We start from the raw sequence: 144179 nt of genomic DNA, 5'->3' as shown, positions 1-144179 counted from the left end.
GATGAATGAATGTTTCTGTTCTCCATTCTTGACACATGAAACCTGTTTGGAGTATATAGTTAAATAGCAATTCCAGAGGATCTAATAGGTCATGTTTCATCCTACTTAGAAGGCATTCTGGAATATTGGTTGGGCCCATTGATGCAGTGTTCTTGGCCTTAGAGAGAGCATTAGGGACCTTTTCCCGAGTGATAGCTGGGGAGTTATATTTGATGGTATCTTCTGAAAGAAGATTGAAGGGGAGAGAAGGGTAAAGTTGAAACTGTTTTTCTTGGCCAGCAGGTTTGCTATATGCTATATCTTCTGGCTCAGTGTAGGTCGCTCCATTAACAATGAGCACTGCAGAAAATTGTGTACTGCCTTTAAGGTTGTGGACATAGCTAAAGAATGCATTGTGGTTGTTAATTGAAGAAACCTATCAGTGGGTTGTTAATTTAAGATACCAAACAGTGAGCTGGGACATAGTTGTCTGACACAGAATGGTTTATAAGGATATAGACACTGCAGATGAAGGTGTCTGCTGCTGTTTCACATATTCAGAAATTAAATGATCTGGTACTACCCTGGTGGCTGATTTTAGTGTGCATAGATATTTGTTTATACTTGCTGTTGGGAGAGGCTGGAAACTAAACTCACATGGCTATGTTTTTGGCATTTGTGGAATAGTGGATGGAGGAAGAGAACTGTATAAAATTGGAATTGAACTGGGAAGTGATGCTATCTTTGTTGTTGTTTGTTGTGGGTGAGGGTGTGTTGGATTGGCCATGATAAAGGAGATTTTTAATGAAGGACAAAAAGTGCTTTGGATTTCCTTTTATTGATTAAGATTTCTAAGTTTTCTGAAATTTTGATAGGCACTCTTTTCTTCTTTATAATCCAATTTATCCCTGCTTTATCATGACCTGTATGGTTTCTTAAATTAACCGTGGGACTGGTGATTTAAATCATTTTGTACAAAGTGGTATGTGACAATTCAATATATAAAGAAATGGTGCATTGCAGTTAGATATTCCTTCATCAAAGGGTAGAGACTTTAGAGATAGCCAGTTCTAGTGTTTTGGGCTATTTTTGAAACATTCTTAACTGAATCTTCACAGGCTGTGTTCTTGTTTGTGAATGATTTTTTTAAAATTTGTCTTAATGCAAATGTGGGGGAACGGTCACTGATTGCATGACGTAAGCATTCAAAGGAGTTTATATTGAATGGGTTGAAGGTATGAATCCAGCTAAGTATTGGCTTTCTGTTTGTAGTGTCAACGAATCTTGAAGCCCTACTGATAAGTTGGATAAAGTTATATAAGTTGGTGTCTGCCTTGGTAAACTGCCAGTCCATGTTAAGATCATCAAGTATTATGGTTTCAAATAGCATTTTATGAAATATCCAGCTAAGAATACCTTCAGCTTAGTGTCATTATCTCCAGGTGGCACACATAGTGCTGCAATACATACATTAGCTTAAGTAGAATGGGGTGCACTCAGATTCCTTCAGTTGCTATGTGACTTTATCGACATGAAAACATTAAATTTAACTGGCCAAACTGTAAAAAAACATTTAAAATGTGATTAAATAAGCCAAAAAGTTACTGAAAACCCCAGCATGATACTAATTGCAGTAATTTAATGAATTTATGTGGATATTTTGTGGATTCTAAGTTTGAAAAATGGCAGAAAACCCTATCTCAGCCTGCATGTTTCATTTGTTTTCCCTGGAAGTGTTTGGAAAACACAGAAAAATGATTACCAGCACTAAGCTGAGTGGAAAAAGGGAAAGAACCAATAAGATTGCATTCTGAGCTCAAGCCAATAATGTTAACAATTCAGGAACAACAGCAAGTTACTACCTGCCACTGAATAACCAATACTGCTCTCAGCAAGCTTGCACTCAGACTAGAAAATCAACTGAAATATGTAGTTTGACAAAAGAATAATTTGGAAAAATAAAATAAACAGTGAAAAGTCACTGGAAAAACACTTATATTAGGTAGATGGAGTTATCATCTAATACAGTTACAAAAGAGAATACTCACTATAACAAAATGCAAGATCAACATAGATAACCAAGTAGCAAAGAAATGCACATCAGGTATTTTAACTAAGCTGCAGTTTAATGCAGAAAGAAGTAGTAAAAGTACAGAATTAGTTAACTACTGTCTTATAGTCATTCTTTCTCCTTTCTCCTTGGCACCCCCTCCCTCTTCTAGTTCCATAGCTACCTTTCTAAAAAAGCTACAGGCAGTAAAACAGCAGACAGAACAGTTACCATTCTCATCCAAGTCAGTCAGACTGCCAAAAGGCTTTGTCTTAGGCCTTTGCCATTTACCATTTTTATTAATAACCTTTACACTGCTACTAATGACAAAACTGTAATTTAGTGTGCTGGTGATGCTACACTGATAACCACAGCTAAGTCTCTCAAAAAACTTTATTAAAAGACCACGAAAACATTTTCTTCTTTTATACAATCCTGGCTCAGCAGTTCTCATTCCTGTTGAATGCTAAAAAAAAAGAGTTATTACTTTTCACACCACAGTCTTTATCTGATAAAAAAATTACTTCACCATCACATCATCAAACAACACTCTCATTTAACTTGTAAAATTGTGTGAGCTTGATATTAGGTGCTTATTAAGCAATGTAACTAAAAATATTGATAAATCTAATGTGAGCGTAGCAGAATGTGAAGCTTTGGAGTTCTTGAAAACACAGAGTATCCGTGTTTTAAAGCATGATAAGGGGGGTGGGTTTCATTTTTATGGACGAACTAGACTACAATATAAAGATGTTACAGATATTAAACACGGAAACTTATTTGAGAGTGTCTTTGAATGAGTTAAATGGGGCTTGTCAGCATGCAAAACCTTTAATTAATGACCTATTTATTGATGCTAGAATAGATTTGGACACATTGAATTATTTGAACATAGTTACACCAATTACTCCAGTTATTTTGGACTCCCTAAAATCCACAAGGATTTAAATAATCCCCCCTTTTGTCCTATTGTGGATGAAAGGGGATGCTTAACCTATGTGTGTGCTAAGGTAGTCAACCTTAAAATGAAACAATATTTAGGTAATGATAAGCAAATCTGTAGGGATTCCTGGGATTTTCTAAGCTCACTCAACCTTGAAAAATGTGATGCTAATTTTAATTTTTAACTATTGATGTTAAGGAATTATATTCTGTTATCCCTCAAGAATTGAGTATTTAGTAGGTAAGGGACTTCCTATTAAACAAAAGTGGCCCCAAGTGAGGAAATATATTTGATTGAATATCTCCTGGATATTGTGTTATCAAACAATTTTCTTATATTTCAGGGAGACTATTACTTACAAACTATGGGAGTAATAATGGGCTCCCCCTGTGGAGGGAGCTTTGCTAACTGTGTTATGGCTTTCTGGGAAGGGGAATTCCTCTTTAGAAGTAAACTATTTAAGGACACAGTATCCTGGTATACCCATTTTTTGGATGATATATTATTCATCCGTAAAGGTGATTATGAGATAGCAAGGACCTTTGTGAATTTAATGTCTGGTTCTACCTCATTTTTCAAGTTCACATTTGAATTTAATACAGAAGCTATGGCTTACTTAGATGTGTATAGGATTAACAATCGGTATGTAGCTCAAATTTATCACAAACTGACCTATTCTAATACATTCCTGCATTTTAGCAGCTCACACCCTTTCCACCAGAAAAAGGCTATTGTAAAAGGCCAAGTGGTAAGAGCTGCCAGGATGGTTAGTTTACATGATGAATTTTTGGTAGAATGTGAAAACTTGAAGGAGATGTTTATTAAAAGAGCTTATTCAGGATTCCTTATAGACAAAGTGATTAAGGAGGTAGTGTTGAAGAAAACTTCAGGGTAGTTTAAACCCATTCTAAATGGTCAAAATAATATAGGGGGTTTATCTGTGAATATTGCCATGAGGGCTAATGAGAACTTTAGCCCTGAAAATGTAAATCCTGAAACTAGTGGATCCTGGGATTTATCTGAAAATGACAATTTTTCTTTGAAATTTATCACAGTTTTTTTCCGTAGATGTAGAATACATTAGGGACATTGTAGGAAAAAACTGGGGTGTTTTGCTGGAGGATCCTCACACTAGACAGAAGTTAGTGGATAAACCAGGGTTCATTTTTAAATGGGGTGCTAATCTGAAGTCTATTTTTGATAAACATATTCACCACCGTCCGGTTACTGCTGGGATGTGAAAATGCAGTGGATGCAATTTTTTCAAATTTATGGGTGTTAGCAATAGGAGCTTTAAAATTATGAATAAATATATTTGTGGCAGTGTGGGAGTTATCTACATTGCCATATGTCAGTTTTGCCCTTGTTTTTATATAGGAAAAACTAAGAGGCATTTGAGACAAGGAGTGTATCAACACCAATACCATATTAATAAAGGCAATATCTTTAATGCTTTAGCTAAACATGTTTTAGAAAATGTTGGACACCATTTTTTATATTTTGCCATTGACCACATAGATAAAGGATTTAGGGGTGGCACTTTACTTAGAGCAGAGGGAAATTATTTGGCAGCTTAGATTGAATGTTTTTGTGTTCCCGGGACTTAATGATCAATGCTCCCTAAAATGTATTCTGAAATTAAAATCTTTAAGGAGGTAAATTTCAGAGTGTATGTAATATATAATGTAGTGCATGAAGAATAGATGTGTGTATGTGCATTGTTTATTTATTTGTATAAATATATATAATTATATTTTTTATTTTGTATATTATATATCTTGTATACTATGTATTTGACTGGGGCACTTTAATAGTTAATAGGGTTGATGATGTCAGAGGTTTGGTGATATAAATAGGGTTAAAGTGATTTTTAGACTTGTCTGATGAAGTTCACACACTGTTTGTGTATGAAAGCGCTAACTTGCATTGTTTTATTTTTTGTACTATAAACATTATTGGAGAAGAAAGATGCCTCTTTTTGTTTTATCCTACACAAAGCTACTTGGTGTTATTATAAATTACCACCTAAAGTTTGATATTCAAATGCAGCAAACTATCACGAAAACCAACAGAAAAGTGGACTACATCATAGCAAACACTGTTTTAACTGGCAATGGCAAAAAATAATTTCTGCGCATCTCCTATCTTCATTAATATATGCTGCCCCATTTACACTAACCTTTAGCAATATCTACTCACAAAAGTTGAACAATGCTAGAACAAGACATATAAATTTGCTATTAACTAATCAACTAAATCAAGCTATTACATAGCCTTAAAGTAGTTAGACTGACTAGAATTCCCATGCTATTTCTCTCTGTCACCCATTTAGCAACTGTTCATAATATAGTCTGCAACCCTCACAACTGTACTGTACTCCAAGCCTTAGTGGAACGTTACACTACCTCCTGATCACTATGCTCAATGGAAAAGTCCCTATTAAACACAACTAAAACCTACTAATCTGCTGAGTTGTCTTTGTATTCAAATGATATCTCTAAAATCTGCAATTCTATTCCTCCCATCATCAGACAACAAACCAAAATATCTAGATTCAAAAGCTTGCTGAAACAATATTTTAAAATCACTGGGTGGTTCATGGCCCTTACACACCTTCATTAACCCCATATATCTCAAGAAAGCAAGTTTGTAATGTAAGTTTCCTACAGTCATCTATCACTTTGCCCTTAATTCCACTTCTACTGTCTCTACTTCCCCTTAACAAGTTTTCCATCCAGCAAAATTCCAACTCTTACTCAACAGCTTTTACATCTGCCTTCACTACAACTTTCTTCTTTCCCTGTATCACCAAAGAAATGTACATACCACTCACCTTTCCATGCCTGTTCTCTGCTCAAATTGTAGATTGACATTTTAAACCTCATTATATATGTCAGTTTATCTTATATTAATATGTAATGATTTATATTTTACTGATTGCAGATTTTCTCTAATATACCTCTCTTAAAATTATTGTTATACCCACAATGTAATTGAAACCTTTACATTTTTCTCTATTATATAAAATTGCCTGTTTGGTTACTGGAGCTTTCCTCCCTAGGCTACAGCTGAAAAGGGGCTACAAGAACACACTTGGATTATCCCATTCAAGAAAAGCAAGAAATATATAAATAAATACAAAGAAAAACATTTACATTATCTAGAATTTGGCACAGTCAGCTATCTTGAGGGCAGAAACTTTCAAGTTTAATTTAGCAACCAGCTGTCCACTAATGGAACATAAAAAAGGCACTCCCCCAAGGATCTGTTCTAGGTCTATTACTGTTTTCTTTACTCAGTAATGTTATTTATCACAATTTACCTGAGCATAACCCTACCTACAGTCCTGCAATCTCAGCTTCTGCAACTTTCTCTGATTTTTGTCAATGGTCTGAAACAAGTAAACTCCAAATTAGACCCCCCACCCAACAAAATGTTAGGTATTACTCTTCCTCTCACAGAGACTCCTGACTTCCTGCCCTTATTATATCAGACAACAACAACTATGTAGTGTCATTATTATGCTGAAATATCTGTTAAATGACATCATGATTCAGCACTACTATAGCACAAGACCCAACCATAACAACATTGAGAAGCCTGCTTAACAATTGTTAAGTACCCCCATGCTGTTAACATTGAATCTGGTGCTATAGTATCACTAAACCAGGGTGTTATTTACATAATATCTGAGTGTAAATAACAGCAGCAGAACACAAAATGGATTAATTTAATCTCTATTTCTGTCTGCTGGCTACTTCCATTACACAGGGAATATGTAAAGATGTAAAGCAGTTCACAAATGTATTACCAGCTATCAAGTCCAGCCCAGCACTTTTTTTTTTGTTTGTTTAATTTTTTTCTGTAGCTGAAACTACATAGAGCAGACAAATCTCCATACACTACAAAGACTAATGGCTGGATCTCCGAGCACAACTTTAATTGATGTGTTACAAGATATCAGTGGCACTATGCATCTTACACTAATGAGTTCAGTACACATGCTTACTCAGTAAAAACGGATCATGTTTCCAACATTTTTGCTGCACTTGTCTGTAACAGTTGTGCAGAAATTATATACAGTTTAGCTTAGCACTTTCACAATGTATACAATATCTAAAGTCAATAATTTATATAACTGCATTCTACAGTTTTTTGATTAATACCTACCAGCAAGCTCTAGCCATGATCTTTGCCATTGAAGAAGTTAATGGAGATCCAAGGATGTTGCCAAACATTTCCATAGGATTCCATATTTATGACTCCTGTTATTCAGAGGTCAGAGCACTTGAAGGCACGATGTGGATGCTATCTGAGCAGAAGACACTGATTGCAAACTACAGATGTCGATCACGGCAACAGCTGTGTGCAGTTATAGGTGATGAAGCATCAGCTACATCCATCCCAATTGCTAGGATAACTGGTCTGTGCAGGTTCCCACAGGTAAAGTCAAAACTCTTATTGTTTTCAATTTATCCAGTAATATTTGCATTTTTCATTAAGTGTCAGTATATGCTGTAGAAATTTGGCTAGGCTGCTTTCTTTATTTGTCTTCTATGTATATTCTTTTGGTTAATGGCAGAACTGACTGATACAAACGTGAAATATCATTCAACCACAACAGATGTACAATACAAAATTGATAAAAGATGAAGTAGAATAAAAATCAAATGTGCAGTAAAATAAAGATCACGACAAAATTGAAATGTGCAAGAAAACATGTCACAAAATTTTACAACAGTGGAAATAACAGCAGAGTTAGACAGGGGTAAGAATACTTCTTCATGTAAAGTCAGTGGCTCAACATGAAGTACATGATAGAAGATGTGAGCACTGTATGATCAATTCTCACACAAGTTACTTGGTTTAACCTTCCATCAATTAAACTGCACTGCTGCATATATGGCATGCTACCCTTCCATGTATGCCATACTTTGGATGAAACATAAAACTTAGGCCCCATCTACTTGAACTGGTGGTAGCATAGCTAGATATAAAAGATCCCATGGCACTTTACAAAAAAGAATAGAGAAATTTCCCCAGTGCCCAGGACTGACTATACACTAGTCAGCATGAAGACTATCTTGGATCTCCCCTGACAAGAGGACACTGGTTGTAAACAAACCAAAACAAAAATTAAAGAAATAAACTCATTTGCAGTAGTGACAAAGCTGAAAACTAGTTATAAAACCATGTAGATTAGCTCAAAACAACCAAACAGACAGAGGATCTAAAGTAACCCCCCCCCCAATTCACAAATGAAAAATTCCATGCAGGAACAGTGTAGCCATTCCTGCACGGAATATGGCCGCCAAGCAATCCACGAATGTGCTGTTTTGACGTGCACGAGTAGCCCTACATTGTTGGAAGACCATGCAGTATGCTAATCAGCTCATTTGCTGGTGAAAACCATGCAAATGAACTGATTTAGTGAGTCAGGAAGTAGGCAGGTCTCTGGGCAGGAACAGTGTAAGGTGCAGAAATGTATTTGGTAACCGAATACATTTTTGCAAAAAAGAAAACGGAGCCATGACAACTCCAATAAAAAATGTATTAATGTAGTTGGCCATGCTAATGGCCAAATATATGGCCATTGGCATGGGCAAGTGTTTAATTTTTATAAAAATAAATATTTTTTTTTTGGCCGATCTTGGCCGTTTAAGGATAGGACAGCACTGCCCAAACTGGATGGTGGGGAAAAAAAAAAAGAGAGAGTGAGAGAAAAGTCCATTTAAGTGAAAGCTGCATTTTGCCATTATACTCTATGGCAAGCAGAACCAAAACAATGGCAGGGAACAGTGGTTGCTAAGGGGGAAGGCTCTTGTGTAGTGCAGTAACTATGGAGTAAGGCAGTAGGGTATGTTAATGAGAGGACTTATACTGAATCGGAAAATTCTTCTAAGTGTCACACTGCACCTAACCATGTAGGTGCTTTAACACCTTCATGTAGACAGGAGGAGCAACTAACATGAAAAGGGTGTGTGTCATGCTTGCTGTAAGCACACTGGAGCTCTGTTGGCTAGGTTTGTGCTTAGCTAAGCACAGCTAAGTGAGGGAGGTGTGTCTGAGGCTGTACAGTCTTATCCCATGAATGGAGGAGGGTGTTCGCAGCCAGGGAAGGGCCATGTCTTGCTGTTTACACTAGCTAAATGGGTCTGAGCAGTGTGCTGGGGCTTAAACAGGAAGGATATAGGAAAAGAAAAAGGAAATAGCAGAACAAGGGAAATGCAGTACAAACAGTAATATGGGATAGTGCAACGCACAATGGACCATTGAAAGCCCTCAATAATACAGCTAGCAGGTGGCTGCATAGCTGAAAATGGGAGGAGATGTAAAATAAAAAACAGAGGACAACAGCACAATAAAGGACAAATGAAGTAGAAATCACTAATATGGGACTTTTGCAGCTCACAATGGGCTAGGCAAAGCACATAATAATACAGCTGGCAGGTGGCTGCGTAGCTGAAAGTGTGAGGAGATGTAAATAAAAAATAATTAAAAAAGGCAACAGCAGAATAAAGGCAATAATGCACAAATTACCAATAATGCTTATATCACTCACAGTGGCCAAATCAAAGTCATGAGTAATATAGCCATATGGTAATATAGCCATGAGCCTTTACTCAAAGGAGGTAACGCCACTGATATCTGCAACTTTAGACCTATCACTGTCCTCTCCCCTCTCTCTAAAGTACTAGAAAAATGTATTCATAAGCTATGCAGTATCTAATACAGGAAAATCTGCATACACCCACTCAACATGGCTTCTGACCCAAACATAGCACTACTACAGCTCTATTATCCTTCCTCAACACAGTCTGTATAGCCATGGACAACCATAAACTTATTTCTTGCCTATTCCTGGACCTCACAAAAGCTTTCAACTCTGTCTCACACTCTCTTTTGCTGCACAAACTGCATAACCTCAACTTCTCCTTTAATACTGTTGCATGGTTCTATAGCTACCTCACTGATAGATCTCAGTCAGTGAGATGGCACTCTGCACTCTCCCCTCCTCTCCCTGTCAAAATGGGTGTACCACAAGGGTCTATCCTAAGGCCTTTACTTTTTAATATCTTTATTAATCAGCTTTATACCTCCTGTCCTCAGTCATCTTTAGTGCAATACGCAGATGATTCTACAGTCATTACCACAGCCAACTCTCCCTCTAAGCTCTTCTCAGCTACTCAGGCATCTTTTAACTTAGTTGAAACATGGCTCTCCAACAACCAGCTCATCTTAACATGTATGAATCATATTGTTTAAAATGTAAATCTTTGAGACAGGACTCTTGAAATGCAGAAACAAATGTGTCCATAGGAGGCTGAAAATTAGATTTTCAAAACCGAAAATCTATACCTTTGAGTCTTATCTTGTTCACCAAAAAAATAGTTTTAAATTTAACAGACAGCAAAAGGCCAACACATAACTGACAACAGTATCTTCATTCACAAAAAATCCAGGAACATATGATAAACCTTTATTGAATAGTTGCAATTCAACATTGGTAAGATCAAAAGAGGAGATGTACAAATTAAAACATTTTTTATCCAGGTATTAGAACCTGTACCAATGTTTCTACATTTTTCACTTTTTCTATGTTTTCTACCACCCCTGTGTTGCTTAACCCTAAAGGGTCATCCAGACTTCTGGATTTTTTGTGTGCTGGGGATCCCTGAGTGAGTACTTGTTCAATTTCTGTAGTAGACGAATCCTCCCCTGAGGTACTACTATAGTCTGTTTTAGATCTCTTTAAGATGGATCTAGGTCTTTTCTTCCTAAGTTTCCCAACTATTGGAGTAGAAGGTGAAATTAGGTACAGAGGAGAATGTGGTTGGGATTGTGACAACTTATGGCAGGAACATCGATGCCATTAGAAATGTTATTAGGGATAATTGTAACATTCTTTTGGCTAATCAGGAGTTAGCTAAGATACTAACTCCGGAGTGTTTATTTTCTTATCGTAGAGGCCATAATTTGGGCTCATATTTTAATCACTTCAAAACTGGGCATACATCAACAGGTTTTGGTCAGCAATTAACTTTAACAGAGAACAAACTGTTTGGGTCTTTTCCCTGTGGGCATTGCTCATTTTGTATATATATGCTTAAATCTAAGCAATTGTCTAGCATAAATACCAGCAGGGTGTATAATATAAAATGTTTTGGAAATTGTGGAAAGGATTAGGTGGCCTATTTGGCCACCTGCTCCTGTTCAGCTTTATACGTGGGACAGATGTCCAGGCCATTCAGGATTAGAATGTTGAAACATCTAAGTGACATGAGAAATCAACATTTGACAAATGCTTTAGACAAACATATGTTAAATCATAAAACCGCTAAATATCGTTTCACAATCATTGACAAAATATGGGGGGACAGATCCAATAAAAAGGGATGACATGGTACATTAAATAATAAAGAGAGTGGTTGGATTATTAAATTAGGGGGTTTATTTTCCCCTGGTTTGAATAACCATCTGTAAATGTTTTTGAAAGTTGGTTGCATGTACAATTCAAACCCTTGTTAGGAAACTGTGCCGTTAAATACTGGTTTATTTTGCTCAATTGATTAATTAAGAATACTATTTAAAGTATTCATTATTTGTCAGCATTGTATCACTGAGGAATGCCATGGGTCCGAAACTGGTCTGATTATTTGGTTTTTGCCATATTAAAGTGTATTATATATACATTCACTCTTTGGTGCTGGCCTCATTTTGATTTTTACATTTGTCACAGCTGTACAAGGCATTTGTCAGCGGGGGCATCCCATATGGCCATCTGGTGGGGGATGCTGGCTATGCACTGGAGCCATGGATGATGACACCCATCAGAAATGCACACATACCCACACAAGAACACCATAATGAGGCACAAGCACAAAGCAGGATCATTATAGAGCATGTGTTTGGGGTGCTCAAGTCACGGTTCTGCTGCCTTGACATATCTGGTGGACCCTTGCAGTACTCTCCAGCCACATGTACACATATGTTCATAGTTTGTGCCATGCTACACAATATGATCCTGTGGAAACAGCTGCAGCAGGAACAGCATGGGGAAGGGCCACACAGCCCACCAACATTGCCAAGGTCCCCACAGGCACAGAGGGACTCACAGGAGGAGACCCCTGAGCCTGCTCCCATAGGCACACAAAGGTGTGCACAGTATGCTCAGGCCATAGAAATGAGGCTCTGCACACATACTGACACTGTTGGGACCCCAGTAACTGAACCATCTCTCTGACACACACAGTAAAATGGATGACACACACATCACATTACCTGTAACTTACCATGTATACGCAGTGTACTGTGTGCATCCAACATAGGCGGCCCTCAAACACTGTCCTTGTAACTGCCGCAAGCACAAGGTAAGTCAGTCTTCTTAACAATAAATGAATGGAATAGTATGTTCTGCTAGCATATCTATGATAATGCTGCATGCATGTAAGGGAATGGGGTGGCCTACTGGGATAGCAGCACACAACTGACAGCTCTGTTTGCCACCAAGAAATGTCTGGCCAAAACTGACCTACACACACTATGCAGTAGTACCCAAGGTAGCAAATCCCACTGCAGTATAGGTGGGGGGACAACTAAGTGGGGGGTCATAGGTCACAGACATGGATGTCAGGGTGGGGGGTCCCATAACCAACCTACAGCAAGTCAGCTGTACAAAACCACAGAAAGGCACACAGATGGCGGCAATGTTGAATTAACCCCTACAGACTCACACAGTGATAACACAGCAGGGCCTGCAGTTGTAGTAAGGCTATGAGGGGTAAGAAGTCTGAAACTCAAATGTATGCCGGTACAATCTGACCTGGGCACTTTACTGATATGCTTCCAGTCCCCAAGACAGAGCACAATAGTATGGTAAATGGAAGCAAAATGTAAAGCAAATATCAGCACAGTCTGTGCAAATGTGTACAGTGGACAGGTATGCCCCCCCCCCCATATACCCACACAAATGCAGTAGCATATATGTTTGCATGGAAACAGCATAACACACATTGGCAGAGCTGTACCAATACAAATGAAAAGATGTTGCCTTTCCACAATATGCATGGGTCAATGAGCTATGTGTATGTGTGGTTACTACTGTCTGGATCTGACCAGCATTTCCTTCTGGCAGTCATCTTGTACTGCCCTAGGTACAATGCTGCCTTTGACAGGGCCATGTGCAGATAACTGCAGTGCCAACTGTTATGCATGTCAGTGATACCCACTGCTCTGCCACTGAAAAACCTGGTAGTCACAGTGCTATGTGGAATATGCTACACATACTACTGATATCTTGAAGGATGTCCAACAGAGGTGCCAAGGCTTTTGTGAATATAAGCGCTGTGTGGTACCATTGTCAGTGGTCATTCTCAATAACCCTTTTTCTTATGTTTGTTTTTACAAATAATGGACATGCCTCCACAGTTGAATGCACTCTGTACCCACACCCATAACCCCCAACCTCTGACAGCAAGATGTCTGGACAATGGCAGAAAGAAAAGTGGAATAAAGGCACAATGATAGGCATGCGCTGTAAATATCACCCTTACATACTGAGAAAGTTGGTGGGGTGAGGGGTTTGCAGTAGTGGGAATTGTCTGAAGGCTATGTATTCGGAAACAGTAATGTCTGTATTATTTTGTAACATCACACTTCAATTGTATGTAACTAACTTGCCATAAAAACACAAGTTTACATAGAAAGGATGAAACCTCTAGCCAAAAACCTGGACAACCTGCCAAACAATGTACAAGTCAGAGGTATGCACACACAAAGATATGATATCTCAGGTTAGAAAGATAACACACAAGTAGGAGATCCACAACCAGTATATCACCAGGTTGGTGGACTGTTCACACAGCTGTGTGTCATACATTGGTTTTAGCCGCACCTCACAAATGGCCTTGTTGGGCAAGAATTTACATACCTGCCCTCATAATATTGGTCTATGTACCATACAACTACTATTCCTCTGGGAAAGCACTGCGATGATCTGAGGATGTCTGGCACTAAGTAATGACACAATACATTGCAGTTTCAGACTTCAGATATGTCGGAAAATGTCTGCTAAACAAAACAAGTACTCTGAGGAAAGCTTTGTGTACACCTGAGAGGTATGGCTGTAGCACACAGAACCCTGGACTTGAGTACACCTATCTCTGGAATGGAGTCCCACCCTAACTAAAGAAGGTCACCCTGGGCATGCTCCTATACTTAGAGAATCACAGGACATGTTGGAACCCACATCGGAATATATGACTGTATTCTGTATATATGTCCATGCATACAGACAGCAATGTACACATCAACTGTCCCCACATACACACATCAGACAGGATTACCCTCAGCAAGCTGTAGGTGTCCCATCTGCGATATATCTGCATCTGTTGTGTGAGATACACATACATATATATATGGGCAACAGATAGCAACATATGTCAAACATACACACACGTACATGTGGGGAACTGAGAGACAGACAGTGATGCAGAGAGAGACACAGAGTGAGTCACACACACGGATACCCTGAATGGCATACAGTGATGTCCTGCTGTGGACAGTGGCATACCAGTTGTAAAATGTCACACATGCCAGCATAAAAGGTGAGCCCCATAGTGTAACAGTACTGAGGTTGAGTTTATAATATCACATCACCTGCCTGTGTGTGTGTGTGTGTGTGTGTGTGTGTGTGTGTGTGTGTGTGTGTGTGTGTGTGTGTGTGTGTGTGTGTGTGTGTGTGTGTGTGTGTGTGTGTGTGTGTGTGTGTGTGTGTGTGTGTGTGTGTGTGTGTGTGTGTGTGTGTGTGTGTGTGTGTGTATGTGTATTAGGAGACTCTTCCCACTCAGTAGACTTCACATTGCCCTACTTTACAAGATCTGCTGCTTTCATTCACCTTAGAAGTACCATTGGACACCAGTCTTCCCTCTAAGATCTGTAGCACGTACGATAACTGCATAACACTATAGTAGAAATAACTAGATAGGTAGGGGTTGTAATATTAATACTGGCAACTGTGTGTGTGCCAGTTGTGTATGTGAGAGTGAGGGGGTGTTTGTTTGTAGGTTACACAGTTTTGGGTCATTCCCTACCCACAACAATTCCCAGTGCCCCACTTTATCAGTCCTGCTGATGTCATCCCCCTTATTGGCACCTTTGGCCAGTTATTAGCCAAATACGCTCTGTCATGTGTGTGATAACTGTATAACATAATAGTACAAACCACTAGCTAAACAGGGGTTCATAGGTTCATAGGTAGGTACTAGGCTATTGGCCCTATGGCCTATATAAGCCAAGCCAAAGGTACCCTGGCTTTCACCACCCAAGAAAATTATTTTCCTGTGCCACTGTCGAGCACAGCCACAGAAGTGATCCCCGGGGTGAATTTCCTATCTCCCATCCAATCATCAAGATTTTTCTTGAACAGTGCTAATAATCTGAATGTTATGTATTCAGAAACAGTAATGTCTGTATTATTTTGTAACATCACACTTCAATTGTATGTAACTAACTTGCCATAAAAACACAAGTTTACATAGAAAGGATGAAACCTCTAGCCAAAAACCTGGATAACCTGCCAAAAAATGTACAAGTCAGGTATGCACACACAAATATATGATATCTCAGGTTAGAAAGATAACACACAAGTAGGAGATTCACAGCCAGTATATCACCAGGTTGGTGGACTGTTCACACAGCTGTGTGTCATACACTGGCTTTAGCCGCACCTCACAAATGGTCTTGTTGGGCAAGAATTTACATACCTGCCCTCATCATATTGGTCTATGTACCATACAACTACTATTCCTCTGGGGAAGCACTGCAATGATCCGAGGATGTCTGGCACTAGGTAATGACACAATACATTGCAGTTTCAGACTTTAGATATGTCGGAAAATATCTGCTAAACAAAACAAGTACTCTGAGGAAAGCTTTGTGTAAACCTGAGAGGTATGGCTGTAGCACACAGAACGCTGGACTGGAGTACACCTATCTCTGGAATGGAGTCCCACCCTAACTAAAGAAGGTCACACAGGACATGCTCCTATACTTAGAGAATCACAGGACATGTTGGAACCCACATCGGAATATATGACTGTATTCTGTATATATGTCCATGCATACAGACAGCTATGTACACATCAACTGTCCCCACATACACATATCAGACAGGATTACCCTCAGCTAGCTGTAGGTGGCCCATATGTGATATATCTGCATCTGTTGTGTGTGATATACAGACATATATATGGGCAGCATATAACAATATGTCAAGCATACACACACATAGACGTGGGGAAGAGAGAGACAGACAGTGACAGAGAGAGAGAGAGAGAGAGAGAGACAAAGGGGGACAAACAGAGTCATACACAGGGATACCATGAATGGCATAGAGTGATGTCCTGCTGTGGACAGTGACATACTGGTCATAACCAGTTGCATGGGCCGGTATGAAGGTGATCTCTATTGTGTAATAGTACTGAGGTGGGGGTTATAATATCACATCACCTATAATATCACATCATCTGTGTGTGTGTGTGTGTGTGTGTGTGTGTGTGTGTGTGTGTGTGTGTGTGTGTGTGTGTGTGTGTGTGTGTCTGTCTGTAGCTTTAAGTATTAAGTGGGAATTCCCACTCAGTACACTTCTCATTGCCCTACTTCACAAGATCTGCCGATGTCATTCACATTAGAAGTACCATTTTATACCGGTTAGCTCTGTAAGCTCTGTAGCACATGCAATAGCTGTGATAGCTGTGTTACACTGTAGTACAAATAACTAGATAGGTAGGGATTCTAATTTCAGTCCTGGTAAGTGTGTGTGTGTGTGTGTGTGTGTGTGTGTGTGTGTGTGTGTGTGTGTGTTTGTTTTTAGGTAAAACAGTTTTAGGCCATTCCCACCCAGTACACTTACCAGTGCCCTACTTTAGCAGTCCTGCTGATGTCATTTCCACTTAGAAGTACCTTTGCACAGCCCAACCCTATAAGCTCCATAGTGCATGCAATAACTATGTAACAATATAGTACAAATAACAAGATAGGCAGGGGCTCTGATCTCAGCTCCAGTGTAAGTGTTTGTATGTTTGTAGAATTAAGTATTTTGAGGACTTTCCCACCCACACTTCCCACTGCCCTACTTTAGCAGTCCTGCTGATGTCATTCACATTAGAAGTACCTTTGGACAGTTAATAGCTGTTTAACTATGCAATAACTGTGTAGCACTATAGTGCAAAAAACTATATAGGTAGGGGTTCTAATCCCAATTCTGGCACATGTAAGCATGTGTGTTTTTTTGTAGGTGAAACAGTTTTAGGCCATTCCCAACCACAACACGTCCTAGTCCCCTACTTTAGTGGGTTGGCAGCTCTCAGTGTTTTTCCCCTTCTGTTACACGACTGCGGTCATACCTCTCCATTGTCCAGATGTCTATACACTGTCTATACACTGTCCAGATATGTGGCTCATATGTCTGGTCTGTTCCCCATTCCAGTTGTGGGTTTCTGACAAATCACTGGGATGATATGAGCATTGACATCAGTACATGATGACAATCATTTGTGTTTCAGACCTGAAATCTATCATAACATATATGTTAAATAAAACCATGCTACTCTAGCAGACTTCTACACTTATTGCAGCCATATCTCAAATATGTCACTATTGTTTGCCCTTTACCCCCCACTTTGTCAGGGTTTTTGCAGATGTCTTGCAGTAAGAGGTTGAGTATATATATGTGTGTATATCTCTCTCTTTCTCACTCTCTCTGTTTATATATATATATATATATATATATATATATATATATATATAGATATATATAAAACAGTACTGTGGATATGTATTTTTTCCTTATGTTAAATGACTGTAGTGCATGATATGTTTGTAAAAGTATCACAAACCCTGACAGTTCAGATGGTGTAGAGGTATATTACTGTGATTGTAGTGCACCGGGTCTTGGATTCAAGACTTGGTAGTGATGACTTTTTTCATTAATGTTAAATGACCATAATGCAGGTTATGTTTGTTAAGGCATTGCAAATTCTCATAGCTCAGATGGTGTAGTGGTACATTGCTGTGATTGTAGTGGACCGTGCTCTGGGTTTGAGACTTGGCAGGGCTATTTATTTTGTTGTTGGGCAGAACAAGGGCTGGTGGAGGCCCAGTGATTAATACACTTTTAAGCAGTTGTAAGTGGGTTTGTGTAGTTTTGCGTGAAGCTAAGTGATGATAACAGACAGTTAAGTCCTCTCAGATTCACTTAGCAGCACTTGCTTCCGCTTATAATCACTCTAATTTCAATTAAAGAAAAGAAAACAAAATGGTGATAGGAAAGTGGTGAAATGGGGGCAAGCAGGGGGTAAAACATTAGGAAAACCAGCTAGTGATGTGCAGGTTGGGCATAGGAAAGGACCATAGCTCTACATTTCTTCTGCAGCAACAGCTGTGAATAATGTGTAGAATTTGTAATTTGCAGCCTCACACCTCACAGGGAGGGGTGTTGGTGATAGACATTTGTAGCATAATTTGAGGGTATGCAATGATTTTTTTTGAGGGACAGATGCCCTTTTTTGTTTTTTAAGGTGAGAGTGAGATGTTGAGGAAGGGCTGTAGGTATGTTTGGGGAGGTAATTTGGATAGGATAGTTTGCATTTGAAGACAGACAAGACAGCAGACAGAGGTGGTATATGACACATGAGGGGGTAAACACCTTGGATGGGGAGGGTGATTGGGCATCCAAAGTCCATGAGCCCCAAATGGATATAGCGGGACTGAGGTACACACCCATGGGCAGTCACCACTGCTCCTTCCTGGCCCTGAAGTTGGCTGTTCTGGGGGCTGCCCCTCGAGGTGCACCAGGCAGCCCTCCATCTGGTGCAGCTGTCCATCCATCTCCATGCAGATGATGCTGCACACCATTCCCTAGAACTGGTGGCAGGTGATGGACTCCTCTCCACCCTTGCACCCGGGGGGACAGGCCCTGTCTCCTGAAGTGGTTTCACACAAAGGTGGTGCAGGACCAGCAGAGGAGGCAGTTCCAGGTTGGGTCTCAGATGTGCTGGGGTCCAGTTCCATGACCTCAGCCAGATGATGTGGGACAGGCAGATCAGCCAGGATCTGCCTTTCCAAATGTGCTATGGTGTTGAGGTTTTGCAAAACATATTGGTTAGTCATAAACAAAACATTTCAAAATTAGTTATAACAGCATGTGTGGGTGTTCCAATTAACCCCATACAACAGATCTGAAACAGTTGCATAGCAACCAGAACACATGCATAAATGGAACAACAGTATGCATTGTAACATAACAGCATGCCAGTCACACTGGTGGCAACAGGCCACTAACAATGGTATTTGAAAGGTATGTTAACATGCAACCAATTAAATATATGAACAATAATAGAACACAAGTCCCAACATTAGGTTTTTAGAACAACATACCCATAGTATATGAATGATAATTATTGATACGGATAATGGGTGGGAGGAGAGACAAAATGTCCATTGACAATGGTTTAGGCTTCTATTTTTCACAACAAAACTGCTCAGTACTCTACGGGTCTGCCCTTACTTTACATCTAGCTATGGCCCATAGCTTCTGAAGTACAAACATACTTGTTAAACTGTCAGTCTGGAGTGGTATGGGGCAAACTGTGACAACTCTGGGTACATGACTAGAGGGGACTCATACATGTCAGGGTAACATATCTGGCACAGAATGGGTACCCTGCACTGCTATGTGAGCATGCCACTGGCATACTTTACCTGGTTTCCTATCTGTGTCCAGAGTTATTGGCAGCAGTGACCACTAGCCATGACAGCATGACACTTGAGAGACATGTATCGGGAAGGGTGCATGTTGTATGTACCTATCCTGCTGTCATTTGCAGGCATGGGATTGGACAGTGGAACAGTTGTACATGGTGTATTAGTATATCCTTTATATAGCTACCACCAACATTTCTTTACCTGTAAAACCTGTGGAGAAAATATCTAACACTGCCTGACTGTTTCTACATTTATTCTTTATTTCTTGTGTGTAAATATGCACACATCTTAGTGCCACTCCCTGGATTTGAACCGTGTCTGGGCATGCAGAATTAACAACTATGATATTTCTCATTACACTGAACTACTGGGGAACTGCTCACTCTTGTTTGACTGATTTCTCCCTAATAATCTCTTGGTTAGACAGTCTGACCTTGTAAGCCTGAGATGCATGCATAACAGATAGTGTACTGTGCATTAATCCTTTGAAATAGTACAACCTGGAAAGCAAAGGATAACACACAGCAATGCTGTATGGGACACACTGTGATGCATTACACATTACTATTCAGGGTTCAGAGCTTAATGCAGTATATATTTCATATTTCATTTATATCTTGTTTTACAGCTCCACAATATACAGTTTTTCTTAACAGCTGGTTCTCAGAACAACCTCAGTTAATGCATGCTGTCAAAGCCATATTTGCTGTGGAGAACCTGTATACATTTTATTTCTACAACAACATACCACAGTAAACACAACCGTTTTTGTTATAGATCTTTATTACAGTGACATGACACAGCACTTTAGTACTACATATCCTGTAGATCAAAATTAGTCAGAAAAACTTTATTTATTCAGTTAACACAGTAACAGTATACCTACTGGCAGTAAACAATGTACTCCTTCTTAGTTATTTGCACTATATACTGCAAGATAGATTTGTACTCACCAGCATGTCAGTGCAGCTTTACAGTCTGTTGGTGTGGGCTTCAATGTTGCTAGCCCTCTCTGCTCCAGCTGTAGGGGAGAAAAACAAACATTATGCGTATCTGTCAATCGCATAGTCACGTTAGACTTTAGTGCAAACTACTTGATACTGATACTTACACACTACTGGAGCATTCTGTGCCCATGCATCTTGGATCCACTGGGTCAAGAGTGCCCCCTTCCTCTGCTTTAGGTCAGCATAATAATGCGGTGCCTGCTCACCAGTTCAGGGGATGCCAGTAACACTGGTGAGATCATGTGTGAGACAGTCTCAGGCCTCCGCTTTGTGTTGTGAGCTCTAGTACTGTCCCGGCAGCACTCTCTCATCATGGTTTTCTACAAGGAGTCCAGCCATGACTCTGGACTCCTGAATGCCCCAGCACTGCATCCAAAAGCACACTCCTTCACCAATGCATGACATAGTACCTGCACAGATCAAATACAACAGGTTCTGGCTGCATTCCCACCTGTGCAGTTTAAATAAGGCCATATTTCCACACTATGCCATCATTGGACCATTTTGAAACTGTTGAGCCCAGTTTAGTGGTGCACAAATCTGCTAAGCTGAGTTGAACAGTGCTTAAAGGGGTAAATGCTGAGCACTGCTTAACAGTGCACAAATCTGCTTAGCTGAGCTAACTACTGCTTAGAATTTAAATCTAAGTAATGCTTAAACTGGCTCAGCATAGCTGAGCACTACTTAGCATTGCTCAGTTTTCATTTAAAAAATGTGGATAGTTTAATACAAGGGGGGAATTGGAAAGCTTTATTAGCATCAAAAGAAAGTAAATGGCAGATGTTAACGGATGCCACCAGCTCCCCTGGTATTAGTGAATATATTAGTATAAAACCTTTCCTTATTTTAGATTAGTTATACACTTGATAGTAGTAGCGTGTGCATAAAATCAACTTGTTTTAGTATTATATCACATGTAAAAATATATATGTTGTGTTTATATTCACATTTATTCATGTTTTTACTATATTTATATATTTATATATGCATAGGAACATATGAAGTATGTCTTTAAAAAGTGATGAAGTGCTTTGTGGCACCTAATTAAGTAATTAAGTATATAAACTATCAGTTATTTTGCAAATAGGGTTCTGAAGAAGTCTGTAATATGGCAGATGAAAGTGCTTAACCTGTGTTTGTTCAGTTTTTAAATGTGCTTTTACATGTTTTTTTTTACAATAAACGCGTCTCCTTGTTCGAGCTGAGACATCTAATTTGTCCTGCACCAGAGGTTGGATTCTGAGTTTATTCTGCTGTTACTTGATTTTCATTTAAAAAATATCAGGATTGTAGATTAATTAATTATTACTGACATATTATTACATGTATATGATTACTTTATATGACATGCCCTATATGCTTTCATTACATTACCTTGGGGTGTGACTGTACTGTATGGGACATGTGTATACATGAGTGATTTCACATGTTATATGCACTCACACTTCCATTTGGACCGGCTATACTACCCTGGGTGATAAATATCACTTACTATATAATTTAACATGTAAAATTAGTTTTAACAATGTTTTCCCATGTAAAAATAAAGTGCCTGCCTTGATACTCAAACCATGAATGCCTGTATGGAAAGCCAAGACTCTAATCACTATGCTATCTCATTGTTTAAAGTTTAGCTATACATTTCTTTGTAGTTGCTATGAGATGTTTAAGCAATGTTGAGCAGGGGGCCCTAATGTGCAAACCCGCTTAGCTATGCTTAAACATACCTTAGAATGAAAAAAAAAAAGGAAATTAATAAAACTACTTCATTTACATGTATCAATACTTCTTGTAAGTCACAATAAGGGCAATTATAAGGGGACACATAGGGACAGATTTTAAATATTGCTCTTAAAAACTTAGAAAGTTGATAGAATAATAGGTTTTACATTAGCATGACTTTTCCAATGGATGTGGAGTCTTAAACTCAAATGTTTTCCATTATTGAATGTCTCCAATCCTCTGCTGTTTGCTAAGCAGGGACAGATATTTGAGGGAACACACCAAAAATATGATGCACATACCTCTGAACTGTACATATTTTTGCAGAATGTCCAGATTTTTGTCACATAATTTTGGTTCATTTCTCATATTATTATGGTCTTCTAGCAAATCACTGGCAAATCACTTAGGGTTTAAGTCAGAAATAATGAAAGACATTTGAGTTTCAGACTTCATACCCTTCAGGAAATCTGTGCTATTGCAAAACCTGTTATTCTATTAACTTTCTGAGTTTGTAAGAGCAATATTTAAAAAGTGTTCCTATTTTTGGGCCTTTGTCCCCCATTATTTATGTCTTTGTCCAGATTTCATGCTCTAAGAGGTTGAGAGGTATGTGAGGTAGACATCTGAACATTCTGTCACACACCCCCTGCATTGCTTCCTATCTAAACTTCCTGCTTTCAGTGTCCAGAGGACACTGAAAGCACTTGGAAAGTGTTGTATGGCACTTTGACAATGCAGGGGGTGTGTGACAGTACCTGTCACACACCCCCTTCATTCATTTCATGATCTCCTATTTATTTCAGTGTCTTTGGATATTGTTTTACTATTATATTTGCTTTCAGTGTCCACGGACACTGAAATATATTAAAAAAGTGCTGTACGGCACTTTCAGAGTGCAGGGTGTGTGTTAGATGTGCGGGCACTACTTAAACATGTCCCCTGTACTCAGTAGTGTTGGTGTCCCCTTAGCCTTAGTAGTAGTGCACCTTTATGAATATGTAAGGCACACTGCTGTTAAAAGCTATGTAGACACAGACACAGTTCACTCCATGAAGGAATAGCACTATTCCTGCATGGAGTTCATTGAATCCTGGGGCCTGTGCTTACTGTGACTTTTAAAATTCTGTTTAAGACCTAGAACCTAAAGAATACTATCACTATAAATATAGTTTGAACTGAATGGTTTGCCATTTATACTTCTTTCATAATCCCTATGGTTCCTGAGATATGAACATTTGTTTGAAATGTGAGGACATAATTTCATTTTGTCAAAAGGCTTAGGTTCTGCCCATTGGAAGTTACAGAACAAAATTTCCGAGCTCCACTGGAGTGAATGAGTTAAATGAATATCATATAATAAAATCCGATAGAAGGTGAATAATGAGAAAAGTGTTTACAGTTTTACATTTTAATGGTAATCCTATATATATGGCTGCATGTATTCATTCATTTATTAATTTAATCATTTGTATATGGAGATTGATTCACTTTACTGTACCCTTGATTTATTGATTATGCCTTAATTGGTGTGTTTTCTTCTCACATAATTTTATCAAAGCTCCTTAAGAAATGTATTGCTGCATACATTTGTCTAATGACACCCTGATTATTAGTGAGAATGAAAGTGCTAAACTTTAAGTTCATTTTCTTGTCTGTGCTAGTAAAGCCTAATTTGAAATTGAGGGTCACACCCAAGTTGTAACTTAAATTTCACTTTCAACATGAAATTGGAAGTAATAAAGATATGGGCATTAGGAATACATTCAGAATATAAATGATCTGAATATCGGATGGAAAAACATAAAGAAACATGGAGTTCAATGCAAAAAAGTAAACATTACACACTCTATTCAAGAGGGCAAGTCCCCTCTCACCCCCTGCAAATTATATTTACCAAACCTGAAATAGCACCACAGTGGGGAAAGGGCAAAAACCCAGTATCTGCTATACGTCGATCTTGGGAAAGACAATATTGGCTTTTTAGTGAGTGGAAAAAAGCTGGTCAGTATTTTGTTTTTTAATGCTTTTCCTTTCAGTCTTTTTCTCCTCAACATTCAGGTAATTTGCTTTATTGAATATATCCTGGAAATTGATATTTTGGGGCAGAACCCTCTGAAACTTTTTGCAGTGAATCCATTTCTCCCTACAATACTTCTGTCAATACAGAATCCCTTGTTAAGCATTTTAGGAAGAGGGCCTTTAAATATTAAATTGTACTTCAGGTAATTTCCTCCTAAAAAGGTGTAATCCACCATAAGTCTGAGAATTATGAAACTGCTCAGTTGAAATGTGCTGCCAATATGCTAGCAGAGCTCAATGATTATCTCAGAGAAGAACTAGAATTGAAGGTAAAGATGACTGAATACTGATTTGAGGAAAGCATGGATTGTACAACATCAACAAAAATAAGTGTTTTTTTGCATTTTTTTTTTCATTTTAATATAAAACCTGTATAGAAGTTGTTTTGCATTTATTTGTCCTTTAGTCATGTTACACAATGTTTGCTTCATTTGTGTGTGCCTTTAATTAATTATTTATGCCTTGACTGGTGGGTTTTGTAATTGGTTGATTTTATTTCTGAGATATTTAAAAGCTCATCAGTGTACGATGATGACAGCACTAGCCACTTAGTCTGCGTGTAACTTGAATAATTCTTGGTTTGTGATTTTGAAAACTGATTAATGTTTTTAAGAACAATGATAATGATAATTGTCCTTCCTTGTGTTTTGATCATTTAGTCGGATATAATACTAACAGTTTCTTCCTCATAACAGGTTAGCCATGGATCAGTAATTTCTACCTTGAGTGACAAGACTGAATTTCCCTCATTTTTAAGGACTGTGGCAAATTTTAACTTTCATTCACTTGGTATTGCACAGCTATTGCTGCATATGGGATGGTCATGGATAGGAATAATAGCTTCAGATGATGACTTTGGGCTGCTTGGGAGTAGAAATCTGCAGAGAGAGCTTCTTCTTATGAAATGCTGCATTGATTTCATAGAAACAATACCTGGAAATAAATATAAAAGCAAAATCCTTAAAGTAATTGAGACAGTAAAAAGATCAACAGCACAAGTAATTGTCATTTATGTAAGTAAGAGGACAGTAGTTCCTTTAATGGAAGAGTTTGCTGTGAACAATATTAAAGAAAAGGTCTGGATTATGAGTGATCCTTGTTCAGTGTTTCAAGAAGTTTTCAAAAATGAGGTACTGGAAGCCATTAATGGTACTATTGGACTCACACCACATACTACAGAAATTGTAGGCTTTCTGAAATTCATTTATGATATTCATCCTTCAAAGTCTCCAGATGATATATTTACAAAACTTTTTTGGGAAAAGGTGTTTGGTTGCATTTTACAAAATAACAGTGAAAGTACAATTATAACACAAATGTTATTAGATACAGAAATTAAATTCTGTACAGGAGAAGAGAAAGTGAAACAACTGAATGAAGCTTTTTTTGGTACCTACTCCTCTGTCCTAATTGGTCGTGCATACAATGCTGCATATGCAGTAATGAATGCAATACAAAACTTGCACTCCTGTCAGAATTTCTCAGGACCTTTCTTCAATGGATCATGTGCAGATATTTCTGACTTTAAACCATGGCAGGTAGAATTGTAGCTCTGGCATTACACAATAAAATTTTTAGCAACATATTTGTTATGTTTTGAGCTAGGTACTCTGTTCCTGTGATTTGGATGTTTTCAAGAAATGATATGCAAATATTTTTCTTTTTACTGTTTTTTTACTGAGAAAGCAGTTACATATGAACACTATAACACTGCTTTACATATTTGTGAAGCAGTGGAAGGTTCGCTGGGTGAAACATTTGCCAGAGGTACCAGAATTGGTGGTGCCTTTTGTGAGGCATGAGTGAATTCAGTACAGATGGGGCTGACTACACAATAGTTTCAGATCTACAATAATGAACTGTGAAAAGACAAACACGGAGTAAAACTGTTCCATGCAGTAATATAGCCAAGCTTTTCATTACAGTGCTTCAACTGACCATGCATTGCATCAGGCATTATCATAACCTCACTGGTCAGAGGAAATTTAGGACACAGGCCTCATCATTTGCACAGCTGGAGTGGGACACAGACACAACAGACAGTAGTTTTAACATAGATGAAACAGTCATATGGGGTGAATGCAGTAGCAACATATTTGGTATGGGGGTTGAAAAAGTCAGACATCATATACTCCAGAAACAGGGTGGAGCTTCCCTGGATGGTACACTAGATGGGTGCACCATGTGTCCCCCCAGGTGTGAGAACTTGAAGAATACTATCCAGTTGATGAATAGAATCCTTTTATCATATCATGTTCAAGAACCTTGTTGTGCCCACCCATCAAAACTAATAGGCTTGTCCATTGTGGTGTTGCATGATGAAGTTAGCAGAGCACTCTCAACAAGTATGGGAATGTACACGAGTGGGTTGAAGCACCTCATGACCGTGGACAATGATGCTGTCTCTGTAGCACTGTTTGCTATCCTGCATAAGCATGGCATTTGATTGTGTAATGCACATCTGTCCTCTACTATGGCCACTATGACCAGTTGCCTACATCCTAATGGCTGCTCTAATAGCTACCACCTGGGACACAGGTGTCTTCAACAAGGGTAATTACTCCAGGTCCCGATAAGTCATATTACTCTTCATGCATTGCAGGTTGTGCCACACTCTCAGCAGCAGCTGAAATTTCTTATGCAGGCCACAAAACACATTCAGCATCTGTAGCATGGTGTGACTAGAAGCTATCTGTGCCTGGATGACAGACCTACACATCCAATAATTGATGCCAAGAGTAATGCCCTTGTCTGGGGATTTCCTGGAGTAAAGACAGTGACAACAGCTACTATTGTCCTGTTATGGCCACCCACTACATTGATGCTAAGTAGCAGTCCCTCGTAACCCTTTCCACAACCCTTGCAGATCAGTCTGACGAGCCTGATCTGCAAGGCCATGGAACACATTATCATGGAACTTATAAACAAAGACACTTGCAACCTTCAAACACTGGACCCCACCCAGTTTGGGTTTGTGAAGGGCTGATTCTGTCTCTTGAACCTGATTGACTTCTTCGAATCAGTCTACAGAGCTGTGAACGAGAGTATGGTGGTCCACGCAGCCTATCTGGACCTCGCCAAGGTCTTTGACACCATCCCCCACTCTGGAATCATAGATAAACTTACTAAGCTGGGCATAAATCCCTACATCACTCAATGGGTTGCCAACTGGCTTACTGACAGAACCCAGACTGTAAAAGTAGCCGACTCCAAATCCAGCTCCAGACAAGTGTCAAGTGCAGTACCTCTGAGCTCAGTGCTGAGACCGCTCTTGTTTGGCATCTACTTCTCTCAAGTACAGGCCGACACTAAAGGACCCTGGCTAGCAAAGTTGGCAGATTACTGCAAACTGGGAGCCATTATTAAATCCCCAAATGATGTGGATATTCTACAAAAAGGCCTTACAGAAACAGATGCTTGGTGTCAGAGCCATGGGCTCAAGCTTAATGCCAAGAAATGTATAGTTATACCCTTTGAGAAAAACCATGTACCCATGAATTACCACATAGGTGGCAGTACATTAAACACTGAAAGTGTGATGAGAGACTTAGGGACACAGGTGGACAGTGGTCTCACCTTCGATAACCCCATCACCCCAACAGTCAGGAAATCCTTCTATGTGGCACACTTCATCACTAAGGGCTTTTCATCCAGAAAAAAGGAGGTCATTGTCCCACTGTACTCATCCCTCATTAGTCCCATTATAGAGTATAATGCCCCATTTGGAAAGTACCTCACAAGACATCTGCAACAGCTAGAAAGGCCACAGAAATACCTGAATAAAAGAATCAAAGGCCTAAAGAAGATGCCCTATGCTGACCATCTAAAAAAACTCCAGCTATAATCTGTGGCATATCGTCTATTCAGAGGCGATCTCTGCTTAACATACAAAGCCATGTCAAACCCTGAGCTGTTGGACATGCTCCACTTAAAGAAATCCCAATCCCTCAGAGCCACATGCTCCAGGGATCTAAACCTTGTCATCACAATGAACAAAACATGCTGGAGGGATAGGTTCCTGACCCAGAGACTCCCCATACTCTGGAATAGACTGCCCATACATGTCAAGCAGAGTGCCTCCTTGGCCCTCTTCAAAAGGAACCTTGACAATTGGATGGGAGATAGAAAATTCTCCCCGGGGATCACGTCAGTCACCCTGCTAAACAGGGGTGCAGGAAAGTAAATATTGTGGGAAGAAATATCTGTGAAATTGTTTGGCTAGGCTTATCGATATTACATTATCGAAGTTTCAAAACTTTGAATCTGATATGGTTGACACCATATAATCGAAGTCTTGAAACATCAAAAATGTAATAAAACAACAACCTACAACAACAAACTGTTTAAACACTCTAAGCAGGGGGGCAAGACCCCCTGCACCCTCCACATGGGGGTCTGTGTCCCCCACACCCCCGCTACTTAAATATACTAACTCCGAGATCGCACTACAGTGCAGAAAAGGGAAATCTTCCCTTTCTGCACTGTATGAGATCTTCATTAAAAGATTTGAAGTTTCAAGACTTCGATCATATGGTGTCAACCATATCAGATTCAAAGTTTTCAAACTTCGAGCTTCTGATATAGACCCAGGTTATGCATATGGATCAGTCTGTGTCTGCATGACTGTACATGCCAGCTGAAAATTTAATCTGTATTTTCTCCAACCCCCTTACAGTGGCCACAGCCCTGTATGGTCCTATAGTAACTATTCCAAAACTGTGCCATAGTGTGGTGGCATTGGGCAGTTTAGCCATTATTGCTGTCTATCACACCTATAACAAAACACAGTCTGTGTATGGTGTATTAGACACCTCATACTCCCTGTAGCTGATTGTGTAGTCTACGTGCATATGGTTCATAGGTAAGTTCTAGGCTAGATAACCATGTGGGCCATTTAAGCCTAGCTAATTTCCACTCAAAAGTGAGAGTCAAACCCTGTACCTTGTGTCCATGCAGTAAACACTTTAACCATTATGCTAAGGAGCATTGTTGCAAGCCCTACACAACAAGATAGTGACTGGACCTTACCATATCTTATCTGTCTTGCTAAGCTGTGCCACATTAAGTTGGACTGCTGGCTGTCCTTCCAGGAAACCTATCAGGATAAAACCTATCTAGAAGGACTTCATCATGTTCTGCCCTTTTCCCTGTGCCATGTTGTACCTCCCAGTCCAACATGTCAGTCCACTGTCATGCCATGTGCATTATTAGGCCCCACACTCCAAACCACTATTAAACTAGCTATTGCTTCCCTGGTAACTGCAGTCCTGAAGTCAGTTAGAAGAAATCCAGTCTGACGTTGTTTGCCTGTATAGTAGTACATTCTGCACTATTTGTTTATTTTGCCTTTTTAAATGAGTTTGTCCAAATGAGTTTAGTCAAAAAACCCTTATCAGTGGAAGTTCATAGGTTCATAAGTGTGTACTAGGCTAATGGCTCTGGAGCCTTTACAAGCCTAGCCCTTAGGATTTCCCTGGCATTGTGCTACCCGACCTTAGTTCCCAGTTTCTCTGTCAAGTAGGGCCACTGGAGTGATCCCTGGGGTGAAATTTCTATTTCCCATCCACTCATCAAGATTTCTCTTGAAGAGGGCCAGTGAGATGCTCTGTTTGACATGTATGGGAAGTCTCTTCCATAGCATGGGCAGTCTTTGGGTTATGAACCTGTCTCTCCAGCATGTTCTGTTGATTGTGGTAATGAGGTTGAGGTCTCTGGAGTGTGTGGTGTGGGGGGATTTGTATTTCTTTAGATGGAAAATTTCTAACAGAGCTGGGTCAGACATGGCTTTCAGATCACCTCTAAGTAGGCAATATGAATCAGAGAACAGTTGGAGTTTTTTGAGTCTGTCCATATAAGACAAGTGTTTAAGGCCTAGGATCCTCTTTGTGAAGTACTTTTGTAGCCTCTCCAGTTGTTGCAGGTGTCTAGTGAGGTACATGCCAAATGAGGCATTGTACTCGATGATTGGCCTAATGAGGGAAGAGTAGAGGGAGACAATGACCTCTTTCTTCCTGGATGCAAAACCCTTAGTAATGATATGTGCCACATAGAAGGACTTTCTGACCACAGTGGCAATGTGATGGTCAAAAGAGAAGTTGCTGTCAACCTGTGTTCCCAGATCTCTTATAACGCCTTCTGTGTTTAGTGAACTACAATCGATGTGGTAATTCTTGGGGACTGGGTTTTTCCCAAAGGGGATGACGACACATTTTTTGGCATTGAGCTTAAGGCCACGGTTCTGACACCAGTCGTTGGTCTCAGTGAGGCCTTTCTGTAGTATGTCAACATCACTTGGAGAGTTAATTATGGCTCCCAACTTGCAATCGTCTGCAAAGTTTGTCAGCCAGAGTCCTTGTGTGTTGTCCTGGATTTCTGAGAAGTAGATACCAAACAGGAGAGGACCCAGGACCAATCCCTGTGGAACTCCACTCATGACTGGTCGGCAGTCTGACTTGGAGTCAGCTACTTTCACACTGTGGGTTCTATCTGTGAGCCAGTTTGAAGCCCACCTAATGATATAGGGGTTGATGCCTAGCTTAGTGAGTTTTTCTATGATTCCTGAGTGGCCAGATCAAGGTAGGCTATATGCACTAGCTTGCCTTCATCCACAGCTCTGGTGACTAACTCAAAGAAGTCAACCAAGTTGAGCAGGCATGATCTACCCTTCACAAAACCAAACTGTGTGGGATCCAGAGTTTGGAGGTTCTTTGTATCCTTGTTTATTAGGTCCATGATGATGTTTTCCATAGCTTTGCATATCAGACTTGTCAGGCTTCTGGGGTGATAGTTCCCAGGGTCTGCAGTTGCTCCTCCTTTGTAGAGAGGGATGACTGTAGCAGTGCACCATTCTGTAGGGACAATGCCTGAGGTGAGGTTGTGATTGAACAGGGCACATAGGTGAGGTGCCAGTTAACTCTGTAGTTCATGTAGAACAAAGACAGGGATATTGTCAGGTCCCTTAGAAGCTGTATTCTTGGTCTTGGACAGTGCTGGTTTAACATGTGCAGCAGTAATACTGGGTGCTTGGCAGTCTACTGGTATTATTATTGGTCCTTTGGGGGGGTAGAGGGTTAAAGTTGGCACTGAATCTGTCGGCCAGTATATTGGCAATATCTGTTGGCTCAGTATAGGAGGTACCATTGTGCAGTAGCTCAGAGCAAATCTGGGTATTCCCATGGAGATTCTTTACATAACTATAGAAGGCCTTGCCCTGGGAAAAAAGCTTTAACATATTGCAAACATTTTTAAACATTCAACAATACACATGAACAGGCATTAAATAATATACATTAACAATTACACATACATTTGCTTATTAGAGTACATTTGTATAGGTTCATAGGTTCATAGGTAGGTACTAGGCTATTGGCCCTAGGGCCTATACAAGCCTAGCCAAAAAGGTACCCTGGCTTTCGCCACCCAAGAAAATTATTTTCCTGTGACCCTGTCAAGCAGAACCACAGAAGTGATCCCTGGGGTGAATTTTCTATTTCCCATCCAATCATCAAGATTTTTCTTGAAGAATGCTAATGAGGAGCTCTGTTTGTCATAGATAGGTAGCCTGTTCCAGAGTATGAGAAGTCTTTGGGACAGGAATCTATCCCTACAGCATGTTCTGTTTATTGTGGTGACAAGGTTTAGATCCCTAGAGAGTGTAGCTCCTAGGGATTGGGATTTCTTTAAGTGGAGCATGTCCAACAGCTCTGGGTTTGATATAGCTTTGTGTGTTAGGCAGAGATCACCTCTGAGTAGGTGATATGCAATGGAGTATAGCTGAAGTTTTTTGAGATGGTCTGCTTAAGGCATCTGTTTGAGGCCAGTAATCCTCTTTGTGAGGTATTTTTGCGGCCTTTCTAGTTGTTGTAGATGTCTTGTGAGGTACATACCAAAAGGGGCATTGTACTCTATAATGGGTCTAATGAGTGATGAATAGAGGGGAACAATGACCTCTTTTTTTCTGGATGAGAATCCTTTTGTGATGAGGTGTGCCACATAGAAGGATTTCATGACCACTGTGGTGATGTGATTATCAAAGGAGAGACTACTGTCCACCTGTGTCCAAAGGTCACTTATCACACTTTCATTGTTAAGTAGACTACCGCCTATGTGGTAGTTTATGGGTACAGAGTTTTTACCAAAGGTGATAACAATGCACTTTTTGGTATTGAGCTTGAGACCATGTCTTTGACACCAGGCATCTGTCTCAGTGAGGCCCTCTTGTAGGATATCCACATCGTTAGGAGTTTTGATTATGGCTCCTAGTTTGCAGTCGTCTGCGAATTTAGTTAGCCAAAGACCTTCTGTATTAGCCTGTATTTCAGAGAAGTAGGTGCCAAACAGGAGAGGACCCAGAACTGAACCCTGTGGTACTCCACTTGTCGCTGGTCTGAAATCTGATTTGGAGTCTGCTACTTTCACAGTGTAGGTTCTGTCAGTAAGCCAATTGGCAACCCATATTGTGACATAGGGATTTATACCTAGTTTAGTGAGTTTATCTATAATTCCAGAGTGGGGGATGGTGTTGAACGCCTTGGTGAGATCTAGATAGGCTGTGTGAACCACCTTACCATCATCTATGGCTTTGGTGACTACTTTAAAGAAGTCTATCAGGTTTAGGAGACATGATCTGCTTTTTACAAACCCAAACTGTGTGGGGTCCAGAGTTCTCCAATGTCTTTGTTTATGAGTTCCTTGATGATACGTTCCATGGCCTTGCAGACGAGGCTCGTCAGGCTAATGGAGTGGTAGTTCCCAGGGTCTGTTGTGGCCCCCCCCTTTGTGGAGTGGGATAACTGTCGTGGTGCACCATTCAATGGGTACAAAGTCTGAGATGAGGCTATGATTGAACATGGTACTTAGGTGGGGTGCCAGTTCATTCTGTAGTTCATGTAGAAGGCAGCCTGGGATGTTGTCAGGTCCCATGGATGCTGTGTTCTTGGCTTTGGAGAGTGAGTTTTTTACCTGTGCAGCTGTGATTACAGGAACTTTGCATTCTTCCGGTATAAAGATGGGCCCTTTAGGGGGTGAGAGGGGGGTAAAGTTAGCACTAAACCTATCTGCCAGGATGTTGGCAATATCAGTTGGTTCTGTATATTTAGTGTCATTGTGCTGTAACTCAGAGCAGATCTGAGTGTTGCCATTGAGATTTTTGACATAGCTATAGAATATATATAAAGGCAGCTATTACAGTATAAAAGATACTTGTGCATTCGTAGATACTGAACATTGATCATATGAAGAGGTGTATCACTATATTTGTCAAAAAGATAAATGGTAATGTGTTCAGTGCTTAAAAATTCAAAGAAACAGAGGTGAGGGAAGAAACGAGGTAAGGCAGAGCATGTATTGTAGTTAAAGGTAGGATGCAAATTCAGTTCACAGACTGTTATATATTAACATAAAGTTTATATTAGAAGTATAGTGATGGGATAAGCAGTGTCACAAAATACTATTCAGGTATGGATAAAGACTGGTTACTGGGTATAAGATTCTGAATGAAGAGAAATAGTTTGACAATATGGTAAGCTGAAGGTAACAGTGGCACTTATCCTGGAGATGTACAGCAGCCAGTCCATTGATTTGGTAGGTGAAGTTTTAATTGTGTTTTAAGTGAGTTTGCATTCTGAATGGATTTCAGTGCTAGGGGGATGTGGTTCCACAGTTTAGCTACAGTATTTGAATATAGACAGTCGACTGTAGCATTAGATGATTTGGTTATGGTGATTAGTAATTTTTTTTCTCTAGAGTGTGAAATTCTATTAGGGGAGTAGTGTTGTATTAATTGTTAAGGGCTGGGCAAATTTTTGGCTTATATAAAAGTCTGTGTATTTTAGTTAGCTGAGAAAGAACTAGGTGATGTGGTGGTTCTAGCCAGTTTAACTGTATAAGGGCTAGGCATGGTGTATTCTGCTGTTCTAGTTTACTGCACATTTACCTATTTTATTATAATATTGTTCAAGTTTGGGCAGTTGTGAGTCATTTAGTGAAGAGTGGAGCAGCACAGAGGAGAGCCAACAGTAAGAACGTAGAAGCTGTATGTCTTCTGGCTATGTCAGTGAAGTAGGTTTCTACTGTGTGTAATTTATACAAGTTCTTTTTAACCATGTGTGATACACAGTGGTCAGATTTCAACTGGATATAAAATGAATAAAAATAGATAAAAAGAGATAAGCCCACTATAAAACAAATTAGAGTCTGGCATGAAGGAGCCATGGAAAGTCTCAGGGACTGCTATGAAACCACAAACTGGGGTGTCTTCAGCAAGGCAGCCATGGTGAACAATCTTGTGAACATGGATGAATATACTGAGACAACTATGGCTTATATATTCAAATGTGCGGAGGATGTAATGAACATCAAAAATATTAAAGTAAGAGCCAACCAAAAAAACATGGCTAAACAGCAAGGTGTACAAGTTGCTGAGAGCAAGAAACACTGCTTTCAGGGAAAAGGATCAGAAGGGTCTAAGTGTGGTAATGGCTAATCTAAAAAAGGGTATCATGGAGGCCAAGAGGGAGTATGGAAACAGGATACAAGGATGCTTCGAGGATATGAAAGACTCAAGAAGCCTGTGGCATGGTATTCAACAGCTAACTAACTACAAGACCAAGTCAGCACAGTGCGATGATAGCACTCAATTTCTGGACAATCTAAACACAGTTTATGGCATGTGTGAAGAGAAAAACAACCTGGAGGCTGTAAAGCTTCTCAATGAACAAAAGGAGGCAGTACTTAACTTCAGTGATATGGATGTAAGGAACCAACTGAGAAAAGTGAACCCCAGGAAGGCTGCTGGACCTGATAACAATCTGGGGAATGTATTGAAAGGTTGTGCAGACCAACTGAGCATTGTCCTGATGGGCATCTTCTATACCTCACTTGTCCAGGAAAAAGTACCAACATGCTTCAAAGTTACCAATATAATTCCTCTGCCAAAAAAGGCAATCCCACCTGCCTAAATGATTACAGGACAGTGGCCCTTACATCAAATGTAATGAAATGCTTTGAAAGACTGGTTAAAAGGCATTTCACTACAGTACTACCCCAATCCTTTGACCCACTGCAGTTTGCCTACTGGACAAACAGATCAACTGCTGATGCCATTTCGGTGGCACTTCCCTCACATTGGAGCATCTTGAAGAGAAGAACAACTATGCCAGGCTGTTGTTCATAGATTTCAGCTCGGCATTCAATACAGTAATTCTAATCCAACTTATTGAAAAGCTAATCAACCTTGGCATAAATAAAGGGCTGTGTGACTGGATCCTCAATTTCCTGACTGGAAGACCACAAAGGACCTATGCTGGTAACAACACTTCAGGGAGTATTACAATCAACAATGGAGTACCCCAGGGCTGTGTGCTGAGTCTTCTACTTTTCACAGTCCTTACCCACGACTGCTCTGTGAAAGCTAACAACAACCACATCATCAAATTTGCAGATAACACCACAGTGGTAGGACTCATAAGTGGTGATGATGAGAGTAGGTATAGGAATGAGGTCAACTCCCTGATTGAATGGTGCAATAACAACAATTTGGACCCAAATGCCAATAAAATGAAAGAAATTATTATTTACTTCAGATATAGCTCTGCCATGCACCTATCCCTCAAAATCAATGGTGAAGAAATGGAGAGAGTCCAAACTACAAAGTTCCTGGGGGTACATATATCAGAGGATCTTTCTTGGTGTACAAACACAGGCCAGCTATTTAAAAAAGCCCACCAGTGACTACACTTCCTACGAAGGCTGAGAAAAGCAAAGCTCTCTATGAATGCTCTAAATACCTTCTCCAGAGGATCTATCGAGAGCATTATCACCAGCAACTGCACTGTGTGGTTTGGTAACAGCATAACGGCAGAAAGAAAGAAGCTGCAAAGAATAATAAAAACAGCAGAAAAGGTAGTCTTCCTACCTTCCGACCTCCAGATTCATGAACAGTTTTTATCCAACTGCAATAAGACTCATCAATGCAGACATAAATCTGGACGTATCAAACTATAACAGATTGTTACGGTCTCATTCTTTTTCTTTTTTTCCATACAATAATTCTATTTATTGTTTACTAAAATTAATATATTCTCACTTAAGTGCAATTCGAGTCACTTCCTTATGTGCAGTATCACCCAATCTCACCTCTGTGTACAGTGCACTTTTCTTTTCATGTGTTAATTATCTAGTAGTCAGTGTTGCCCAATGTAATAAATAGTGTACAAGCATGTGCAACAGCTACTTAGATATTTAGTTTTGTACTATAGTCATTGTTTATTCCTTAAAAGCTATCATTACTGTCTTTTTGTGTTTGTTTTCCCCTGTAAAAGAGCTGACACTCAAAATTTCATTTAGGTTGCACATTTGCTTCCTAAATGGCAATAAAGTTTCTTTGAATCTTTGGTAATCTATGATCACACCCATAAATTTTGTGTGGTCTACTTGTTCTATCATGGCATTGTTGGAAGAGACAGTAATGAACAGTGTAGTTTTGCCTGAGATGCATTTAATGTGAAATAATTTAGTTTTTGTTTTAGGTATTAGAAGTATTTAGTCATATTTCAAACAATAAGAAGGACTGAAGTGTATAGCCTTAGAGCTTAGAGAGAGAGAGAGAGAGAGAGAGAAATTTGGCAGAGCAGACTAGGGTTGTGTCATCCGCATACTGAACTAGGATAGCATTTTATGCAGCAATGTAGAGGTCATTGATTAATATGTTGAAAAGTATGGGGTTTAGTGTAGATCCTTGTGGGACACCTGTACTTACTAGCAAGAAGGTGGAGTAATCATTTTTCTATTACAGTGCTTGTTCTCTGAGAGTTAACTATGGATCCATTGCAATGAAGAGTTAGAGAGCCCCAAGAATGAGTTTATGTAAGTGTTTCTTTTGATACGTCTAGTAGGATGGTGGAGAGTTGGCCCCTGGCATTTCTGTGGTTGTTGAAAGTATTAACAAAATTCAACAAAGTAGTAGTTACAAGGTAATGAGGTCAGAAGCCATGCTGGGTTGAAGACTAAAAATGTTTATCTATTAGATAGTTGGTAAGTTGCTTAAAATGTAAAATGACAACCGACCTACAGATTGAAAGATCCATATTGATACTACTCTTGTGCAGTGGGATAATGAATTATTTTTCCATAGTAGGAGTATTTTATTTTCAGATATGGATGGATTTATCCAAATTGATACTGGATATGAAATAACCTCAACTGCTATTTTATATTTGTCAGGTAGTTTGTCAAGGGGATTTGTAGTAGTCCTTAATTTTTGGAGATACTTTTGACAGTATCTGTAGGCACTGGTTGGACAGAAAAATGTTAAAAGAGGTTATTTGATAGTATCCTGGTTGGTTAATGACTGCACTGTCTATAAAATGATTATTCAACTAGTTGGCTATGGTATCATTTTATATCTCCATCCTTGCTGTTGGCTGTATAGCTTCTCTTGGATTTAAGAGTTTATTAATTGAGGCCCAGAACATTTTTTGGATTATTAGTGTGTATGTTTTGATTGGTTTAGTGGTAGATTTTCTTATCCTGGGAGGCAAGTTGCTTTATTAGGTTTCTTAGTTGTCAAGATGCTGGTAAAGTAGGAGTTGTTTGTATGGCCAGACATTCTGTGCTTTCATGAGTTGTTCTGTTGCTAAAGATGGCCATGGAGCATGGTTGGCTTTGCCTCTTTTTATTCTCATTGGAGGACTTGCATATTTATGACACTTAGCAATATTTGTTGAACTCAGACACAGCATCGTCCATGGGAAGTCTTTAGTGACTCCCAGTTAGTGTATTAATAGAAGTGTCTGTGAAAAGTACTATGTTTTCTTACCAGTCTGTAAAGATATGTTTTGGGGTTGTTGCTTTGGTACCTTATGGTGCAGAATAATAAGTGATCATTCAGGCTGTCTGTCAGAGTTCCATGAGATGATATTTTATCTGAAGAGAATGTTAGGATCTAATCAAGGGGTGATTGGCTGTGAATTTGTTTTATCTAGTCAGTGTGGTTATAGGTTAGATGAAATTGTACAGATGTAAATTACAGGTTGAATATTCAGAGTGCACAGTTTGCCAGTATACAGTTATACCACCCAATATTATGGTTTCATTAAAGAATTTAGAGATGGCCTAGCAGAAAATATCTTCCAGTGTTTTAGCATTGTTACCTTGGGGGGGGTATGTACTTACAATTACAATTGTCTTGTGGGTGTCTGAGTTTATCATAGTTAGTAGGATTTCTGAGTTATAGAAAGTTAGCAGGGTGTGGAGGAAGTGGGAGATCTCCAGTGTGTTTTTGTAGAAAACAGCGACACCACTAGCTTTTTTTGGCTTTACATAATCTGGTAATGGTATAGCCTAATGGGGCAATTTCTTCAGTTTTTGTTTCCCAGCAGAGTAAGATTTCTGTAGCATCTAAAATGGCTGGAGTGTGTAGTGCTATCCAAGTATTCACTTCCAGGAGTTTATTATAAATACATTGTAAGTTGGGATGGTATATATGAAGGTCAGGATGGGACTGAGGCTGAGGTGTTAGCAGTAAAGTAACTGATGTGGGATCTGCTGTCTGCTGCCTGTATATGCTAAGTCAGGCATGGGTTTCCATTGATGTTGCCACTTTTTTATAGTTTTTGATGTATGATGGTATGGGTAGAGGCATTTTTGCTTGCTTTTATGTTTATTTCTCAGTTTGTGAGTAAATTGCTGTTGCCTTGGATTACTGTACTTGAAAAGAAGGATAAATGACAGCTGATACAGATAGGGTATAATAAGGAGGTGAAGTTTAGAGGTTTTCTGCTTGGAGGACAAAACATAAGACTTTTGTTGGAACTGTGAGGGTTATGGATGTTGGTAGGATGCTAACTGTGAAAGTAGGAGCAGAGGTACTAGTATAAGGAACTATAGGAGAAGCATGTTTTAGAAATGTAAGAAAGAGAGGGATTTAGAAGGCTAGAGGATGAAGATGTAGTTAAGATATGAAGTAAGGAAGGTTTTTTTGGGGGGAAGCAGAAGTTGAAATGTACAATAATAGACTTAAAGGTACTGTTGAATAGGGATCTGTGTACAAGTGGATATAGTGCAAAGCAGTATGGGAGAGAGAAAGGCTGTAAGGAATGATACTAAAAGTCACATGAAAGGTAGGCAATAAAGTAAAGAAACAGGAGTGTTTCTAATATAGCAGTAAAGCTGATTGGGAAGGTTTGGGGAATGGGTGTCACAGTTAAAAGGTGTATGTGAAACGTATAATAGAGTAAGGTGGGATCAGTGGGAATTGGAGTAGGGGAGCAAATTGAGGCTGTGCATTGTAGTCTTCCACCTTCAGGCTAATTATTACAAAAAGCAATCAGTTTAATAACTGCTGCTGAGCAATTAGCAAGGATGCACAAGATAGAACAGGTTTTCTTGCATTTACTGAATGCAGACACCAAGGCTCTAGGGAGACAAAGTAACTGGCAAATACAGTGTAATCTAGTGGTTAGGAGAAAAGACAGTGGCCAACTTGGTAAGTTGTCTTTAGAGTTTAAGAACTACTCCTTTGGGGAAATGTCACAACTACTTTCCAGCACAGGGCTGGCATCTTTCTGACAAGTCTGGTGCCTTAAACTGTAATAGAAGTTCAATAGTGAAAGAATTGTCTCTGCTCTAGTTTGTGTTTTGGTGCTTTTATATTCAGCTTGTAATTTACCTGCTTGCATTGTGTCTGCCCCATCATCCACTAACACGTTAAGCTAATATTTCTGAAAGAGCTCCAATACTGGCCTTATTTTACTGTTAGCTTCTGTAGCTAGCCTGCTTGTTCCTTGAAAATTTCACAACTATCCCTCTTTTCTGCTTTTGTTGTTTTATAAGGCTGTGTCTCTGCCCTCCACCCCTTATGATTATCTGATTTCCAAAGTCCCTCCCTCCATCTCTCATTGCTGTTGACTGTTGTATAATATTTATGTACTCTTCCCACCCGTTTTTCCATATATCCATAATACTGAGTGCCTTGCTAAACCGCAGTTCTTTTCAGCTTTCAATTTTGTTTCCTGCTTTTATGTGTGCATTTCACTGAATTTTTTGTAACACGCAAAAAAATCGCTCTTCCAGTCACTGTTACCATCTTGAAATTACCTTCAGCAAGGGATTTCCAACTAGTTGTTTAAGTTGTTTGCGTTAGTATTGCACTTGTGAGTCTCATCTACTGTGTTTTACATCAAGAGGACAGGGTGTATTCATCTTGTGGCAGGAGGTGTTTGCCAGGTCTATATAAGTTGGGAAATGCACAAAATGACTCATAGTGTAATCATTTTATGGCCAGAGGGCTCACTATTTATTTTCTGTTTTCTTCTTTGCTGCTATAAATTTTGCATGTTTGTGGTGGTTAGCAGTGCCCTGTACAGTAGTCCCCACCTAGAAAGCAAATGTTCACTGTAGAACAATCCATAAAACTGTAACCTGTAAAGCACAATATAGTGCAAACACCTTGTCCACTAACAAGCTTAGAGCAGCTGGTTGGGCCTTGAGTGACAATGCCTACAGATTTAGTACAATTCAGTATTGTGTAAACAGTAAAGTTATTACAATTCAGTACTGTTTACCTTAATCTGTCCCAGTAAAGCACCCTTATTAGTCTGCATAAAGAAAGCACCCTTAGTAGTCTGCACAAACACAGCATCCTTAATAGACTTCTAACCCTAGTACATCACCACCATGTAGATCACAAATCAAAGGACTGGGCATTATGGATATGCTATTTTTTAACTTCTCTGTAGCCAGTTTGGTGGATATGGTCATCTTGAGACAATGCAGCACTTGTTTCATGTTTAGTGACAATCACTCAATCCTTAACGAATCAGACACAGTATGTGAGAGGTGTAATTGCACAATGACACTGGAGGCTAAATACTCACATACAAGTCCACATCAGGTTGTCAAAACAACATACACAACACCCACCTCACATAGCACACCAACAGGCAAGTAGACTAACAAATACTAAGGCACTTTAAAGCAATCTTCCTAAACAAGAAAGATCACCTAGACCACCTGCTGTCAAAGCTATGCCCAAGCAAGCCCAAAGGCACTCAGAAAAAAAATAACACCCAACATCACACTCTCATAGAGCCACAGACACTAAGCCCATAAGGCAAACAGACATACTTCCCAGGACTCTCATCACAGGGGACTCCATTGTAAGATATAGTGATGACTCTCTAACCAGGCTAAACAAGGAGATAATAACTGTTAGTTGCTTATTTGGAGCCAGGATTCACCAAATCATGCTTACACGCAAGTCATTACAACACATATACTACTATGATTCCATTGTAGTCCATGTAGGTGTAAATGACATGAGATGTACCTCCCTGGACTATATAAAAAGATACATAATGGAGCTTTCAGAATATGTGTGTCTCAGGCTGCTATGAGCTTGGCAATGAGCAGCATATTACCATCAGCGAGGATGATGCCACAATATGAGCAAGGAATGATTGATTCAACAACTGTCTGTCTTTCTGGTGTCATTCTAAGGGGATCCAATATTTGTCAGCTTGGAAGGACATGGTCAACAAACCACATTGCTTTGCCAAAGATGATCTGCACCTTTGCTCTCTATGTTTTGGAATACTGACTAAGGCTTTGACCACCCCCATAGTGCCTTTTTAGCCAATGCCAAACTGATGAACCTACCGACATAGCAAAATCAACTCAACTTAACTGAACCCCCAGTATTAGTACTGCTCAATGCTGAGAGCCTAAATAAAAAATATACTCCCTCCAAGCACAACTCACATTGGAGAGTATAGATATCTGTACAGTTAACTAAACATGGTTTAAAATAGTAGAGAATAACCCATCAGTGCAAGGTTCCAGTACCTTCACCACTTTTAAATCAGAAACTGCACCCTCTAGGGTGGTCAAACAGGATGATGTGCTGTAGTTCTTCCATATGTAGATCACCATAAACATAATCCCATATGATACCCTAGCCAGCTATAGGTCACCCTCCATGTCCAAGAAGCTCACAATGCATACTTGGACATACTGGGGACATTTACCATCCAACCTAAGACCCTACTTATGGGAGACATTAATTACCCCTCCAGAATTTGTGAATCATAGACATTGTCAAATCTACAAGCACATAGATTCCTGGACTTTGTAAATGCAAACAACCTTGACCACATAGTGAATACACCCACTAGAGGCTCAAGCATACTGGGCCTCACACTCACAATTATGGGCGAACTCCACTTTCCTCCAATGTCTCATCCTACCTGGTAAGGTGCAACCATAAAGCTGTCTGATTCAAAATTAAAATCAACTGTGCAATCCCATTGAAACCCGTAACATTTATGAACTATTCCAAGGCAAATTACAGATAATTAAGTGATGGTTTCTCAAAATTCGGTTCATAGTACAGTCATTCCAGTGACATAGTTCTGTCATTTGTGCAGCTGTGAAGATTCATTATATGTGTCTGTCTATATATGTATCTATCTATCTATATATCTATATATAAAATATATATATACCTATATGTGTATGTATATATATATATATATATATATATATATATATATATATATATATATATATATGGGTCCCCTTCTGTTTGTCGAAAACCCACTTTCTTGACAAACAGAAGGTCGAACCCACTTAAGGGAATGTGCACTGCTTCAGAAGTTAGTATATTTAAGTAGGGGATGTGGGGAGCACAGCCACATGGGGGGTGCAGCCCCTTCCCCTTCAAAATAATGTTTACAGTACTTTTTTTATTTTTTTATTTGGTGAATCGGTTTTCGCAAAAGTGCACTTTTGATGCAGTGCAATTTCATGGAAGTGGGGTTTTACTTTTATTTTTTGAGATTGTGAAATTTCAATAAAGAAAACTAGACCCATATATCTACATATTGGGAAATATAGAGAATTTTTACTTCTGTTGTAGTGAAAACTCTATAAAGAAGCATTTTGGTGCTATTACTGAATGCAATGTCATTAGTAGCAGTAGTTAACCACAGGACACAAAATAAACAGTGAGTATGAAACAAAATGTCAGTATGAGGCAGTAAAAACACATGGACTAAAGCCACAGGGACCAGTTTTTAAAGGATATATTCCTGTCCCTCTTGGAGACTATATTATAGCACTTTCAGGCAACAATACTCTTATTAAGAATGATGATAATAATGATAATAATGATAATAATAATAATAATAATAATAATAATAATAATAATAATAATAACAGTAAGGTATCTGTTACAAAATATACCTAACAGTGTAATTCTATTCTCAAAGTTTTTCTTGCAGTACACCTCTGAATTTGGCTGCACAGCTTTAACCTCTTGAAAACGTATTTTAGCCACAGTATATTACAACAGAAAATATACTTTCTCATAGAAATGTGTAGTTTTTTTTTGTTTTTACTTCTGACATAATGAGATCTTAGTACACATATATTCTTGATATTAGTATTCGCTCACCTGTTCTGCTTAGGTCAGACAACCTCAGGTGAGACAAAAGCATAGTGCCTGACTCTGGAAATAAACCCTATGCAATGCTAGATTTAGTAACAATATTTAAGAGGCCACATGCCATTTTCCTGAGTTCCTAGAAGGTTCTTGGAAAAAAGAAATCAGAGCCTTCTAATAAGATACTTGGAAACCAATCACATACCTACTGTCCCAGTGGGATGTGCCCCTTCAGAGTGTATACTACCTTTGACTTTGAGGGGAATCACATACATGTAATACATTAATCTTGATGAGATACTGTCCTCTGTACAAACCTTACCAATAATCACTCAAACTTGATTGTGTAATTACAGTTTACCATTATGAATCACCTGCCCTTCCAGCAATAATAATCACATATTGTATACCTCTAATATCTAATTGAGAAGAAAATGAAAAATATAATGGCCAGAGTAAGATACTTCAACATGATGCTGCCAAACACATATAATGACTCCCCCAAACAAGCCATATCATTTTTATTTTATGTTGATCATGCTGTAGTCCTTTATTTTCACATGCAGCATGCCTCCTCAGCTGACACCCTAAAATGGTATCCACCTTCTGAGTATCCATTTGATGTCTGGATGCAAGGAAAGTATGTATTACTGTAGACCATTGAACCCTAAAAGTAAATTTGCACAGCTATCAGATTTTATGGGTACAGTATATGTTAGAAAAATATGTATTCACATATAAGCTGCTAGAAAAATATGTATTCACATATAAGCTGTTAGGGAAACATGTATTCAAACATTCAGACATATATAAGTTGTGTGGTCAGATATATATAAATGAACTTGAACATATATGAAGTGCAAAGATTGAAAAATAGAACAATATGTAATGCATTTAATTCTGTTTTACTAGAATAATAGTAGAAATAAACTTGCATATTATTGCTTGAAGCATAAGCTGCAGTGTGATTAGAAACTTGGCCTTGGCAGTTACCAGCTCGGCTGGCTCATGTCTGTCAGTGGAAGATTATTTTGCAAAGTTAGAAAATAATGAATCTGTGTGCATGTGTATCTTTTTCTGCTTCCACCAGAAGAATAGCCTTGTGCGCACTATCAGAGATAATGTCCAGCTGGTGAACAGAGAGACAAAGAAATGTATTAAAGAGACATTCATCCATTGTATTCGAGCTAATCTAAGAGCCTTGAATTGGCTACATCCTCGGAAGGACATTGTGACTGACCAGGTGCTTTGCAAGGCTGTAATATTCTCATGGGAAAGTAACTTTTCAAAAATTGTAATATCAGCATTTTTCTTATGAATGGTCATGATGTAAAGACCCTGTCACTGACCACGTCAGTGAGGTGGGCAAAACTGATTGTAAAACATATAAAATGTCAGGTATTTCCTGAATAAAGCTAGACAAAATTCTGTACAAGTTTGTGTATGGTTTTTTGCCTCCTAATGTACATTAGAGTATATGTATAGTAGATACCTGAGAGACCTGCATTACTGTTTGTTATTGACTGTCATTTTAAAGTGTCAAATGATTTTACAGTCTGATTTTAACAATTTATTTAACATTTTGGTCCTAATCGTGCCGGAATTCCCTTGGTAAGCTGCAGGTCAGAGCATATAGGTGGCACTGAAACCTGCGCAGAAGAAGGAAAGACCTCCGACTGAATTGTCGTATGTAAAGAGGCTGTCCACTTGTCTGATCTGTGGCCGAAAAGCGGAAAACTGGATCCTAAAAAGAAGCATAACAGTAAGCGGGAGGCTCGGGTAAGCAGAATTCCCCTCTTTGTCTTTGTTTTAGATCAGGGACCAGGTTACACTGTGCTATTGTTAAGGTTTGTGATAGCAGGGAGAGAGGTAGTCGAAGTATTGTATCTTGAGTCATAGATCAGGGAATAAACAAAGCAAAGTAAAACAGTCATTCTAGACACTACTGTGGATACGGGGAATAAGATACCACGTGGTACAAGAGAAAGGGTTACGTAACAGTTCTTTTTTTTGAAGAGACATGGGAAATGAATGCACTAAAGGGTCACGTGACCCGCCCCTAACAGAAGACGCAAAGTATATGCAATTGCAAAGAGCAGATAATGTGAGACATTTTTCAAAATGGGTCAATAAGTATGAATTTGATGGTAAATTAGATAAAATATCACTAGTAAAACTTTTGAAACAGTTAAAATCTGACGCAGAGGGTCAGGCAAAAAAACAACGACAGTTGGGCATTCCTCAAGCACATAGGTGGATTGAGGAAGTGAACCGAAGGGAACAGAAAAATAAGAATGCAAAAGCATTATTTTTAGACAAAGAGGATAATAATACAGTAGTAGCATCGGCCCCTCCCCCACCACCTCCTCCGATGCCTTACTTAGAATATGAAGCGGGAGGGCGGGCTGGACCCCCCCCCACGTTATCCGGAGACAACAGGGGTATTCAGACAACCATTTGTAAGAGAACCTATCGAAACTAGATCCCGAACACGTCAAACACTTATAGATGTTCAACTAAGCGGAAATTCATTAGATGAGAGTGAGGAAATCTGTCCGTTAATTGAAGTACCAAACCCACAGGCAGGACAGGAGGGCCAGGCCTCAACTCTCTTAGTGTATAGACCGTGGACACCGGAAGACATCCGGAAAGCTACAGAGGGAATTCCCGATCCAAAAGTTAACTTTGAGAAATTTGTACAAGATTTACAGGGTATGAGATTGAGTTACCACCTGAATGGGGAAGAGGTAGAAAAAGTAATCAGACAAATTTTAGGTCCGGACTGGCACATGATTTGTGGCGCCTGGAATGCCCGTGACGCGCAACTCAGGCCACTCCTACATAGTGACGCAGAACTAGATACTAGATTGAAGGGTCTTACAGACCGCATTACTGAAAAATGGAAACCTAGAGCAGATTGGACTTGTATTAACCAATGCGCAACAAGATAATGAAACAGTAGACGCATACTATGGTAGATTATTAGAATGTTTCAATAACCATAGTGGTATGACTATTCCTGAAAATCAAAAAAATGATAGCTCATATGAACAACAGTTGAAGAATGCATTTTTAAAAGGTTGTATTGCCCCTATCAATAGCTTCGTCACGAAGCATATGATAGATCACCGAACGAGTAGGCTCCAAGCCTTGTTAGAGTATGCTAGGCATGCCGAAAAACATTTTAACAGTAAAAAGAAAAAGAAAACGCAGGTCTTCACAGCTGAAGACGGTGCGGAAGTTTTTGTAGTACAAACAGCCAAAAAGGGTAAGCGAAATGCTCAGGGTAACAAGCGTTCTGACAGAAACTCAGAGTTTTATGAGGACAGGAAAAAAAGAGGTGAGTGCTTCAATTGCGGTAAGAAGGGACATTTGGCAAGGGATTGTAGGAGTAAGGCACCTGTGGAAAAAAAGGATAAGGATGATGAGGATTGACTAGATGGCAGTTATACTGCTCGACAGTCGCTAGGAGAGACTAATGAGCAGGGGAATAATGTAAATACCTTAGAAGAAACAAATGACATGCAACCGGATGTAGAAGTTGGGGAAAGTGAAGTTTTGGACTTGGCACTACTGAGCTTGGAGCTCTATCTAGCAGACACTAAACCGGAAGTTACACTTCTGGTGGAAGGGAGAGAAATCAAATTTTTGTGTGATTCAGGAGCATCACGAACTTTGATACACCCTTCAAAGTTACCGGAACATTCTGAGTCACCCGATTATATATTAGTGAAAGCAGCAAACGGACAGCTGTACAGGGAACCACTTTCCCATGATATAGCAATAACTGACCCTGTCTCGGTATAACCCAGAGAAGTAAAATAGTACTTGCTGCCAAATGGCCGATGAACTTATTAGGAAGAGATCTCATGCAACTTTTGGCATAGCAGTAGTCCCTACCATGAAAGGTATGGAGGCACAGAGACAAACTGATGCTTTTGTGGTACGATCGGAGGGTGAGGCCTATTATTGGTACAGCCAGGACCTGGTTACAACCGGTCCAGGGGCAGTGACCAAGGAACTGATGAATGTAGCCACCAGCAAGGTGCTTCCCCTCGATGTTGATCAACAACATTTGTTACATTGTACCCTATATTATTGCAGCACATCAGGGCCTGATAAAGAATATGAACAAAAATTGTTCAGAAATCCCGCAAATAGATTAATACTACGGACTTTATACTGGGACACTGAGGGCAATAGTGTGGTGAGTTGCTCATTACCTCAGGAGTTCTTGGAATTGTACAGATCCAATAAACTACCGCATGTTAGCCTAACCAAAAACAGGAATGTTAGGTGGGTAGACTTGGGTGACAAAGTAACAAGATGGGAAAAACTAACTGACTTAGAGTTATCGGACCTAGGGGTACAGAAACAGAAACTAAATTGGTTAACGCAAGCACGCCCAGCTGTACACTTACAACAGAGTGAAGACAGCTGATTGGCGTTCTTGATAGAAGAAGAAGAAAAAGCTTTGAGTAGGATACCAAATGTTCTTTGGTCAACAGGGAAATCGGATGTAGGGCTTATTCGAACGGCAGGGCCAGTAATTATTACACCAAAATCGGCTTTTAGACCAAGAAAAAGACAATATCCTTTGAGCAAGGATGTGGAACAGGGAATCAAACCTATCATAATGGCATTACTTAAGAAAGGGATACTGGTAGAATCTTTAGATTCACCATGTAATACTCCTCTGTTTCCTGTTAAAAAAGCAAACGGGGAATGGCGGATGGTACAAGATTTACAGGCTGTAAATGATGCGGTAATACCAAGGGCACCTACGGTGCCAGACCCACATACCTTGTTAAATGATTTGAAGCCGCAACAAAAATATTTCACCGTGGTAGACATTAGCAATGCATTTTTCTCAATACCTATACACCCTGACAGCCAACATTGGTTTGCATTTACATTTCAGGGCAAAAGGTATAATACACCCGACTACCACAGGGATATAGTGAAAGTCCAACAATATTCGCACAAGAGATGGCTAGCAACCTGGCGGGATTTTCTCCACCAGGGGGCAGTCAAGTATTACTTTATGTAGACGACATCTTGCTTGCAGCCCCTACCCAGCAGCAATGTAGGGAAGACACAATAGCATTGTTGAAATTTTTGGCCGAGCAAGGGCATAAAGTGAATAAACATAAATTGCAACTTTGGAAAGAGCAAGTTAAATACCTGGGATATGTGATATCCAAAGAAGGTAGAACATTAGATGAAGATAGGAAAACAGCAATCTTACAAGCACCTAAACCAACTACCAAAAAGGAAATTATGTCCTTCTTGGGAACGACTAATTTTTGTCGAAGTTGGATACCGAATTATGCTTTGGAAACGGCTCCATTGGCTGATTTAATATTTAAAACACCAATGGCAGCACAAGAAACACTGCATTGGACATCGGAAGCAGAAGCAGCTTTTTGCAGACTAAAGCAACTGGTAGTTTCATCGTTAGTTTTAGGGCTTCCGAATTACCATAAGAGATTTTTCCAGACTGTAGATTGTAGGCGGGGATATATGACGTCAGTACTGACGCAACAACATGGCAGCAAGCAACGCCCCATAGCTTACTATTCATCACAGTTAGACCTGGTGGCACGATCATTGCCACCCTGTGTGCAAGCAGTTGTTGCAGCAGCTATGGCAGTGCAAGCTTCGGCCTCAGTGGTATTGTTTCATCCTCTCACGTTGAGAGTACCTCATGCAGTTGCAATAATTTTACTGCAAGAAAAAATAGCATTTTTGTCCCCTGCCAGACATCTTTCTTGTATGACCATACTATTGAGTCAACCTCACATGACGATTGAACGATGCACAACATTAAATCCATCGACATTACTTCCAATTCCTGTAGATGGCACACCACACAGTTGCCTACAGGAAATGGAACAAATAACCACACCCAGACAAGATCTCACTGATGTGCCTTTAGCCGATGCAGAGGTGACATTTTATGTGGACGGGTCCTGTAGACGAGGACCTACAGGAAAGAACCTAGTGGGTTATGCAGTAGTGACAGATAATGAAATCATAGAAGCACAACCCCTGCAACATAACCTGTCTGCTCAAGCAGCAGAATTGATAGCTTTGACACGTGCTTGCACTCTAGCGAAAGACAAATGTGTTAACATATATACTGACAGCCAGTATGCTTTCTCTACAGTGCATGTCTTTGCACAACAGTGGAAGAACAGGGGAATGATAACATCTACTGGCAAACCGATTAATCATGCACAATTGATTTTGAACCTGTTAGATTCTATTCAGTTACCCACTAGAATAGCTATTTGTAAATGTGCAGCCCATACCAAACAACAAGACAAAATTTCAAAAGGGAATGCTCGGGCTGATGCAGCTGCAAAGCAAGCTGCCTCAGACCTAGAAACTGTGTTTTCAAATGAAGAACTACAACCTTCTGAGACTCTAGATTTAGAAATGTTAAAAACAATGCAGATATTAGCTACAAAAGCAGAGAAGCAAAAGTGGATAAAACGAGGAGCAATCCTTGAAGAGGGACTGTACATCTCCAAAGAGAAAAAGCCAATATTGCCATCTAATTTATTTAGATATGCAGCCTTGTTGAGTCATGGGCAGAGCCATGTTTCAACAGGGGGGATGGTACAGTTAGTTAACAAAACATTCCAAACATACAGATTTACGAATTATACACAAAAATTTTGTGCAACATGTCATATTTGTAGCAAACATCATGCACAGGGAGCATTTAAACCGAAGCGAGGGAGCTTTCCGACACCACCCTATCCGTTCCATACTATTTGTATGGATTTCATAGAACTGAATAAATGTGAAGGGAAAAAATACTGTTTAGTGATCATAGATATGTTCTCAAAATGGGTAGAAGCTTTTCCGACCAGGAATCCGGATGCAGCAACAGTAGCAAAAGCCTTAGTGAAAGAAGTCATTCCTAGATTTGGCATACCGGAAAGAATTTATAGTGACAATGGAACACATTTTGTTAATCAGACAATACACCAGCTTGGGAGATTCTTTGGGATTTCTTTGAAAACCATTGTGCCTATCACCCCAGTCAGCAGGACTGGTGGAGAGGTACAATGGAATTTTGAAAAACAAGTTGAGAAAATTGATGAGTGAGACTCAAAAGACTTGGATTTGCTGTCTGCCTTTAGCACTGCTGAGCATGAGAACTGTTCCAAATGTAAGGGCTTGACCCTTTTGAGGTAGTATTTGGAAGAGCATATTGTGTGCCGCAATGGAAGGCCCTCATGCTTGCAGAGCTGGAGGCCGATAGCTCATTAGCTAGTTATATGAAGAAATTGTTAACAAATAAGACTGTTTTGCAGTTGAACTCTTTTTCAGACAAAAAAGAAACAAAACCAGAGGCCGTGCTGACCCCGGGGTCCTGGATCTGGCTGAAAGTCATCAAAAGAAAGAACTGGGCGAGTCCAAAGTGGGAAGGTCCGTACCAGGTACTATTGGCAACACCTACTGCAGTAAAAATTGCTGAGAGATCATCTTGGGTTCATTTGACGCACTGTAAACCACTCAAAGAGTTTAAGTTGGACAAACATTTTTTAACTGACATACCACAGAAACAGGATGGCCAGAGGCAGAGTGAATAAAAATGCAAAACAACCCCGAAGACATTGGTTCACTGGCCTACTGATCATACATTTATTAACCATGTTTGTAGTGACCTTTTTGTTGTTATGGTTTTTCTTGCATATAACTACAGAAGTGAAATTGATAAAATGTGATGATGAACTGGCTATAGACTGGCACCCGAACTTCAACACATACCTGGCTATGAAACGAGTCTATGTAGAGACTATGAACGTTTCGAATTGCTGGGTTTGTACTGCAATACCCACAGCATATGGAGGACTTTTAATGTCTGCTGTCCCCCTGGGGATAAATGAAACTTGGGAAAACCTATTATTTGACACGGGTACTGTGAGATCACAAGACAAAGTAGCATTATATTTACCCGTTACTCAGAAAGGAATTGTTTGCTTTGTTAAAAATGATACACTCCAGGTTGGTTGGAGTAATTGTAACATAACTGTGTCTTACAAATGTTATATAAAACCTGTAGACCAAGGTACTAGTTGTAGCTCGAACTATGGTTCGTATTTAAGCTTGATGAAAACAACATTGAGAGATGTGCAAAAAACTCCTGAAATATATAGACAATTATCTGTTATAGATAAAAAAATGTTTCATTCAGGGTTAACCCGCATCAGTACTAAAGTAGAAAACTGTTATTTTGTTTGTGGGAAAAAGGCCTATAAATGGTTACCTGAGAATTGGTCCGGCAGTTGTTTTTTGGGTTATCTGGTTCCAGCCATAAGACATACTGCAGAATTGCCCCTGGGTAAAATACGCAATGTGAGAAATGCAGCTCAGCAAGCCGAGAATACAGTCAAAAAACCTGCTAATCCAGTGGGTAAGATTGAAGCAAGCTGGAAGGATCATTCGGCTGTGAAGGACAAAGAAAAACTAACCCATATGGACTTGAGTGACAGTGTTATATCCTGGGCTGGAATATTCCCAGCCTACGGAGCAGTCAAATCGATTTGGAAACTGAGGAAATTGTCAAAACTCCTCGAAGTAATGAGCAATGCGACTTTTTCCGCTCTTGAACTTGTGACTGATGAAATGAATGCAATGAGAACAGTCGTGCTACAGAACCGAATGGCTCTCGACTTCACCCTAGCGGCGAGAGGTGGTACGTGCGCGCTTATCAAAGAAGAATGCTGTGCGTACATTCCAGACAACCAACATGAAATCAATGATCACCTGGAGGTAATACAGCAGGTGTCAGCAATGGCAGAACCAGGCCCAAACCCACTGACGAACTTTTTCCAGAATCTATTTGGGGGGTGGGGGTCAGTCCTTATGAATATTCTGATTGCAATTTGTGTAGTACTGCTCATAATTGGAGCATGTGTCTGCTGCGGGATACCCTGTGTGAAAAAATTAGTTAAAGACCTAGTTGACATATCAGTAACTGAAACTATGTACCAAGACATGGAATTGAATTTGTTGATACCAAGCGAAAGCCTATCTGAAATATAAAACCAATGACTTACTTAGCTGAAAGTCCTTGAAAGGAAAAAGCTAAGAAATGAAATGATGTTGTTTATGTTTCAAATAGAATGAAATGCATTAACAGGAGGGAGAATGTTAGAAAAATATGTATTCACATATAAGCTGCTAGAAAAATATGTATTCACATATAAGCTGTTAGGGAAACATGTATTCAAACATTCAGACATATATAAGTTGTGTGGTCAGATATATATAAATGAACTTGAACATATATGAAGTGCAAAGATTGAAAAATAGAACAATATGTAATGCATTTAATTCTGTTTTACTAGAATAATAGTAGAAATAAACTTGCATATTATTGCTTGAAGCATAAGCTGCAGTGTGATTAGAAACTTGGCCTTGGCAGTTACCAGCTCGGCTGGCTCATGTCTGTCAGTGGAAGATTATTTTGCAAAGTTAGAAAATAATGAATCTGTGTGCATGTGTATCTTTTCTGCTTCCACCAGAAGAATAGCCTTGTGCGCACTATCAGAGATAATGTCCAGCTGGTGAACAGAGAGACAAAGAAATGTATTAAAGAGACATTCATCCATTGTATTCGAGCTAATCTAAGAGCCTTGAATTGGCTACATCCTCGGAAGGACATTGTGACTGACCAGGTGCTTTGCAAGGCTGTAATATTCTCATGGGAAAGTAACTTTTCAAAAATTGTAATATCAGCATTTTTCTTATGAATGGTCATGATGTAAAGACCCTGTCACTGACCACGTCAGTGAGGTGGGCAAAAACTGATTGTAAAACATATAAAATGTCAGGTATTTCCTGAATAAAGCTAGACAAAATTCTGTACAAGTTTGTGTATGGTTTTTTGCCTCCTAATGTACATTAGAGTATATGTATAGTAGATACCTGAGAGACCTGCATTACTGTTTGTTATTGACTGTCATTTTAAAGTGTCAAATGATTTTTACAGTCTGATTTTAACAATTTATTTAACAGTATACTTTGCCAGCTATTGCTGTTATTAACATTCAGACAAATGTTGGTTAATTTAATTTTTAGAAGTGGCTGTCATCTCCCCAAATCCTTTCCACTCTCTTTTTGTTAAAAACTGTAGTTTGGGGGATGATTTTAACCCAACTTGTAAATATAAAAATGTGAAAGTTGTGCTTTCAGAAAAGTAATTTTGAAGGAACCTGTTGAGAAATGAACTGTAATAACAGAATGTGACAAAGTAAATGCTAGAACTGTGGAATCAGACTATGCCCTCTGAGTGAAAATTTAAATCAATAAATGTACACATTTGGAGAATACAGAGAAATTGAATGGATCACCATATTCTGGGAACATGATAATACTTGTTAAGGAAACATATGCCTCCATAAATAAATATAAATTTATATATATATATATATATATATATATATATATATATATATATATATACACACACACACACACACACACACACACACACACACACACACACCTGTACAGAAAGAGAGAGAGAGTGAGCTAGATATAGACGTATAGATGAATACCATATAACACAAGTAGAAATTTAGAGTGTGTTGGGTAATGTACTGCTTTCTTTCACTTCAGCTTCTTATCTAACACATGATGCTGTAATTGTTCAAGATATCAAAAGTTTAAGGCATTGCAGAAATTGTGGGAGAAGGGACCATAATTAGAACTATGTAGCCTGAGTATACCTCAGACAAAAATGGAGGAGGGCAGCAGCAGCCTGCCACACTATAAAGAACACACAGTTCAGCTGCCTGATACACTGTAAAAATCCTTCAGTCCTGATGAAAATGGCTAAGACTAGAACCTGTAAAAGAAGCTAACATCTGACATTACCTACAAGGCAGGTGAAAATATCGGCTTTACCAGAAAAAAAAAAAAGAAATACAGTTAAGTTAGTCAAAGAAGTCTCCACAGAGACTGATATGGAAGAACTCTAATGGTCTTCATTTTGGATATTGCCTAATGTTTACCTCAGTAGTGTATGCTTCTCTAAGCATCTGTTGCTGTTAGTCCTGTTTATGACAAGCCCTCTCCTTTAACATTCTAGTGGGAACATAGATCTCTATTCAGGTTCCCTTTCTTTTCTCAGTGAGAGTATCACTATGTCCCCCCCCCCCCCTTTCTGTCTCCATCATGGCATTCTTTGTTTCTTTAGTGACTGCAATCTTTTCATATGCTTTCTTATCATGCATTAATGGTTCTTTTATCAGCTGCAGGATAGAGGACTGAGGAGTAATAAGAATACATAAAAACCTAAATTAGGAAGAGCTTAAATTTGTCAGAGACCATCTGAGTATAAGGTATAGGGAAAGCCTGAATGGTTTGTAGGAATTTGTTTATCCTGATAATAAGTGAAATTTTGCTTTTATTTTGCCTATTTGCAACTGTAAATCAAGTGCACTGAACTTGTGCAATATGATCAAAGTCTCTTACTCATAATACATATAGATAGTTATTTGTATTTCCTAAAGTAGATAGCAGCTAATCAAGAGTAAGGTCAGAAAAGTAGATGTGCAGCAAATAAACATACTGTCTTCTAGACATAATTGTTTCAACTCTATTATTATTATTCTGATTATTATTTATTTTACAGGTCCTCCACTATGTGAAAAATGTAAATTTTAAAACCAAAGCTGGGGAAGAAGTATTTTTTGATATGAATGGTGACCCACCAGCTGTATTTGATATTTTAAATCAGCAGATTTCTCAGGCTGGAATCTCTACATGTGCTAATGTTGGCAGCTTTCATTCCCGTTATGTTGCTGGAAAAGAAATTGTTATAAATACAAATGCCATCAAATGGAATTCAGCTTTCTCTGGCGTAAGTACAGGAAGTATGGACTAACTTTGCCTTTTCCCCTCTTTTACATTTGCTAAAAAATGATATACTTAAAAAAAAAAACAGTGTTGAATGTGTCATTAGGCAGGCATCACAGCTAACAGTGTGATATAAAACTATTCTTCTCCATTACACAAATACATTACAGCTACGAGATATTCATAATGAATGGACATAGTAATTCATTCCTGTCTCTCTCAGTGACAGTTTTTTAGGTATGCTACAGGTGCCACTTTCTACCTCTTTCTTTGTAAGCCATGACTGCTTAGACATGTCCGCATGACAGCTAAGACTTGCTGTACAGGTTCCTTCTAAGCACTGACAGTTGATGGAAAGGCTATCTCTCTCAAATTCATATACCAAAAACTTCCCACACAGAACATGGCTTGTACCACTCAAGCAGACCTGCGGGAGAAAATGCTGGCTCCATTATCAAATTGTGAAATCTGAGGCTATGTCCAGCACTACTCTTCCTCCATATAGCTATGGAGAAGTTGTTTCCCTCAGTGATACTCATGCTGCACATAGGAAAGCTAGCATACATATGCATCAGTGTCGACTATGTTCCATGCTTGCAATGACAAGTCATGTGAAAACAAATCTCATTCAACCATTACAGATCAATGTATATGCTAGGTTCATTAATCATCTCTGTTTCCTACTCCCTTTTCAGTCAGTCATAATTTATAATGTATGAAAACTGAAACTATTTAAAACTATGCAAGTACCTGAAGATCTCAGATGGGGAAGGTAGAATGGATACTTGGAAAGATAAGAATGGATCTGGATATCTAACATTATGATGAGGACCTCTTACAGCTGTACCATATCACTTCATCCATACCTGCCAACTCAAGCAATATTCATAGGTTCATAGGTAGGTACTAGGCTATCGGCCCAAGGTTCTACATAAGCCTAGCCAACAAGGTTCCCTGGTTTACGCCACCCAAGAAAGTTATTTTCCTGTGCCACTGTCGAGCAGAGACATAGAAGTGAAACCCGGGGTGTATTTCCTATTTCCCATCCACTCATCAAGATTTTTCTTGAAGAGTGCTAATGAAGAACTTTGCTTGACATAGATGGGTAGCCTGTTCCAGAGTATGGGAAGTCTCTGGGACAGGAATCTATCCCTCCAGCAAGTCCTGTTTATTGTGGTGACAAGGTTTAGGTCCCTAGAGCGTGTATCTTGGAGGGATTGGGATTTCTTTAGGTGTAGCATGTCCAACAGCTCTGGGTTTGACATAGCTTTATATGTTAGGCAGAGATCACCACGGAATAGGCGATATGCTATGGAGTAAAGCTGGAGTTTTTTAAGGTGGTCAGTGTAGGGCATTTGTTTGAGGCCAGTAATCCTCTTTGTGAGGTACTTCTGTGGCCTTCCCAGCTGCTGCAGATGTATTTGAGGTACATTCCAAAAGGGGTGTTGTAGTCTATAATGGGTCTAATGAGTGTCGAGTAGAGGGGAACAATGACCTCTTTTTTCCTGGATGAGAACAGTTTTATGATGAGGTGTGCCACATAGAAGGGCTTCCTGACTACTGTGGTGATGTGACTATCAAAGGAGAGACTACTGTCCACCTGGATCCCAAGGTCTCTTATCACACATTCGGTGTTAAGTAGATTGCTGCCTATGTGGTAGTTCATGGGTACAGAGTTTTTACCAAAGGGGATGACACTGCACTTTTTGGCATTGAGCTTGAGGCCATGGCTCTGACACCAGGGATCTGTCTCAGCGAGGCCCTTCTGTAGGATGTCCACATCATTTGGGGACTTGACTATAGCTTTTAGTTTGTAGTCATCTGTGAACATCGTTAGCCAGAGGCCTTCTGTGTTAGTCTATACTTCAGAGAAGTAGATACCAAACAGGAGAGGTCCCAGGACGGAAGCCTGTGGTACTCCACTTGTCACTGCTTTGAGGTCAAATTTGAAGTCTGCAACTTTTACAGTGTGGGTTCTGTCAGTGAGCCAGCTGGCAGCCCATCTTGTGATGTAGGGATTTATACCTAGTTTATTGAGTTTAGCTATAATTTCAGAATGGACGATGGTGTTGAAAGCCTTGGCAAGGTCAAGATAGGCTGTGTGAACCACCTTACCCTCATCTACGGCTTTGGTGACTGCCTCAAAGAAGTCGATCAGGTTCAGGAGGCATGATCTGCCTTTCACAAACCCAAACCTAGTTTATTGAGTTTAGCTATAATTCCAGAATGGAGGATGGTGTTGAAAGCCTTGGCAAGGTCAAGATAGGCTGTGTGAACCATTTTACCATCATCTATGGCTTTGGTGACTGCCTCAAAGAAGTCGATCAGGTTCAGGAGGCATGATCTGCCTTTCACAAACCCAAACTGGGTGGGATCCAGAGTTTTGAGATTACCAATGTCTTTGTTTATGAGTTCCATGATGATATGTTCCATGGCCATGCAGATCAGGCTCTTCAGGCTAATAGGTCGACAGTTCCCAGGATCAGTGGTGGCTCCCACTTTGTGGAGTGGGATAACTGCTGCTGTGCCCCATTCAGTGGGCACAAAGCCTGATGCAAGGTTATTATTGAACATGGTGCTTAAGTGGGGAGCCAGTTCGTTCTGAAGTTCATGTAAAACGCAGCCTGGGATGTTGTCCGGTCCCATGGATGCTGTGTTTGTGGCTTTAGAGAGTGCAGCTTTTACCTGCGTAGTTGTGATTATAGGGACTCTGCATTCTTCCTGTATAGATATGGGCCCTTTAGGGGTTGAGGGGGGTAAAGTTAGGATTGAACCTATCTGCCAAGATGTTGGCAATATCAGTTGGTTCTTTAATTTTCGTGCCATTGTGCTATAACTCAGAGCAGATCTGGGTGTTGCCAGAGATTCTTGACATAGCTATAGAATGCTCTGTGGTTGTCTTTAGAATTGGTGGCAATTTTGTTTTCATAGCTAGCTTTGGAGGATCTTATAAGGGATCTTAGCTTCCTACTGAGGCTGACCAGGGAGCTCCTCCACTTATGGGATTTTACTCTCTTTTGCAACAGTTTCTTCCTTCTGTTGTACAGTTTATTTATGGCAAGGTACCACCAGATTGGCTTCCTTTTTTTGGAGGATAGCATCTCGGTTCTGTTTGGGATAGCATGGTCCATGCACTCGTGTAAGTGCTTATAGAGTGCATTTGTGTAGGACTCAGCAGTTGTAACTGTATTTTCTATCTGCATGGGTGTCATGAAGTTCACAACTTCTATCTTAAGAAGCATGAAGTTGGCTTTGTAGAAATTGTTTACAGTGGTTTCCTTAATGGGGGTTGGGGGCAGGATGTGGATATCAAGGGTGATTAGCTTATGGTCGGATCGGACCAACAAGGAGTTGACTTCAGGTGTGGAACACCGGTCACTCATGTTGGCAATGACTAGGTCTCAGATATTGTTGCCCCTCATGGGGGTGTGGATAAGTGGATCCAGGGCATTGGAGTTCATGAATTCCAGAAAGCGTTGAGCTGAGGAGCTGGACAATTTATTTATTTATTTAACATTTGTTGACCGGGAAAGTCCGACTAGGTTCGACAGATCTTGTTTTCAGTGGAGGCCCGGGGACAACAAATAGTTTTCCCAGTTAATGGTGGGGTAGTTGAAGTCACCCATTATTAGGGTATTTGGTTGAACCCTAATATTTTCCAGTACATCAAGAAAAGAGGAGTGAGAATCTTGGGGCATGGTGGGGGATCTGTAGCAAGCTACAATTTGGATTGCAGTTTTGCCCAGAGTTAGTTGCACTTGGATAACCACGGATGCATTATGCTGAGCAACTAGCCTGGAGGTAGCTATCCTTAATGAATATGGACACACCTCCACCTTTGGTGTTTCGGTCCAGGTTACATGGCCGAAAAGTGTGGTATGAGTTATAGTCTTGTAGTGCAGAGGTGCTCTCTGGAGCCTTGAACCAGGTCTCAGTCACTGCCCAGATATCGATGTTCTCCATTTTAAGGAGTGCCTCGAGTGCGAGTGAGTGCATTTTGAGATTTAGACTTCTAGCATTGAGTAGCATTACCCTCAGTTTTTGCTTGCCTGTTCCTGTTATGGTGGTGAATTTGTTATTTGAACCTTGCCTAAAAAAGGCACTATAGGGGCAGCAGGAGCCTTACCCAGTATTCGGAATCCCAGGGGTGACAGGTGCAGGCCATCTGTGGCAAAGCATAGTGGTCTGTCGACCATGTCATCCCAAGCAGACAGACACTAGATCCCCTTAGAATGACACCAGAAGCTTAGCCAATTATTGAAGTCAATCATTTTGTCTTTGTACTGCGGTATCATTCTGGGTGATGGCAGAATGCTCTTCAGGGCTAGGGTCATACCTGCCTGGGCTACAAGATTGGAGAACTCTTCCATGTCTCTTTTCATGTAGTCCAGGGAGGTACATCTCAGGTCATTCATACCAACATGGATAATGACAGAGTCATATTTTTAGTTGTTGTGGCGTGACCTGAGTGCGTGGGTTATGTGGCGAATCCTGGCACCTGACAGGCAGCTGACAGTAACCTTCTCCTTGTTTAGCCTGGTGAATGGGACATCAGTGTGCCTGACTATAGAGTCACCTATGACTAGTGTGTTGGGTACTTTGCTTTGCCTTATTGGCTGTGGTTGAGTGGCACACTAAGTCTGTGGGCTATGTGTCATTTGGGTTGTTTTGGGGGATGTAGTGTCCAGGGAGGTACATCTCAGCTCATTCACACCAACAATGACAGAGTCATATTTGTACTTGCTGTGGAGTGACCTGAGTGCGCGGGTTGTTTTGGGGGATGGAGGTTGCTTGCATTTCTGCTTTGGAGGTCTCTGCTGCTTAGACAGATTATTATTGAGAGCCTCCATGAATGTTTTTGTAATTCTATGTGTGGATTTTGGTGGTGTAGATTTAGTGAGACTATGTGATGAGTGTGGTGTGGCGCAAATGTTTACCTTCTCCTCATGACTGTCAGGTTCACTCTTGGATGGAGAGAGCTTTACCTCCAGTTTGGCTAGATAAGTGCATCTCTCACAGGCTGTAGTGTTGGGTGGTAGGAGGAGAGGGTTGTCTGTGTACTTGAGGCAATTTCTACATTGCCTCAAGATGCCCAGATCCATCAGATAGACAGGAGACAACACTGGGAGCTGACCCTTGGACATGCCTGAATAAAAAATATTTTCCTCTAGATAAGTGAGGAAAATGAGTACAAGAGCTGTTTTTCTCTAAGCAAGTGAGAAAAGTAAGTACAAAAACTGCTTTCCTCTAGGTAATGAGGAAGGTTGAGTGCTATAGTAATTAGTAGCTTATTTAGTGCTTACAAGTTCTGAACAAGTGCTGAGCACGAATAAGCAAATTTAAGTGCTAAAACTAAGAATCTGTATCTGCACTAGACGAGTTACAGGACAGAAACAAGTACAAATGCAGGCTTTCAAATCTGAAAGTTGAGAGAGATGGAAGAGATTGCCCAAAAGGCCAATAACTACAATTTCTGGACCAGAACTAGTCCTTATGTGGTAGACAGGTTACCTAGTGCTTACCACTCCCACTGATAAGCTAGAAGGCTTCCCTCCAACACCGAAAGACTTGGGGGGCTCAGAGGCTTACATACAGTCCTGGATACAGCAAATCTGTATCTGGAACACTAAAGGCAGGAAACAGGCTTACAGTTTTTTTTTTTACAGAAAAGTAACAAAAACAGTAGTAAAAACAATTCACATGCAATGAAAGCTAGCCCACTTGAGTATGTAGCAATATTAGACCAAACAGTTTAAAAAATGCAATTAAATTAAAAAGGACTAAAATAATGTGAATAAAAAGTTTATTAGGTAGAATGTGGTAAAGAGATGGGACTGGGTGAGTGTCCCAGAGCAAATCTACAGTGGGGTGGGCAACTGAAAAAGCCACCAAATTTAAACTACAAGTCAGAAATAGGGAGGGTGGGTGAGACAAAACAGTTTCAACAGAGATCTTAAGCAACAATTAACAGTACAAACTCTAAAACCAAAAAAATATACTCAGCTCTGTATATTTGCAGATAGATTGGAAAGCAGTCTCTCAGAACAGGGAGACAATAGTTTCAACAGAGATCTAAGCAACAATTAAAAAACTCTAAAACCAAAAAAATATACTCAGGTCTGTATATTTGCAGATAGATTGGAAGGCAGTCTCTCAGAACACAGGTTCCAGCAATTGAATGCAGGCTGTTACTGACAGGTCATCAGGTAAAGAGGTAACCCACAGTGCTACAACTTTGGAAGACATTCCTTCACAGTATGCCTACAAAAGTCTGCTCTTGCCATAAAATGACAGTATAACCTACAATGTTTTATGAAGGTGTGGACAGTAGGCCATATACCATCTTCATCAATATTTCATTAAGATGCCCCCAAAATGCCACTAACAGTATCATCATTTTTTTGGAATCATGTGCCATCATAATAGAATACATTAGTTCCATGTAAAAACATTTTTCTGTATTTCAAAAAAGTTTTTGATTTTTACCTACTAAAAAAATTGATTTAGTGGATACCTTGCTGGAATTGAAAGTGTACTCAAGGAAAGTAAAGTTAGCATTGCGTTACAAGTCTGTGGAAATACCTAGTACTATTGGTCAGATTAAATGTAGAAGTAGAAGAATAAATTCTGCAACCTATTGTCCATACCTTTCATAAACATGTTACAAACACTAGGGAAAGTACTACAGATGTAATTTGTCAAATTATGAGAAATTACTTTTAGACAGTTTTAGAAAACATGCAAGTATAAGAATAATGAAACCTGAAAAGGGTGTGAGGATTTTAATTTTTGACTGCATTCACTATAAAAGTAAAATTTTCAGTATTCTTCAAGATGATAAAGTATATGAAGTAAGTTCAAGGAATCAAGTTAATATGGCATATAGAAAAATAAATTTATTATATTTAGAGGAAGGGATACTTATACATTTTCAAATAAAGCTTCACTCAAAATCCCTACTGTATTTGGAATACCCAAGATTCACAAAAATGTAACAGATCCACCTTTCAGACTAATTGTAGCAGCACAGTGTTCTAAAACATATCCATTGGCTGTCTACATTGATAGATTACTTAAACCCATTTTTTGAGTCATTCCCACATATTAACAAATTTGTGGGACTTCTCAGGGAGATAAAAACACAGTTTATGGAACAGCAAATTAAGATTTTTAACAGTAGATATCATCAAATTATTTCAATGCAACTCTAAGGGGGAGGGGTCAGATTTAATTCATGAAGGTTTAACTACTTGTGAATTTTTGAACAAGGATATTAATCTTATTGTTGACCTTATGGTGATGGTTTTAGATAATACTTTTATTTATTTAGACTGAGAATTTATAGGCAAACCCAAGAGGTGGCAGTGGATGCAGTGTGTACACCCAAATATGCTAATTTAGCTTTAAAAAGTTAAGAAGCCAAATATGTTTTATGATCATGTTTTGGACGGCGCAGTGGTGCAGCGGTAGCATTGTCACCTCACAGCAAGAGGTTCTCCGGTTCTATTTTCTGCTGGGGTTCCTTCTGTGTGGAGTCTTTATGTCCTCCCTGTGTTTGTGTGGGTTTCCTCTGGGTGCTCCGGTTTCCTCCCATGTTACAAAGACATGCATCTGGAGCATTTCTCCCTGGGCCTCTGCTGAAAATTGGCTTCTTTCCAAGTCGGACTTTCCCAGTTATCAAATGATAAATAAATAAATAAAAATGTTTTAACTTCTGAGTTTTACAATTTTTGTAAAGTGTGCCTCAGATTTTTAGATGATATATTTATTTTGTAGAATGCTTCAGATGATAAGGTAAGTGAATTTATTTAATTTTTAAACAATTCAACACCTTTTTTAAGATTTATGTATCAGTTTAGGAAAGATGAAACCAATTATTTGGACACAACCATTAGCCATGGAGAACGTGATCTGTTTCAATATTTATAGAAAACCTACTTTTATCCATGCATACTTGCATTATAACAGTTGCCACCCTTTTACATGTAAGGAAACGTCTAATTAAAAAGGACAAAGTATTAGGGTTGCTCTTATGGTCTCCTCAAAGGAATTATTATTATGTGAGAAGGAAAAAATGACTAATATGTTTATATGTTTATATTTATCGACAGAGGTTATTCTTGAAATATAGTAATTGACATTGCTAAAGAAATAATTGACATAAGAAATATAAAACCCCTTGGGGCAAGTTTAGTCTATTCACCAGTCACATGACAATCATCCTGCACAGTTTTGAAAGAGCACTGGTAATTCAATACACTACAGGATCTGATAGTATTAAGAGAATCATTGGAGCATGTTTAAGGTAAATCCCCTGGTGTTATCGGGGATTCAAGATAAACCACATTTTATATACAAAATGGCCCATAATATGAAAAAATCTACTAGAAAGAGATTCATGACAGAGCATTAATAGTAAAAATTTAAAGAGAAATAAACAATGTGGGAGCTGTAGATATTTCTCTGAAATCTTTGAGGGAGATTTTATGAATTTAGGCTCCAGTAATGGATTGTTAGTTAAACCTAAAGGGGTAATTGTTCATTAAAAAGAGCAGTATATATATATATATATATATATATATATATATATATATATATATATATATATATATATATATATATATATATATATATATCACAAAATGCACAATATGTCCTGGTGTCTATATAGAAAGGACTGAGAGGCACTTGAGGACAAGAATTTATGAACAAAAACTTAATATTAAAAAGAAATGCATCACAGATACCTTTTACAAGCACTCTGATGTACCTGGGGATTTTACGAGTTTAAAATTTGTTATAACTGAGGAGACTAAACTTCAACACAAAGATTGGTATTGCCAATTAAAGCTTAATGCAACACCCCCTAGCTGCAATGAAAATATGTCTATTTTACCAGTTTTGACATTAAGAGCAGCAAACCTTTGATTAAGTGGAAACAAATTGCACAAAAAACAATTGCTAACATAGGCTGCAACAGACATTTTAAGTATTTATATGTATGTGTATAATTATTTTATCATCATTAAATGTTTTACCTGTTGTTTTTTAGAGTTTTTTGAATTTTTACTTATACTGATGGGTTTAAGTGGGCTTGATAACATTTATTGAATACAATTTAATGCATTTTAATGACTGTTTAGTTTACGTACTATATTTCAGAAAAGATATGTGGCCGAGCCAGGTATGGAAATAAGGTACATAAGGAAAGTTGTGGCGGAATGCAGAAGTCCAGAAAGTCATCAAAAGAAAGAAGGCATGCAGGAAAAAGTGGGAGGTAGAAAAGACTGACCAGACTAGGAAGGACTACTGGTTGGCTAACAAAGAAGCTAAGAAAGAAGTTGCAATACCAAAGAATAGGGCATCGGGGGCACTCTACCAGCTTCTGGAATTTGAGTCAGTAAGTGGCACAAAGAAACTATATCAGGCTGCAAGGCAAAGGCAGAAAGATAAAGAAAATAGTCAGACACCCTTCATAAGGGATGCCAGCAACAACCTGCTCACCAGTCCACAGGACATCAAAGGCAGACGGAAGGAGTATTTTCAGCAGCTTCTGAATGAAGAAAACCTGACAGAAGCTGTACTTCCCCAAAAACAGCCTATGATGAGAGAAGAAGAGGAGCCCACCTTAGAAGAAAGTAAGAACAGCACTAAGGAAAATGAGCACCAGGCTCAGATGAGGCCACAGCAGATATGATAAGGATGCTGGGTGAGATAGGGGAGAAATGACTCCTGAGGGTATTAATATCAGTGTGGAGAGAAAGACATATCCCAGATGACTGGAGAATAAGCATACTTGTGCCAATGTACAAGAACAAAGGGGACATCCACAACGGTGGGCAGTACAGAGGCATCAAACTCTTACCACACTGCATGAACGTTCTGGAGAGGGTGATTGATAAACGGATACCCAGAGCAGAAGAATGTAAGAGGGGAGATGAGCAGTTCAGATTCAGATTAGGATGCAGCACAATTGACCCAATGTTTGCATTGAGACAGATACTTGAGATGAAGCTAGAGATGAGGAGAGAGTTCAGCTGGGTATTCCTAGACTTGGAGAAAGCATATGACAAGGTCCCAAGAAAACTGACCTGGGCAGTACTGCAATGGCTTGAAGTCCCAGAAATATTGGTAGAATTAGTGCAGGCTATGTACAAGGACCCAGTGACTCAAGTACAAACAGTGTTCGGCCCCACAGAGGGGTTCCCAGTGGGAGTGGCTGTACACCAGGGTTCAGCTCTGAGCCCACTGCTGTTCATACTGGTGATGGACTACATTAGTCCACAGGTCAGAGGGGACAGATCAACAAAGCTGCTGTATGCAGACAATGTGGCAGTACAGGAAGACTCTGAGCTAGAACTTCAGCAAAGAATAGGAGAATGAAATGCAAATCTGAAGGCATGTGAAATGAAACTAAGCACAGATAAGATGGTGGTAATGGCAACAATTTGGGAAGATCAGAAGAAGCTGAGAATAGAGATGGAAGGGAAGATAGTGGAACAGGAAACAGCTTCAAGTATCTGGGAGGGGTTGCTGAGGAGAAGGGTAGTCTGAATGAAGAGGTCAAAGCTAGAGTCAGAGGGGCTGCAGCCACCTGGCATAGAGTATCAGATGTAGTTTATGACAGAAGAATGCCAAATAAGTTGAAAATAAAGGCGTACAAGACAGTGGTGTGAACAGTACTACTGTATGGTACAGAAACCTGGGCAGTAAAGGCAGAACAGTGGAAGAAGCTAGAGGTGATGGAAATGAAGTGCCTGAGAAAGGTGATAGATGCACACTGTGGGACAGACGAAGAAATAAGGACAAAAGAGCAGAAGACAAAGTAGCTCCAATTGCAGAAAAGATCAAAGAAAACAGATTACGGTGGTTTGGGCACATGTGTAGAAAAGCAGAAGATAATCTGGTGAGGAAGATTTAGGACAGACAGGAAGAAGGTAAGAGGAAACGAGGATGTCCAGAAAACAGGGGGGTGGATTGTGTGAAAGAAGATCTGTGACAGTCAGGCATGAGTGTTGAAGAAAGCATGAATGTGGCACTGAATCGAGAGAGTTGGCAACAGTTAACATGATACCCCAACCCCATGTAGAAAAAATGGGATAAAGGGGGCTGATGATAATGATGATTTCAGATTGATTAATTGGCTGGCCATAACTTGGTTTCTCATGAATTCATATGCCATATTCCACATTCAACATTTACATATTATATTTTGCAGTCTATATTGGATAGTTCACATCCTTACAGTTATTATTTTTTTTTAATTAATTTGGGCATGTAAATTTAAGTAATTATTCATGATGGAGTTTATATCAATGATAGAGTTGTGGTTTATAATGTTCTGAACAAGTCTTAAGCTTGGGAAGATGAAAACTTTGCATGTTTTTATTGTTGGTGATAAACATGTATTTGTATTTAATAAAACCTTTCATAGTGTTTTGAGCACCCTACATATTTGGTTTGCTGATTGCACAGCACATATTAGCTTTTACTATTGGTGTCGAACTGAGTGTTTGTCAACTTTTTAAACTTTTCTTGGTGAATGCATTTATCTTGTGTATCCCCCAAAATCAGTATCATAGTAGTGACCAAACCAGGATTGAGAAATAACTCGTGAGCTATTTTGAATGCGCTTCTGAGTGTATTCATCCATGCATTCCATTTTCTGGGAAAATGCATGGTTGCTAACAAAATCATGAGGGCCAGGACCTGATCTCATAATGCCATTTCATTCTATACAACTGGCAGGGTCATATCCTCCATTTCTTTGTCACATATTTCTTTACCTGAAGAATTAACTTCTCAAAACCTTCTTGATAGTTCTGCTTATCAGAGACAGTTCCTTCTGCAAGCTTAAGGGTTCTAGAGACCACAAGCTACATACTGCAGTGAAGACTAGCTATTTTCCAAATCTCTTTTCAATACATACATTGTACTAAACTACAGGATTCTTCCTTATCTAATGGATCTCTCTTTATAACAAAAGTTTCCAAGATACTGCTGAAACATAATTTGGCCCATTAGTTATCATATCAACAAATGGGAGAAATCAAAAGAAGCTGAAAATTGGAATAAAGCAGAAAATAATGAGACAGACTATCAGCTTCAGGTATCTGGGGGGAAGCTGAGGTGAAGGAAAGCCTAAATCAGAGGGGTTGCCGCAAACTGGCACATAGCATCAGGGGCAGTGTGTGTCTGTGTGTGAAAGAGACAGAAGAATGTCAAAGAAGCTGAAAAGTAAGGTGTACAAAACAGTAATGTGGCCAGTGCTACAGTATAGTGCAGAAACGTGGACAGTGAAGGTACAGCAGTTGCAGAAGTTAGAGATGATGCAGATGAAGTGCCGGAGATGAGTGGTGGGATGCACACTATGGGGCAGACAATGAAAAAAGACATTAGAACAGAAGTCAGAGTTGCTCCAGTTGGAGAAAATGCGGAAGAGAAATGATTATGGGGGCACAGACACATGTACAGAAAATCAGAAGATGATTTGGTGAAGTTGATTTAGGAGAGACAGGAAGAAGGCAAGAGGAAATGAGGGTATCTACCATACGGCTAGATGGACTGTGTGAGAGAAGTCCTGTGACAATCAGGCATGACTGGCAAAGAAGGTAGGAGAATGGCACTGAATCTACAGAGATGGAGACAGTTGACAGCGTACCTCAACCCCATGTGAAAATGATAATAAGGGGGTTGACGATGATTTTGTTTTTACATCTGGTAAAGAGTTTAATTTACAGTTGATAATCAGCTTAAAGGGACAGCTGGAAAATATTTTTATGGTATAGACAAGGTCAACAGTCAGTTGTCCATCACTTTAAAGCTGCATATCCATGTATCCTCTATGCTGATGACATGGTCATTTACTGATCAGGTTACACCCACACCAACATTCAATGCCAGCTCCAGTCAGAGTCTCACCGATAGCTCAGAAACCATAAACAAATTCTCAAGCCCACCAATACCAGAACTATGCTTTATACATCTCCACTGAAAACTCATCAAGCACCAAAGTTTTTAACTATCTTTGATATACACAGCCATTCCATAGAGATATATTCCACATTCAAATACCCAGGACTATGGCTTGATCAGTCATTAGACTTCTATTTCTACATAGACAAAGTGAGAGCCGAAATAAACTTCCTCTTCTTCTGGGCCAACAAAGATCTTTCCTTTTCCTTCCAGGTCAGCTACAGCAGCCATTTGTAAAGGAATTTTCCTTTCTCTAATTGAATATGGGCTCACAGTTTTTGTTTCTGCCTCCAAGAAAAACATTGCCTCTCTCCAGACTATCTTAAACAGCATCTGCACAAACTCACTTGTCTGTGAGCACTACTGCATCTCTCTAGAAAAGCTAAATGGCTACCCATAAAACAAAGGTCTAATCTACTTTTAAGATCCCAGTTATATAAGCTACTCCATCTCCACAGATTTACTCCACTTGCAGCTATACTTTACAAAAAAATTCTTCATACAGCCTGAGACACTACTCACAAGCCACACCAACTTTCATTACCCCTAGAACCAAACTCTACAGCATTGCACTTGCTTTCTCATCTTAGGCACCCAACTCTTTGACAAGCTCTTCTCATCAACATTAAAGAAATCAAGACTTATTCCAAATTCAGAATGAAAATCAAAAAGCACTTCTTTATCCAAGTCAAATGCTCTTTTCTGAGTCTCCTCTCCTCTCCTCTCTTAGGATTCACTGAAGTTTGACCCGCTTTAGAAACTAAGGTATACATTGTATATTACACCCGCTTGATTGTAAATTGCACTGTGCTTGTTCACTACACTGTATATACATTGTTTTTATATATATAATTTGCATAAACTATTCTGTTATTACTTACACTTGTGCATTTTTTGTTTGTGAAATATTTTTTATTTCAACAGGGCTGAGCCTGAAATTGATCAGTACTGATCAGTGCAATACCCTGGTAAACAAATATAAATGCATGAATAAAATAAATAAATATAATAATAATAATATCAACACTTATAATAATAATAATGATAATAATGCATTTGATGTAAATGGATTTTATATCACAGGACATTATGGAATTCTTAATTTAGACTATGTGATGAAATTTCAACATAAATATAAAAAGGACAAGAAACATTATTCTGAGATTAATTTAAAATTGATTGCTAAGTCCAATGGTTCAGAAGTGAAAAAAATGTAGCAATGGTTTTCTAGAAACAAATGAATGTAAGAGAAATAAGTGAAAGGTAGAAACAAGTTAAGTAGTGGAGCTGGGGAATAAAGCATTTAAATTGAAAGAAGATGAGGAGTGAGAGAAGCTGAACTGCTGACATCCTGAAGATTGGGACGGTTGCAAATGCCAGGTGGAACAGAGGCCCAAACAGAATAAATAGTTGCTGATAAGATCCGTTCAGTGGAGGACAGAGAGAAGGTGTGTCTTTGTAAAATAAGATAGCCTGGAAGAGACAAATTTAAAAAGATACTGTGAGTTACTGACTACAGGTTTATTGGAAAGAAGAGGGCAAATGCAAATGTGTTACTTTATGAGGTGGAAGAAGTTGGCACATTCAGTTATGGGTAGTGATTTTTTGGATGAAACAAATAAACAATGGCTATTATTTTGGATGAGGAAGTGGGTAAATCTATAGATTTTAGTTTGGGCCTTTTCTTAGACACAACTATTAAATGACCTATAGGGTATGGTGAGAGAAAGGACATATTGAAGGACAGGTATAGGTAACTAGCACTGCTTGAGTGTAGTGACAGATTTTAGAAAGTGGTTTCAACATGAGTATGAAACATCAAAAATAAGAGAGAGTGGTTGAAATGGAATTTCTTCAAGTCTGAAAGGTGAACTGTGTGCTAATGGAAAGTCCTTCAATGTTCTAAACAAATGGTTTGCTTTTTCCAACATTTAGGAATGTTTCTATGAAACTCAAACAAAATGTGTTAAAAAGTGTTAATTTAAATTCAAAGAGATTGTTCATATTGTTGCTATGATTCCTTACTTTAGAAGTTGTCATTTCCACAAATTAATTTAACAGATGGGATGAAAGATGAAAGGGAGGAAAGAACAGGGCCAAGAATGGAACTCTCAGGAATGTTGCGCTTTGTTGTTGTAGTATCCAAGTTTAAACATTCAAAGTGTACAGAAAAAGCACAGTTTCCTATGCACTTATTTAGCTAACTGTTATGTAAAAGAAACCAAGATAAGTAAGTACAGACAGGAGCAGAGTATTGTCAACTAGCTCAAAGCCCACTTTAAGGCAATACACACAGCATCAGTCAGTAAATCTCTGTCTATACTGGATTCTATGAAGCCAGTGATCATGATCGATGCTTTTCTTATAATAAAGAATGGTCTGGAGCCATACTGTGCACTTGAAAGTACACAGAAGAGGAGATTATGGTATAGGCTTTTTGTAGACCATTTTCTCTAATAGTTTTGCCCTTGAGGTGGGGTTCAGAATGGAGTCACAATGACCAGTTAAAGTAAACTTGAGAACTTCTGGAAATGGAATAATTGTTTGCTTCAAATCATTGGGAACAGTTCCTATTTTGAGGGTGAGGCAGAATATAGAAGTCAGTGGGAAAGTGCTAGAAGATACATTTTTTAGGAAGCTACTACATGATAGAGCAAAATCCCTAATAGGGAAGGCATCTCTGATCAGTACTAGCAAAAAATTATGATCCCTCATAAAATCCTCCAAGGCCAGCTTCGAGAGAAAAATTGCACAGGACACCAAAGACAATCATAAGGCTTTTTTCAGTTATGTTAGAAACCTGGAATACAACTCCCAGACTTGTTCTGAGTTGATTCTAAACGACAAAAAATACACTGAACCCACAGACATCGCCAATATCCTGGCAGACAGGTTCAGTGCAAACTTCTCCCCCCCAAAAGAGCAAGTATCTATCCTGGCAGAGGGCTGCCTCCCAAACATCTCAGATGCTCAGGTGAAGGCTGCCCTCTCCAAAGCAAAAAAACACTGCTTCCATGGGACCAGATGGCGTCCCAGGTTGCGTCCTACATGAACTACAAGAGGAACTAATCCCTCAAATAAAACAGCTATACAATCTCAGCTTCACTACAGGATATGTGCCCACAGAATGGCGTACAGCAACAGTGGTCCCACTCCACAAAGGTGGAGCCTCTACGGACCCTGGAAACTATCGCCCCATAAGCCTGACTAGCTTAGTCTGCAAGGCTATGGAGAGGATCATCATGGAGCTCATAAACAAAGACATTGGGGACCTACAGACATTAGATCCTACCCAGTTCGGCTTTGTCAAGGGCAGATCCTGCCTTTTGAACCTGGTTGACTTCTTTGAAACAGTCACCAAAGCCATAGATGAAGGGAAGGTAGTCCACACAGCCTATCTGGACCTTGCAAAGGCATTTGACACAATACCCCACTCGGGCATCATAGATAAGCTATCCAGCTTAAATATAAACCCCTATGTCACAAGATGGGTCACAAACTGGCTCAAAGACAGAACCCACAGAGTGAGAGTTGCTGGAGCCATGTCAGACTCGAAACCGGTCACAAGTGGCATCCCACAGAGTTCTGTCCTGGGACCACTCTTGTTCGGTATATACTTTTCCGAGGTACAGGCAAACGTGGGAGGACTATGGCTCACCAAGTTCGCAGACGACTGCAAACTGGGCGCCATAATCAACTCTCCAGCTGACACAAACATCCTTCAAAAAGGTCTCACAGAGACAGATAACTGGTGCCAGCGCCATGGTTTAAAGCTAAATGCCAAAAAATATATAGTCATACCCTTTGGCAAAAACAATGTGCCCACAAATTACCACATAGGCGGAAACCCATTAATTACAGAGAAAGTTATTAGGGACCTGGGGACCCAAGTTGATAGCAATCTCTCCTTTGAAAACCACATTGCCAAAGTGGTTAGAAAGACCTTCTACATAGCCCACCTCATCACGAAGGGTTTCACATCTAGATCAAGAGAGGTAATCGTGCCCTTTATTCATCCCTCATCAGGCCCATCATAGAATACAATGCCCCTTTTGGGATGTACCTTACCCGACACCTGCAGCAATTAGAAAGACCCCAACAGTATCTCACCAAGAGGATCAAGGGTCTCAAACAGATGCCATATACTGCTCGGTTAAAAAAACTCCAGCTCTACTCAGTTGCATACCGCCTACTTTGAGGCGATCTATGCCTGACATACAAAGCTATGTCAAATCCAGAATTAATGGACATGCTCCACCTCAGTAAATCTAAATCCCTTAGAGCCACACGCTCGAGGGACTTGAACCTCAGCACAGAAATAAATAGAACTTGCTGGAGGAACAAGTTCATAACCCAGAGGCTCCCTTCGCTCTGGAATAGAATTCCAGTTCATGTGAGGCAGAGCACCTCACTGAATCTCTTCAAGAAGAATCTCGATAAGTGGATGGGGGATCGTAGGTTTGTCCCAGGGATTACTCCCGTGTCACTATTAGACAGAGGCACAGTAAACTAAACCTTAAAAAGGGCACAGTATACTCAAATCAAGGGGTGGCATAAGCCATACAGAATTGGGCTAGGCTTATAATTGCCCTAGGGCAGATAGCCTAGTATGAACCTATGAACCTATGAACCAATAAGAAGCATTGCTAAGAAATATTGGGTGAAGTGAACTTGAATTTACTTAATTTGTCAGTTACAGAAAATAAGTTTGAAAACAAGCATTGTAGACATTGGTTTAAAATAAAAGGTTAAGGTATCTGAAAGTTTCTTGAGTGGGCATGGAAAGTGAGAGGATTGGTAGTTGTTGGGAGTAGAGTAAGTTAAGATGTTGTGATGCAAGAGAGAAGGACATGAAAAGATGTGAAGAAGTATTAAGGGGTAGTGACCAAAATGGTGGCTGGAGATAAGGCGGAAAAGTGTTGGAAAAGTCCTGTGATGGAATTTAATTATTTGTGATAGTGTACAGGCATGAGGGAGAGAATGATTAGTTTCGTTTTTAGAAATCTGTTGGTGCTTTTTATTGAGCAATTCAGGTTACGCATATAAGTTGTTGATACTGCTTATAATAGGTAATATCACTAATGCCTTCCAGAGATGCGAAGGATAGGAGTCAGTATGGAACAATCTTTAATTAATGAGACATTGAGATCTTGAAATGGAACAAGGAAACCAGATAATTAAAAGAGAGTACTGATATGTCAGAGGCCAGTCAATGAAATAGAATAGGTGTACAATACCATTTTCTCTTGTTGGAGTGAAGGCAAATGTATATAAAATGAATGAAGGTATTTTAGATTTATTGCACTGTATAAAACGAAAACATAGGGCAGTGATATCTAAGGAAAAAGAGGAAAATACTAAGGGAGTAGCAATGGCAGGGACTATTATTAAGCCAGTATCTAAACGGGAGCTATTACATGTCATGTGGTTGGGGTGAGTTGGTCAATTTATGATTTAGTAAAATTATAATGTGAGGAAAATGTAGAACTTTTGGAGATTTGGATTTGGAGAGGGCAGGCAGAGATCAGATTTGTGTTGCTTTGGAACATAATATTATTTCAGAAGTACAAGTATGATTGTGAATCAAGAATATAAATTTTGTGATAGATGGGCATGGTAGAGAGGAAGAGTATGACAATATGTATCTTAATGTAAAGAACTAAAATGAGGAAGATTACTTCATTTGAGGGTCAAGGTGTTGTTTGGAGGCTAAGATTCAAATGTGAGGCTGGCAAATATTTTTTGAGAAAATATTTCTGTGTATGTTTTATAAATGCTGGAGGTAGAGGACTAATTGAATTATTGGCCCTGAAGCAAGCTTCAGTCATAGCTAGGTTATCTCAATTATGGATGTGACCCCATGGTACTAGTAGTTCAGATATTTATATTAATGCTATGAACACTGATGTAGGAAACACAGAGGTGGCTAATGAAAAGGCTGAGTAGAGCAGTTAGATGAAAGTATGATGAAGAAAGAGAAGATCTGGACTGAGTTCAGTTCACTAGACAACTGTAGCCCTAGAACAGAGCATAGAAGGCAGAATAGAAGCTTAAGTAATACATGTGATAGAGTTAGAGTGCATTGGGGTCAGTATAAGAAGGAACTGTTAAAGTGAGACATAATTCTTAACAAATAACTAAAGAAAGATTAATAAGATTGACATTAATAAAATCTAATTTACTAATTTTACTGTAATATAGGGAAATACTATGGCTGGGAAAGAGAACAGAAGTACTAATTGTGGAAATTTCAGAAGGAAAGTAAAAATGTATAATGTATTGTAGGGAGGGTAGCTGAGACCAAGTGGATGGATTCAAATTGCATTGGACAGAAAGTCATGAGGAAATGCAGGAGGGAAAAAGAGGAAATAAGTGTTCATGTAGTAAAATGGATAGTACAAAAAGAGTGGCAAAGAGTAAAGCAAAGGGATCAGTTCTGAAAAGATGAGCAGAGAAGATGTGTACATAGAGAAAGGCATCCATATAGATTAAAAGAGAGGCAGATGAGTGTTTATGAAGTAAAGATTTGGGATAACAGATGTTAGAAATTGGGGAGGTACAAATTGGAGTGGAAATGAAAAAAAGTGAAAGCAGAGTATAACTGCCACCTAAGCTTCTCTAGAATGAAAGTACTACAGGTACGCATATAGACAGTTGTTAGATTTCATGGGAGGAGAGATGGAAAGAACAAATTTCAAAGCAGTGTGAAAGACAAAAGATAAACTAAACTAGAAAAAAATGCTGCTAATCATTTCAGAATAGTGAAGAAAGTAATACATGGTGATAAAAAAGAAGAGATTTGAAACAAGACGGGTAAAAGAATGGGAACCAGGATAATCTGTTAATGTCTGACAAACTTAATGGTAAGAATGTAAGGACAAAGAATTTATCTGCAATATAAATTCACAGAGGGATAGAACTAAATGATTAGACAATGGTAAAATAAGTGGACAATTACAAAGATGGGTATTGTCTATAAAATGGGAATAAAACAAGATGACCACTCCCCTACCATTTCTGATTTGGCAGAAACTGAACTGTGTTCTTTCAAATGGAAAATAAATCTTTTTCAGTAACCTATTCAATTATCTTTAACATCAGAAGAGATCTCTTTCTGACCATCAGGGATTGAGGTCCCTTTCAAATTCTGATGCTATTTAGTTTAACAACTGATTGTAACAAGCAATTCCTACTCAAGACAATATACACACATTCATCCATTACAAGACTATCTCAGCTGGTACAGTGTTTGTTATTTTCTGCTTCTAATTTACAAGCACCTTGATTTGATGTCAAATGCCTAGCTCTGGAATAAAAATTCACAAAGGTGGGATACACTGGAGATTCAGTACTACATCTATAAGTGGTCACTTGCAATATGCTTCTTTGACACTTTCTGAAGAAGTGTTGTAATCTAAAATTGTAACCTTAGTGGCCCTTTTCTTCTTGTTGAAATTGCACCCCTACTGGAGAACATAGTACAAGTTGCCTGAATAATTTATTTTGGAAGTCGTATACCAAAAGGTAAGTTTCTCTCCCTGATCATTCCTAGGGAAAATGGAAATTTCTTTCATGTAGTCCCAGCAACCTAAAAGAAGAGGTTACATGTATCATACTGTGAATGTTTCTCCTTCCTTTTTTTCAATATTTTTATGGTAGCATTAGCTATTTCCCCAACTAGGACATCTAGATAAATTGACAGGTTTTCAGTTTGGAAATCTCCTTCATATAGTGCAACAATAAATGCATATTTCCATATCTCAGAAAAAACAGCCTCATTGAAGGATCTGCTTAAGGACACTCAGTAGACTAGCGTACTTAAAAAAGGAGCACTCCCTTAAGACACATCTGCTCCCAGGACATAATTCTGAATGGAAATCATTTAAAATTATAATAATCATTGTGATATATACCATTATATAAATATTGAAACAAGTCTGATATAACATTCAGTATTTCTAGAACCTTGGTATCTCTGTCCTCAAAAGACAATTCTTTCTACTGGATCAAAGGAGAAAGCATAGATGCATGCCCACGGGTAGACATTTTCAGCTAAACTGTCAAAAATATTCATAACATTATCTGAAGGAAAAGATGCATTAAAAAAAAAAAGTTTGGAAATCAGATCTACAGCCACAAGCTTCCTCTCCTGAAGATCAGCCATTTTATTGTTAAAATATAATCAGATCATGCAATTAGTATGGATGAAACAAAACAGAGCGAAAAAAGCAGATAAAAAATGTACTGAAAATAATTTACAGAGACAAAATACTAGCAGCCACATATTCAGCCAGTTAAAGGAAAGAGAATGTAGAAATAGATTTGATGATTGATATTACTTCATCCCTCACATCTTCACATGAATAATAAAATGACATGCACTTTTATATCAGGAAACATGTATCAAACTTTGTAAACAACCACTATGAATTAGAACTTGGACTGGATCTTGTAGTTCCTGTATTCTTATGTCATTGCTTTTTTCCCCCTAGGTTCCGCAGTCTGTATGCAGTGAGAGCTGTTCTCCAGGATATCGTAAATCAGCTCAGAAGGGTCAGCCAGTCTGTTGCTTTGACTGTGTCCTGTGTCATGAAGGGGAATTCTCCAATCAAACAGGTGAGTTAGCCATTCAAAAACAAAATGTGATCACAATTTTGGAAAACTGCCTTCTAATAGATGCAGATATATTTAAAAGGTTTTGTTGTATAATGTGAGTAAAGTGTAATGTAGATCTTCATTAAATCAAGTAAACAAATACATGGTTTCACATTTTAATTTCAGTTAGTCCACATTATGTCCTCTCCTTTTTATATTTCTGAGTTTTCAATAAAATAATATTCCCTCCTATGATGTGAGCATTTGTTGCAAGTTTGATCAAAGCTCCTACTTGCATTTCAAAGCTGATCAACCTAGCATCACACGAGAGAGTAACTTCATCTACCTTTCTTCTACTAACACAGTAGCATAAGTCACAGCACTTACATAACCAGTAGTTTGTCTAAAACTACCATGACACAAAAACACACCAAATGATGTCAATGCAACCAGTTTATAGACCAACATTCATACATATGAATAACAAAGTAAATATTGAACAATCCATTACATTTTGTTAGAACACATAAAAATATGTTTTAACATTATAGGCAGCATTGACCACTTACCATCAATAAACACAAGCAGCATTACCCCTTCAGCTCACTTTAACACCCAAGTCATGAGACATCATACCTCTGCTCACCTCTCAAAAATTAAAGGGGAAGGGGAAAAGAAGAGAGTTTCAACCTGAACCCCTCTTACTCCACCCCTCTTATTCCGTTAAGATACCCCATCTCAGAAATCTTCAATCCATCTGGCTGGGAAGGTAGGGAATACACAAATTCCATGCCAAAAGACTGATTCTACACTTGCTTAGCAAGTTTAATTTACCAAAATCCTAACCATATGATGTCACTTCCTTCTTCCTTACCTTCTTCACTTTCTTCTCCTCGACATTGTCTTTTAACAATTACATAATTCTTAATACTTCTTTAGATAACCCTCCCCACCTCTAACCTACTACCCTCACCCCACATTACCTCAAGGTGCCTTTGGACAAACCTGTGTCCAAACTATATTTGTCTAAAATTGCCTTGGCACAAAACAAATCACCAAATTATGTCTTTATGACCACTTTATTGACCAAAATCCACACATATGAATAATCACACAAATATTGAACCATCCATTACATTTTGTTAAAATACATAACAAAAATTAACATTAAATGCAGTGCTGACTGCTTCCTCTCAATAAATACTAGTATGGTTACCCCCTTCTGCTCACTTTAATACCCAAGTTGTGAGACAGCATACCTCCACTCACCTCACAAAAATTAAAGAGGAAGGGGGACTAGAAGAGAGGTTCATCTTAAACCCTTCTTACACCACCCACCAACCTGTACTCAGGCTGTTACCGCTTTCCATTTTCATAAACACTTAACCAGATCCTGTAAAATCAAAGCCAACTGCACATTCAACAAGTCCAGACCTATCTAACTCAAGTATACCACCTGTTTCCTATACTAAAATGGGTCCCTATCATCAAATTCTTGTTAACCAAACACAAACACACCTATGTCAGCTAATGCCCTAGATACTCAGTGATTAGAAAAATGCCGAGCAATTTCCAAACCTGCTTCCTAACTAATATGGGTGTAATATCTGACCACACTATCAACATTCGGGGATATAGGTGTGTTAGCTTTACTAAATCATAGCCAATCCAAGCCAAGAGTTTTCTTTCAGAAACACAGCCTAAATTATTGCCCCTAAATGGAAATGCATAAATCCTGAAGATTATCATTTCAGACTTTATCAAACAGTTGTGACCAGTGGAAAACTCTAAATCCATGCCATGCCACATTGCACCTGCTCCTCAAAAGACCCAGCATGCTTCCTCCAGGCCTTATGACTAAAATCCTCTCTGCCCAAAATACAAATGAGTGACCATGAATAACAACCACAACCTTTCCATCTGCAAAAGAAAACAAAACAAATGAATCCATTAACAACAGCCTCATCTTAATATAAGCTCTAGAAGCCCAGCATCCTATCTTCTTAATCCCCTCTACTGACTTCCCTTCCACTGCCAAATCAGACACCCTCCCAAGCTAAAGTGAACGGGAAAAAAACCTACTTCCTTCAACACCATGACAGTTCAATGCCTGTCGTATCATGTTGAAATGTGGAGAAAAACACAGTCTCAGCTTGTCCCCACAAATCCTACCTCACTGCCTAATCCACGTTACAGGTCATAATAATCTCCATCCTCTGGCAATACAATCTGGTTACTGTGCCCCATCTGATTAGTCTTTGATTGATGAAGTAAAATCAGTACCATAGAATCCACAGTCATCCTTCTGCAATAAGCAGCCCAATTCCTCCACTCTAAACATGCCAACATTAATAATTACTCCTTTCAACATCATCATCTCTAGCCACACTTTTGTCACATCTTACAAAAAAAAAAAACAATTTTGTAGCTACTCTAATGGCTGACAAATGAGCCTTGATTGCTCTAACTGACACATCCACATACCACCTAGCATCTTCAACTCTAATGACCATCTTCTATCCTCTAATGACAATTGACAAACAGAAGATGAAAATGAAGCTAATGCAGATATTTATGCCTTTAAGGTAGAGCCAGCCCAAGGTTGTTTGATTAACCATCCTACTGTGGCTTTCCAATGTTTCATACTTTGTCTGTAATTGGTACTGTTTATTTCCTTGCCTCTGGTACTATGACCCAAAAGTTGGAAAACTGAAACCAAGAAAGACTAGCCATTATATGATTAACCCTACCTCATATATGCCTTGCTGAAAAAGTAAAATGAATTAATAAATTCTGCAATGCATGCTTCTGTAAAACCATCAAAGCTAAAGGTGGCCTAGAAGTAATTTTCTGGCCAGCACATACACCACAGCTTTATTATCCGAAAAAAACAGCATTCTCTTGTTTACTAGCTTGGTCTTCCACACCACTGGTGAAGCCCAAATGGGCAAAAATTAGATCACAAAGAGGAATGTAGAACAGAAGATTAGTAAAGCAGAAGCTGTAAAAACAGAAGTTGAAGTTATGGAATACTTGTGAAGTGAAGGGTTTAGTGTAGAAAATCTAACACAGGTTATATCACAGCACGATGGAAAAATAAGTTCCCAAGGTAAGGAGAAACAAGAGGAACAGGACATCTGAAGAAGAAATATGGACATGGGGAAGAAAAAGATATTTAATATGGTGGAATATCTATGCAGAGGAAAGAAAAACTAATTAATACAAAAAGGGAAGCACCAGACATATATGAAGAGAAATACAGGCAAAAGCATCTGGACATGAAAAATTTTGTAATGCAAAAAATAATAAAACAAAAATTAAAAGTAGAAAAGAAAATTAGTAACGAAGAAGTTAAAGAAATAGAAATGAGGTTATGGATTACCTGCAAAGTGAAGGATTTAGTGTAGAAAATCTAACTCAGATATCATCACAGCAGGATAGAGCAATGGATCCCCAAATTAAGGAGAAACCAGTGGAGTGGGAAACATCTGATCAGTTGCCATATAAAAGATACTTTGGAGCCCCCCCATAGGAAATCAGTACAGATGTTCAGTTGGAGTTGCACAACAAGGGAAGGAACAGGAAACTGGAAACTCTGACACAGTCAATGTTGTGGAGTGATAGGCCAGTGAGTCTTATTACAAAAACACACGGCAGTAGGGGAAAGAAAAGGGAGGAATTGAATGCCATCGTGGAAGCATCAAAGAGAGAAAGCTATAAAGCAATTAAGACAAGAAGTGTCACTTTTAGAAGAATATATAATAGGGAACAGATCAACAAAAATACTCAGAAAGATAGATGTAATAAAAACAATGCACGATATCAGAACAGATCAGGATCTACCGTGCACTAGCACAAATAATAAATTAAAAATATCAACATAGGCAGAAAATCTTAGAAGATATAAAGATAAATATAAAAGAAAAGTAAATAAGCAAATTATTGATGACCCAAAAAAGTTTTATAGAGGATTGGGAAACAAGGCAAAAGGAATTGAAACACTACTAAAAAAGAAGAAATAGATACATTTTGGAGAAATATCTATGAAGATCCTGTGAACATAACAAAGATGCTAAAGGGATAGAAGAAATAAAAGAAAGAATAAGAAGTTCAAATGTAAAGGATATGAAATGGGATGAAATAAAGTCAGAGAGATTGGAACAAAGTTAAGAAAAGCACCTAATTGCATACCTATCTTCTGGCTAAAAGTATTAACATAATTGCATGAAGATGTATCTATGAGTAAGAACTATTTATATGCACACCCTAAACAGACACCAGCCTGATTAATAACAGGAAAAACAATACTCCTACTTAAAAGCAAACCTGAGAAAACTCAATCATGGCAATAGAATAAAAGGGTAATAAAAGAAAGTCATATGGAGCAAAGGATCATTTGTTGTTAAAGTCATAATGGAGAACTGTATAAATGAGAAGACTCTAAGTATGGTATAGATAGACTACAAAAAATCATATGACAGTATCCTACATTCATGGATAAAAGAGTACTTAAAAATGTATAAGACACACCTTACACCAATCGATTGCAATCCAGTGACCATGAAACAGTGGCAAACCTCTTTGTAGTTCAGCCATGATAAATTACAAATTACTATTCCAGGGATAAGAATTCAAAGGGGGATATTCCAGGGTGACTCTCTGTCACTGCTGCTTTTGTCTTGCCCTTAACCCATTAAACTGTCTACTTAACAGCTTAGGCCATGGCTATAATTTGGCTCCCAGGAAACAACAAAGTGCAAACACTTCTCATCTTCTTTTTGTTGATGACTTAAAATTTTATAGCTCATCATATGAGGAACTAAAACCACAACTGCAAAGGGCCAAAACATTTTCAGATGATATAAGAATGTCATTTGGTCTTGATGAATGTGCAAAAGCAACATTTAAAGCAGGAAAGCCACAGAACCAAAAAAACATCAGTTTGGGACATGAATGTGATATAAAAGAATTTGAGCAAGAGGGAGTGCATAAATGTTTGGGAACTGTAAGGGTCAACAAAAAAAAGGATAATTGGCTAGGCTTAAAATGGCTCGCAAGGGCAGTTAGCCTAGTACTAACCTATGAACCTATGAACAAACAAACATGAATAAAACTTAGTACGGAACATTTTAGAAGACTTAAATTAATACTGAAAACAGTGTTGACATCTAGGAACAAAGTTCAAGCTATAAACCAATTTGCTCTTCCTGTTCTAACTTATAGTTTTGGAGTGACTGACTGACTCCAAAAGGTGTTGGATAGGTTGGACAGGAAATCAAGAAGAATGCTTCATGCTCAACAAATGATTTATAAAAATCAGAGCACACCAAGACTTTCTGAAGGAGGTATGGGCCTCCTTGAACTTGATTACATGTACAGATCTGCAGTCATGGGACTGCATACATATCTGCTGGCCTCACATGATCCAAACGTAGTGAAAGTTTTGAAACATTAGGAGAAGTCTAAGATGTGTTCTCTGCTTAGTTTAGCAGAAGCATGTCAGCATCAAGTGTAAATGGAAATCAATGCAGTAGATAAAATTCAGGCAGCAACTGAATGTGCCAAAAAACAAAAGAAAGTATATAAGGTGAAGGATCAGATGAGAAGGCAAGAAATCCGGAAAATGCATAAATATAGTTGCAAGTGAAGCAAACTCTTGGAACAACCTCATGTTGATCAGGACTAAATGCAGGAATAGCTAAGGAGAGGTGAATTTAAACCAAAAGATAAAAGGTTAATATTGGCGGCCCATAGATAGTGGACTATATACACATTAGCTTACAAAGTCCATTGAGCATGTGGAAGAAACAGACAAATGTAGATTTTGTGAAACAGAATTGAAAACAGTCGGATATCTTGTTGCTGGTTGTGATATACTAATGGCAGAAGGACTGTATATTGAAAAGCATAATAATGTGACAAGACTGTTGCACTGTGAATTGTGGAAAGATTATAATATTTCAGTAGCTGAAAAACACTGGAAACATGAGCCACAAAACATTATAGAAAATAAAGTTTATATCACATGGAACCACCCATTACCAAAATTTCAAAAAATAGATGATAGAAAACCAGGTATAGTAGTCCATGAAAAGAAGATCTTTTACATTGCTTCACCCAGTGACTACAGTGTTTTGCATACAGAGAGACCCAAAGTTGTAAAATATCAGGATTTGCAGGCAGAAACAAGGGCAATATAGAGGAAGGATAATCAGTTTCTGTAAGAGTAGGAGCAATGGGTCTTATAAAACAAATTTACAGTCATACTTACATATGACACTGATACATGTAACTCCATATGAATTGCAGAAGGAGTCATTACTGTGCGCATTGCAGGTGTTGCAAAGAGCACTTCTGGCTAACATCAAAGATAAAAACAACACTAATTTCATGAACTTTAATCATGACATGATATGACTTAGGAATGGAATCCATTCCCATCATGGTATTAGAAACTCACAAGACTTGGAGAAATAAAAAAAATCCATAATCTCCTAAAAGGCCACATCCTTTCTCCATTCATCAGTCCACCCTTTGGGCCAACTAACCGCAAACCATTCCCATCAAAAAAGGCTCCCATATCATTAGCTCCTGCAGCATTTGTAAACAAACTTAAGTATTCATGAGAGATACATTTTTTTCTGCCAAAATAACACTCCATTAAAGCATTCCAGAAAAGGAGTCCATAAACTCAAATCTTCCTTAATCATTTCCATAAATCTCACCCAGTGATGTTTACTTCTGCCCCTCTCTTAATAAATTAGCAACAGATCTACAAAACTTCCTGTCTGGTCTAATAGTCCTACAAGCAAAGCTCAATAGTCCTAACAATTTCATCACATCCTTAATACTGACCATCTTTTTCAACTGCATCCAGTCAATCTTATCAAGCAACTTCTGCAACTTGTCCTGAGACAAACAAAGAATGCCACTCTCCACATCTAGTTAAATCCCCAAATTTCAAGGATTTACTCACATCCTCCAACTTGTCAAATGCCAAAATAACACCTAACTTGTCACACACAGATGAAAACTGAGCAAACCTTGTAGTGCTCCTTCCCGTCCTTCAAGAATCAACTTCCCATCCTTCACCAACCCACAAAAAAATTTAAATAATGAAGTGCCCTTTGATCACCCACCCACTGCTGACATATCCACTCCAAACTAAATTTCTCAAACTTGGGAAACTAAACAGCATAACCCATCAGCATGGCTTTATCAAAATAAAACTTTCCATTAATGAATATAACAAACAATGGCCAATCATCTATCTTGACTGGCAGCAAACAAAACACTGCCTCAACATCAAGCTTCACAAGCCAGGGGTCTTCAAATTCCACAGTAAGTCTGATTGTGTCATCAAGTGATTCCTTTTCCACCTGCACATCCATTTTAGCAATGTAGTCATTAACAGATCTTACTTTATGAAATGATAAATGGTGAATCAGTCAAAATTCACAGTGCCTTTTCTTGTGTACCAGAGACAATGGAGATACTCTATAAAGATGAAAAAGTGGTTCTCCAAAAGGGCTTAAGACGCTGCCTGCTACAGCTTCTTTATATAACAATGCTTGTAATATGTCTTCCTTCCCTTTAGTGGATTGCAAATTCCTGCACATTTTATTCCTCCCCCCACAGCAGCTGGTTAAAGGAAAAAAAAAACTTTTGGGATCTGTGTATGACTTTCTCTGCTAAATGAGAGTTTGGATAATCTTGAAAAAAGTGCCTCAGTCCTACTATCCTAATAGAGGAGTGGGAACTAACATTGTCTGTAGATATTTGAGGCTCCAGTGAGACAACTCCTTATATCACAGTTCCTGCTGCTCTGCCCATATGCCTGGGCCAGTTTCTTCCAGCTGCTACTGTTTTCTGATCTGTCTTTTTCCACTTCCTATAGCTTCTCATTTGTCAACCGCCCTCCACTGATGGAGCTACTTATGCTGGCCTCTCTGGCTCCCTGAACAATTGTTGCACCTGTGCCACTATCCAAGTCCAACATTTCTTCAATGAGGTCACTTCCATCTGAAATAGTAAGAACAGTAAATTAGTAATGCTGCCTAAGTATCCTTCTTCCTCCTCCTTATGCCTCTCCCATTACTCCTGACTTACTCCTTACCTGTCATTATTATTACAGTCTATCTCTCAGTATTTTGAAAATAGTCCTGGTTTGACATCTCATCACCACCGTGACATACACTAAAGCAAGCAATCAGTACAATCCTCCTGTGTATGCCATCATAAACCTTTTCCAACAGTCCCAGTCCATCACGGCTCTGCTTGTTGCCTGATCCCATATACGATTCCTCTGCTCTGTGCACTGCAATGTACCTAAACTCTTCCCCCTTTGTCATAACCAAACAAATCCACTCCACTTTAGTACAACCATCATATATACCTTTATATATATATATATATATATATATATATATATATATATATATATAGGACTTTTGATTGAAAGCTCAAAAGTCCGAATCCATAATTAACGAACACACTTTAACGAAAGTGCTTTCACTGAAAAAGCGCTTCTGTTAAAGTATGTTAAAAAAAAAACATTAAATCTACTGCTATGCAGGGGGGCAATCCACCCTGCACTGCCTCTACATTATTATTCTCACTCCGAGGTCACACTACAGTGGGGAAAAGGGAATTTTCCCTTTTCCACACCATAGTACAACCGGCACTACCAGCATACTTACCCAAAAGTGCTGCTTTGGTGAACAGCACTTTCAGTTAAGTATGCTCACCGATTAAGGTTTCGGTGAAAAGTGCAGTCGAGGATCTGTATGGATCCTATATATATATATATATATATATATATATATATATATATATATATATATATATATATATATATATATATATATATATATATATATATATATATATATATATATATATATATATATATATATATATATATATATATATATATGTATATATCTACTTCATATGGTCGACATTTTAGAATGTCGAAATTCATATGGCCGAGACCATATGATCGACATTCGAAATGTCGACCATACAATAAAAAATAAAAACACAAAAAACGTACCTTCATGCTGCTAGCTCTGCCCCTCCACCCCCCAGAACTTAAATATACCAACTCTGAGATCGGACTACAGTGCGGAAGATGGAAATTTTTCCATTCTCCACTGTACGGAGATGCTGGTTCCGCATGGTCGACATTTCGAATGTCGATTATATGGTCTCGCCATATGAATGTCGACATTCTGAAATGTCGGCATGTGAAGGAACCCATATATATATATATATATATATATATATATATATATATATATATATATATATATATATAAATATATATATATATATTATATATACACACACACACACACACACACACACACACACACACAGGCAGGAATCCTACATACATAGTTTTATACACATAAACCATTCACCAACTCTATTTAAAATCCAAAACTAGTAACTCCCAATACAACATGAACTTCAAATAAACAAAAAGGCTGAAATTCACACATTAATACAATAGAAAACACACATGCATTCCAGTGACCCAGCCAAAACTGAGCATGTCTGCCCAAGTCTGTTCTTATCCTCCCTTGCCCTCAGACATGCCATCACACCTCTCAACCTCTTAAAAATTCTGCACAAAGCCAAAAATAATGGGAGCAAAAGCCCAAAAATAGGGACATTTTTTTCAATATTGCTCTTACAAACTTAAAAAGTTGATAGAATAACAGGTTTTGCGTTAGCATGAATTTTCTTAAAGTTATGATGCCTGAAACTCAATTGTCTGTCATTATTTTCTGACTTTGACCCTGAATCATTCATCAACAATGTGCCAGAAAACCACAATTTTATGAGAAACAGACCAAAAATATGAGGCAAAAATCTGGACATTCTGTGAAAATCCATACAGTTGAAAGGTATGCATGCTCTACATATCTTGCAACCTCTCAACACAAAACAGGACAAATCCAAATCAATGGAGGACCCAAAACAAGGACTGATCTAACATCATTCCTATAACTAAGACAACAGCCATCGCAAGCTGCTCTGTGTTGTCATGCAGCCTCTGAAAAGAGATGGTGTGAAAGTCAGCTGTGTGTCACTAGTTAGCAACTGCAAAACCCCAGTGATGTACCAAAAAAAAACAAACCTTATCAAGACAGACCACATTATGAGTTAAAATCTGAACATGCTGCAAAAATCTGAACAGCTGAGAGCTATGGTGTCTGTGACCACAAGTCCCTATGCTGCTACAATGGCCGTCCCAACCCAGGAAACCCTAGACTATTACTTTCTGCTATTGTTTTTTTTTTTTAATCCACAGTGCTATTCAAGCCCCCCACCCATCAAGTACATCATAGGCCTATCTCAGCCTCTGCCAGACTGCACAGATGTGAGATGCCATTACCCAACCTGTCTATGGGGAAACATAGAACTATAACCCTCTCATTTCCTTGCAAACATGCTACTGATCAAGCATCTAGGACCTGGCCTCCTCCTTTCCCTTCCCTTTACTGACGTTATTTTTTATTGTTATATATAAATGTATGTACTCAAAATTGAAACTGTACTTCCATACACAGGAAGTCCTGCTGCACGCATGACAGCACTGGACCGACTGGCCACCCCACAACAAGACATGCCATAGGCCAAAATCACCACACATCTTCCCCTGAAAGTACTGACTCTCAACAGCATTAGACCTCTACCAAAATCTTCAGATTTAACAGTGGAATACAAGCACTCAGACATAACCTAAGATACCTATCAAAGTACAAACTTCTAAAATACTGCCAACCACACAATGTCACATCAAATCCTCCTACCCCCCTCGGCAGCAATTCTTCTCCCTTTTCTCTCCCGAAAACAACTGGGATCTTGGGGGAAGAAAAAATGACCTACCTTCTTCACTGCATACGTAAGACTTCTCACATTCTTCCACACAACTACCTACTGAGCAGGCCTCACTTTCTTAGTTGCTTGGACATGGAACCTGAATCAATACACAAATCCCTTGCCAAAAGACTGATTATACACTTGCTGAGCAATTTTAATTCACCAAAACCTCACCCATATGACATCACTTCTTCCTTCCTTCCTTTCTCCACCTTAACCTCTTTTTCTCCTAGACTTTGCCTTTTAACAATTACCTAACTCTTACTATCTCCTTAGATAATGCTGCCCATCTCTAACGTCCTGCTCCCCAACCCACATCAACCTCAAGGTGTCTTTCGACAAATCTGTCTGCCTCCAAACTGTATTTATCACTGGATTCATTTATCCAAATCCTGGGTATAAATCCTTGTTTCAATTCTAAAACTGTATCCTTACTGTATTAACTATGGCTTGATGTACTTCATCTAAAGAACTAATAGAACTTAGAGATCATCCATGTGCAACTAACATCAGGCAAATCTGCAATGCAAATTGTGGCCTGCTACAGATCACCCTCCATGACCCATTACCACCACTCCGCCTTTCTGGAGACACTGGAAAACATGAAGGTCCTACCGAACACCCTGATATTGGGCGATTTCAATTACCTACTGTTAACAGGGAAAACTATTCAAATATAAACTCCCAGGTTCAGCGCTTCCTGGAATTTATCAACTCAAATGCCCTGGATCAGCTGGTAAACTCCCCTACCAGAGGTGAAAACATACTGGACCTGGTCATCCCCAACATGGGTGACAGGTGTTCCACACCAAAGGTCAACCCGTCACTGGTTAGATCAGACCATAAACTAATCACTTTGGATGTCCACACCACACCACCACCTCCAACCAAAGAAACCGCAGTGAAAAACTTTTCTATAGCAAACTTCGCCTTACTTAAGACAGAGGTGGTAAGTTTCACAGCCCCCATGCTAAAGGATAACAGTGTCCAAGATGCAGGAACCTTTACAAAAGCACTCTATGGGCACCTACAAGGATGCATGGATCGTGCCATCCTTAGCAAAACCAAGAATCATTCCCCTAAGAGAAGGAAACCAGTCTGATGGACCCCTGCCATAAACAGGCTATACAATACAAGGAGGAAACTAGTTCAGAAAAAAGCAAATTCCAAGAAGGAAAGACATCCCTGATCAGTATCAGTAAGAAACTAAGGTCCCTCATAAAATCCTCCAAGGCTAACTTTGAAAGAAAAAATAGCCAAGGATTTGAAAGATAACAACAAAGCCTTCTTTAGCTATGTCAAGAATCTAAGTGGCAACTCGTAGATATGCTCTGAGCTAATGCAAAATATACAAAATATACTGAACCCACTGATATTGCCAACATCCTGGCAGATAGATTCAGTGCAAACTTCACCCCCCCTCTCACTCCCAAAAGGACACACAGCAATGCCGGAAAAGTGTGGTGTCCGGAAATCACAAATGCACAGGTGAAAACAGCCCTTTCAAAAGCCAAAAGCACAGCGTCAATGGGGCCAGATGGTGTCCCAGGCTGTGTCTTGCACGAACTGCAGAACGAACTAACCCCCCACCTAAACACACTGTTCAACCTTAGCCTCTCCACAGGTTATGTGCCCATAGAATGGCACACAGCAATGGTTATTCCACTTCACAAAAGAGGGGCCACAACTGACCCTGGTAACTATCACCCCATAAGCCTGACTAACCTGGTCTGCAGGGCTATGGAGCGCATCATCATGGAACTCATTAACAAATACATTGGGAACCTCCAAACACTTGACCCGACCCTGTTCGGCTTTGTTAAGGGTAGATCATGCCTATTAAACCTGGTTGACTTCTTCAAGACAGTCACCAAGGCCATAGATGAGGGGAAGGTAGTTTACACAGCCTACCAGCCTGAACATAAACCCCTATGTCACGAGATGGGTTGCCAACTGGCTTACAGGCAGAACTCACACAGTAAGAATAGTGGGCTCCAGGTCTGACTCTAAACCAGTCACAAGTGGTGTCCCACAAGGCTCAGTCCTGGAACCCCTACTGTTCGGGATATACTTCTCAGACATACAGGCAAACACAGGAGGACTATGGCTTATCAAGTTCGCAGATGACTGCAAACTGGGAGCCATAATTGACTCTCCGGCTGACTCGGACATTCTCCAAAAAGGCCTTACTGAGATGGACACCTGGTGTCAAAGTCATGGTCTCAAGCTAAAGGCCAAAAAATGCATAGTTATCACATTTGGAAAAAACAAAACACCCATGAATTACCACATCGGTGGCAGCCCCTTAATACAGAAGAGGTAATAAGAGATCTGGGGACCCAGGTAGATAGTAATCTCTCCTCTGACAATCATATTGCCAAAGTAGTTAGGAAATCCTTCTATGTAGCCCATCTAATTACTAAAGGGTTTGCATCTAGAAATAAAGAGGTTATAGTGCCCCTCTACTCGTCACTCATCAGACCCATCATAGAGTACAATGCCCCATTTGGGATGTACCTCACAAGACACTTCCAACAGCTGGAAAGACCACAAAAGTACCTCACCAAGAGGATTACTGACCTCAAACATATGTCTTATGCAGTGCGACTGGAAAAACTCCAGTTATACTCAGTCGCATATCGCTTACTCAGAGGTGATCTCTGCCTGACTTACAAAGCCATGTCCAACTCAGAACTGATGGACATGCTCCACCTAAAGAAATCCGAGTCACTGCGAGCCACTCGCACTAGTGACCTAAACCTCATCACAACAATAAACAGAACATGCTGGAGGGATAGATTCCTGTCACAGAGACTCCCCATGCTTTGGAACAAAATTCTTAGCTACATTAGGCAGAGCCCCTCACTAACACTCTTCAAGAGAAACCTTGAAAAGTGGATGGGTAACAGAAAATACACCTCTGGGATCACTTCATTGGCTCTTCTTGACAGAGGCTCAGTTAATTAATCAATGGGTCGGCGAAAGCTGACATTCTCTGGCTAGGTTTATAAATGCCCTTGGACAGATAGCCTAGCACCTACCTATGAACCTATGAACCTATAATCATTTTTATACAGCACTCCGCTAGTCAAATGTTTTGTATCATCATGTTAGCCAATCTTCCCTTCACTACTAGTTTATTTATATGTATATTTATATATATATATATATATATATATATATATATATATATATATATATATATATATATATATATATATGTGTGTGTGTATACATATATGTAGGTATAATTCAGAATTTCAAAGTCCTATATCAGCGAAACCCATTTTACCAATATGACAATATTGAATCTTCACTTACGCGAAACCTTAAATCAACAAAAACATTCACTGGGAAAGTAACCACTTGACCAGCAGGACAACATACACACAACAAAGGGATTAAAAATCCACCAAAGTGGGAGGCTGTGCCCCACATGCCCCTCCTAACTATATATAACAACTCTAAGATCACACTATAGTGAGGAAAAGGGCAAGTACCTCCAGGATGGCCTAGTGGTTTTTACTGAATGGTTTGTCTGCATGACCATTTACCCTTTGGTATGAAAACTCTCATTTATGAGTTCTTTTTGCAAAGGTATTATTGTACAAGGTCAGATTTGTTGAAAAGACATAGTGGATCCCTCAGCATTGCTATTCCCAATAGTGCTAAGATTTTTTTTCTTTCAGTATTACCATCCCCATCCCACCTCACAGCTGCCCATCGTCTTCCATCGTTGACTCTTCCATATCCATCAGGTCTACTGGGTTTTCCTGCACATGCCAAAACTTAATCTGATTCATGTTCAGAGGCAGTGAAGAAACTGAGGTATCTTGGTGCAGCATCATATTGGTGTTGGGGTATTTTTGCTTACATGCTAATTCCGTTTCCCCTTCCTCACTCCAGTAAAATCCAATCAATAGATGTGAAAGGACACGTGGTGTATTGTCTCACTTTTGCAGCAACTCAACCAATGTTGCCCACCTATTAGACTCCACCAGAGATCTAACCCAAGGATCATCCACGTGCTTGGCTTCCACCCAAGACAGGCATGCTCATTCTTCCTTTGCTGTGCCTCACACGCCTCAGTCACTTATAGAACCTGGGTTGACTGGGCCACAGTTAGGGCTTTATCCATCTACACAATGGCACACCTAATGGTTTTGTTATAAATGCTGCTATGACTACACATTCCATATAAGTAACTAGTGTTCATTTAACACTATTTATGGAAATATATTTTATCTATGCTATATGATTCCAGATGTCTTTATGCCTGACTGTAAGATGCACAGAAATAAACAACTGGGTCCAGGATCATAGGCAGCAAGACATTTTCTTGCAGTACAATTGTTTGGGGGCATATGGGTGTTGCACATTTTCTGTAGACAAAGAGAGGCATGCAATACTATGTCCACACCTTCAATAACCAAATGCACAGGGCAGTATACTGTCCATGGCCAACAAGGTACCTGTAGACAGCAGGCAACAAGGCTGGCATCAGCAGATAGGAAGCCCATTGGGCATGTCAGTAAAATGTAATGTACCATAGACAGTGTCATTGTCAATGGTGTGCATGGATGATTATCCCTTTCACTGTATCTATAGAATATTGCCTAAAACTCATACTGGGTCATACGTGAGACTACACCACCATGCAGGATTACCTCATTGCTGTAACACACGTCTGTATGTTGTAAGTAAGCATGTACTGTACAGCAAGCACAACATACTTTCCCTCCCCTGCCCACATGTACTTGTGTATTGAAGCTGTGGGCATTGTGCTGAATACTTCTCTTTACCCACAGGGAATTTCCAATAATGTTAAGTCTTAGCAGCTGAATGCCACTTCACCCATGTTTCTCCAAACAAACGCACTGCATGGAAATGCCATACTGTCTAGGAACCTGAACCCAATCCAAACTGATCTTTATGAATTTTCTGCTGTCTAAGAATAAAAGGTCTACTGTGGGAAGTCTGCTGAAGTGAACTGATACAAACTGAGGTAAGAACAATGAGAATTTTAGCAGCAATAAATAGTGATGGACAAGAGTGCTTACAGATGTACAGGATCACATGGAGCATTCTCACACCCATGTGTTTAATATTAGAAATCATCTAATACCGAGCCTTATATCTCATGTATCGTAGATCATGCAAGATGGAATGAGATGCCATCTAAAAATGGACACAATCTGCTGGGTAAGCTCAGTAAAATAGTCATCACAAGGTATATAGGGCTGCAGTTTGTTAAAGTGATACAAATAGGAAACAGTTTCCATGTTTATATTAATTATGAAGAAATGGAGTGCTGCACAGTTATTTTTTGGGTGTTATATGCAAGCCACGGATGTTAACTAAAAATGTCATCAAAAATTGTAGGGCAATGGGAAGATTTGCACAGATATAAATGTTTGTTTGATAAAGCATACTGGGATTAATACTGCAAAATCTTTGCAGCCTATAGGCAAAGAAATTATGCCACCTTATATGTAGTATTATCCCACACATTTTTGGCACTCATCGTTTTCATCTTACATATACAGCTCAGTAGATTAATTTTGTTATTTACAAAGGTTGTGTGTATTAATGTATTATAGCCATAATTTTCATTGATTATACAACATCACAAAAGAGCAGTGTTCCACCAATTCTTGTCATACATCACTGGAAAGCTCTTGAAAATACAGTTTACTTGCTGATATATTGGGGTTGTCTTACATGATTACAGAAATATTTCTTTGGATCATAATAATATAGCAATAACCCATGGCTGGGTGTGGGTGATACTGGATTTACCCACAGTTGGCATGGTTTGGTCACAAGGGCGAAGCCTGAGTGACCAAACAAAGCCAGCCATGGGTAAAGCAGCTTTGTCCACACCCAGCAATTGGTTATTTCTGTTATACAATGAAATTATTAAAAAAAATACTTATTTTTCTTAAATAATGTCCTCATATAACAGCGCTGTAGTGTTTTTCTGCTTTGTTTCTATATCCTGGAGCTTTCTTGATATGCTTCTCATGCATATGGGATTTACATTCCCATGTTTACACAGTACATCAGTGCTTTGAAAAGGAAACATCAGAGAAAGGAAGATCTCTTTTTTTTTTCATAAAGTATGAAATTGGGACATTTGAGTGGTACAAGAGAGACAGGACAGAGAAAATAAAGGAAAATCAGGTATGTTTCTTTAGTTTTGCATAACATACCTGATTTTCTTTGTATTTTCTCTGTTCTATCTCTCTTGTACTTCTGAACTGTCTGCATTTCAAACATTATAAACATGTTAGAAGGACTGTGTTTCAGTGGTGTTACAGTTCAAGCTATGTAAAATAATCAAACTTCTAAACTTTTATCTGTTTATTGGCAAAGCTTAGTGGTCTGTCATAAAGGTTTTACTTTGTTAGGTTCCAAGGGAGCCCGCAGGAATTTTTGCAGGGGGGTGCAAACCCGGAGCACCACCCCCAACTCCTCCCCTTCAAGGCACCGCCCAGAACCCCACCCCCTTCAGCCCTCCCAACGCGCACACACGCAGCCATTCCAGTATCTCATTACCTGGCTATTTCTCCCCAGTTGCCATAAACACTATTCAAAACTCTGTGTGCATACTGTTTTATGCATTACTTCTGCAATGATTACAGATACTTGGTTTTAATTTTCAACTTTTATTTCAAATTTTAGGGCCTCAGGGCCAATAGCCTAGTAACCTCCTATTTTATAGCACAAACACTGACAGACATTTGCTAAACTTAAACAAAGCAATAGTCTTACAATGAAAACAGACTTAGCATTAAAACTTCTCTACCTTTGAAACTCACATGCACGGAAACAGCATTGAAACCCACATTCAAATAAAATGCATCTGGCCAGTGGCAGGTTAAGGTTACCTTTGGACTGTTTTCAAATCATAGGCCCCTTGCACACATTTCAGAACCATACATAACTGCTTTGATTCACCTTCCTGATTGTATTAATTATAATATACAATAACTGAATTATATCCCTTGTTAATATTGCACCACTTAGAGTGTTTTATAGTTTTGAACATTTTTCCATTAAGCAATGAAACAAAACATATGAACCAATAATGACAAATTGCCCAATTCAGAACATTTCAACCATAAAAGACCACTTAAACGTCTATCATTACAATCTACCAATATCAGTCAATATGCATAATCTCTGCAGAAGTAAAAGTCATCTGAATAATTTCACATTAAAGAGATCTGAAACTAATGGAGAGGTTGTTGCTAGAAAACAGCTTTATATTTCAGTGTTTCATCTACAAATTCAGTGCCTACTGCCCTTAAACAATAAATTGCCTATGTTACATTTAAAAAAAATGCTAAGCTTGTATATTGCAATAGAAATAAGTGGCAAGCGGAAACACAGGTTCATAGTTACTAGGCATCTCATCCAAAGGAGGACTGCAGCACTCCACCCCTTAAAATACACATGTGGTGGGAGTAGAACCTACAGCCCTCTACATTAAGATGCAAGTATGCTACCTACTGTGCTAATAAGACTGTTTTGAACTTCTACACCACAACAGTGATACCATTTGCTAAACAAAATGGTTGCACATTTTAAGCAGACTTAGCATAAGCAGTAGTAAACTTCTCTTCCCTTGAAGCTCACAATTCCTTGAAAATAAATTCTACCTGCTGACTTTAAATATGGCATTTCACTCTCTCTCAAACACACACACATACCTCAACCTCTGTGAAAATCTGTATGGTTGAGAGGTATGACACACACATACATACCCCGACCTCCTTAGAAAGTGGATAGAACAAAATTGTTGCATTAGTATGCATTTTCTGAGGATATGAAGTCTAAAACTCAACTTCAGTCTTCAATGATTTGCCAGAAAAAAGACAATTTTATGAGAAACAATCTGAAAATATGAGGCAAAAATCTGGATAATTGTGAGGTATAAACCCCCCATACACCCCTCCCCTCCCTCTTACACACACACACACACACACACACACACACCTTTTAAACACACACACACACACACACACACACACACACCATAGGCGCCAGAAGCTGTTAAAGGCTGGGGGGGCGGAGGGAGACAGGGGCACTTAGTGAACTAAAAAGGGTAATTTTTTATAACTATTTGCTACCACAGCATAGGTTCACTTGGAGGACATTTTAAGCTTTGCCAATTCCCTTTTGGTGCTTGAATTAACGATTTCTGATTGGTCTTAGCTATCCCCATGGCTGATAATTGTATATTAGCCCTAGTGAGAACAACTGTGATCATACCATAGATAATTTGAGGGGGCCATGTAAGGGATGCAGCATTTAGGAACTGCCTCTGTCCATTAGTGGCATGAGGGGAAACCCTGGAGTACATTTTCTATTACCCATCCTTAGATCCAAGTTGCATTTGAATATGGATGGATGAGCTTTGCTTTATTTTTATGGATAGTCTGTTCCAGCAGTGGTAGTCTGTGATATAGATCCATCTCTCCACAACATTCAGTTTAGATATCTGGACTGAGTATTTCTGATGCCATTTGACTTGCTGATGTTCACTAGGTCCATCTGTATTATGTCAGAGGATGCTTTGTATGCCAGACATGTCACCTCTAAGCACTCTGTAGGATACTGAGTATAATAATAAATCTTTGAGGTAGTCCATGCAAGACCTATTGTTTAGGACTTGTATCCTTTTAGTAAGGTATCTCTGAAGATATTCCAATTGTTGCATGGGGCTGGACAGATACATGCCAAAGTGAGCATTATACAAAATGATTGACATAATGAGAGCTATCTAAAGGGGGACAACAACATCTCTAGATCTAGTCACAATCAATTTGTTTATAAGCTGTGCAATATAGAAAGGCTTTATGATGTTGGGCACATGTTGGTCAAAAGTTAGGTCACTGTACACACAAGTTCCCAAATGCCAAACAATTGGATCAGTTCTCAGAGAGCATTTTCATGATTTTGACACCAGTTATTATTTGGTTAAGTCATTTGGGGATTCAATAACTTCTAGCTTGCAGGCATCTCAAACTTAGCTGGCCAAAGCTCTTTGGTATTTCCTTTTATTTTTGAGATGTATATGCCAAACAGAAAGTCTCAGCACCAAACCCGGGGGGACTCCATTGGTGACTGGTCTCTTCCCCTGTTTTGATCTCCTGCATCCTGTGAGCCAAGCTGGCAATGCAGCTGGCGATGTAAGTGTTTGCCTCTACATTATTCATCTTTTGTACTACACCTGAGTAGGGGATTGTATCAAAAGGCTTGGCCAGGTCAAGGTAATATGGTGTAAACTTTTACCTTCATCCATTGCTTTGATAACAAGTCTCATGTCCCAACACCTTTGCGCAACGGTTCTTGGAATTCATAAATTCCAATGCCCTGGATCAACTAATCCATAGTCCCACCAGGGGCTCCAATATCCTAGACCTGGTCATTACCAACATGGGAAATCAATGCTCCATACCTATGGTCACCCCCTCGTTAGTCAGGTCTGACCATAAGAGGAACCTTGACGATTGGATGGGAGAAAGGAAATTCACCCCAGGGATCACGTCAGTCGCCCTGCTAGACAGGGGTCCAGGAAAGTAAATAATGTGGGAAGAAATAGCCAGGGAATTGTTATGGCTAGGCTTGTATAGGCCCTAGGGCTGATAGCCTAGTACCAACCTATGAACCTAAGAGTAAAGCTTAACATTTTCTCATGATTTTGAGCCTTTCACACTTTCCTCTGGGCTGTTTTCAAACATATTTTAGGGCCATGCATACATGTATGCATTCCTTGATTCACCTTCTTGATTGTATTAAATTATATTCCTTGTATAATACAGCACACATTAGACTTGTTAGAGTGCATTTTAAATTTATTGTTTAAACATTTTTCCAGTAGGCAATGAAACAAACATGCATTAACCAATAATGACAAAACTGCCCTATTCAGAACATTTCCATGATAACAGTCTACTTCCACACACAACTGCATTTTAAATTTATTGTTTGAACATTTTTCCAGTAGGCAATGAAGCAAAATGCATGCACCAGTAATGACAAAACTGCCCTAGTCAGAACATTTTCATGATAACAGTCTACTTCCACACACAATATATAAATACAGAATCACAGTAGTGTAAGCCATAGGCATGTTGGCTACAGTAACCTTTGTGAGATACTCTGCAGGTGTGGGTATGTCTGTCTAACAGTGTACAGCTTACTGTGAAAAAAATCAGTACTTAAAATGGCAAGAGCTCTGTATCATATACAGCAAAGCAGCAGTCAATCCCCTGCACACTGACATATAAAATAAGCTCTTACTAATCAAAAATATTTCAGTAAATTCTCAGCTCCTACCTGCATTATGCATGCAATGAAAATTTTGCCAGTCTGGAAAAAGGTGGGGTCTACAACCTTGAATCTTGGGGTACTATAAGTAATTATAGCCTGCTTTAAAAGGAGCAGTCAAAAATGTTTCACTTTTTTATTCAAGAAATTTGGGCAAAGCCAAAAACAATGGACAGAGTCCCAAAAAGGAACAAATTTTAAACATTCTTTTTTATTTGTAAACCAGGTAAGCCTACTGAAAAAGGTAAGGAAAAATACCTGCCCCAAAAAAAATTAAATGAGCAGCTGCAACTGTCCCAATACACCTTGCATTGGTGTGCTGTGTTTTCATAAGTGGTGTGCATGTTAAAAGAAAAAGCACTTGTTTAAAGGGGAAAAAAGGTTAAAAAAAAAACAGTTTGTGGAGCAAACAGCAGTAGGTATCCAGCTTCTTTAACCGGGCAGCATATGGCATCTGTTTGAGCCCTTTGATCCTCTTATGAGGTACTTTTGGGGTCTTTCCAGTTGCTGCAGGTGTCTGGTAAGGTACATCCCAAAAGGGGCATTGTACTCAATTATGGGCCTGATGAATGCAGAATAATAATAGAAATGATACCATTCATTCCACTTGGCAGCATTTTTCTTTCATGTACCAAACATAGAATGAATAGTGAGTTTTGTAGGAAGTTGAAAAGACATGATTAACCTCAAGTCTTTTCATGAGACTGCATTTAAGTTATTGTATTTTTACACAACCTCACATTCTTTCAACATCTCAGTAAGCCTCAAAAGAGCATCACAGAAAAGAATGACTTGTGTATTTGTTACTCATTCCACTATAGAACACTGGTGGCACTGAAACACATGCAGGGTCTTATATTATTTTAAATCCAACAGCGGCTATAAAAATACAACTTTGAGAAGCACTCAAATACTTAAAATGCAGCTTTGTTTAGTTTACCTAAATACCAGAAGGCTATGTAGTGGAATAACTACTCAAGGGAAGGAAATCTAATTTTAAATCCTCAGACTCTAGCACTAATAGAAACATGATTCAAGTAATACTCTATGGACTTGAAAGGTGCAAGGAAGAATAAAAGTAAAACCAGCTTAAGATTCACCAGCTCCTTTATCTGATTTATTTTTATACTCTGCATATAAATGACAGGGAACTCCCATTTATGCCAAAAGTATATTTTGATCCCAGTGCATAGACATTAAGAAAGTATATCTGTGTACCTTATATCTTTTGAAACATCACACATGAGCCCACACAGGATGCCATTTACTCATGTCTACCATTCTGTAGTTTGAAGAACATGCTGATTGTGATATTGTCAGACTCAATAATTTTAGTACTCCTTGGGAACCAATAGAGTTACATGTTTTGACCAAGCATTTGGTTACTTTCAAGTCATTCAGACCCAGGCTGAGTCTGGAAGTTTAACAGGCACTGGTACATGACAGAAATTAATTAAATGCCCTATCCATTCTCCTCTCACAGACACAGACCTTAACTAGAAAAATAATTATTTACCACCATATATGATTTAGAAGCATGCTCGCTCTCAAATGGGCATGAACCCACAAGAGTATGTACATGTGCACACACACAAGCTCACACTACTCTAATTCACTGCTTACAAGAATTAAAAAACACTTTTAGACACCAGCTCATAGAAGTTATTGAGTGTAAGCTCTAGTCTATTAAATGGTACTTCCTAAAGTGTCTTCCTTCTGTAGATCTATCAGTCAAAATATTCAACTGAACTGTTAAGATTGTTGACTAACCAAATCCTTCAAATAGACATAAAAACAAAGGACAAAATACATTTCTGAACAACATTGGCTCTGTTGTAAGGTAATAAAAATAGGTCTGCAGTTTGAAAGTTTGCAAAAGTAAGGGCTGTGAAAACCCAAAAGATGACCAAACATGGTGAGTGGCAGAATAAAACTCAACTATACAGACAAAAGAACTAGCACTAAATGACCAGACTCCCCAAAAGACCCATACAAAAGATTTGAATAAAACTCAACTATACAGACAAAAGAACTAGCACTAAATGACCAGACTCCCCAAAAGACCCATACAAAAGATTTATATAACTATTGTCAAGATCTCATTAGACCTGCTACACAAAATTGCAATATAAAATGATTAAACAGTCCCTTCAACTCCTCTAAATCTGGAGTATAATAAAAGACATGACAACAAAAAAACATACAGTGCATGCAAACCCCCTTCTTTGTGAAAACCCACAATAATATTGTCAGTATATTCTTACCTGTATGTATCTTTTCAAATGTCTACCAACACATAACTTACAATTGCTGTCTAAGAACCTGTATGGCACATTGGCACCCCCTCTTTTTAGGTAACTAAGGTAGTAAACAAATATAAACCTCACTCTTTCTAGTATGTATGTACACACACACACACACACACGTCAGCTTACTCACTCTGAAAAGCGTCCAGATTCCACAGCACACCTGTTTCCACTCCACTCCATCTTCAGTAAGTCCTCGCAAAAGAAAAACCTGTCAGACCATCAGCAGAAACTGCTTCTAAAACCATCCGTTTCAGTTCCCGCTCGCGCCATGCGATGATGTCAGCATACGTTTCCGCCCATAGTCCACGCTGGAGTCTGGAATTCAAATTCCCGATATAGAAACAGGTTGCAAACACCTGTTGCGTCTGTGCGATGGGACAGGATGCAAAGGGCGCTCTTAAGGAGGAACGCCGGGCGCTCTTAAGGAGGAACGCCTGCCCTTTAAAAAAAAAAAAATTTTTTTATGAAAATAAAACTAATCCCAACTAGCCGATTCCAGGGGGGTGCAAGTGCACCCCCTTGCACCTGCCTGTGGGCGCCCTTGTTAGGTTCATATGGATTGCTACTATTTCAATATATCCTGGATGATTTGCATTAAAACAATATTTACTTATTTTACATTTGTTCACTGGGAAAGTCTGACTGGACAAGCTGTCCTTTTTCAGCAGAGGCCCAGGCAGAAAAGCTCCATAATTAAATACATGATTAAATACAGAGATAATAAACACAAATAGAATACACAATATACAGACTGAATAAACAATATGATCACTGTGGTACATATGAGGTAACAGAATTGAGCATAGTGTGTTAGATACAATGATAAACAGAATTCACAATATGCAAACAGAATAAACAATAGGATCACAGTGATAACATTTGAGGTAATAGAGTTGAGCATAGTGTACAATATTTACAAAATCATGATTTTAACAGCATATGAAATACGTTGTGGGAGTTTCTGGCAGCATATGAGTGCATAAACTCAAGCTATTTCTCAGACAATAAAGAGTAGAGAGGAGAAGGAGACAGAGACTTTTATGAGTTTTAGAATAGTGGTTGAACTGCTAAGGTGGCTAGAAATTCATAGAGCATGGCTTTATAAGAGAGCCAACTAATCCTTAATCAGGATTGGTACAGGGCATATCCATGAGCTGGTTAAATGGGACTTTAGGCTCTTTTTGAAGCATGAGGTGCAGCTGATTGTTTTAATTTCAGAGGGTAGAGAATTCCAGATTTTGGATATATAATTCAAGTAGAGGAACTCTCCAGTAGTATCATTAGCTTTTGATATCATCAGCTATGATTTATTGGTGGAGTGCAATTAATGAGGAGTTGTATATGATAGTAAGAGGTTACCAAGGGCAAGTTTTTTTCTGGATGTTTAAGGGCCATGGTCAGTTAATAGAATGCTAAGAGGTTGGGCAGTTCTAATAAGGAGAGCTAACTAAAAGCTAGGCAATGATTTGATCTATAAGATGAGTCTGTAGCAAATGTAGCTATTTTATTGTAGCAGGTCTCAAGCTTACTTCAATCTGTTTTTTTTTTTTTTAGATTGGTGAGAATTGGAGAGGCATAGAGGAGAGTAGAAACAAGATGAGTTCTGGCAATTGTGGCTTTTGTGTTGTGTTAGAAACTGTTTATTTCTGTAAAGGGAACTCATTTTTTATTGACTTTCTTTATTGTTAGAGCTATGTCAATATCGAATTTCAAGTTGCTATCAATAGTCACACCTATAAGTTTAGTTTGGCTTAGTGGAGAAGTAATTGTATTATTTGTAGAGGAGATATTGAAAGAGGGGGTAATGGTAATGTCAGTGGTTCTTGTGGGGTAAAAAAGCATAAGATTAGTCTTACTGGGGTTAGGAATAAGCTGTGTATTGGTTAGCCATGATTCTATTGCTAAGAAGGACTGCTGTGTTAGGTGCTGAAGTTACTGTAAGGTTGGTGCAGTGCAAAGTAAAGTGGAATCATCAGCATACTGGACAAGGGACACATGCAGGGTGGAGGAGTATAGTTATTAATAAACAGTGTAAAGAGAAGAGGACCAAGGATAGAATCTTGGGGGACTCCTAGAGTGACAGGCAGTAGAGGGGAGAGGGTTTGTTGCCATTTTACAGCTTGTTGGCATCCAGATAGATAATCTTGGCACCAGGCAAGTGAAAAATGGATGAGTTTGAGCTCAGAAAGACTGTTTAGAAGTTTGTTGCAAGAGACAAAAGCCTTGGATGGATCGAGAAGGATAGAGGAGACTAGGTTACCATTATTTCTGAGTTGATTGATGATGTTAGTGAATGACATCAGAGGAGTAGTAGTGCTGTGTTTATGTCTAAATGTATGCTGAGTGTGGGATAGAAAGTTATTAGTAGATAGCTTAGTAGCTGAGAGAAGATACAATGCTCTAGGATTTTAGATAATGGTGACAGTATTGCTATAGGACAGTAGTTGGACAGGTTTGTAAAATTTCCACCTTTATGAAGTCAGATAATGTGTGATATTTTCCAGATGGTTGGTATGTTATGCTTGGAGATGGATCGATTAATGAGGATAGGATAGGAGATGGCTTCAGCTGAGCTTTTAAGGTAATCTGTAGGTAGGAGGTCAGCTGCAAGGGTTGTTGGTTTAAGATTTTTTAGACATTTTTTATGGTACAAGTAGGGGAAGGTTGGAAGGAGAAGGTATTGCTGTCTGACTTGTGTGAGGTGGTAGAGGAGTTGACTTGCTATTTTCTAGGGCTAGGATGGATTCTGTAAAGTATTAGTGGTTGATGGGAAAGGTCTATTAGCTAGCCCTGGTTGCAGGATTTTTTTTTTATTGCTGACTAGAACTTTTTTGGTTGTTTCCTATATTTTTTTGGATAAGATTATAATAATTACCTTTGTCTGATTTGTCTTTTGGTTTTGTTTCTTAGTTTGAAGTATGCCTGTTTACTTTGCATTGTTTTACCGTGTTTCCCAAGCTTTGTCTCTAGTTTTTAACAGTGATCTTGTCTCCTTGGTAAGCCATGGTGCAAAATTGTATTTTATTCTAATTGTTCAAGGGAGGGACTACTTTGTCTAACATACTGAGGAAAGTAGTGTTAAAATAAACAATGGCTTCTTGCAGAGATGTTTGAATGGTGACCAATTACAATGTTTACATGTCTAAATGAATTCTTTAGAGCTAAAGTTTGTTTTGTTGTGAATCTGATTGTAGATGTTCATTTTCAAAGGGTTTACATGGTGTTTAAAGTGATTGCTGAAGGTGTCTGGTAGACAGCCTGTCTGAAGAGAGATGTTGGGTCTGCTGGTTAGGATCCAGTGCAAGATGGACTGCTTTTTTTACTTAGGGACTATCCTTGTGGGGAATTAATCAGTTGATTGAAACCATTAAGGTTTATGAGATTTGTTGGGCTCCGGGAGTCACAGGTGTTCCAGTTGAGGTTGAAATCACCCATGATGATTCTTTCTTTTGAGAGGGTTTTTGATGACCATTGTAGAATGTGTTTGGCTATGGAGAGATTCTTACTAGGAGGGATATAGGCACCAATTAAAATTGTGTTTTTTGGAGTTTATTGTAATTTTAGTGAGCATTATTTCAGCATTATTGGAGTCTGGAGTGTTTAGATTTATAGGTTCTAGAGGGAGGGTATTTTTAAATAAAAAATATGATACTGCCACCTCTTTTGCTTTTTCTGTCTAACCTTAGAATATAGCAACATGGTGGTATAATTTTATTATTGCTAATATTGGGTTTTATACATGTTTCTGTTAATAGGGCAATGTCTGGAGAATAGAGAGAAATACTGGCATGTAATTCTTGTACTTTGTTAAGGATACTTCTAACGTTGATATTTAGTAGTAGTAGATCAATATATTTTCTGGAGAGGTTGAGTCAGAGTGTTGGGTAGGTGAAAATGTGATTTCTATTGATTTTAGGGCCAGGATTTGGATGAATATCTCCACTAAGAATGGGTTAAGATGCTATGTGTGTGATTAGGTTTAAAAAGTTGGCTATATGCTTATTATACGTTAGGGATATGTATGCGAGAGATTGTTGTGAGAAGATAGTGCATGAGGCTTGGTCAATGTATGTGATGTTATAGATAGATGGGGATATTAAGAATGTTTTAAGTGTTCTTTGTTCTGAGGGTGTGTAGGGGATAGTATACGTAGGGGTTGGAGTGATTGGATAGTAATGGTATGAAGTTAAATAGCCTGTTATTGTAAGAAAAATGAATAGTGTTGAGCATGTGGCTAGCATGCTGTTTTTTAACAGCATTGTTCTTTAACTTTAGTTCTAGTAATGAAAGAGTGTGTAGATAAACTGTGGAGATTTAAGGGATTTGAGTTATGATTAGTGACCAAGGTTTAGCTTAATGTATGTTGGGATTTAAATGGGTATTTAAATGACTTTTATTTGGGTTAGGTTTGTGTTGTTGAGGTAGGTCTAGGGTTCTTATTGTTGGAATAATATTACATGTAGAATGAGTAGTTGAGGTCATTATAGGCTTTGGGTAACTGATTTGTCAGTGTCTAAGGTACTTGCAGATATTTTAAGAATTATATTTGGTGAAACAGTGCTAGGTTAATTAAGTTCTGGTGTGTGGCTGGAGATTTTGGGTAGTGGGTATGGTTAGCTTGAAGATAATTGTAGTTGTAGTGGGAGTGGGTGGGAAATGGGGTAGGGTAGGGGAGTGGAGTGAGTCCATGCATAGCAAGTGTGAACAAAACAGGAAGAACAAGCCCTGATAAATGCACAAAAACTATCTCCCAGTCTGGCCCTCAATGGTAAGTATGCTACCTCCCCTGAATGTTGCAAAGGCAGCTAGTATTGGGTTAATATGTACAGCTTGTCATTATCTACAGTCAGCACTGTTGACCAAGGGTTTTAACCAAATTTTGGTGTAGCCAATGTTTAGAAAACGATGTGCATTATAGTACTTGACTAGCACATGGACTACACACCAGTCAGTTCTTTTTCTTAATAATAATTTGTTCTTTTTCTTTTTTCTTTGTTGTGTTTATAGCCAGAGTTGCTGGTGAATGACGGGGTATATAGGTGTCATGGGGTAGGATCAAGAACAAAGTATACTACTGGGGTGAATATAAGATACTGGAATAGGATTACAAGAGTTAGAAGAAGGGATTTAAACTGTTTTCTAGGGTCCTTGTCAGTGAGTTCACCATTAACTGTATACTGGTATACGTTTACACTTGGATACAGGCCCTGTAATTTACATTAGTTAGCTTTGGGTAATTCTTCCCATTAGCGGCAGTTGGCTTGAAGGGTCAGTTAGATACAGGATGATTCTCAGCTGATTTGTAATTTTTTACTGGAGAAGCTAGAGGCAAAAAGAAAAAGTGTGGTTAGGATATTTGTTGGAAAGAGCAGCGATAGTACTGGTGGGAGAGTATATCAGGAAGGAAAAAATACAGTGCAGCTGTAATCAGTACAGGTTAGTAATTGATGAACTGTTGTAAATATTCACTCTAATTGTTTCTGTAGTTAAAAACAGTAGTTAATCTGGTTGGAGATCATATCTACTAAATCTCTTATTTAATAAACTTCCCTAGGAAACAATCTTCAGGCCTAAGTACATAATAGCATATCATGAGAAAAACAGATCACAATTGTATTACTGTTAGTCACTTAACTATGTCTTCCCAGTAAAAGAACATGAGCAGGGGACAGTTAGCCTAGCATCAACATATACTACTTAATTAATGTTACCATATAGAGAATAACCCAGACCATGGCAGATACAATGCTAAATATGTCGGCCTTTTGTTCTGGATCCCAGTTTATGAAATGATAAAACAGCGATACAACTCTAACACTCATAGAGCATAACCATATTAAGGCCAGTTTAAACATTGGCATAAGACATAACAACAAATGTACGTTTTTGATACTAGCTAGATATTTTAGTCAAACCTCCATTTTCCTTATGTCAAGGAAAGTTGAATATCAGTTGCATATTTTATATATGGGGAATAATTATTTACCCTGGATATTAATGCATTTTTTGCCTGATAAGTTTATTATTTCATTGAAATACCAGTTTAGACTAAATTAGTGTAGCTTTAAAGATTTGTGTCAGTCCATACAAGAAATACATTCTTGGCAAATGTCAGTGAAAGACTTTTATGGTTGAAGATGATGATGGCCTGCTCTACATTATAAAAAATATTGAATAATGGAGCATTTGTTTAATTTCCATGTTCTTCTTCATTAAGTATGCCTTGATATTTAGAGAAATTTGATAAGGCATTGCTTTAATTACCTATAAAAGAAAACTTAATAAGTACTAGAAAGCCAAATGTTGATATATTTTCCATTTATTGGTGATATAAGTATTGTTTAGTGAGCAAGAGTGTAAAACAGTGTATGTGCTTCCACAGGTAGTACACTCACTTTTCATGGTGGAAGATCAAAACAGATTGAGTTTGATTCTCATAAAAGGTACTGCGTTTATTTTCCATTACCGGCACTCTAGTGCAGCATAAAGACAATGCTGCATTCCTCTGTTTGCCACCCTTTACCCAAAATGTTAATCCAAGGTACCATGTGCCTGAGCTTAGTTGAATCTAAAAGATTCCATGGAACTTATTGAAAAGAATAGGCATGCTTTATCAAAGACATTGCACAACATTTACATTTTCTCACAAAATAGTTTCATTCAATTTATAGCCACATTTCTTTTTCCAAAATCAAAGCCTGATTTATGTTGCAGTCATTTTCTGATTCTATTTGTTGTATATAGTTCATTCCACATATGCCATGCACATGAAAAAAATACTTTTGCTCATTTCATCAACTTTTTTCACTATTCCACCCCTCTTGTTCTCCATACAAGACCATATCCAACTTAATTTATTCTATCCTTGCTTGACTTCAAATTCCCTTTGTAGCACTCCATACCCTTTGTGCCCAACCACATAATAACAAAAATGTTCAACAACGTCTTCTTCTCAGTTAGCATCACTCTTTGTTTACTGATGCTGTTTATAATTCTTTTAAAGACAGTTTGTTTAGCATAGCTAAGCCAACACATGCTCATGCCAGTAAAGTAGCTGCTAGGACTTCGATACAATACCCCACTCGGGTATCATTGAAAAACTCATCAGCTTAAATGTTAACCCATACATCACAAGATGGGTTGCAAACTGGCTGAGTGACAGAACCCACAGGGTCAGAGTTGCTGGCGCCATGTCAGACTCAAAGCCTGTCACAAGTGGTGTCCCACAGGGCTCAGTCCTGGGCCCACTCTTAGGTTCATAGGTTCATAGGTTCATACTAGGCTATCTGCCCGAGGGCATTTACAAGCCTAGCCCATCGTTTTGTGGCTTACGCCACCCCTTTAGTATGGGGAACTATACCCATTATTTTGCTGTGCCTCTGTCGAGCAGTGACACTGAGGTAATCCTTGGGGTATATCTGCGATCTCCCATCCATTGGTCAAGATTTCTCTTGAACAAGGCCAGCGAGGTGCTCTGCCTCACATATACCGGGATTTTGTTCCACAGCATAGGGAGTCTTTGGGTGATGAATCTATCCCTCCAGCACGCCCTATTAATAGCCGTGTCGAGGTTTAAGTCTCCCGCCCTTGTGGCTCTGATGGATCTAGATTTTTGGAGGTGAAGCATATTCATCAAATCTGGGTTTGACATGGCCTTGTATGTTAGGCAAAGGTCACCTCTGAGCAAGCGGTGGCGACTGAGTAGAGCTGGAGTTCTTTCAGTCGGGCAGCATAGGACAGATTTTTGAGACCCTTTATCCTTTTGGTGAGGAACTTTTGTGGCCTCTCCAGCTGCTGCAAGTGTCGGGTCAGATACATTCCGAATGGGGCATTGTACTCAATCATTGGTCTGATGAGTGATGAGTAAAGGGAGACTATGACCTCTCTTGATCTAGATGAGAATCCCTTCATGATAAGGTGGGCAATGTAGAAGGTCTTCCTAACTACTTTAGCTACATGGGTGTCGAATGACAGACTACTATCAACCTGGGTCCCCAGGTCCCTGATAACTTCTTCTGTGCTCAGTGGATTGCCACCTATTTGGTAGCTAGGGGTAACCTTGTTTTTCCCGAAGGGTATGACTATGCATTTTTTGGCATTTAACTTTAGGCCGTGGCTCTGGCAACAGTTATCCGTTTCTGTGAGACCCTTCTGAAGGATATCTGTGTCAGATGTGTTTTCTACTATGGCCCAGTTTGCAGTCATCTGCAAACTTTGTCAGCCATAACCCTCCTGTGTTTGCTTGTACTTCGGAAAAGTAGATGCCAAACAAGAGTGGGCCCAGGACTGAGCCCTGTGGGACACCACTTGTGACAGGCTTTGAGTCTGACATGGCGCCAGCAACTCTGACCCTGTGGGTTCTGTCACTCAGCCAGTTTGCAACCCATCTTGTGATGTATGGGTTAACATTTAAGCTGATGAGTTTTTCAATGATACCCGAGTGGGGTATTGTATCAAAGGCCTTTGCCAGATCGAGGTAGGCTGTATGGACTGCCTTTCCCTCATCAATGGCTTTGGTGACTGTTTCGAAAAAGTCAACCAAGTTTAAAAGGCATGATCTGCCTTTGACAAAGCCAAACTGGGTTGGATCCAAAGTCTGCAAATTCCCTATGTCTTTATTTATGAGGTCCATTATGATCCTCTCCATGGCTTTGCAGATAAGGCTTGTCAAGCTAATGGGCCGGTATTTTCCAGGGTCGGTGGAGGCACCGCCTGTGTGAAGTGAGACCACAGTTGCAGTGCGCCACTCCCTGGGTACGTATCCAGAGGTAAGACTTTGATTAAACAGCTGTCCTAGCTGTGGGTTTAATTCCTCATTGAGTTCGTGGAGCACACAGCCGGGGACACCATCAGGTCCCATGGATGCTGTGTTTTTTGCTTTGGAGAGAGCAGTTCTCACTTGGGCGTTGGAGATGTTTGGGGGGCTGCAATCGTTTGGTATAGATATCTCTCCTTTTGGGGGGGGGAGAAGTTTGCACTGAACCTGTCAGCCAGCATGTTGGCAATGTCTGTAGGATAAGTAATCTTCACATCATTCTGAACTAGTTCTGAGCATATCTGGGAGTTTCCTCCCAGGTTTCTAACATAGCTAAAGAAGGCCTTATGATTGTCTTTTGAGTCTTTAGCTATTTTTCTCTCAAAATTTGCTTTGGATGATTTTATGAGAGCTCTTAGTTTTTTACTTATAGTGATCAAGGGTGTCTTACCTTTTAAGGATTTTGCTCTATCTTGTAGTAGCTTCCTCCTTTTGTTGTAGAGTTTGTTTATGGCTGGGGTCCACCAGACTGGACGCTTGCCATTGGTACAAAGAGTCTTTGTTTTGCTTGGGATTGCCTTATCTATGCAGTCCTGCAGGTGCTGGTTGAAAGCATTTGTAAGTGATTCAGCGGCTTGAGTACTGTTTTCCGCCGGCTCGGGGGCCTTAAAGGAGACCACACTAGTCTTTAGAAGTGTGAAGTCGGCTTTTGAGAAGTTCTTTACTGTGGTCTTTTTTATTTCAGGTGGGGTGGGATGAGGACCTCCAGCGAGATTAGTTTGTGATCTGATCTCACCAGTGAGGGGTATACTTCCGGTGTTGAACATTGTGCTCCCATGTTCGTGATGATGAGATCAAGTATGTTATCTCCTCTTGTGGGGATGGTGACTAGTTGTTCCATGGCATTTGAGTTTATGAATTCCAGGAACTTTTGGGCTAGGGTATTTGGGCTTGAGTAGTGTTCCCAGTCTATATTAGGGTAATTGAAGTCACCTAGTATGATGGTGTTTGGTGATACATTTATCCCCTCTAGTGTTTTCAGGAAGGCCATGTGAGGTTCCTGAGTTTGTGAGGGTGGCCTGTAACATGCTACAATTTGCAGAGCAGTCTTGCCTATGGTTAATTGCACCTGGATGGTCTCCGATGCATCGTGCGTTGTCACCAGTCTTGAGGTGTGGGTGTCCTTGATGAATATGGATACCCCCCTCCTTTCTTGGTATTGTCCGGATTTTGGGGCCGGAACGCATGATATCTACTATCTACTTTTCCGAAGTACAAGCAAACACAGGAGGGTTATGGCTGACAAAGTTTGCAGATGACTGCAAACTGGGCGCATAGTAGAAAACACATCTGACACAGATATCCTTTAGAAGGGTCTCACAGAAACGGATAACTGGTGCCAGAGCCATGGCCTAAAGTTAAATGCCAAAAAATGCATAGTCATACCCTTCGGGAAAAACAAGGTTACCCCTAGCTACCAAATAGGTGGCAATCCACTGAGCACAGAAGAAGTTATCAGGGACCTGGGGACCCAGGTTGATAGTAGTCTGTCATTCGACACCCATGTAGCTAAAGTAGTTAGGAAGACCTTCTACATTGCCCACCTTATCATGAAGGGATTCTCATCTAGATCAAGGGAGGTCATAGTCTCCCTTTACTCATCACTCATCAGACCAATGATTGAGTACAATGCCCCATTCGGAATGTATCTGACCTGACACTTGCAGCAGCTGAGAGGCCACAAAAGTTCCTCACCAAAAGGATAAAGGGTCTCAAAAATCTGTCCTATGCTGCCCGACTGAAAGAACTCCAGCTCTATTCAGTCACTTACCGCTTGCTCAGAGGTGACCTTTGCCTAACATACAAGGCCATGTCAAACCCAGATTTGATGAATATGCTTCACCTCAAAAAATCTAGATCCATCAGAGCCACAAGGGCGGGAGACTTAAACCTCGACACGGCTATTAATAGGACGTGCTGGAGGGATAGATTCATCACCCAAAGACTCCCTATGCTGTGGAACAAAATCCCGGTATATGCGAGGCAGAGCACCTTGCTGGCCTTGTTCAAGAGAAATCTTGACCAATGGATGGGAGAAAGCAGATATACCCCAGGGATTACCTCAGTGTCACTGCTCGACAGAGGCACAGCAAAATAATGGGTATAGTTCCCCATACTAAAGGGGTGGCGTAAGCCACAAAACGACGGGCTAGGCTTGTAAATGCCCTTGGGCAGATAGCCTAGTATGAACCTATGAACCTATAATTCCATAGAAAAATGTTTCCATTTCCAAATGTAATGCAACCTTTTCTTTCTTCTTTGCTGCTTCTTTTGTCTTTTCTTTTACTTATGGCCATTGTTCCATCTAATAATATGTTTCCAACACATGCTCATGCCAGTGTGCCATTTGTTCTGGAAAGTTTCCACATCTGCTTTTCACAATCAATATTTTGTAATGCTTACCTACATGTTCTTTAACAACCAAATCTTTCCTTTTCTATTTTCCTATTATTTTCCAGAGTTTTTCATATTTCTTCCACAAAAGATTTCCTATCACACTATATTTCCAGACTTTTACCTTCCTTAATACCCAGTGAATATTCAACAAAATCAGATAGAATATTTCATCAATTAACCTTAAACCTAATTTCTTTATCTTGTTATACAATATCCACCTTTTTATCAGGTTCAGTCCTAGCAGCTACTTTACTCCAAAACAAGTTTGCAGTTAATGCCAGAGAATAAAGCTCTGGCTTGTTAATGAGTTGATTCATATGCAAAGGGTACAGTGTATAAATCCTAATTTCATTTACCTGTTGCAACCTTGAGCAAGTCAATTAACCAGACAGTGCATTGGGACAATTTGGAATTTTGCGCCAAGCTCCTTAATGGTCTCCTAGACTGCCTGCCTAGTAACTATCTTTAAACTTGTACACGGTTTTCAGAAACTCTTTCTCTCTTGTGGTATGAAACATAAATATTCCCCACATTCCCCTAAAAGCTAATAATATAACTGACTAAATTAAATACACTTTTTTAAAAAAAGAAAAGTTGAAAATCCTCAGTACCTTTATTGCTTATGTTATTCCTCTAAACCTCATCCTTTCTTGTTTTTAACTTCTTTACCTTCAAAGTCTACCACACCATGTCATTGTGTCCAAAATAAATTTTCCAGTGACTGTTCATAGTTTTCTATATTTAATATGAATAGCACCCTGAATCTCCCATGAAAAGTATCAGTAGGCCAAGTGGGACTAATTTAGTCAATAAAAGCATACAAAAATACACAGTCTATCAACAGCTAGTTTAAAGCACGTAAGGAAAATATCTGAGTGTATTTTATCTATGGGTATAACGAAGGACAGTACTGGGGCATTTGTGAAAGCTCTTGACACCACACATACTGTGAAACATCATATCTTTAGGAATTGGGTGTAGAATGATAGTTGTTCCAAGGACCAAGTATGATGCAGCCCCAGATAAAATTTGCAGACCAATGCTATTGAGTGTAAAAGAATAACTAGAGCTGGAATGAGTTGGGGATTATTCAGTTTTCCTTTCTGCAAAGTGATGGATATTTCAGCCAGTCATGGTGGGAAAAAAAATATAAGAAAAATGCATAGAGAAGAAGTGTGCATTGTGTTTTTTTACAAACAGTGATAGTACAAATGGATAGGCATACTGGAAGGAAATGGGTTTTAACCCATTAAAATATTCATAACAAGAGATGTGTCATGATCATAGTACCGAAATGACCCCATGCTGTGGGGAATGTTGTGAAAGAAGATAAGATAGGGAGATGACTGCTATTTTTTTATGTCTAAAGGGAACAGCTAAATATTGTGATGCATACATGGACCAAATGCTGGTAACCTCCTTGTTATTTATGGACTTTTATTAACAATGGCAAAGGAACACTACAACTTGGACATCTTAGGTGACAGTAGGAGATTTTACTGTTATGAATGTTAGACGTTAGATCACAAGCCTGAGCCAGATTTTGTTAGAATGGGAAAAACAACAAAGATTAGGGGGATGTTTGAAGTAGGAGACATAGTTTATATAAAGAATACACATTTTCTAGTCAAGATAACTGTCTTGAGAGTACAGTGGACAAGTTCTTGTAAAGAGGATTTCATATTTTAGTTGCAAGAAATTCATTTGTCTGATCATGTATGCGTTAAGTTTAATGCTGAGAAGATTAAAAGGTTAATGCACAAAAAAGTTGAGATTAATGAAATAGAAGCTGTGACTACAGCTTAGAGAAGAAAAGAAGGAAGGAAGTCTTGAAGCTATAGAAGCATTGAGGGCAAATCTGCAGAAAGTTGTGCAGAGGGATATGCCTGGCAGGATTCAAGTATGTTCAATTAAAAAAAGTTTAATGGATCAGGAAGGGTTTTGAAATGTTAAGAGATAAAACTGAACTGTTACAACTTTCTCAAGATAAAGAATTAAGTCAGTGGAAGAGAGTATATTAGATAAAGTTGTAAAGGTCCAAGAGCTGGTGCAATGAACTAGAAACCACGGTAGAAGGGGTTAGGACACAGAGCTGGTATGGGATGGGAAGACTAAAAAAATATCATATAAGTTTCTAGAGAGACACTTTCAAGTCTAGGCAAAGTAAAGATGGGGCAGGACAGAAATTAGAGGTGGTGAATACAGAGGCAATGTTTTAGGGATTGCAATTGGCAATGGGGAATTTATGGAAGGGAAAGGCTCTAAGCAAAATTAGCATAAATGAAGAAGTTTACAAAACTGGTGAGAAAATTATTTTCCCCTGCACTTTAATGAAGTAGATAAGGAAACAGGAAAGCCAGATATTTACCAAAATCCTTTACTATGTTTGGTAGGACAGAATGGAACCTTGGAACTCTGACGCTGTTTCCCTAAATAATGCAACAAAAAAACTGTAAGCTGGGGTTTTGGCACAGAGTTTAAAAAGATTCACAAGGTTAGTAGAAAAAGAAAAGACAGTGTTTATGAAGGTCCTTAAAAGTAGTTGTTGGATGTTATGAGGATTTATTGAGAAAGTAAAAATGACAAGAAAAATCTAGCCAAGCTAGAGTTTTCACTGTGCGATACCTTAAACCTCCTGTAATAGTGGTCAAAATGTATTTTCTTAATGGTGCATGGAAACTTATGAGAGCCTTTGTTGTATCTCTTTAAGCTGGCTAAACGTGACATAATCTGCAGTGCTTCTCCATTTCTGCAGTCATCACTGACCTTAATTATGGTGACCAATCAGACCGACAGAACACACAGAAAATCTACTTCTTACCTAAAGTTGTGCAAAAGAAATATCTTACTACTGCAGAGTTTGTAAAAAACAGTTGCACAATAATCTCTCAATCAGGAGAGACAGAAAAAAACCTCTTACCTTATGTAATTGCAGCAGAGCTGTAATATGGAACCTTATACTGAACAATTGCATGAATAGAAGATGCTATGACAGATCTAATTTATATTATATATAACAAATTAGTTTACAAGAAGTAAATCTCCATGAATGCAGTCATTACCTTATCAGGGAGTGACAGTTCAAAAACAATACAGCTATAGACATACAAGAGGTTTAACTTTCCCTGCACTATACTGACATGTGACTTGGTGGTCTTTATCTGGGTGTACCGATGATGAATCTTGCATAGGAGTTGTGAGAGCTTGTCTCCACAATAATCATAGTGCATGCAACACAGCAACTTTATGCATCATTTCATAATAACTGTAAAAATGAGCTGAAGCAGGAAAGTGAAGTCAGACTCAATTGAACAGATGGGCTGTTATTAGCTGTTATAAGTCCTCAGATGTTGAGGTAAAACTCCAACTTACCCAAGCTGCCAACTGATAATAAAAGAACTCTTACCTTATGTAATGAAAGTAAAGATGTAATATGTTAATCAGTATCACTGCCTATTGTATTTTTGTATGCTATTCAGCTGACAACCATGTCACTAAGCAATTACTATGAAGCACATTTAAGGTGCACAAAGGGAAACATATAAAACAAAAATGCAAAATTTGGTATTAGCAATAGTTGTAGTCTCATTTTATAAGTTTACTTCTAACTGTTTAGCCTCTTTGTTTACAGGGGAACATAGTAAATTGCAAATTATTTTAAATTAGATGTATCTTACTTACTCATATCTTCTTTTCTTTAGCAGATTCTGCTGCTTGCATGAAGTGCCCAGACGACCAGTGGTCTAATGCCTTCCAAAACAGATGTATCCATCGAATTGCTGAATTTCTTTCTTATGATGATCCATTGGGAATAACGTTATCAGCTGTATCCATTTTCTGCTCTTTAGTTACTGCTTCTGTACTGTATGTATTCATTAAATATCGAGGGACTCCAATAGTCAAAGCTAACAATCGGGCACTCAGTTACTTCCTGCTAATTTCTATTATGCTGTCCTTCTTATGTGCTTTAATATTCATTGGTAATCCAGTGACAGTAACCTGTATGCTTCGACAAGTGTTTTTTGGCACTGTTTTTTCTTTTTGTATTACTTGTGTACTCGCAAAGACTGTCACTGTGGTCATTGCCTTCAATGCTACAAAGCCAGGTAGTAAGATGAGGAAATGGATTGGACCAAAAATCCCAATCTACATAATAATTTTGTCTTCATTAATTCAAGTTTTGTTGACTATAGTGTGGCTAGTTACCTCACCACCTTTTAAAGAATATAACATGAAGTCAACAAAAGATAAGATAATAATTGAATGCAATGAGGGTTCTATAGTCATGTTTTATTGCATGTTGGGGTATTTAGGTATTTTAGCAAAAGTCAGCTTTGTTGTTGCATTTCTAGCAAGAAAATTACCTGACAACTTCAATGAAACAAAGCATATTACATTCAGCATAGTGGCTTTTGCATGTGTTTGGATATCCTTTGTACCAGCATACCTCAGTGCGAAGGGAAGATACGTGGTTGCTTTGGAGATATTTGCAATTTTGTCTTCTGCTGCAGGACTGCTTTGCTGTATATTTGCCCCAAAGTGTTATGTTATTATGTTGAGACCCGAGATGAATACAAAGGAATATTTAATGAGGAAGTTATAATTAAGCACTAAAATGCAGTTAATAAAGTTCATGAAAAATAAACGTTTAACATATCTGATGACAAGGTTTGCTAGCAGGAAATTTTGTGTTACCATAATATAGAAATGACTTAATATTCTGCAGTGAAAATGAAATAAAAGCACTATTGAAATATATACCTTGTTAAGTACCAGAACATTTCTTTCCTAACTCTAGTGTCCCTTTTTTATATGCTCATTTCTTCTCCTTAGTGTACTAAACCTTGCATTCTATACATCTATTCTACCTTTCTCACTTCACACTTTTCTTCATCTCCTCCTTTTTTAATCCCTATTTCACTTATTTTTTACGCTTCTTCCTTTAGCTAAACCTTACTTCACCTTTTCTTTTTCTTCTTTGATCTCTTTCTTTCACTGCTGCTCCCCCTTTATCCTAGAGTCAGTTTTTACTTCTCCTTGGAGTAGCACAAATATTGACTGTAGCTGTATATTGTTTCATACAGTAACAGTATTGACCTTCAACTATTTATTCACAATACTATCCTGCAGCTGAATCATTTTGTTTTGTTAGCCTGCAGTTCTACATATGTCTTTAGTATTATTTATGTTAGTCAGTTTTTCATCTCATATTATATTATATTATTGTTTTGGAGCTTTTTTCCTTGGGCCTCAACTAAAAATTGGCTTTTAGCCCAGTCAGAAACTCCCAGTAAACAAATGCAAAATAAATAAATAAATAAATAAATAAATAAATAAATAAATAAATATCAGGCACATGAAAATTAGTATGAATATGAAATTAAAGGTTAGATTTAACTCAATAAGGCTTGGAAACAAGCAATGACATCACCAGGAGATAGAACAGTTTGATTAAGCATGCCTCAAAATGAAAATGCACTACTTGTAAACTAAATCACTTTGAGACTTTGAAATGCAGGTTCTGCTTGCAAAATTGCATCATGGAGACTTCTCAATTAATTGTCCCTTTTCTAATCCAGAACCCTAAATATTTGAGCTGCGTAATAATGAAGGAAGTGATGGCTGTTTAGTACCCACTGCCATTAAAGGTTAAACCAGTATGCAATACTGACTTGGTATCATCTTATCCTATTTATGTCTAAGCCATAATTCATCAATTATGTATCAAACAAAATGTCATGATCTCATGCTAGACAGGTCTTTATTGAATGCGGTATTGACAGTCTTGGTCTTAGAACCCCATAGCTCTGTTATATCATTGTTAAAGTGAAAGATGTTGGCATGGAAGATGCCATTGCAAGCCTTCTATACCTCACTGCATGTTCCTCAAGCAGATCTCATATATTGTAGATGTTAAGCAGATGATCTAGGATCACAGCACATCTTCTATGAATCCATTCTAATGGCAAACTACTAGGAAGAAGTACATAAAATCTATATAAGTATTTAGGATACACACTTTAAAATCACTGTACCCCAAAGATCCTTCAAAAGGGTTTTTCTAGAGGACATCAGGATCCTCCGAGTAGGCCTTTTTAAAACAAGTAGCTGATGTCTAAAGCTAAATAACAAGAACTGTATAATAGTATCCTTTGACAAGCAAGACCACTATTGTATCAATCACTTTAACAACACTCCCATGAAAGCTCACCTCATAATTAGGGCTTTGGGAACCATTGTCAACAATGAACTGTTTTTTGATAATCATGTATCCAGTATTGTAAGAAAGCCCTTTTTCATCACTCAGTTTATAAGATATGGTGTCCATGTCCTGCAATTAAATAAATCCACTTTACTTGGCCCTCATTCGGCCGATCATTGGATATAATGCCCCTTTCATTATGTACCAGCCAAAGATTTGGCACAACTGGAATGACCACAATGTTTTTCCACTAAAATAATAAAGAGCTTAACCAAAAATAGACAAACAAACAAATAAATAAATAATATGTAGACCATCCCAGAGTTTTCCCCTCTTCGCCGTATCATACAAGCTACGTATTTGCAACCTCTGCCTCTTGTATAAAGCAACAAACCCTATCCTTTCAGACTTATTACACATTCATAAGTCCAACGATAGTGTAAACACCTGATCAAGGATTCTCTATCTCTTTTGCAACATAAATTGGACATGTTGGAAAATTGGTATGTATATCCCATAACACTGTTCCTATGAAATTAACCTCCAGTCAGCAAAAAGCAAAGTACTTCTGTTATTCTAGTCAATGAAAATTTGGATTATTGAATGGGAAAACATAACTCACCGACAGCTTAACACTTATGTCTCTTAGGGAAACAGGCAACAAGTAAATGTCCCAACATAGCAGTTTTGACCACCTTTGGGTTATTCATCGACAAACTATAAGGGCTAGAACCTACTATGGGAATCTTAGGCTAGGCTTCTTCAGATCATACTAAGTAGTAAAATCACCACAAACCAAGTATAAACAAATATTCCACGACAAGTAGCTGCAGGAAACCAATGGCCAATGAAAATCGAATGCTCTATTATTCTTTTTCTAAGCACTTTTCCATAAATTATTTTTGGTCCAGTACCCAACCTCAAAAATGCACTTGCTTCACTCTTAAATATATCCCAATTCTTTCTCAAGACATTACCATTTGCCTGGCTGTCTAAAGTATAGGCAGAAATAAATGTATTTACCCTTTTACATATAGTCCTGGATTCACCAGATGTAACTTTGGTTGTTACCATATTAGAATTACTAAGCGTACCACTTCTAAGAATGGGCACAAAGTACCCTTTTATCCTCTTAAGCAGGACTTCTCTCCATATCTTATCCAAAAATAGTTTGGAATACACCCTCCTCCTGAACATACCCATCAAAATTTCACATTCTTGTTAAAACATATCAAATTCCAACACCATTCTTGAAATCCTAACAAGTTTCCCATTGACAACTGACTTCTTTTGGTATAAGGGGTGCCAACTTGTGCAGTGTAAATAGGTATTTGAGAATGTAGGTTTACGGTAAATAGTTGAGATGCACCTATTGTTATCCACATCCTTACTTATTTCTACATCAAGAAAATGTATTTTATTCTCATCATATTTTGCCGAAAAGGCCAAAAATTCAACTGTATTGTTGATGTATAATAAAAACTCATTTAACTTTTCAAGACTATCTTTCCAGATGCTACAAATGTCATCCAGGAATCGGGTATATAACACCCAACAATGTGTGAAAGAACTATTGAAAATGAATAAATCTTTCCATTCGGCCATAATGTAGTTGGCATATAATGAGGCACAAGCTGTGCCCATAGCAACCCTGGTAACTTGTCTATAATGTTGTCCTTCAAAAAATATAACGTTATTATCTAAAACTAACTCCATTAAATTCACCATGGCATTAACTCTCCAATTTGCAAATTGCATACACTTAAGTTGTTGACTAAACCACTGTAGGCCTATCTGGTGGGAACTTACCAAGAACACACTCCTAACATCTATAGTTATAAATATAATAATGTAGAGTTGGAGAAATTGTCTAAAATAGTGGATGATCTTGATCACAAGGTTTGTGAAGATTTGTTTTCATCGCATGACAGAATATCTTAATATTTTGCATCGTATTGATAAACAATGCCAAAACATCCTTAACAGAAAGATTAAAAAGTTTCATCATGAACTGGATATTTATTTCAAAAATATGGTATATATTACCAAGCCTCCTGGATTAATGGGTAACAGGCACGCGTCGTCCAATCCTGAGTGGGGCCATCAAGAAGTACTGCCCCCAGAATCATCAAGAGGAGGTTTCAATCATCAGGAAGAGGTGGTCCCTTTAGACAATGGCGGAGTGAGGAGATTGGAGAGACTCAGGAACAGAGAGTACCCCAAGGTTTGAATCGAGGGGACGAGATGTACCTGAGGGAGAGTGCAAGGCAAAAAAAGCAGTCCTGGAAAAGGAGATAATGAACTCTATATTTCCCACAGAAAATATGTGTGAGGAGTCTAACGACCATGATGGGCCAGCGTTCTTTAGCTAATATAGAAATAAGTAAGGATTTCAACAATTTTATTTATTTATTTAACATTTGTTCAGGCAAATGGTAATGTCTTGAGAAAGAATTGGGATATATTTAAGAGTGAAGCAAGTGCATTTTTGAGGTTGGGTAGTGGACCAAAAATAATTTATGGAAAAGGAAAGTCTATTAAACAATGCTTAGAAAAAAGAATAATAGAGAATTCTACATGTAATTCAGGAATGAGGAAATGTGGTGCATGCTCTTCTAAGAGCCCTTATATTTTTTGTGGCACTGAATTTACTGTTAATGGGAATGTTTACAGGATACATGATAGATATAATTGTTGTACCCAGAATGTTGTGTACTTAGCTCAATGCCAACAATGTCCTGCATTTTATGTAGGAAAGACCTCTAGGAGGTTGAAAGATTGTATATACGAGCATTTGCAAGATATAAAAAGGCAAAAGAACACAAATGCTCTTTATAAGCATTTGAGACTTAATGACAAACATACATTTCAATTTGTGGTTATTAATAAAGTTGTGAAAGATGTTCAGGGGTGGGTAGTGGATAAACATTTGGAAGCTGATGAGTTAAAATGGCAGCTCAAACTAAATGCTATGGAATACCCTGGTTTAATGAGGCAATTTCTATTAGTTCAATTTTGAAATCAAAGCATTTTAATTCTTAGTAGGTGATTATTGGTTAATTGATATGGGTGCAAATGTATTTATTGCTTGTGTTTTATGCAATATGGAGTTCTGAAGAAGTTCCTACGGAATGAAAGCACTAAACTCTTTTATTTTATGTTGGTTTTATTAAAGTGACTTCGTATTCTACAAGCGTTGAGCATCATTTTCATTCAAGATTTTCATTGGCCATTGGTTTCCTGCAACTACTTGTTCTGAAATATTTGTTTTTATATCTACTGATCATTACAGATCAATAGCCTAGTAAGCACCAATGATCCCATGAATTTGTACTGACAAGCCTCATTGATTCAGACCTTTGGCACAAGAATGTACCATATTCCCTTTCATCCTAATAGCAACCCAAAAGCCACTTACTACTCTTGGAAAGTATCAGAATATTTGCTCCAAGCAAGACTACCATAAGATTAATACATTTAGGTAAGGCTATGCAGCAACCAATGATTACAACCATCACGATGTTAAAATGATATGAGTCCTATCCCCAACGCAGCAGCTTTAATCCTAACCTCTATGAAAATAATTACTGAGGTACAAGGTGATCCTTTCTACTTTCTCCTTTTCTGGAGTATGCCTGGTGTTTAGCCATTGTAACACACCACCAAGTTTCACTGATCTGATTTACTGTTCACTATGAGGGCAGTACAGGAGAGCACATACAATACAAACCGTATGTATCCCTCTCCTCACATTCTTCTTTTTTTTCTTTTCTATCATTGTAAATAGTAAACACATTTTAACCACATCCAGATTTCTTTATGATTTTTAAGGCATTTGGTGTAGATGGAAGCTAAAGGAAGGATAAAATCTGTAGGGTAATAACCTTGCAAGTGATGTACAATGGTTAATTATTGTTTGACTTTCAGTGCAGAAAGTTTATTAATATATTTGCTTTCTTGATGAGGAAATGACCGTTAATCTGTTAATATTTGCTTATTTATAAGGAAGAAGTCGCAAAAAATGAGAATTTACAAGGACTAATCATGCAGTCTAAGTTCTGTTATAAAATAAAAAATGCCATATTTAATTTTATATTCATTATTTATTTATTTATTTATTGACATTTGTTAACCGGGTTAGTCAAACTGGGCTTGTGGCCCATTTTCAGTGGAGACCCGAGGAGAAAAGCTCCAGTAGTACATTTTTAAGCAAATACAATTTTAAACAATATTGATATAATAGCAGTTATAGCAAAAAGATTTACATATGTTGGGTTGCATGCATAAAGTTAAAGTTGCATTAAAAAGAAGCTTAGTAACATAATTATACATTGATATAGTTCAATAGGTCAACAATAAAATGTTTTTGTTTGTATAAAATTATGCAAATGCATAGTAGACACATTGGAGAGAGAGGTGTAATGAGGTACTAAGTATGGACCTTTTGAGGGTACATAAAGGGAAGGAAGACTAGGTGGGGTCATGGCAAGGGCAGGTCCTGGAATTGAGAAAATAAACTTTTAGTTCATTTTTAAAGTGTGAGGTGTGGGAGATTGAACGTAAGTCAAGCAGAAGTTTGGTCCAAGTATGGGCAAGGGAGTGTTTGTAGAGTAGTTTGCCTACTGACCTTTTTGGGTGGTAGACATCAAGTAATTGTTGATTAGACATACGGAGGGTCTGGGATGGGATGTAGAAGGAAACTAAGGAAGATAGAGATGGACAGAAGGAGGTTTTACAAAGAAGAGAGTGTAGCATATGAAACTGATAATATAGCAGAAATTGGGGAAGTTCAAGCCATTGAAGAGAGTTTAAAGAAATGCAGTGGTATGAGTTGTATGGGGAGTTAGTAAGGAATCTAGCTATTTTATGGTATTTATGGTAATTTAACAGAATCTGTGATCTTTTAACATGTCCTTCAATTATAGAAGGAAGCCATTTAAATATCAAGTATAAGTCTTACAGAAGTGTGCACCAATACCTCAAAGAGAAATAGGGAGAGAGAGAGAGAGAGAGAGAGAGAGAGAGAGATGCACAGCTCAGAAATGTAGGCCAGCATATCCATGGACTTTGTAATAAAATATAAAAGCTGATCTGGTCTCTAATGAGGATGAAATGATGGAAAATGACCAATATATTCCTCTACTACTCACACAGTACCTGCTTCCTACTTTTTGATCAGCAGAACGTGCAGTGTTTGCTATATACAGTATCTCAGTCACTCCATTTTGCATATTTTTAATGTGTATCTTATGTCTGATTGCATACTTGCTCTGTGTCTGGTTCTTTGGGTCAATAAGACAAATAAAATGAAAAATAAGCAAACATGATTCTGAATAAGTTGATGGAATAATGGAATGGAAGATGAAAATGATGAACAAAAGTACATGCGAGAATGTGTGTGGTTGCTCACGAACATTTGCACAGGTAATACTTACAATGTCAAGCTAATAAAGAAGCAGAGCAGATAATAGTAGAGGACAGGTCACAGGAAATGGCAAGATATAGCCTGCAAAGTAACCCCATTTTGTTTCACATTGAGATATACAATATGTAGGGGATTTACGTTGGTTGGTGACCACTAAACTTTAAAGACTGACTATAGCTTATTTATGCAAGTCTCATTAATGAAAAATCTTTTTAATTGCTGATAGGTAATATTTCCATGATCTAGTCTGCTTGAATTCCAGTAGTAGCATAAAACTAAGGAATGTTGGCCAAAGGAAGGGAGAGAACAACAAGAAAAAAAGGAGGGATTAGGTTGGTTCATCGTCCTTGGTAAGTAAGTGAGGATTGTGCCTAAGTCTTACATCTTCTGCTGCCATGGTGGACACTGCACAGACTGTGGCCTGGCCTCTTGCATGAAAGAGGAGGAAGTGCCTTTTTCCAGTGCAGGTGTGAATAAAGAAATACGATTTTTTACTTCAAAGTAACCCTGTTATAGGTTTAAATTGCTTATTTGTGATACAGTGATTGCCCCTCAGACCAGTCAGTTGTAATAAAAAGTCCAGAAGTAACATCCCAGCAAAAGGAATGGTCTAAAAATAATTAAATTACAAAAATGTCCTCCAGAGCAAGTTCTACAGTTTTTAAAATTGCATTGCTTGTTTAGAAGACTATGGGTGCTATTCAATGCATCACATATGTGTAAAGGGGATTTGTGAACCATGACATTAAATGAGCTAAATGTTAATAACCACTGCTGGTTTTAGAAGTTCTCTGCAGTTCAAGGAAATGCACAGTACATCCTCACACATGTAATTCAGCATTATGTGACATGAAGTAAGTTTATTTATATGGGTAAAAGTCTTGACAGTGGTCACTGTGCTTTACATCTATGTTTATTCACAAATACTGTCCTCTGTTGATGACAAGCAATAACACTTCACTTTGAGGGTGTCCTTATATGGATACCTTGTTGTGACTTTTATAAGGCTGGGGAGAGGGAAAGGCAGGATGGTCAGAGAATTGGGAGACAGCAGATAAGGAAAACACAGAAGGAATACATTAAGAGAGTTGTGCTGTGATAGGAGGGAGAGGATGCGTACATTTTTTGTGGAGATAGACCCCATTTTTCTGAATATCTATATTTTAATGAGGGTGGTTGGGGAAGGAAGAAGAGAAGAGTATATAGGATAGAGGGTTACTGGAGATTTGAAAAATTGTATGGACACAAAACATAAAAGACAGACAAAGACAGGAACGCTATATTGGGCAGACAATGGAAGGAGGAGAAAAGACATACAGATGGTGTACAGGCAAAAAAGGGGTGGTGAAGTGGGTCATGCAATTGGTTTCTTACTGGTACAGACAGTCTAAAATATCACCCTGCCTAGATGGAGCAGGGTAGGGGTGACCCAAATATTTTTTTTTCTTTAAACACCTTATTGAATTATCACTTGTGACATAAGCAAATTCACATTTATATAAAAGCAATCAAACTGTAATAACAAGTTCACATTTACAAACATTATACTTCACATATATTGCTATATATCATACAACTTAAGCAACATTACATAAATTATTCAGTTCCTGCCCTTTTTTTTTAAAAAGAACCATCTTTATTAAACCATCACTAATGACATAGGCAATCATACATTTATATAAATGAAATTAAACCACATCAACACAATCCTAGTTGCAAGCATTTTACATCACAAACCATGCTGACACACTCCCAGTTTCAAACATTATACATCACTTATAAGCTACCCAATCATGTTCCGTCAAACATTACATAGTTCATTTAAGTCATGTCTTCTTTTAAACCCTATTCCCCTTGTATGCATTGTTCCCACAATTCCCATTTTTTTCCTACGTAGTTTGCTCCTACCCTTTTCTAAGATCTCAGTTCCAGGTGTTTTATCTGTGTTCCTGTATTCACTATTTGTAGTATAGTTGGTTTAGATTTTGATTTCCATTTTCTAGTAATTGCATTTTTGGCAGCCAGCATAGTTAGAACCAGCATGGCCTTACCATCCCCATGGTGTGCAGGACTAGTGCAGGAGCTCCAGCAGGTAATATGTCCGCCGTGCGATCCAGGAATAAGCTGCAGGGACATGCATGAGTGTTCCTGCACTAGTCCTGCATGGACACAGCTCCTGTATGGAAATTACCCCATTTACAGATGAAATCCATGCAAATGAGGTAAATATGCAATCCAGGAAGCTATCAGCCATGCGTGCAGGACTAGTGGAATCTGCAGAAATGTACTCGGTTAGTAACCGAGTACATTTCTGCAAACTACAAAACAGAGCCATGACAGCTCCAAATAAAGGGTGTATATGACGTGTAAAGCATGCCAATGGCCAAATATATGGCCACTGGCATGGAAAGCAGTTTAAAAAAATGAATAACTTTTATTTTTTTAGCCGATTTCGTCTGTTTAAGTATAGGGCCGCGGCGCACAAATGGGATCAGGTGAAACAAAAAAAAAACCCCTGAAATAAGCATTCTAACCAAAATCATTATTTTGCCATTATACTCAATGGCAGGCAGAAGGCATCATGGTCAGAGAATAGTGGTTGCTAACGGGGGAGACTCAGTGTGGGACCTGTAACTATGCATCAGCAGGCAATCTTATGCAAATGAGGGGAATGATACTGAATCCCAGATTTCCCCTCAGTACTAGTCAGCACCCAACAGAGTAAGAGCAGGAATAGCTTGGTGCAAGCCTAGGAGTTAGCTGACATCATAGGGGAGTGTATCAGGCATATTGTAAGTGGATTGGAGCCCTGTGGTTCGGGTTTGCCCTTAGCTTAGCAGAGCTAAGCAAGGGTGTGTCTGAGGCTGCCTAGTGCTCTTTACATTGTCTAAGCTGGTGAGGGCACCTTGCACTGGGTTTTAAAGGGAAAAAAAAAGTAAACCAGGAAATAGCAGCTCTGTGCACAATTGAGCACTGTGTTTGTGTGGCGCGCTCCCGGGCTTAAACACGAAGGCAATGGGAAGGGAAAACAGCAGTAGGAAGGTAATCTAGGAGAACTAGCATAACTGGCAGGTGAAATGTATCAGAATCAGCCAATTACATAGGCAGCAGACCAACCCAGCCCAGAACACTACTATAACCTATGCAAGCACCTTTCCCTCTGTTTTTTCCCACATACTGTACACCACTGGTGTATACAAACAGGGAAATTTTAACAAACAAAAACAAAATGATAGGGGCTGCAGTTGCTATCAGACATCAACATGTGGAAGAGGCTGAGGGTGGTGAGGATGAGAATGTTATCGACCAACCCACAGTGAGGAGATGGAGAATGGTGTACAGACCCAGGGGCTACATGAGCTGGAGATACTGGACCACTACAGGGTGACAGGGACCTCCTACAGCAAATTGTTGAGCTGTGCCGATCACGCCTGACACACAGAACTAACAGGGGAAACCATCCCAGTGGATACCAAGGTATGTGTAGGCCTAGGAATACAAGCCACAGGTACCTCCCAAAGGCCAACCAGGATATCCTGCGGATCTCACAGGCATCAGCATCCAGAGTATTCCACCAGTTCCTGGATGCCATGCTAGCACATGCCGGTGAGCACGTATAGTTCTCCAACACCCATGAGGTGATGGCCAGCAATATGCGTCTCTTCCACCAAATAGCAAAATACCCTGATGTAGTGGGTGCTATAGACTGCATGCACATATGCATCAAAGCACCACCCGGTGAGCGGGGTAGAGTCTACCTCAACCGCAAGGGCTTCCCCTCCATCAACTGCCAGGTCATGTGCGATGCCCAGTGCATTATAATGAATGTGTGTGCTGGCTGCCCTGGAAGCTATCATGATTCCCACATCTGGCATCTGACGCAACTGTACCAGAGATTTGCCAGTGGGGACATCCCTTATGGTCACCTAGTGGGGGATGCTGGTTACGCACTGGAGCTGTGGCTGATGACACCCATCACACACGCACACACACTCAAAACAAGAATTCCATAATGAGGCACACGCACAGACCAGAATTATAATAGAGTGTGTGTTTGGGATGTTCAAGTCACGGTTCCAGTGACTGGACACATCCGGTGGAGCCTTGCAGTACTCACCAGCTACTTGTACTCAAATTGTCATTGTATGTGCCATGCTACACAATATGATCCTGCGGATACTGCTGCAGCTGGAACAGAATGGGGCAGGGCCACACATCCCCCCCACCAATGCCAAGGCCTGCACAGGCACAGAGTGACTCAGAGGAGGAACACCCTGAGCCTGACCCAGTAGGCAAAAGGAGGAGTGCCCAGTATGCCCTGGCCTTGCAAAGAGGCAACGCATAGCACATACACTGACACGTAGGGACCCAGGGAATGACACCTCTCTTTGACTCGCACATACAGTAAAAGGGATGCCAAACATAACACGACCTGTTCTTAACCATGTATAGGGAGTGTACTATATGCATCCAACATGGGCAACCCTCCAGCACCATCCTCAATACTGGCACTCCCACAAGGTAAGTCACTCTCCTTACCAATTGCCGAATGGAGTAGTATGTGTTGTTACTTGTATCTATGGTATGGATGTGAGCATGCAAGGGAATCGGGTGGCTGAATGGGATGCTAGCAGATAGTGGACACCTATAGTGGCAGTGTTAGATCTGTAACAAATACTGGTGTCACCATAGTAGCCAGTACTACAAATGTTGACAAAACCCACTGCAGGAAATGTGCTGGGCCACATGTGTGTCCATATGACACACACATGCCAGTCAAGGAGGATCACATACCCAACAACAGTCTCAGCCAGCAGGACAGGTGTAGACAAACACAAACAAAGGCTGTGCTAAGGCCTTTGAATGATACCTATAGGTAACATCCTCCCCCAGGCCTACACAGACAGACTACATCAGGTCAGGCAGTGAGACGTTATTTCTGAAGGGTAGGAAGTCAGAAACTGATATGTAGGTCAATCAAACCTAAGACCTGTAGTACACTGATATGCCTTTAGTCAGCATGACAGGTTAGAATACAGAATGAAATGGAGTACCTGACATACCAGTACAGTCATTGCAAATGTGTACAAGTGTCAGGTGTGCCCCCCCAATCCTATGTAGAAATGTAGAAAAAGTCAGGTGTGCCCCCAATTCTATGTAGAAAGGTAGTAACAGTATGGTGTGCCCCCCAATCCGATGTAGACACATTGTAACAGTCAGGTGTGCCCCCCTCCAATCTGATGTAGAAATGTAGTAACATGTATGTGTAGGTATAATACCAGTGGAACACAGATGACCTGAGGTGGCCAAGGTAGCAGGATAGATTGTAGCATTTGTACAATATGCAGGTATGCGTGTGTTAGGTTGGTGTATGTTATATATTGTGTGAGAGTGATCAGTATGTATGCATGGTGAGGTATGACCTGGTGGCCATTGCTCAGTACTGCCAATGACAGGGCCAAGTCCTCACAAGTGCAGTGCCGAACATAATGCTCCCCAGTATAACACATGCTAGCCGTAAGCCATTGTAAACTTATGGAGGTAATATGTGTCACCATCTAAAAGATAGACATGGCATGACTGTGGGCCCAGTTATACAAGCAGTATACAGGGAGAAGTACCCCAGACAATCAGTGTATAATATGTACCTGTCAAATGGACACACCCTTGGAATTTTACATACAGGTTTGCATCACATTATTTGGCTTTTTAGTAGGGAATACCAATGTTGTCTGGCCAAACACTGACAGATCACAAAGGTCATAGGAATGATGTACTGAGAAACAGCTGATGCCCCTGCACAAGCCAGCATCACTGGAATGCCCCATGCATATCTGTGAGTCAGATGCAAGTAGTGTCCATAGCACACATGCACACAGCTCACCCAAACACCACCCACAGGTACCTCTCTGGACTTATTCCTGCTGTTGGGAATGGGGTACAATATGACCCCTACCTGTGTATGGCAATAGCAAAGGAATGCAGCATGCAGTGCAAGTGTCCCATGCATGTGTGTCTCAAGCTGTAAGCAGCACCCTGCCAACATCCACACCACCTGAACAATACTGATAGAAAGTATTGGCATGAACACCTGGCAGACCTACCCTGTCACCCTAGGGGAATATAATGTATGTCAGTCTGGTACCGTAGGACTGGCAGAATGCAATGGCCTGCTACAGCTGGCCTGCATCACTACCAAATGGCCCACAGTCCTCTGTCAAAAGTCTGCGTCTCATCCGTACTGCCAATGTATGTTATGTCATGGACTCCCAAAAAACAACATAACACATTCCAGAGAACCCATATGCAAGGCCACCATGTGGATAAACCACAGTAACATGTCCACATGGTCCCAGTGCATGAGCTGTGGACCAACAACAATACACTGCTGTGGTGAGGTGATAACTATAGGGAAAATATCAGAAAATGATTGCATAATGTATGGATGAGGATAGAATATTAGGGGGGGTGGGAGCATGGGCAGCATGGAATGTGCAAACTCTGAAACACAGCCATGTGCACATACTATCCCTGGCAGCAAACACAGAATGGGTTGTTACAAACTGGCCCATACACCACAATAGGGATAATGTCCTGACTTACTTATGATCCCTGCCTCTGAGTAACCTGTGTGAATCTGTACAGTTGTGAGGTATTGCCACAGCAAGATAAGGCCATTCTGTCACGTTGATGGATGTACAAGTATGGGATCCTCTGCCACCACTGTACTAAGATGCTGAACCAGTTACACAGACCCAGCAGCAAGTGCCTGCATGTCCCCCTCCAGAATGGCATTAGTTTGCAGGAATATGTAGGCATTTGACCACAATACTGGACACAGCTCCATTCACCCTGTGTTCCCCAGGACATCACTGCAAACAAAAATGTCTATCTGACAGTACTTGAGGACATAAAACATCACAATGTATAACACTACACATGTCTGAATATCTCTGCTAACATCAGTACCATGTAGCAGAAGCAGCACAGACACAATTACCTACAGGACCCACTATCCCTTGCCCAGTTTGACCCCATATTGCCAACAGATATCCTGCAGAAATAGTTTTGTAGCTGTAGGTGTATAGCACAAAAGTCTGCACCGGAGTACAATCTACCTGAAAAGGATCCAGACATTCAATACAGAAGGGCATACTGGGTATGCTCCCACACTTAGAGAACTGAAGGTAATGTCAGACAACAACATACTGAAAGATCATACTGGGCATGCTCACACACTTAAACAAATGAAGCCCATGTCTTGTAACAACAGTGGACCATACATATCTGACAGTTGTAGATGTTAGTGCATACACTCCTTAATATGCACCAGTCATGCTTTGCACACACACATTGGATAGGAATACACACAGATATCCAAGGATAGCACACTATAATATGCCAAAAGTACACATACATAGACTTTCGGAAGAGAGTGACAGTGACAAAGAGCCTTCCATCATGAGGCCTGTCCCACCCAGCACACAGCCAAGTGGCTACAACCACATGATGTGTAAATGTCACTCACCATAGAAATTAGCCATTGGACTCTGTGGTGCTAGTGCTAACTGTGCAAAATAACTGTGCAAGGCAATAGTCATCTAGCAGTTGTATACACGTACCTCCAGAATATTAACCTGCGTGTGCCTGAGTGTTGTGTGTCTACCTCTAGATGAATGGATTATGGCCCATGCACACACACTGCCCTCCCCATAGCCCTACGATGCCAAGCCTGCTGATGTCAGTCACTGTTGAATACACCTTTGGGGAAAACCTAACCCAGTAATCTCTGCAGTACATCTTGTAACTGCATAATGCTGTAGTGTAATATACTAGCTAGGTAGGAGGTCTAATCTTAGATACGGCAAGTGTGTGTGTGTGTGTGTGTGTGTGTGTGTGTGTGTGTGTGTGTGTGTGTGTGTGTGTGTGTGTCTCAGTCTGTATAAGGAGCAATGCTTTTTAAGCTAGTCACACTGACTACAATTGAAATGCTCTGCTTTGGCAATCCTGCTGATGTCAATCACTTTGAAATACACCTTTGGGGAAAAAGTAGCCCAGTAATCTATGTAGTGTGTCCTATAACTGCAAAATAATGTAGTGTGATAAACTGGTTAGATAAGACTTCTATTCCCCGATATGACAATTGTGTGTGCGTGTGTGTCTGTCTGTGTAAGCAGCAATGCTTTTTAGGCTAGTCACACTCACTCCAGTTCAGATGCCCTACTTTGGCAAGCCTGCTGATGTCATGCACTTTGAAATGCATTGGGGAAGGAGAACTCCAGTAATCTCCATGGTGCGTTCTTTAACAACGTAATGTTGTAGTGTGATATAGTAGCTTGAAATGGGTCTATTGCAAGACATGGTAAGTGTGGATGTTTGTGTGTGTGTGTGTTTGTTTGTCTGTGTAGGGAGCCATTCACAATCACTACAACCTCCCTTGCCCTTCTTCTGCAAGCCTGCTGATGTCATTCCCAGTGAAATACACCTTTGGGGAAGAAGTACTCCAGTAATCTCTGTGGTGCATCCCATAACAGCGTAATGCTGTAGTGTGATATAGTGGTTCAGTAGAGGTTCTATTCCCAGAAATGGCAAGTGCGTGTGTGTTTGTCTGTGTAGGGAGCAATGCTTTTGAGGCCATTCACAGTCATTACTACCTCCATTACCCTTCTTTGGCAAGCCTGCTGATGTCATTCCCAGTGAAATACATCTTTAGGGAGGGAGTACTCCAGTAATCTCCATAGTGTGTCCTATAACAGTGTAATGCTATAGCGTGATATAGTGGTTTGGTAGGGGTTCTATTCCCAGACATGGCAAGTGTGGATGTTTGTATGTATGCATGTGTGTTTTTGTCTGTGTAGGGAGCAATGCCTTTGAGGCCATTCACAGTCACTACAACCTTCTTTGGCAAGCCTGTTGATGTCATTCCCAGTGAAATACACCTTTGGGGAAAGAGTACTCCAGTATTCTCTGTGGTGTGTCCTATAACAGTGTAATGCTGTAGTGTGATATAGTGGTTTGGTAGGGGGTTCTATTACAGACATGGCGTGTGTGAATGTTTGTCTGTGTAGAGAGCAATGCTTCTGAGGCCATTCAAAGCCACTACAACCTCTATTGCCTATTTTTGGCAAGCCTGCTGAGTTCATTCCCATTCATACCTTTGGGGAAGGAGTATTCCAGTAATCTCTGTGGTGCATCCTATAACTGCGTAATGCTGTAGTGTGATAACCTAGTTAGGTAGGAGTTCTAATCCCAGACATGGCAAATGTTTGTCTGTATTTGTCATTCGTATCCTGTGTGGAGGTGGCTGTGACTGTGTAACAACTGGACTCATTGTATAGTGGGTTTTGAAAATGTCTTATATGGTGGGCCTATTATATGTCACAATGTCCACCTTACAAGGATAACATTTGTCAAATAGCTGAGAGGCTGGGCTGCCAATCCATACCCCCACATGTGACATCAAGGCCTGGCAAACAAAGTAAGCAACCCTTTTATTACCCAACGAACACTCTCAACCTATGTCTCATACATGACCACACTTGTCTAAGCAACAACCGCTATGTTGGTAGTACCCTGCATATTGCCCACAGATAGTAACCATGGTGTGATTGCAGTGGACTACAGAGGGCATGGCACCCTGTCCCATCACTACAATAGGCACATAATTGCAGACAGTGTGCCTTCACTATGTTCCCTACTGGACACCTGCAACAACTGTGGTGCCAACAAATGTGACCCACAAAGGACATACCATGCCTTAAGCACATGCCCTGTATGGACAGATGCCACTGACACCAGGGAATACCTGCATCATGCTATCAATGTAGGTGCAGAGTCAACCTGGTGCCCATTACCAGTTACTGCCTCATGAGGCCAGGACTAGCACATCTGATGATAACAATCTGTGTCCACAATATGGCCCAGACACCCCAGGTACAGTTCCACTGAACATGCATGTGGGGCGTGTGCACATCCCAGACACTGTCCATGTCATGGACTATCGAACACATAAATGGTAAGCATTGCACAGCACTGGCCACACACAATAGTAACCCAGGTGACTGGATGGTGGATACAGTACCCACCTGTGTGGGCCAATCCAGACACTACACCCCTGAGTCACACCGCAGACCATAGTCATGTGGCATGATGCAAAGGTATACCGTTCACCTAACCTTGTATAGCCTTCTGGCACAGTCAACCTCTACACACCCATGAAGCAATGCACCCATACATGTCAGTACTGGCACAGCGTGTGTGTGTGTGTGTGTGTGTGTGTGTGTGTGTGTGTGTGTGTGTGTGTGTGTGTGTGTGTGAAGTAAGATGCTTTTGACCACATTCACACTCACTACAACTCCCATTGCTCTACTGATGCATGCTGTCTGATGTCAGACGCCTTCACATACCCTTTGCCCATATAACATCCTGATAACCATGTGGTGCATGTGATACCTGCACAGCACTGTATTGTGGCAAACTAGCTAGTTAGGAAGTCTATTCCCGACCCTGCCAAGTGTGTCAATGTGTGAGTTCCTAAGACAGTGTGGCTGTGTTGACGTTGATACCTGTTCATGTGGACAGGTACGTGTACTACAACTACCTTATTGCTACTATATCACTGTTGCAGATGTCACTCACCATCAGATATACCTTTGGACAGCTCCCCAACATGTAAGCTATGAGGCACATGCAATAACTGCATAGACATGTGATAGCAATAAATAGTCAGGGGGTTGAAACTCAGTACTGGTAAGTGCGTGACACAAACATGCTTAGCTTTTACTCTCCCACCCCTCCCTGACTTACTTTGCCTCTGACTCTCTCACACCCTCTCTGGTGGATGTGGGGAAGTATACCTGCTTTGCTTAGGCCGCAGCTTGGGTTTTGTAAGTGATGCTCATGATCAGCTGATGACGTCTGCATGAATTGCAATTCCCCTCTAGCTGATTGCAATTGCAACAGCTGTGGTAACATTCCCATAGCCAATTGCATGAGAACACACTCCAATATCTAGGAACATCGTTTTGGTGTTGTGTCATTTCATTCACTGTGAGCAGGACCAAAATATGGTGTTTGGTAAACAGCATCACAGATGGTATTGGGATTTACCTCTAAGAGCATACACTGTGGAAACAGGCCAACAGACAGGAGCGGGATGTGCCACACATGATTACAGAATGTATGTCTTGCTCTTCTGTATGTGGAGTATTGTCGGTTTAACAGGGTGTCTGTGGATATGGCTGGTCTACATGATTTAATGTCATGACAGTGTTATGTGTTTGAAGAAACTCCCATCTGTAGGAATATCTGCAGACTGGGGTAGTATGTGGAGCCGTTTCTTTCTGTTGTTACTCACAGAACACCAGTCTGAGAACTGCAGAAGCATAGTGTGAGGACTGCAGTCAGTACATGGTGACAGCCATGACAGTTACTGACTTCATATCCCTCACAGGACATATGTCACAACAAACCCTGGTACAACAGTAAATGTATGAGGTTATCACAGCAACATGCTAATATTGGGCCAGCGTTTGTAGCTCCAGCCACAAGTCTGTCAACCTTTGTACATATGCCATGCAGTCAGAGGAGCATATGTACTGTACACCATAATTTATTGACATAATACCTGATAAGCCAGTCAGATATCAGACTGCTAGACATGTTATGTATAGTAGGGCTTGTTTCTGTGGACATAACTTGGGCATTCTGTGGTTGTGTGTACAGTACTGAGGTCTGTGTACTTATGGTGCTTGTCGACAGTATGCGTATTGCGCATACGTACCTTGGGCTGTGCACAGACTGTTGTTGATGCCATTGTTCTTGGTCCTGTTCTATCTGATGTTACATGCTGCTCCAGTGTATGGTAACCTACTGGCACACATATAGGCAGGGCCAGACACACATGTACCACAGACAGGCATCGGACCAAACTGTGTCATGACCCAGTGTATGTAGGTGTGTGTCTGTTAACCATTACATTAATCCCTGTGGACACATTTTGCAATGACAGGATGTTAGTTATCTTGCAGGTGTCTGAAATACCCTTCTGATACCCCATCATGGTCACCACTGTGATGCAGTGCATTTAACAGCAAAAATACGTGAACATGTACAGCATGTATTATGGGTAGGTGTGTTAGATGTGCATGGACTCTACCATAGCCATTACATGCCCGGTGTATTGGCAAGCATCAACATAAACCATACTCACCAGCTACAGGCTGCTGCCTTGCTGGTACACCAGAGGAACACACATACGTGTGTGAGAGATGTGATGTCAATGGCCACAGCTGTGGCATTGCTACAGGGTAGGTACAGCATTACAGTGCATCAACAGTACAAGTCCACAATACGACCACATATGCACATCTGTTTATTACTACTATGCAGCAACAAACTATATATATGACATGTCAGATATACATTATCTACCTGTATAGATGCGGATGCATATGCAACAGTGGTCTACTGATGTGCCCTGTGGCCTTATCTGCACATTCCTCAGACGGTGTGTGGGTAGCACCCACATCCACAATGGTGTCTCCCTGTTGTTGGGTGTGCAGACAGACAGGTGCCACGAGGCTGGCGAGAAGCTCCTCAACACGTGTGGGGGGATGCATGGCATGATCCTCCCCTGCTGCGAGGTGATCCCCTAGACTGCAGCAGCACACCGATGGGCATTGCGAAGCAAATCAGAACAATGATGCCGGACCTGCTCATAACTGCGGTTATGCAGGCCAATATCATTGACCCTGTGGACTGGGTCATTCCACAGGGAGGTCCACTCCTGCTGCTCATGGGTGACCCTGCCAAACAGGACAGGATAGTGCTGGATTAGGTAGTTCAGCACAATCTCATTTTATGCCACTGAATACGCAGGTAGGCGGCCATGGGACATCTTGCCTGAAAGACATAAAGCTGGAAACAGGTCTGAGTAACTCATACAGGAAGGTTACCATAGTTCTTAATACATACCTCTGTCACCCCCCCCCTCCCACATATCAGTAACAACAAACTATTCACACAACTCAATAAGTATGGCTACAGATTATCAACCAGTGGGACATATATTGTATTGTACCACACTTTGTGCTATGCATTTGTAGCCATGTTCCCTGTGTGGACACTATCATTGCTGGCTTGTTACAGACTATTTTACCTGCATGCCATTGACAGAGCTACTATGGTTCCATATATGCATGTGGTATGATTGCTATGTGATTGCTGCACATCTGGCATTCTGTGCTATTGGGGATATCTATGCATGCTGTTGGACATGTTCCGGGATTGTGTAGACTATTACTATCCACATATGTTCTATAACAGTGACACAATAGCAAGTTTAGGGAAAAGTTGCCAGCAGAACCACCTCTCCAACCTCATCTGGTCATGTTACCAGGCCACATCACATGTGGGACTCACCCTGGGGCCTCCTCAGCAACAGGTTCAGCGTTACCTTCAGGTGGAATCACCTCAGTACACTGATCAGTATCCTCCACTTGCTACTTGCATGCAGCATGCTGTCTAGTCCTTCCAATTACCACTGGCATGGCAATCCACTACTATAAATCACTACATCATGCGGGTGTGGTCCATTTACCTTTCCTGTATGGTGGAAACCTTCCTGTGTGTGGGCAGCAGTGTTACAGACAGCAGGTAGCAATACCTCTTACAAGAGAACCTGCACACTCAGACCAGCTACATATTTTACAGAGTGTGAGTACTGTTAATGTATGCATTGTATAGCACCAGTGTTACAGGGTTTGTGTGTACATACTAGTTTAACATGGAATGCAGTCTGTCTGCATAGCTCTTAACTGTGTGCCTATTCAAAATTGTAGAACAGAAGAAAAAAACTGCTGAGGTAAGGCTCCAGAGTCTCTAAAATCTTTTTCAAAAAAGACGCAATGAAATCCAATACGTATGCAGTACTGATTTAATTTCACACAAGCGCTTTCACATCAAGCTTCATCAGGTGTATAAAGAAATAAATAAAAAACACCTTATATAACAATTCATCTATATCACATGACTTTCAATAATAAATATTTAAAAAGACATACCCTTTAATAAACTAAAAAATATATATACACAAAATCTAACAATAAATATATATATAAACTATCTATGTATATGTGAATAAATATAAAGTTAGATATAAAACAGTATGCTTAAATCACATATAAATACATATAATAAATACAATAAATAAAACATATTTTATTCATGTATTTACCTACGTAAACACCTTTTTCTAAGCATAGGTTTCAAGGGGACTGTATCGTTGAGACCATGGCCATAGTTTGCCCTAAGCATCACAATCCATTTTGCTTCTATTTCTTCCATTTTGGCTCTAATGTCTCCTCCCCTAGAACTATCGTATGTCCTACTAACTACTAAAAATTGAAAACTATGACTCTCTCCCACATCTAAAATATGCTTCGCTAATGCATTTGTGCACGTACCTTTCCTAATATGATATACATGTTCTCTAATTCTTTCTTTCAATGTACGATCTGTTTTACCTATATAAAATTTATTACAGATTACACAATTAGCTAAATATATAACATGACAAGTGTCACATGTTGTACTAACCCTGATATCATAAATATGTCCAGTATCAGGGTGTTTAAAATTTTTTTCTTTATTTATATATCTACAAAATGTGCAGTTACCACAAGGCCCTGTACCTACAACTTGATTCAGATACATTTCATCTCTAGGTGTACATAATCTTCTCTTCAAATTCTTTTTGTTCTTAAATGTGAATTGAGGTATTTTTCCTACTATTTTATTAATTTGATCATCTGTAATTAATATATTCCAGTGCTTATTGATTATATCTGTATATTTATTAACATCTCTAGAATAGGTAACACAAACTTTTAAATTAGATTTGTGTTTACATTTATCCTTAGCCATTCTCTCCGAGAAATATGGTTTAGCTCTAGTATTTCTAAGACTTTTAACAACTGTAGCACTGTCAGTAACCAAGTCATGAACACTTTTTATGTGATTTGTATGCATATACTAAAGAAAATGTATTAACTGACAATTTTATGTTTGTGACATTAGATGTAGTCTCTTTGTTTACTGTAATTCCCAATGGTTTGGGGTTACAAGATTTAAAAACATTTATGCAAATGAAGAATGTGTTTGATTCAGATAAAATCTATTTATTGCAACGTTTAATGAGTATTGTACTTGAAAACAATATTTTTATCTTTAGAAATCATATTTATTGGCAAAGAAATGGAGTAGCGATGGGTAGTGCATGTTCTAACAGCTATGCCAATGCGGTTATGTCTGTTTGGGAGTCAAGATATCTTTTAAATGGTCCTTTTAAACATTTAGTTATGTTTTATAGAAGATTTGTGGACGACCTTTTCATTTTATGGAAGGGCAATAATACTGAGCTGTCTGAATTTATTGTTTATCTTAATGAAACCTCACAATTTTTGAAATTTACATTGAATTATTCTGATAAAGTGATTAGTTTTTTAGATGTCTCTATAGAAAAAGATGATTTGAATATTTTGTCTTCTAGGTTATATAGGAAGAAATGTCATGCAAATAAACTTTTAAGTAGAGATAGCATGCATCCTAGGCATATATTCAAAAATGTAGCTCAGAATCAATTTTATAGGGTTTCGAGATTATGTGATAGAGAAGATGAATTTAAGAAACAAATGGGTATAGTAGGTAGTGAATTAATAGCAAGAGGCTATGATCATGACTTGGTTACTGACAGTGCTACAGTTGTTAAAAGTCTTAGAAATACTAGAGCTAAACCATATTTCCCGGAGAGAATGGCTAAGGATAAATGTAAACACGAATCTAATTTAAAAATTTGTGCTACCTATTCTAGAGATGTTAATAAATATACAGATATAATCAATAAGCACTGGAATATATTAATTACAGATGATCAAATTAATAAAACAGTAGGGAAGATACCTCAATTCACATTTAAGAACAAAAAGAATTTGAAGAGAAGATTATGTACACCTAGAGATGAAATGTATCTGAATCAAGTTGTAAGTACAGGGCCTTGTGGTAACTGCACATTTTGTAGATACATAAATAAAGAAAAAATTTTTAAACACACTGATACTGGACATATTTATGATATCAGGGTTAGTGCAACATGTGACACTTGTCATGTTATATATTTAGCTAATTGTGTAATCTGTAATAAATTTTATATAGGTAAGACAGATCGTACATTGAAAGAAAGAATTAGAGAACATGTATATCATATTAGGAAAGGTACGCGCACAAATGTATTAGCGAAGCATATTTTAGATGTGGGAGAGAGTTATAGTTTTCAATTTTTAGTAGTTAGTAGGACATACGATAGTTCTAGGGGAGGAGACATTAGAGCCAAAATGGAAGAAATAGAAGCAAAATGGATTGTGATGCTTAGGGCAAACTATGGCCATGGTCTCAACGATACAGTCCCCTTGAAACCTATGCTTAGAAAAAGGTGTTTACGTAGGTAAATACATGAATAAAATATTTTATTTATTGTATTTATTATATGTATTTATATGTGATTTAAGCATACTGTTTTATATCTAACTTTATATTTATTCACATATACATAGACAGTTTATATATATATTTATTGTTAGATTTTGTGTATATATATTTTTTAGTTTATTAAAGGGTATGTCTTTTTAAATATTTATTATTGAAAGTCATGTGATATAGATGAATTGTTAAATAAGGTGTTTTTTATTTAGTTCTTTATACATCTGATGAAGCTTGATGTGAAAGCGCTTGTGTGAGATTAAATCAGTACTGCATACGTATTGGATTTCATTGTGTCTTTTTTGAAAAAGATTTTAGAGACTCTGGAGCCTTACCTCAGCAGTTTTTTTCTTCTGTTCTACAATTTTGTGTTTTTTCTGCAGAGGTATTTGGTGTTTGCCGGGCTTGTTTTCATTGCATTGTGTGCCTATTCACTTGATGGCCAGACGTATGCGTGTTTTGTTTTGTCTGTCCACCACACGGGTCTTGTGTCAGATATATCACTGGCTGTGCGTGTGTTGATTGCTATCAGTACATGGCTACATCCATTTGTGTTTCTGTATTCACATTCCTGACAAAAGGTATGTTGCAGACTATCCTGTAACAGCAGCCAATTGTTTAGTGTATGATAACACTGTTTCATTTATGGGCCTGTGTTCCAGCCTCTGTCCTCCACCTACATACCAGGCTTTGTCCATATGACATGCTGTCAGGGGTTGTCATGTAGAGGTCTGTGAGTATGTCATGCTGCCATTCCTGCCATCATTCAACTGTTGTTGTGGCCCCACACATATTGTGGGGTTGGGGCCATATAAGTGTGGGCTTCATCTGCACAATACATGTTTGCCCTTATGCAGTCAAGAGGCCAGTGTATTTAACAGTGGTATATGGCCCTGTATTTCAGTCTATGGGGGGATGCAACATAACTAACCTAGGCTGTTACAACATGTGAGGGGTATCAGAGGTAAGCTGCCACAAGGTATCTGGATGTACATTACCATACAATCATCCTTGGGTAAATGCAGGATTACTGCTTCCTGTTCGGTTTGCCTGTGATTGTGATGGTTTCAGTTATGCCTTGTTATGTAACAGATACATCCCATTCTGTCACCTGAGGTCTTTACCCCCTAGGGATTGTGTACAGAGTGTGGATAGAGGCTTCTGGACTATAGATATGCTTTACTTACTGTTGATTGATTGTTATCCTTTAGCCCAGTCTGTCTTTACTGTTGTACCATTTTAAGCATTGGCCTGGACAGCAACATATGTAATGCTTTCTGGAATACTGTATTAATTTATCTGTTTGAGAGTTACATTAGTCTGTTTATATGTACTTCAGAGTCTAAACAGCAATATGACATGGCATATACAACTGTAATAGTAAACAAATAAAGCTTTCTTATGTATGCAAACCTGTGTGTGGTGTTATATCCTTTGACCTCTCTGTGGGTATATGTTTCGGGCAACAATTGTCTTTTGTATGGATGACTCAGAAAGTGTCCAATTGGTAAGGTGGCAACTGTAGGTATACTGGCTGCTCCAAATGGTGTGCACCCTCTAAATATGTATCTTCCTCTATATATATATATATATATATATATATATATATATATATATATATATATATACATATATGTGTCTGTGAATATGTATATTAGGAATGTTTATTGCCTGCACATTGTACATTCCCCATGGTAGCCAGACTATACTGCATGATAGGTTATTGATACCAGCCCAACCTCATACAGGTGGGATGGATTACTGTTAACATCTTATGCCCATGTTGTGTCAGGTCCTGGTTATGGGACTTGCAACAATTGTATTGCTGGGCAGACCTGTCTGGCTGTGGAGGGGGGGAATATCAATACATACAAGACGTATGTTGCTTGGGGCCCTCACCCCCATTGACGCTGCCTGTGGTCATATATGTATGTGTTATGTTCTTTTATATCTATAGCTATATATCTGTATATACATATATAGTTTTATAGATATATATAGTTTAATATATATATATATATATATATATATATATATATATATATATATATATACATATATATATATATATATATACATATATATATATATATATATATATATATATATATATATATCTACACACATATATATATATATATATATATATATATATATACTTACATATATATATATATTGCTGTACATATATATATATATATATATATATATATATAGAGAGAGAGAGAGAGAGAGACAGAGAGATAGACATATATATGTAGACATATATATCTAATAGATGCATGCATATGTATATATATGTATATATATATATATATATATATATATATATATATATATATATATATATGTATCTATTTAGATATACATATATATATATATATACACACACACACACACACACACACACACACACACACACACACACACACACACACACATACATCTACATGTTTAAATACATTTCCTCTACTGTTGAATGCCTGTGCTGGATGATATGTTTGTAAAAACATCAGGGTTATGTATACCTGACATGGCTTAGTGGCCAATCACTTTGGCTATGATGTGCAGGGTTCTGGTTTCGAACCTTGCAAAGGCTGTTTATTTTGTTGCTGGGCAGAACAAGGGTCGTTAGATATAGAGTGATTAAGGCACTTTTAAGCAGTTCTAAGCAGGTTTGTGCAGGTTTGTGTGGAGGTAAGCACTGCTAACATCCGGTTACAGTTTTTTCCACTCAGTTAGCTTCTAAATTGCTTAACCTGTTTAGGCATTGCTTACCCCCACACAAATAGGCTTAAACCCACTTACTGCTGCTTAAAAGTGCTTACTCCAGCTTACCCCCACGCTAATTTCTTTAAAAGAAAAGAAAAAAGGGTTGATAGGAAAGTGGTAAAAAAGGGGCACAAAGAGGGAAAGACAGTAGGGAAAATAGCTAGGGATGTGCATGAAGGGTGTAGGGAAGGCCCATAGCTGCCCATTTCTTCTACATTAACAGCTGTGCATATACACTGAATCTGGAGGTAGATTTGGACACTCATATCTTTTAAAGAAGGGTGAGAACAACAATAATATATTGTTAAGCCAATTAGACCAGATTACATGTGCCCAGTGGACACGTGTGCAAAATGGACAGCTATGTATGGGGCAAGATTTTTTTGGGGAATAGATTGCCTTTTTTTTTTTTCAGGTGAGAGTGAGATGTTGGGGAGGGATAGTAGGTATATTTCGGTAAGTAGGTTGGATAGGTTAACAGACAAGACAAACAAGACGCATACAGGGATGGTATATGACACATGTGGGGGGTAAACACCTTGATGGGGAGTGGTGTTGGGAAATCGGAAGCCCATAAGCCCCCTACTGGAAACAGTGAGATTGAGTTCCCGACCCATGGGCAATCAGCACTGCATCTTCACAGCCCCAAAGGTGGCTGTACTGGGGGCTGAGTCAGAGAGCCAGGCAGACCCTGTAGTTGTGACACACGGCCCTCAAGCTGGCATAGCAGATCTTCAACCTCCCTGTTGAGCTCGCTACGCACCATGACCCGGACCTGGCGAAGGGTGACAAGTTCCTATCCATGCCCACTCCCGGGGGGGACGAGCCCCATCCCCTGAGGTGGTTCCACCCGAAGGTGGCGCAGGACCAATGGACAAGGAGGTCTCACGGTGGGCCGCAGACGTGCTGTTGCCAGCTGAGGTGGGACAGGTGGTTCCGCTGGGACCCACATTCCCATACAGGCTATGGTGTTTAAGTTTTATTAAGATATGTGGGTTAGTAATAGTCAACACATTCCAGGATTATGTATAACAGCATGCATAGATATTCCCAT

The 144179-nt window shown here is 39.1% G+C and overlaps 1 protein-coding gene across 1 annotated transcript; it reads left to right on the top strand.

Annotated features, from left to right (window-relative positions):
• The first annotated feature begins 35046 nt into the window (after positions 1–35046).
• On the top strand, positions 35047–116793 carry LOC122801286 (vomeronasal type-2 receptor 26-like). Its single transcript, XM_044070834.1, has 4 exons — positions 35047–35487; positions 55645–55872; positions 77336–77459; positions 115895–116793. The coding sequence occupies exons 1-4, from the start codon at positions 35047–35049 to the stop codon at positions 116791–116793; spliced, it is 1692 nt and encodes a 563-aa protein (XP_043926769.1).
• Positions 116794–144179: the final 27386 nt, after the last annotated feature.

The sequence above is a fragment of the Protopterus annectens genome, chromosome 4.part1 (assembly GCF_019279795.1).
Source record: "Protopterus annectens isolate FY-2018-M chromosome 4.part1, PAN1.0, whole genome shotgun sequence".
Taxonomy (NCBI): Eukaryota; Metazoa; Chordata; order Ceratodontiformes; family Protopteridae; genus Protopterus; species Protopterus annectens.
Note: the sequence above shows the minus strand (reverse complement) of the source record. Positions and strands in the feature narration are given on the sequence as shown.

Bases quoted from the DNA above. Each gene is read 5' to 3' on its own strand.
- LOC122801286 (XM_044070834.1), top strand. From the start codon at position 35,047: ATGGAGGCCAAGAGGGAGTATGGAAACAGGATACAAGGATGCTTCGAG. The intron at 35,488-55,644 runs GCAATCCCACCT...TTTATTTTACAG, and splicing joins TAATTCCTCTGCCAAAAAAG to GTCCTCCACTATGTGAAAAA. The intron at 77,460-115,894 runs GTGAGTTAGCCA...TTTCTTTAGCAG, and splicing joins GGAATTCTCCAATCAAACAG to ATTCTGCTGCTTGCATGAAG.